Here is a 144,179-nt window from a genome sequence, read left to right as displayed (position 1 = left end):
TCTCTTTATTCTCTTCTAAACTGCACAAGTTAATAGTCTTTTATTGTCTTTACAGACCTTGATCTTTTTTAATAGTTCCAGCCATTATTTTTTAAAGTATTCCACAATGTTGGTCTATCTGGTATTTCCTCAAGATAATATTAAAATTATACATTTTTGGCAAGCATGTGACAGATGTGTTGCTTAATTCTTTCCAATGTATTATGTTAGGAGGCTCTTGATGTTGGTTTGACTCGTTTTTGGACATTAACTTTGATTATGTAGTTAAGGTAGTTTATGCCAAATTTCTAGAGTTAAATTTTTTCCTCTGTGTAAGTAAAAAGTATATTGTGGGTGACATTTTGTGAATATCATGTGTTATTACACATCAGAATTTTACTCACTACCCTTTACTCATCTATTGATGATTCTGTCTAATTTTTCCAAATTATTGTCTTTTAACTTGATTATTTCTTCTAAACTTATCAATTGACATTATGTTATAAAAAGTTTCTCCTTAAAATACTCAAGATAACTGATTTTTAAAATATTTTGTCATGTTTATACTGTGGCTTCACATTTTCTTTGACTCATTTCATAATAGCACAGGTCTATTATAATAATTGGTCTCTCAAATGAAATTAGTTCAAGAAATATAGGTTAATGGAATTAATTTATAAATTAATCAGCCCAACTATGTATCATCTCAAAACATTTGGGTAGTATTACCAAATTTACATTAAACAATAACTGTCTAGTGAATAAATAATATATGACACAAAAGATGTCATTAACTCTGTCAATGTTCTCCAAGGAAGACCATTACTTTCTTTTACTTCAATGAGACACAATATACTTTACAGAGATTATTGTTTGAATGCCAAGCTACTATACTTGCTTTGAAAATACAGAGAACTTCTGTGTAGTATTCTATCTTCTTTTTATGTAAGTATCAATTATATTTTCTCTGCTAAATATTTCAGAGCTCTGTCATGTTATGTATTAGAACTTAACTATATATTTGAAAAGTGAAAATTGGTGAGCAATCATATGTATTGTGTTAAGTGTATTAATTATCAACGAACCTGTCATTCCATGTTTACAAAAAATTCATGTGCAAAAAGTTCTGAATTGTATTTTAATTTAAAGTAATTAAATTAATTACAGTAAACTGTAATCAATAATGTTTCATCAGAAATCAACCTGTGATAGAACATTTTGGAAATTAGACTCTTTTGAGGCAGCTCATGTAATGAAAATTTTATAGAAATAACACTTCAAGAATGCTAGGAGCTATTTATTCAGAATAAGTGTACTAAATTAGCCACATATCTTCTGAATGATTCATTTCTCTATGTTATTGGGTTTGACCTGACATAAATATGATAATTTAGATATTCTCTTCTTAAAGTAAAATCTCAGTTGAATTCAAACTGTTTAATTCTTACCCTTTTAAAAATTATGCCTCCTTTATAACTTTAATGTGACTTTTTATTAATTTTTCCCCACGATAGAAGTTCAAGATATTTTGTATCAAAGTCTCAAGGGAAAAAGAATTAAACCTTTGCAAGCAGGACCAAAAGCATCCATTTGAATTTTAGATTATTACCAAATATCTGTCTAGTTTTTTTTAAAAGCTATATTAATTAATTTTACTTCCCCACATAATCCTCTTCTTTCTATTCTGAGAACACCATGCTTGTTTTAACCCTTTTATCACCAATTACTAATTACCATTAGTCTATTTTACTAATGTCCTGCATACTTCATAATGCTTTTATATTTGTTAAGAGATTTATTCTTAAATATAAGATGCTCTCTCTAAATTACAGAAAATTATTAAGTATTAAGATTGATAAAATTATCTTATTTAATCTTTTTTATATATTTTGATGTAAAACGTTACAGTATAATTGCTTTCATTAGAAAAAACAAAAGTATAATAAAGATAATATTTTAATTTAATAAGTTTAATGTGATCAATTTTATATACAAAAAATAAATGCACTTCAAGTTTTATAGTTTAATTCATTTATTTGTGGAGTCTTCATTAAAATAATATCACACCGAACAAAAATAAGTCCCATATATCTGTAGCAGCTAGAACCAACTACATATTTTAATAAATGTGCTTTTTCACTCCTTCTTGAAATTAATAATGTTATAGTCTAGAAAAAATATTTAATTTAATTCAGTTTACATTAATATGTGAATATGCTGACAAAACGATTCTCTCAGAATGATTTCTACTTTTGATATAAAAAGACAGTATTTTGTACTATGCAACTCAATGTGCTTACTGCAAAACAGAAAAATAACCATAATAAATTATTTAAATTGATGATATATGCAAAAATATGACCTGGATGAATGAAGATTTTTTATTCATTTTTATTTAATAAAATGAATGTGGGTAATTAACATTATGGACTCTGGATTATAGAAAATATATGATTTCTTCCTCCCTATTTACTTATCTGTAAAATGGGAAATTAGTAATAAATTAAAAAAAAACATTCAATGTGGCATAATTTAATAAAATCTAACTATTAAAATCATTCTCATTATTGTGAATATACCTGAAGCACTTCACATTTAATTAGTCTTACAAAATGTGTATCTCTGCCAATATAAGAAGATATTTGATATAGATGATATGGGAAAGCAGAAGAGAGAGAACTTTGAATTGAAACTTGGAATAAATTCCAGACCTTTCCCTGCTCCTAAATTTAGTTGCCACCTGAGCAAGTTATGTACCTTCTGCTTAAATTCCTTCAGCTATAAAATACATAAGATAGAGACAAAAGTTAGAAAAATTATATCAAAATTATTAATTCCCTAATTCATCATCACCTGAAGGAGAGACTAAAGCTCATTAAATGTAATTTGATGTGTACCCTTGAAATAAGGCAGAGATCAAAGCAAGGCCTTACCAGGCAATATTTATCAAAGCAGAACTCTGACTTCTCCTAAGGTATTGTTCTCACATATGCTCTTAGTCAGAAAAGGAACAGTCCCATTTGTCTTTTAACTTCTTCATGGTCACTAGTTTGTTAACACTTCACCCTCTAGAGAAATAACTGCCTGCTTTCTGTCCATCTCATTAATACTGCCTTCAATGACTCCTGGCTGGTGCTCAGCTAGAATGCTTTTCTTCTGCAATAATGATAGAGATAAGTGATTAGACTAGAGTTAGATTTTAAACCATCTTGTTTCACAGTGAAGTCAAACATCAAGCCTGAAGGTCGGGTGCTGATAAGTTGCTGTTTTGAGGAAGAGTATAAAACTGGATGAGTAAGATCATTTATGTTATTAACTCTAGTCTAAATTTTTGGAAAATTGTCATTAAGTTATGCCTATAGTATTTATTTTTTATATTTTGTACATGTTTTAAACTTATTGGACTTGATTTAAATTTGAAAAGTAATGACTATTTTCTTTTTGAATGCTATTTACCAAATTGATTTTCTAAAAATGTTGTTACTTTACAGCCACGATTCATAGTAAATCTATAGATAATAAAGAAAGAAACCAATATTGAACAAGATTCATCATAGAAAAATACTCAGGTGAATTCATTCATTTCCAATTTGGTCATGAATCACCATTAAAGAATCATCTTTATGTACTTTGGAAGGTACATAGCTAATGGAGTGGAATGAAATTTCAAGTATATAGTAATTATATACTTCCAGGTAGAAGTAGTAGAAACTATTTTTGTATATACAAAAAGTTTTCTTAATCTTTATTTTTGAAATTTGGCACATGAAATTTTATATAGAACATTTTCTTGATGGATTTCAAAAACAATACTTTCTATTCATTTTCCACAGAAAGCCCAAACTATAGCTTGTTCTTTAAGGTTTTTAATCAATTTAAATTGCTGATGAGATATGAACATAATTTAAAGAAAGTGGTGTCATTTACAACCATCCTTTAAAATACAAACATATCCAAGACAGCAACAATGTATACCACACTGCTGGAAAATATATTTTAAATGTATTTTTATACTTTACTTTTACTATGCTTTAATATGTAAGAAACTTGCTGTTATGACCTCAAGTAAATAAAGTCTGACATTTTAATAGAATAGGAAAATGTTTTATCTCTATACTGTGAAGTATTTCACTAGCCATCAAAAGTATGTTTGCTAGCTATTTCTGCCTTATAAACTGGAATAGAACTTCTGCTTGCCAGATGATATTATTTAGCTGATTCATGCATGTATTTTATAGTTTAAAGGTAAACGCTATACATTAAACTTATTAATATGAAGCAATAGGCTCAATCAAAACTGCTTCATTTTTAAGCTCATTACTTTTTTAAGACTCACAGAAACTTCACTTGGTGATGTGATAATGTCTTTGGGCAAATTAAAAAAAACATTTACTCTTTCCCCTAACTAAACACATGCCAGTATTGTGATGTAGGATATCCTGAGCAAAGAACAGAGTGTCTTTGCCTTGTAATTTTGTGCATTGTTATTTGTACTTTGTGTTTAAGGATTCCTTTTAAATACTAATAAATATATGCAGACTATTTTTAATACTAATTAAAAATATATAATACAAAGAGTCATATCTGCTTTTGTGATTCAGAAACACGTTGGCATTGTGCTCCCCCACAACTCAAATATATGCATTGATATTTACATTTTCTTACTTTTTTTTTATTATTTATTTATTTTTGGCTGTGTTGGGTCTTCGCTTCTGTGCGAGGGCTTTCTCCAGTTGCGGCAAGCGGGGGCCACTCTTCACCGCGGTGCCCGGGCCTCTCACTATCGCGGCCTCTCCTGTTGCGGAGCACAGGCTCCAGACGCGCAGGCTCAGCAGCCGTGGCTCATGGGCCCAGCCGCTCCGCAGCATGCGGGATCTTCCCAGACCAGGGCTCGAACCCGTGTCCCCTGCATTGGCAGGCAGATTCTCAACCACTGTGCCACCAGGGAAGCCCCCTTACTTTCTTTTAAATGTGTGAATGTTTAATACAAAATAACGTTTCATGGTGTACCATAATAATTAACTAATTTTTCTTTTATTAGAAGTTTCATATTTTACAAATTGTAACTAGCAATGCTTTTATTTCTTTCTTTTTTTTTTTTTTTAGACTGTAGGTTTATTTTTTCCCAAAGGAAAAAAGGTGCATATCAGGGATTTAATTGCAGTTACAAATAATTCTATCATTATTAGTAAATAGTACAAAAAAATCTCTATTTATTTATGAAATAAATCTCTATTTATTTATCTCTATTTATGAAAGTACAGAGCAAAGAATATATTTTCCAAGGAAGTACAACTAGGAATTTACAATCATTCCTTCCTGTACTTCCTTTCTCAAAGGACAAGAGTTTTGACTGAATTATAATCAATAGTGATTATAAGTAGGTGCAAGTGTATTTGCACTCCCACAAGTCTTTTTTTTTAACATCTTTATTGGAGTATAATTGCTTTACAATGCACATACTCTAAGGTATCATTCAGAAGTGAAAACATTAGTTTCTGCCTTATAACAGAAAAGTTAGTTTCTGCTTTTTTTCTGTTATAAAGCAGAAACTAATGTTTTCATTTCTGAATGACACCTTAGAGTATGTGTTTATTCTTAATATCATGTTATGCATTTACAAAGGTTAGGATTAACACAGATGAGTTGTAACAAGCTTTAAAATATTAATGCTATATAGAGAAGGCCAACATATTTTAAAAAATTGTTTAACTAAAAGTTGCAACAGTTTTCATACTCAGGTTAGGTGAGGGATGTGGTAGCAACATTTTGAATGCCTTTAATTACTCATCTCTTTTAGATTTGGGAGTTATTGGGCTTGAAAAAAAAAATAGAATTCATCTCATTCCTAAATGATTTGTTTCAGGAGTTCAAATTTAATTATTCTTTTAGCTGTTTAGATTCCAAATTATATTCAGTTTCATTTGAACATTTTTTTATCATACATTTCTCTTGAAAAATGTTCTTGAATAAGATTCAAATAAAGTAAACTAAACATATGAGTTATAAGATAATTTATGCATAAGTGAACCCTGGGACACTTTTTTAAAAGATAATTTATGCATAAGTGAACCCTCGGACACTTTTTAAAAAGCAAATCAAAATTAAGATGTAGACAAAGAAGTTTTATTGCAAATTCTGAAAAAAAGAATAATGGTGTGTTAGTTTCTACTTTATAACAAAGTGAATCAATTATACATATACATATGTTCCCATATCTCTTCCCTCTTGCGTCTCCTTCCCTCCCACCCTCCCTATCCCACCCCTCTAGATGGTCACAAACCACCGAGCTGATCTCCCTGTGCTATGCGGTTGCTTCCCACTAGCTATCTATTTTACGTTTGGTAGTGTATATATGTCCATGCCACTCTCTCACTTTGTCATAGCTTACCTTTCCCCCTCCCCATAACCTCAAGTCCATTCTCTAGTAGGTCTGTGTCTTTATTCCCATCTTACCCCTAGGTTCTTCATGACCTTTTTTTTTTCTTAGATTCCATATACATGTGTTAGCATATGGTATTTGTTTTTCTCTTTCTGACTTACTTCACTCTGTATGACAGACTCTAGGTCCATCCACCTCACTACAAATAACTCCTTTCGTTTCTTTTTATGGCTGAGTAATATTCCATTGTATATATGTGCCACATCTTCTTTATCCATTCATCTGTTGATGGACACTTAGGTTGCTTCCATGTCCTGGCTATTGTAAATAGAGCTGCAATGAACATTTTGGTACATGACACTTTTTGACCTATGGTTTTCTCAGGGTATATGCCCAGTATTGGGATAAATGGAAAGACATATGTTTGTGTGTTTGTGCCTATGATTTGTAAAGTTAAGAAAGCAGTATCATCTGCTTCCAACTGAATGCTTACAATTGAACTGAAGCATCATCTGCTTCCAGTTGAATACACCTACAATGGCCACTCCACGGGGCTCGGGTTTCTTATAGCATGGTAGGTCATGTTCCAAGAGGCAGAATCCCAAGCATTCCAAGGAGCCCAGGCAGAAAATGAAAGGCTTCTCAGTTGTCCCAAGATACCACTTTCAGTGTCCTCTAGTGGTTCAAACAAGTTAGTACAATTAGGCTAGATTCAAGAGGATGGGGAATTAAACTCCATCTTTTGATGTGAGGAAGAGTATGAGTATTCCAGGAGGAAGGAATTGATAGCAGCCATCTTTGGACATTATGTACCCGAAGAGGTTCCACCAGTATTCTCATATGGATGAAAGCTCATCTCAAGACTGCATGGGAATGCTTTAGAGGAGACACATCACAGCAAAACCTTTGTCAATAAATAATTTTGAATCTGAAAAAAAAAAAAAAGAATAATGGCCTACATATGAAAAAAAAACTTAGGACCCAGTTTTCTGTACTTCTATGCTAGCAATATTCTATAATTTAAAGAAATTCAGTACTTTAGAAATACTTTGATCGCACTTTTCTTCCTTGAAATTATTAAATAAACAAACCAAACTGAGATTTGGAATTATAATTAAATATGATAATAGTTTGATTTTGAGAATTCTCTGAGATTTTCTAACATAAATTGAGCCTACCGTGTTAAAAATATCAAATGTTATATATATATATATATATATATATAATGTGTATAATTATAAAAATAATATATATAATTGTATTATATATAATATATAAAATGTATGTCATACATGTCAACATATTTATTATTTCTCATGAAAATATATTCTTGAATATGTTTTCAAATATGTCTGTTACAGAAATATATACATATATATAGCATAAATCTATACTTGCATTTGCAATCATAAATGACTTTATTGCAAAATATATCTACATATAAAGATAGAATTTGAGGAGAATTTTTAATGCAGCTTTTGAAATATATACAACCTATATGTATAGTAATGAGAACATTAGTTCCTTGGTGGAACATTAACAAATATAGGTGAGAGAGTGTTAATTGCTCTTACAGTAAAAGCAAAGATAAATTAAATTTGAATAAAGTAATTTTTGGAAAAAATAGACTGATGATTTTTTTTTAAATTTTTACTGAAGTATATGTGATTTAAAATATTGTGTTAATTTCAGGGTAGAGCAAACTGAGTCTGTTTTACATATACATATACCCACTCATTTTTAGATTCTTTTCCCATATAGACCATTACAGAGTATTGAGTCGAGTTCACTGTGTTATACAGTAGGTCCTTATTAGTTATCTATTTTATATGCAGTAGTGTGTATATGTCAATCCCAATCTTCCAATTTATCCCTCCTCCCCCAACCCCTGGAAACCATATGTTAATTTTCTATATCTGTAAATCTATTTGTTTTGTAGATAAGTTCATTTGTACCCTGCTTTTAGATTCCACATATAAGTCACATCATATGATATTTGACTTACTCTATATGAAAATCTCTAGGGCCATGCATGTTGCTGCAAATGGCATTACTTGCTCTTTTTTATGGCTGAGTAATATTGCATTGTGTATATGTACCACATCTTTATCCATTCCTCTGTTGATGAACATTTAGGTGGCTTCATGTCCTGGCTATGATAAGTAGTGCTGCAATGAACAGTGAGGTGCATGTATCTTTTTGAATTATGGTTTTCTCTGGATATATGCCAAGGAGTGGGATTGCTGGATCATATGGTAGCTCTATTTATTTATTTAAGGAAACTCCATACTGTTTCCATAGTGGCTGTACCAGTTTACATTACCACCAACGTGTAAGAAGGTGGCCTTTTCTCCACACTCTCTCCAGCATTTACTGTTTGTAGATTTTTTGATGATGGCCATTCTGTGCAGTCTGAGGTGATACTACATTGTAGTTTTGATTTGAATTTCTTTAATAATTAGATAAGTTGAGCATCTTTTCATGTGCTTTTTAGCCATCTGTATGCCTTCTTTGGGAAATGTCTATTTATATCTCTCCCCATTTTTTGATTGGGTTGTTTGTTTTTTTATTGATATTGAGCTGCATGAACTGTTTGTATATTTTGGAAATTATTCCCTTGTCAGTTGCTTCATTTGCAAATATTTTCTCCCATTCTGAGGGTTGTCTTTTAGTTTTGTTTATGGTTTCCTTTGCTGTGCAAAAGCTTTTAGGTATAATTAGGTCCAATTTGTTTATTTTTGTCTTTATTTTTATTACACTATGAGGTGGATTGAAAAAGATCTTGCAGCAATTTATGCAAGGGATGGTTCTGCCTATGTTTTCCTCTAAGAGTTTTATAGCATCTGGGCTTACATTTGATCTCTAATCAATTTTGAGTTTACTTTTGTGTATGGTTTTAGGAAGTGTTCTAATTTCATTCTTTTACATGTAATTTCCAATTTTCCCAGCACCACTTACTGAAGAGACTTTTTTCCATTGTATATTCATGCCTCCTTTGCCATAGATTAGGTGCATGGGTACCTCTAGATTTTCTATCCTGTCCCATTGATCTATATTTCTGATATTGTGCCAGTACCATACTGTATTGATGACTGTAGCTTTCCAGTATTGTCTGAAGTCAGGGAGCCTGATTCCTTCAGATCCGTTTTTCTTTCCCAAGATTGCTTTGGCTATTTGGGGTTTTATTGTTTCCATCCAAGTTGTAAAATTTTGTGTTCTAGTTCTGTAAAAAATGTCATGGATAATTAGATAGGGATTGCATTGCATCTGTAGATTGTTGGGTACTATAGTCATTTTCACAATATTGATTCTCCCAATCCAAGAACATGGTATATTTCTCCATCTGTTTGTATCATCTTTGATTTCTTTCATCAGTATTTTATAGTTCTCTGAGTACAGGTTTTTTACCTCCTTATGTAGATTTATTCCTAGGTATTTTATTCTTTTCGATGTTATGGTAAATGGGATTGCTTCCTTGATTTTTATTTCTGATATTTAGTTGTTAGTGTATAGGAATGCAAGAGATTTCTGTGTATTAATTTTAAATCCTAAAACTTTAACAAATTATTTGATGATCTCTAGTAGTTTTCTGGTAGCATCTTTAGGGCTTTCTATGTATAGTATGATGTCATCTGCAAACAGTGACAGTTTTACTTCTTTTCCAATTTGGATTCTTTTTATTTCTTTTTCTTCTCAGATTGCCATAGCCAGGACTTCCACAAATATGTTGAATAACAGAGTTGAGAGAGGACATCCTTGTCATGTTTCTGATCTTAGAGGAAATGCTTTCAGTTTTTCACTGTTGAGAATGATGTTTGCTGTGGGTTTGTTGTATATGGCCTTTACTATGTTGAGGTAGGTTCCCTCTATGCCCACTTTCTGGAGAGTTTTTTATCATAAATGGGTGTTGAATTTGTCAAAAGCTTTTTCTGCATCTATTGAGATGATCATATGGTTTTTATTCTTCAATTTGTAGATGTGGTGTATCACACTGACTGATTTGTGAGTATTGAAGAATCCTTGCATCCCTGGGATAAATCAAACGTGATCATGCTCTATGATCCTTTTAAGGCGCTGTTGGATTTGGTTTGCTAGTATTTTGTTGAGGATATTTGCGTCTATATTTATCTGTGATATTGGCTTATAATTTACTTTTTTAAAAATATTTTTGTCAGGTTTTGGTATCAGGGTGATGGTGGCCTCATAGAATGATCTTGGGAGTATTCCTTCCTCTGCAATTCTTTGGAAGACTTTCAGCAGGGTAGGTGTTAACTCTTCTGTAAATGTTTGATAGATTTCGCTTGTGAAGCCACCCGGTCCTGGACTTTTGTTTGTTGGAAGATTTTATTTTAATTATTACAAAAACACTTCAAGAATTTAATGCATTAATTACACACTCTCAGACTCTGAACACTTCATGCTGTGGACTACCACATCTATTTGTTTAACTTTAAGCCCTCTCTCACACAAGTGACAGTCCTATATTTCTACTACATGTCTCACCTCTTCAAATTCAACCTATCCAAATCCAAACTGATTTTCTATCAGAATTTCCATCCATCTACAGATGGAGGGTCCTATGAATTATAATTGCCTGTGGGCCATTTGATCATGCCACCAGTTTTAAACAGGCTAGTGTGATTTCTCCACCACTGGCCAATTCTCTCTAATTATTTATTTATGTGTTTATTTGTTAATTTAGTTATTAAAACATCTTTATTGGAATGTAATTGCTTTACAATGGTGTGTTAGTTTCTACTTTATAACAAAGTGAATCAGCTATACATATACATATATCTCCATATCACCTCCCCCTTGCGTCTCCCTCCCACACTCCTTATCCCACCCATCTAGGTGGTCACAAAGCACTGAGCTGATGTCCCTGTGCTATGCGGCTGCTTCCCACTAGCTATCTATTTTACATTTGGTAGTATATATAAGTCCATGCCACAATCTCATTTCATCTTAGCTTACCCTTCCCCATCCCCATGTCCTCAAGTCCATTTGCTAAGTCTGTGTCTTTATTCCTGTCCTGCCCCCAGCTTTCAGAACATTTTGGGGTTTTTTTTAGATTCTATATATATGTGTTAGCATATGGTATTTGTTTTTCTCTTTATGACTTACTTCACTCTGTATGACAGACTCCAGGTCCATCCACCTCACTACAAATAACTCAATTTCGTTTCTTTTTATGGCTAACATTCCTTGTATATATGTGCCACATCTTCTTTATCCATTCATCTCTCACTGGACACTTAGTTTGCTTCCATGTCCTGGCTATTGTAAATAGAGCTGCAATGAACACTGTGGTACATGACTCTTCTTGAATTATGCTTTATTTAGGGTATATGCCCAGTAGTGGGATTGCTGGGTCGTATGGTAATTCTATCTTTAGTGTTCTAAGGAACCTCCATACTGTTCCACATACTGGTTGTATCAATTTACATTCCCACCAACAGTGCAAGAGGGTTTCTTTTTCTCCACACCCTCTCCAGCATTTATTGTTTGCAAATTTTTTTAATGATGGCCATTCTGACTGGTGTAAGGTGATACCTTATTGTAGTTTTGATTTGCATTTCTCTAATGATTAATGATGTTGAGCATTGTTTCATATGATTGTTGACAATCTGTATATCTTATAGAAGAAATGTCTACTTAGGTCTTCTGCCCAATTTTGGATTGGTTTGTTTGTTTTTTGATACTGAGCTGCATGAACTGCTTGTAAATTTTGGAGATTAATTGTTTGTCAGTTGCTTCATTTGCAAATATTTTCTCCCATTCTGTGGGTTGTGTTTTTGTCTTGTATATGGTTACCTTTGCTGTGCAAAAGCTTTTAAGTTTCATTAGGTCCCATTTGTTTATTTTTGTTTTTATTTCCATTTCTCTAGGAGGTGGGTCAAAAAGGATCTTGCTGTGATTTATATCACAGAGTGTTCTGCTTATGTTTTCCTCTAAGAGTTTTACAGTGTCTGGCTTTACATTTAGGTCTTTAATCCATTTGGAGTGCATTTTTGTGCATGGTGTTAGGAAGTGTTCTAATTTCACTCTTTTACATGTAGTTGTCCAGTTTTCCCAGCACCACCTACTGAAGAGACTGTCTTTTCTCCATTGCATATTCTCGCCTCCTTTATCAAATATAAGTTGACCATATGTGCATGAGTTTATCTCTGGCCTTTCTATCCTGTTCCATGGATCTACATTTCTGTTTTTGTGCCACTACCATACTGTCTTGATTACTCTAGCTTTGTAGTACAGTCTGAAGTCTAGGAGCCTGATTCCTCCATCTCCATTTTTCTTTATCAAGATTGCTTTGGCTATTCGGGGTCTTTTGTGTTTCCATACAAATTGTGAATTTTTTTGTTCCAGTTCTGTGAAAAAATGCCATTGGTAGTTTGATAGGGATTGCATTGAATCTGTAGATTGCTTTGGGTAGTATAGTCATTTTCACAATGTTGATTCTCCCAATCCAAGAACATAGTATATCTCTCCATCTGTTTGTATCATCTTTAATTTCTTTCATCAGTGTCTTATAGTTTTCTGCATACAGGTCTTTTGTTTCCTTAGGTAGGTTTATTCCTAGGTATTTTATTCTTTTTGTTTCAGTGATAAATGGGAGTGTTTTCTTAATTTCTCTTTCAGATTTCTCATCACTAGTGTATAGGAATGAAAGAGATTTCTGTGCATTTATTTTGTATCCTGCTACTTTCCCAAATTCATTGATTAGCTCTGGTAGTTTTCTGGTAGCATCTTTAGGATTCTCTACGTATAGTATCATGTCATCTGCAAACAGTGACAGTTTTACTTCTTTTCCAATTTGGATTCTTTTTATTTCTTTTTCTTCTCCTATTGCTGTGGCTAAAACTATGTTGAATAATAGTGGTGAGAGTGGACATCCTTGTCTTGTTCCTGATCTTAGAAGAAATGGTTTCAGTTTTTCACCATTGAGAACAATGTTGGCTGTGGGTTTGTCACATATGGGCTTTATTATATTTAAGTAAGTTCCCTCTATGCCTACTTTCTGGAGGGTTTTTATCATAAATCGGTGTTGAATTTTGTTGAAAGCTTTTTCTGCATCTATTGAGATGATTATATGGTTTTTCACTGTCTATTTGTTAATATGCTTTATCACATTGATTGATTTGCATATATTCAAGAATCCTTGCATTCCTGGGATAAATCCCACTTGATCATTGTGTATGATTCTTTTAATATGCTGTTGGATTCTCTTTGCTAGTATTTTATTGAGGATTTTTGCATCTAAGTTCATCAGTGATATTGGCCTGTAGTTTTCTTTCTTTGTGCCATCTTTGTCTGGTTTTGGTATCAGGGTGATGGTGGCTTCGTAGAATGTGTTTGGAAGTGTTCCTCCCTCTGCTACATTTTGGAAGAGTTTGAGAAAGATAGGTGTTAGCTCTTCTCCAAATGTTTGAAAGAATTTGCCTGTGAAGCCATCTGGTCCTGGGCTTTTGTTTGTTGGAAGATTTTTAATCACATTCTCAATTTCAGTGCTTGTGAGTGGTCAGTTTATATTTTCTCTTTCTTCCTGGTTCAGTCTCAGAAGGTTGTGCTTTTCTAAGAATTTGTCCATTTCTTCCAGGTTGTCCATGTTATTGGCATATAGTTGTTTGTAGTAATCTCTCATGATCTGCAGTGTCAGTTGTTACTTCTCTTTTTTCATTTTTAATTCTATTGATTTGAGTCTTCTCCCTTTTTTTCTTGATGAGTCTGGCTAATGGTTTATCAATTATTTTTATATTCTCAAAGAACCAGCTTTTAGTTTTATTGATCTTTGTTATTGTTTGCTTCATTTCTTTTTCATTTATCTGATCTGATCTTTATGGTTTCTTTCCTTCTGCTAACTTTGGAATTTTGTTGTTGTTGTTCTTCTTCTTCTTTCTCTAATTTCTTAAGGTGTAAATTTAAGTGGTTTATTTTGAGATTTTTCTTGTTTCTTGAGGTAGGATTGTATTGCTATTAACTTCACTCTTAGAACTGCTTTTGCTGCATCCCATAGTTTTTAGGTCATTGTGTTTTCACTGTCATTTTTTTCTAGTTATTTTTTGATTTCCTCTTTGACTTCTTCAGTGATCTCTTGGTTATTAAGTAGTGTATGGTTTAGCCACCATGTGTGTGTATTTATTAAAGATATATCCCTGTAATTGATATCTAGTCTCATAGCATGATCAGAAAAGATCCTTGATATGATTTCTATTTTCTTAAATTTACCAAGGTTTGATTTGTGACTCAAGATATTATCTATCCTGGAGAATGTTCCATGAGCCCTTGAGAAGAATGTGTATTCTGTTGTTTTTGGATGGAATGTCCTATAAATATCAATTAAGTCCATCTTTTTAATGTATCATTTAAGCATGTGTTTCCTTATTTATTTTCATTTCAGATGATCTGTCCAGTGGTGAAAGTGAGGTGTTCAAGTCCTCTGTGATCATTGTGTTAATGTTGATTTCCCCTTTTATGGCTGCTAGCTTTTGCCTTATGTATTGAGCTGCTCCTATGTTGGGTGTGTAAATGTTATATATTCTTCTTGGATTGATCCCTTGATCATCGTGTAGTGTCCTTTTTTGTATCTTGTAATAGTCTTTGTTTTAAATTCTATTTAGTCTGATATAAGAATTTCTACTCCAGGTCTCTTTTGATTTCCATTTGCATGGAATATCTTTTTTCATCCCCTCACTTTCAGTCTGTTATGTGTCCCTAGGTCTGAAGTGGGTCTCTTGTCGACAGCATATATATATGGGTGTTGTTTTTTTTATCCAGTCAGCCTGTCTATATCTTTTGGTTGGTATTTAATCCATTTACATTTAAGGTAATTATCAATATGTATGTTCCTATTACCATTTTCTGAATTGTTTTGGGTTTGTTATTGTAGGTCTTTTCCTTCTCTTGTGTTTCCTGCCTAGAGAAGTTCCTTTAGCATTTGTTGTAAAGGTGGTTTGGTGATGCTGAATTCACTAAGCTTTTGCTTGTCTGTAAAGGTTTTAATTTCTCCATTGAATCTGAACGAGATTCTTGCTGGGTAGAGTAATCTTGGTTGTAGGTTTTTCCCTTTCATCACTTTCAATATGTCCTGCCACCCCCTTCTGGCTGGCAGAGTTTCTGCTGAAAGATCAGATGTTAACCTTATGGGGATTCCGTTGTATGTTATTTGTTATATTTTCCTTGCTGCTTTTAATATTTTTTCTTTGTATTTAATTTTTCGTAGTTTGATTAATATGTGTCTTGGTGTGTTTCTCTTTGGATTTATCCTGTATGGGACTCTCTGTGCTTCCTGGACTTGATTAACTATTTCCTTTCCTATATTAAGGAAGTTATCAACTATAATCTCTTCAAATATTTTCTCAGTCCTTTTTTTTATTCTCTTCTTCTTCCAGGGCCCCTATAATTCGAATGTTGCTGCATTTAGTGTTGTCCCAGAGGTCTCTAAAACTGTCCTCAATTATTTTCCTTCTTTTTTCTTTATTCTGCTCTGCAGTAGTTATTTCCACTATTTTATCTTCCAGGTCACTTATCCAATCATCTGCCTCATTTATTCTGCTATTGATTCCTTCTAGAGAATTTTTAATTTCATTTATTGTGTTGTTCATCATTATTTGTTTGCTCTTTAGTTCTTCTAGGTGCTTGTTAAACGTTTATTGTATTTTCTCCATTCTATTTCCAGATTTGGATTATCTTTACTATCATTACTCTGAATTCTTCTTCAGCTGGACTGCCTATTTCCTCTTCATTTGTTTGGTCTGGTGGGTTTTTACCTTGCTCCTTCATCTGCTGTGTGTTTCTCGGTCTTCTCATTTTGCTTAGCTTATTGTGTTTCAGGTCTCCTTTTCACAGGCTGCAGGTTCTTAGTTCCCATTAGTTTTGGTGTCTGCCCCCTTTGGCTAATGTTAGTTCAGTGGGTTGTGTAGGCTTCCTGGTGGCGGAGAGTAGTGCCTGTGTTCTGGTGGATGAGGCTGGATCTTGTCTTTCTAGTGGGCAGGACTGCCTCTGGTAGTGTGTTTTGGCATTTCAGTGACTTTATTATTTTAGGCAGCCTATCTGCTCATTGGTGGGTTTGTGTTCCTGTCTTGCTAGTTGTTTGGCATAGGGTGTCCAGCACTGTAGCCCTCTGGCCATTGACTGGAGCTGGATTTTAGCGTTGAGATGGAGATCTCTGGGAGAGTTTTCACCATTTGATATTACATGAAGCTGGGAGGTCTCTGGTTTACTAATGTCCTCAACCCAGCTCTCCCACCTCAGAGGCACAGGTCTGACGCCTTGCCAGAACACCAAGATCCTGTCAGTCACATGGCTGCTTGTGTTGGAGGGTATCCTGCAGAGGTGGGGGGATGGCTGTGGCTCACTTTGGGGACAAGGACACTGGCAGAACAAGTTCTGGGAAGTACTCTTTGGCATGATCCCTCCCAGAGTCTGCCATTTCCCCACCAAAGAGAATGTAAGCTCCAGTGCTGTGGATCCTCAGGCCAAACAACCTATTGGAAAAATTTTAAACAAAGTTTCAATTTCAGTACTTGTGTTTGGTCTCTTAATATCTTCTATTTCTTACTGGTTCAGTGTTGGAAGTTTGTATGTTACTAAGAATTTGTCCATTTCTTGTATCTTTTCCATTTTATTGGCATCTAGTTGCTTGTAGTAGTCTCTTATGATTTTTTGTATTTCTGTGGTGTCAGTTGTAACGTCGTCTTTTTCACTTCTAATTTTATTGATTTGAGTCCTCTCCCTTTTTTTCTTGTTGAGTCTGAGTTTCTTGTGGAGTTAACCGTTTATTAATTTTGTTTATCTTGCCAAAGAACCAGCTTTAATTTCATTGATATTTGCTATTGTTTTCTCCATTTCTATTTTATTTATTTCTGTTCTGATCGCTATGATTTTGTTCCTTCTACTAACTTTGGTTTTGTTTGTTATTCTTTCTCTAGTTTCTTTAGGTGTAAGGATAGGTTGTTCATTTGATAATTTTCTTGTTTCTTCCATTAAGATGGTATTGATATAAACCTCCCTCTTAATAGTTTTTTTAAATTAATGAATTAATTAATTAATTAATTTATGGCTGTGTTGGGTCTTCATTTCTGTGTGAGGATTCTCTCTAGTTGAGGCAAGCGGGGGCCACTCTTTATTGTGGTGTGTGGGCCTCTCACTCTCACAGCCTCTCTTGTTGCGGAGCACAGGCTCCAGATGCGCAGGCTCAGTAGTTGTGGCTCACGGGCCCAGTTGCTCTGCGGCATGTGGGATCTTCCCAGACCAGGGCACGAACCCGTGTCCCCTGCATTGGCAAGCAGATTCTCAATCGTTGTGCCACCAGGGAAGCCCAAGCCTCCCTCTTAGAACTGTTTTTGTTGTGTCCCATATGTTTTGGACCATCGTGTTTTCATTGTCACTTTACTCTAGGTGTTTTTTGATTTCCCCTTTGATTTCTTCAGTGATCCATTGATTATTTATTAACATATTGCTTAACCTTCCTCTGTTTGTGTATTTTCCATTTTTTCCCCTCTAATTTATTTCTAATCTCACAGTGTTGTGGTCAGAAAAGATACTTGATATGATTTCATTATTCTTAAATTTACTGAGACTTGATTTGTGACCCAAGATGTATCTATTCTCAAGAATGTTCCATGTGTACTTGAGAAGAAAGTGCATTCTGATGCTTTCAGATGGAATGCTCTGTAAATATCAATTATGTTCATCTACTCTAATGTGTCTTTAAGGATTGTGTTGTCTGATTGATTTTCTGTCTGGATGATCTGTCTATTGATGTTAGTGGGATGTTCAAGTACCCCACTATTATAGGATTACTGTCAATTTCTCCTTATCTGGTTGTTAGCATTTGCTTTATAAATTGAGATGCTCTTATTTTGCATGCATATATATTTACAATTGTTATATCTTCTTCTTTGATTGATCACTTGATCATTATGCAGTGTCCTTCCTTGTCTCTTGTAACACTCTTTCTTTTAATGATGTTCATTTTTCTGATATTAGTAGTGTTACTCCACCTTTCTTTTGATTTCCATTTGAATGGAGTTTCCTTTTCTATTCCCTCACTTTCAGTCTGTATGTGTGCCAGGTCTGAAGTGGGTCTCTTGTAGACAGCATATATATGGGTCTTGTTTTTGTATCCATTCAGCCCATCTGGGTCTTTTGGTTGGAGCCTTTAATCCATTTACATTTAAGGTAATTGTCCATAAGGATGTTCCTATTGCCATTTTCCTAATTATTTTGGGTCTGTTTTTGTGGATCTTTTTTCTTCCCTTTCTATTTTGCTCTCTTCTCTTTTGTTTCCTGCCTCAAGAATCTCCTTTAGCATTTGTTGTAAAGTTGGTTTTGTGGTGCTGAATTCTCTTAGCTTTTGCTTGTCTTTAAAGGTTTTTATTTCTCCATTGAATCTGAGTGAGAGCCCTGCTGGGTGGAGTATTCTGGGTTGCAGGCATTTCCCTTTCATCACTTTAAATATATCATGTTTCTCCCTTTGGACCTAAGAGTTTCTGCTGAAAAATTAGCTGATAACCTTATGTGGATTCCCTTTATGTTATTTGTTGTTTTTCCCTTGCTGCTTTTAATATTTTTCTTTGTATTTAATTTTTGTTAGTTTGATTAATATGTGTCTTGGTGTGTTTCTCCTTGGGTTTATCCTGTATAGGACTCTATGAAAATCCTGGACTTAGGTGACTATTTCCTTTGCCATATTATAGAAGTTTTTGACTGTAATCTCTTCAAATATTTTCTCAGTCCATTTCTCTTTCCCCTCTTCTTCTGGGACCCCTATAATTTGAATGTTGGTGAGTTTTATGCTGCCCCAGAGGTGTCTGATACTGTCCTCATTTAATTCTTTTTTTCCTTATTCTGTTCCACAGCAGTGATTTACACCATTCTATCTTCTGGCTCACTTCTCCATTCTTCTGCCTCAGTTATTCTGCCAATGATTCCTTCTAGTGTATTTTTCATTTCAGTAATTGTATTGTTCATCATTCTTTATTTTTTCTTTAGTTCTTCTAGGTCCTCATTGAAACTTCCTTGTGACTTTTTGATCTGTGTCTCCATTCTTTTTTCCACTATCTTGGATCATCTTTACTTTTATTACTCTGAATTATTTTTCAGATAGATTGCCTGTCTCCTCTTCATTTATTTGGTCTTATTGGTTTTTACCTTGCTCCTTCATCTGCAACATATTTTTCTGGCATCTCATTTTCTCTAACTTAGTGTGTTTGTGGTCTCCTTTCTGTGGCTGCAAGGTTGTAGTTCCTCTTGCTCTGGTGTCTGCCCCCTGGTGGGTGAGATTGGTTCAAGAGCTTTGTAACCTTCCTGGTGGGAGGGACTGGTGAATGTCCTCTGGTGGGTGGAGCTGAGTCTTTTCCCTCTGGTGGGCAGGACCATGTCAAGGGTTGTGTTTTGGGGGTGTCTTTGAGTTTGGTATGACTTTCAGCAGCCTGTCTGCTGATGGGTGTGGCTGTGTTCCTTTCTTGCTGGTTGTTTGGCCTGAAGCATTCAAGGACTGGAGCTTGCAGGCTGTTGCATAGGGCCAGGTCTTGGTGCCGAGATGTGGACCTCCAGAAGAGCTCGCACCGATTAATATTCCCTGATGCTGGGAAGTTCCTGGTGGTCCACTGGTCAAGACTCAGTGCTCCCACTGCTGGGGCTCAGCTTTGACTGCCAATCAGGGAACCAAGACTCTGCAAGCCATGCACTGCGGTTAAAAAAACAAAATGGAACAAAACAAAGCCAAACAAGACAGACTGACAAAAAAATTAAAAAAAAATTAAAAAGGCAAATAATAAAAGGAAAACCAAACAAAATAAAACCAAAGAAAACAAGAAAAACAAAACAACTAAGCAAACAAAAAACCAATAACCAAAACAAACAGTAAAAATGAAACTAACAGAAGCAAAAAACAAAAAAAAATTAAATTAAATTAAAAAATAAAAGTAGAAAAGTAAAAAATATATATATACTAAATTATCTTTAAAAGTTAAATAAAAATTTAAAAAACAGCAGCAGCAACTCATTAACAACAATTATTCCCTGAAGCCTCTTCTACCAGTGTCCTTGTCCCCACTTTGAGCTACAGCTGACCCTTGCCTCCCCAGGAGGCCCTCCAAGCCCTCTAAGTAAGTCTCTGGACCCTCTCTGTGCTGTGTGGACAGCTCAGAATCTGACCTGACCCAGCTCCTATGTGTATGTGCCCACAATGTCCACAGCTCCTAAAGCTAGATCTGTCTCAGTTTCAGGAGCACTCATTGTCTATTCAGATGTTCCACACTCACTGGGTTTACCAAGCTGATTGTAGGGGTTTAATCCATGGCTTGTTCAGCTGCAATTGGAGATTTCAGTTCTTTTTCCTTAGTTACGTAGTCCCTGGGCTCAGCTTTGGTTTCAGCCCTACCTCTGCGTGTGGGCCACCCTCAAGAATCTATTTCCCACCCAGGTGAGAAGGGGCAAAGGTAGCTACTGGAGGTCCATTACTGGCCCATTTTGGTGGGAGGGGACAGGGCAGTGACTGACTGGGACATGCTTGTCCCAGTCAGTCACTGTCTGTGTGGCAGGCAGTGACTTAGGTGGGAGGGGCAGGAGGCAGCAACTGACTGGGGTGCATGTTCTCTCTCAGGTGGAGGGGCATAAGGCCACAGTGACTGGAATGCAAGTGCTTGCTCTGGTGGGAGCCCCTTCTAGTCCCTTCAGAGACAGTGGCTGGCAAGAGGCAGCAACTGATTGGGGCACACATGTTCACTCAGTTGGGTGGCAGATAAGTCAGCAATGACTGGGGTAAACACACTTGCTCTTGTGGGAGCCCCTCCCAGTGCCCACAGAAGCAGAGGCTGGCATGTGGGGAGAGAGGCTGTGATGGTGGCCCTGCCTTTCCTGTGTCACTCAATAATGGAGCCTCATTTCTATGGCAGTCTGGGCTTCTTCCAGGTGCATTTCCAGTTTCAGAGCTCCTCACTCCCATCCCCTCAGGCTGTCTCTGCACAGTCAACCACAGTCCTCTCTTCAGGTCCACTCTCCAAACCCCATGTTCCAGCACTCAGCCTCTATCAGCACTGGCAGACATCCATCTCAGGCTGGGGCATGGAGGGCTGTGGCACAGACTGTCTTTGTAAGCTTTGCTCTGTTCTGCCTGCCATAGACTGGCCACTGCACTTTCTTCTGATAACTCTGAAGATCCCCATCTATGTCAGCTGATCTCCCTGCTGGTGAGGAAGCTTCCTTGGATGTTGGAACCTCTCCTCTCCTTCAGCTCCCCCACCAAGGGGTGCAGGTCTCGTCCTGTTTCCTCTTTTCTTCCATTTCTCTTTTTCGTCCTATTAGGTTATATGGGGATATTTTCCTGTCCTTTTAGGTGTCCAAGGTCCTCTGCTAGCGTTCAGCAGGTGTTCTGTGTGAATTGTTCCACCTGTAGTTGGATTCTTGATGTACTTGTATGGAGAGGTAAACTCCAGGTCCTCCTCTTCTGCCATCTTGACCTCTCTGATGATTTTTTTATTATCACTACTACTGTTATATTTTCCCCAGTGAATTTTATAATCTATATTATCATGAAAATTTCCCTTATGGATTTATTTTTTTAATTAACAGGTTTCCATCCAGTAATTCAGTGCATTAGAATCAATAGTCTCACATGAAATAATGAAATATGTTTAATGTCACCTTCATTCATTTACTTGGCTACACAGAATATTTAAAACTCCTTCCAGTTTTTGTCACTGATCAAAGAAATATATATTGGCAAATCATGAAGCAGTTTATGCATTTTTATGGGTGTATCAAATTAGATTAGGCACGTCTGAAGAATAGACAGGGGCTTGATTTTATAGAGGAAAGGACAAGTTGAGAAGGGTTGTCCCTTCTCCACTTCAAAGAGTCCAGGGTAGTTATGGCTTCTTATCTAATGGGCTGATTCTAGGCAATAAAATATTCTCTCTTCCTCCTGCGGAGATATGAGTGGCTGTGCATGAAAGTGCCCCTTTCAGGGCTTCCTAACTGCACTTAAAATGAAGTTTCCTTTATTTATTTTCATATAGATATAGATGATATAGATAAAGATGTAGAAAATAAATTAGATAATTCACTTAATGATCTTTAAGAAAGTGAATGGCATAGTCTTACTTGTGTTTTAGAAACACAGCTATATAAGTAACTGCTGATACAAATTTACTGGTGCAGTGGAATAAAATTTTGTTCCTTTAAAAAAAAATTTCCAGGGCAGAGGAGAAGATGGTGGAAGAGTAAGACGCGGAGATCACCTTCCTCCCCACAGATACATCAGAAATACATATACACGTGGAACTGCTCCTATAGAACACCTACTGAATGCTGGCAAAAGACGTCAGACCTCCCAAAAGGCAAGAAACTCCCCACGTACCTGGGTAGGATAAAGAAAAAAGAAACAACAGAGACAAAAGAATAGGGATGGGACCTGCACCAGTGGGAGGGAGCTGTGAAGGAGGAAAGGTTACCACACACTAGGAAGCCCCTTCACGGGCAGAGACTGCAGGTGGCGGAGGGGGGAAGCTTCGGAGCCACGGAGGAGAGCACAGCAACAGGGGTGCAGAGGGCAAAGAGGAGAGATTCCCACACAGAGGAGTGGTGCCGACAAGCACTCACCAGCCCGAGAGGCTTGTCTGCTCACCTTCTGGGGCAGGCGGGGGCTGAGAGCTGAGGCTCCGGCTTCGGTCGGATCGCAGGGAGAGGACTGGGGTTGGCGGCGTGAACACAGCCTGAAGGGGTTAGCGCACCACAGCTAGCTGGGAGGGAGTCCGGGAAAAGTTCTGGAGCTGCTGAACTGGCAAGAGACTTTTTATGCCTCTTTCCTGGGGCACGAGGAGAGGGGATTCAGAGTGTTGCCTAAACAAGCTCCAGAGATGGGTGCGAGCCGCGGCTATCAGCGCAGACCCCAGAGCCGGGCTTGAAACGCTAAGGCAGCTGCTGCTGCCACCAAGAAGCCTGTGTGCGAGCACAGGCCACTATCCACACCACTCCTCCCAGGAGCCTGTGCAGCCCGCCACTGCCAGGGTCCCGTGATCCAGGAACAACTTCCCCAGGAGAACACACGGGGCTCCCCAGGCTGCTGCAATGTCATGCCAGCCTCTGCCGATGCAGGCTTGCCCCACATCCATGCCCTTCCCTCCCCACGGCCTGAGTGAGCCAGAGTCCCCAAAGCAGCTGCTCCTTTAACCCCGTCCTGTCTGAGTGAAGAACAGATGCCCTCAGGCGACCTACACGCAGAAGCGGGTCCAAATCCAAAGCTGAACCCCAGGAGCTGTGTGAACACAGAAGAGAAAGGGAAATTTCTCTCAGCAGCCTCAGAAGCAGTGGATTAAATCTCCAAAATCAACCTGATGTACCTGCATCTGTGGAATAACTGAATAGACAACAAATCATCCGAAATTGAGGAGGTGGACTTTGGGAGCAAGATATATTATTTTTTCCTCTTTTCCTCTTTTTGTGAGTGTGTATGTGTATGCTTCTGTGTGAGATTTTGCTGTATAGCTTTGCTTTCACCATTTGTCCTACAGTTCTGTAAGTCTTTCTTTTTTTTTCTTACTTAAAAAATTTTTTTTCTTTTTTTCTTAATAATCATTTTTTATTTTTTTATTTTAATAACTTTATTTTATTTTGTTTTACTTTACTTTATTTTATCCTCTTTCTTTTTTTTCTTTCTATTTTTTCTCCCTTTAATTCTGAGCCATGTGGATGAAAGGTTCTTGGTGCTCCAGCCAGGCATGAGGGCTGTGCCGCTGAGGTGGGAGAGGCAACTTCACGACACTGGACCACAAAAGACCTCTCAACTCCACATAATACCAAATGGTGAAAATCTCCCAGAGATCTCCATCTTAAGACCAAGATCCAGCTTAACTCAATGACCAGCAAGCTACAGTGCTGGACACCCTATGCCAAACAACTAGCAAGACAGGAACACAGCCCCATCCATTAGCAGAGAGGCTGCCTAAAATCATAGTAAGGCCACAGACACCCCAAAACACACCACCAGATGTGGACCTGCCCACCAGAAAGACAAGATCCAGCCTCATCCACCAGAACACAGGCACTAGTCCCCTCCACCAAGAAACCTACACAACCCACTGAACCAACCGTAGCCATTGGGGACAGAAAACAAAAAAAGCAGGAAGTACGAACCTGCAGCCTGTGAAAAGGAGACCCCAAACACAGTAAGATAAGCAAAATGAAAAGACAGAAAAACACACAGCAGATGAAGGAGCAAGATAAAAACACACCAGACCTAACAAATGAAGAGGAAATAGATAGTCTACCTGAAAAAGAATTCAGAATAATGATAGTAAAGATGATCCAAAATCTTGGAAATAGAATAGACAAAATGCAAGAAACATTTAACAAGGGCGTAGAAGAACTAAAGAAGAACGAAGCAATGATGAAAAACACAATAAATGAAATTAAAAACACTCTAGAAGGGATCAATAACAGAATAACTGAGACAGAATAAAGGATAAGTGACCTGGAAGATAAAATAGTGGAAATAACTACTGCAGAGCAGAATAAAGAGAAAAGAATGAAAAGAACTGAGGACAGTCTCAGAGACCTCTGGGACAACATTAAACGCACCAACATTTGAATTATAGGGGTCCCAGAAGAAGAAGAGAAAAAGAAAGGGACTGAGATAATATTTGAAGAGGTTATAGTTGAAAACTTCCCTAATATGGGAAAGGAAATAGTTAAACAAGTCCTGGAAGCAAAGAGCGTCCCATACAGGATAAGTCCAAGGAGAAACACACCAAGACACATATTAATCAAATTATCAAAAATTAAATTTAAGAAAACATATTAAAAGCAGCAAGGGAAAAACAACAAATAACACAAAAGGGAATCCCCATAAGGTTAACAGCTGATCTTTCAGCAGAAACTCTGTAAGCCAGAAGGGAGTGGCAGAACATATTTAAAGTGATGAAGGAGAAACACCTACAACCAATATTACTCTACCCAGCAAGGATCTCATTCAGATTTGATGGAGAAATTAAAACCTTTACAGACAAGCAAAAGCTGAGAGAGTTCAGGACCACCAAACCAGCTTTACAACAAATGCTAAGGGAACTTCTCTAGGCAAGAAACACAAGAGAAGGAAAACACCTACAATAGCAAGCCCAAAACATTTAAAAAAATGGGAATAGGAACATACATATCGATAATTACCTTAAACGTAAATGGATTAAATGCTCCCACCAAAAGACACAGGCTGGCTGAATGGATACAAAAACAAGACCCATATATATGCTGTCTACAAGAGACCCACTTCAGACCTAGAGACACATATAGACTGAAAGTGAGGGGATGGAAAAAGATATTCCATGCAAATGGAAATCAAAATAAAGCTGGAGTAGCAATTCTTATATCAGACAAAATAGACTTTAAAATAAAGACTATTACAAGAGACAAAGAAGGGCTTTATATAATGATCAAGGGATCGATCCAAGAGGAAGGTATAACAATTGTAAATATTTATCCACCCAACATAGGAGCACCTCAATATATAAGCCAAATACTAGCAGCCATAAAAGGGGAAATCGAAAGTAACACAGTCATAGTAGGGGACTTTAACACCCCACTTTCACCAATGGACACACCATCCAAAATGGAAATAAATAAGGAAACACAAGCTTTAAATGATACATTAAACAAGATGGACTTGATTGATATTTATAGGACATTCCACCCAAAAAGAGAAGAATACACATTTTTCTCAAGTGCTCATGGAACATTCTCCAGGATAGATCATATCTTGGGTCACAAATCAAACCTTGGTAAATTTAAGAAAATTGAAATCGTAACAAGTATCTTTTCGGACCACAACGCTATGAGACTAGATATCAATTACAGGAAAAGATCTGTAAAAAATACAAACACATGGAGCCTAAACAGTACACTACTTAATAACGAAGTGATCACTGAAGAAATCAAAGAATACCTAGAAACAAATGAAAATGGAGACACGATGACCCAAAACTTATGGGATGCAGCAAAAACAGTTCTAAGAGGGAAGTTTATAGCAATACAACCCTACCTCGCTAAACAGGAAACATCTCTAATAAAAAACCTAACCTTGCACCTAAAGAAATTAGAGAAAGAAGAACAAAAAATCCCCAAAACTAGCAGACGGAAAGAAATCATAAAGATCAGATCAGAAATAAATGAAAAAGAACTGAAGGAAACAATAGCAAAGATCAACAAAACTAAAAGCTAGTTCTTTGAGAAGATAAACAAAATTGATAAACCATTAGCCAGACTCATCAAGAAAAAAAGGGAGAAGACTCAAATCAATAGAATTAGAAATGAAAAAGGAGAAGTAACCACTGACACTGCAGAAATACAAACGATCATGAGAGATTACTACAAGCAACTCTATGCCAATAAAATAGACAGCCTGGAAGAAATGGACAAATTCTTAGAAATGCACAACCTGCCGAGACTGAACCAGGAAGAAATAGAAACTAGGAACAGACCAATCACAAGCACTGAAATTGAAACTGTGATTAAAAATCTTCCAACAAACAAAAGCTCAGGACCAGACGGTTTCACAGTCGAATTCTCTCAAACATTTAGAGAAGAGCTAACACCTATCCTTCTCAAACTCTTCCAAAATATTGCAGAGGGAGGGACACTCCCCAACTCATTCTACGAGGCCACCATCACCCTGATACCAAAACCAGACAAAGAGGTCACAAAGAAAGCAAACTACAGGCCAATATCACTGATGAACATAGATGCAAAAATCCTCAACAAAATATTAGCAAACAGAATCCAACAGCACATTAAAAGGATCATACATCATGATCAAGTGGGGTTTATTCCAGTTATGCAAGAATTCTTCAATATATGCAAATCAATCAACGTGATACACCATATTAACAAATTTAAGGAGAAAAACCATATGATCATCTCAATGGATGCAGGGAAAGCTTTCAACAAAATTCAACACCCATTTATGATAAAAGCCCTGCAGAAAGTAGGCATAGAGGGAATTTCCTCAACATAATAAAGGCCATATATGACAAACCCACAGCCAACATCGTCCTCAATCGTGAAAAACTGAAACCATTTCCACTAACATCAGGAACAAGACCAGGTTGCCGACTCTCATCACTATTATTCAACATAGTTTTGGAAATTTTAGCCACAGCCATCAGAGACGAAAAAGAAATAAAACGAATCCAAATTGGAAAAGAAGAAGGAAAGCTGTCACTGTTTGCAGATGACATGATACTATACATAGAGAATCCTAAAGATGCTACCAGAAAACTACTAGAGCTAATCAATGAATTTGGTAAAGTAGCAGGATACAAAATTAATGCCCAGAAATCTCTTGCATTCCTATACACTAATGATGAAAAATCTGAAAGTGAAATTAAGAAAACACTCCCATTTAACATTGCAACAAAAAGAATAAAATATCTAGGCATAAAACTACCTAAGGGGACAAAAGACCTGTATGCAGAAAATTATAAGACACTGATGAAAGAAATTAAAGATGATACAAAGAGATGGAGAGATATACCATGTTCTTGGATTGGAAGAATCAACATTGTCAAAATTACTCTACTACCCAAAGCAATCTACAGATTCAATGCAATCCCTATCAAACTACCACTGGCATTTTTCACAGAACTAGAACAAAAATTTCACAATTTGTATGGAAACACAAAAGACCCCGAATAGCCAAAGCAATCTTGAGAACGAAAAATGGAGATGGAGGAATCAGGCTCCCTGACTTCAGTCTATACAACAAAGCTACAGTAATCAAGACAGTATGGTACTGTCACAAAAACAGAAACATATATCAATGGAACAGCATAGAAAGCCCAGAGATAATCCCACGCACATATGGTCAGCTTATCTTTGATAAAGGAGGAAAACATAAACAATGGAGAAAAGACAGCCTCTTCAATAAGTGGTGCTGGGAAAGCTGGACAGGTATATGTAAAAGTATGAAATTAGAACACTCCCTTACACCATACACTAAAATAAACTGAAAATTGATTAAAGACCTACATGTAAGGTCAGACACTATCAAATTCTTAGAGGAAAACATAGGCAGAACACTGTATGACATAAATCACAGCAAGATCCTTTTTGACCCAGCTCCTTGAGAAATGGAAATAAAAACAAAAATAAACAAATGAGACCTAATGAAACTTAAAAGCTTTTGCACAGCAAAGGAAACCATAAAGAATACCAAAAGACAACCCTCAGAATGGGAGAAAATATTTGCAAACGAAGCAACTGACAAAGGATTAATCTCCAAGAATTACAAGCAGCTCTTGCAGCTCAATAACAAAAAAAACAAATAACCCTGTCCAAAAATGGGCAGAAGACCTAAATAGACATTTCTCCAAAGAAGATATACAGATTGCCAACAAACACATGAAAGAATGCTCAACGTCATTAATCATTAGAGAAATGCAAGTCAAAACTACAATGAGATATCATCTCACACCAGTCAGAATGGCCATCATCAAAAAATCTAGAAGCAATAAATGCTGGAGAGGGTGTGGAGAAAAGGGAACACTCTTGCACTGTTGGTGGGAATGTAAATTGATACAACCACTATGGAGAACAATATGGAGGTTCCTTAAAAAACTAAAATTAGAACTACCATACAACCCAGCAATCCCACTACCGGGCATATACCCTGAGAAAACCATAATTCAAAAAGAGTCATATACCAAAATATTCTTTGCAGCTCTATTTACAATAACCAGGACATAGAAGCAACCTAAATGTCCATCATCAGATGAATGGATAAAGAAGATGTGGCACATATATACAATGGACTATTGCTCAGCCATAAAAAGAAATGAAATTGAGTTATTTGTAGTGAGGTGGATGGAGTTAGAGTCTGTCATACAGAGTGAAGTAAGCCAGAAAGAGAAAAACAAATACAGTATGCTAACACATATGTATGGAATCTAAGGGGAAAAAAAAAAGGCATGAAGAACCTAGTGCAAGATGGGAATAAAGATACAGACCTACTACATAATGGACTTGAGAATATGGGAAGGGGGAAGGATAAGATGTGACAAAGTGAGAGAGTGGAATGGACATATATACACTACCAAGCGTAAAATAGATAGCTAGTGGGAAACAACCACATAGCACAGGGTGATCAGCTCTGTGCTTTGTGACCACCTAGAGGGGTGGGATAGGAAGGGTAGGAGGGAGGGAGATGCAAGAGGGAAGAGATATGGGAACATATGTATATGTATAACTGATTCACTTTGTTATAAAGCAGAAACTAACACACCATTGTAAAGCAATTATACTCCAATAAAGATGTTAAAAAATAAAAATTTAAATAAAAAATAAAATAAAATAAAATAAAAAGAAGGAAAGAAAAACAAGGCATTAAAGAGAAATTCTTCCGAGACAATTAAAACATGTTATATACCTCTGACTTGGCACTCCTTCCATTCTGGAGACCTTTCTTGATAACTGCTTTCATCACAGAATGATTTAAAGTAAAATAAATTGAAATTAGAGTAAAAAAACAAAATTTCCCTTTGTTGATTCTGCCTCCTTCACTTTGCCATCCACTGCACTCCAAAGGAAGAATAATATGCTAATCTAAATGTCTCAATCTTATTCTCACTCTGTTGGCTGACTAATTCAGAATACTGAAATAAATCCAGAGCCCAAGTGTATTTAGTTAGCATTTGTAGTGATTAACATGAGAAGACACAACTAAAGAAGACAAAAACACCTTATAAGGAAACTCTTGTGAGCTTTCAATATCAGTTTTTAAGTCATATTTATGGTGACAATTATAAGACAAAATGTGATGGGTTGCATTGCTGGCTCTTTGTTATACACAAGGAAGGAATTCATTCAGATCATAAAAGTCTAATAATGAAGGGCCTCAAACTATAAGCCACTGGTGCCCCCCAGGAAGCTTTGACATCAGATAAACCACAATAGGATGTTAGAGTTCCACGTATGAAAAGAGAAAGACAGAAAGAAGACTCAATTCATACAAATCATGAACGTTGGGACTTGCACTAGCAAATGGATTTTCTCTTCCTCCCTCTTGTCACAAAAAAAATTCTGTTCCTACTACCAAAAATAATCATTTCACATTTGCTCTGTATATACCACATGTTTCCTTTTCATTGACTTTAGTGCTTTTATCAGTTTCTCCACTACTCCCACCCTGTGAAATTGTGATTTGTAATAAGAAATATATATTTGGTCTTCATCCCACTTTCTGGCACAGAAGTCCTAAAACCCTTGGAATTTCCTAAGTGAGGAGAGCTTAAAGGTGTCTCTTATCATGTTAATGAGATTTTGGGGCCTCACTTAAGGATAAGGACTGGTAGCCAGGAGAACCAACCAAGTGATTAGAAATGTGAAACTTTCAGTCTCATTCTCCTGACCTCCAGGGGAGGTCAGGGGAGAGAGGCTGGATGTTAAATCAGTTGTCAATGGCCAATGATTAAATTAATCATGCTTGTGTAACGAAGCCTCCATAAAAACCCAGAAAGCTTCCAGGTTGGTGAACACGTGGAGACTGTGGGAGAAACATGGAAGAAGCTCCATATCCCTTTCCCATGCCTTGCCTTGTATATCTCTTCCATCTGACTGTTCCTGAATTACATCATTTTGTAATAAACTGGTAATCTAGTAAGTAAAATGTTTCTCTGAATTATGTTAGCTTCTCTAGAAAATTAATTGAACCTGAGGTGGTGGTTGTGGGAACCTCCGATTTATAGCCAGTTAGTCAGAAGTAAAAGTGACAACATAGATTCGAGTTTGGTATATTAAGTGTTGGGGGAGGGGGAGCAGAATTGTAGGATTAGCCCTTAATCTGTGAGATATGACACTATCTCTAGGTAGATAGTGTCAGAATTCAGTTGGTAGGACACCAACTAGTGTTGGAGAATTGCTTGGATGTATGAAGAAAACCACCACCACCACACATTGTAATTGGGTACTAGAATCTATACAGCCTTTCTTCTGAATTGTTCCTAATTTCATACAAATATTGCTTAGTATTCTCTGTCAGACAGCGCTCTTTCAGCATATTTGTTTAGTCAATTTTTGCCTTTTCTTCCTAGTAGATTATAAATCCCACTAGGACAAGGGTTATCACTATTTGTTAAACTCTCTGTATCTAGCACATAGATCAGTTCTAGAGATATAAAATGCATCCAGAAATCAATGAGGGGTCATTAAAAGATATTTAAGCAAGGGAAATGACATGATTAAATTTGCATTATATATTGTTTATAGGCTTGTTGGAAAGATCGATAGAAGAACATCTTGTGAGAACAATAATTTGTCATTTGGCTTCTCAATCTCCGGCATCTTTAATTTCCTCCTCTATGCTACATTATTTCCATGAGGATGAAAACATGCTACCACACTCATAGAAATCTTCAATGACCCCATCTCCCTTCCAGCAGCATCCAAGTTTGCACACAGACCTCTAGAATAAAAACAAAATCTCTTCAAATATTAAAGGTATTCCCTTCTTTATTTCTATTCCATTCTTAACATTTCACATCTCATTCTTTCCAAATATTTAAGGAAAAATATTTATTAAAATATACCAAATTCTTGGAAAGGAACACAATCATAAGTCTACAGGTTGATAAATTTTTTACAAAAGGAAAATACGTGTGTAGTCATCAACATTATCATGTGTTGACCTGAAATAAATAGATGCCAAATATTCTCCAGTGAAGATGGGTTTATTTGGGATCAGCAGAAAATTGCAGTTTGGGGTCTGCAACCATTGCCAGCCATGAGCAAGTTCCTACATGAAAGGGGAAAGAGAACACTTTTATAGAGGGGGAAAGGAACTCAGCAGGGCTATAGTTATAAAGAGTCCATGTCTTTTTGTTTGCTGAGTCCATGCCAGGAAAAAAGAGGAGTCTTTCTTCTTCCTGTTGGACTCTGCTATCATTGTAGGGTTTGAGAGCTCCCCCTTCTGGTCTCCTGATTATTTAATTGAAGATTCAGTTGATTAATTTTTTACATTTCCCCCTTTTGAACAAGATCATCTTCTGAAAACTTTGTTGATAAGGAGTCAGGTCTTCTAGTTTCAGTGTTTTTTGTCCAATGATGGCAGAAAGGACCTTCATGGATGTAGTGTCTCACAGTGGAAGGAAAGTGCACTTGGAAAGCTCTTGAGGTCACATTTGTGTAACACTCAGGATGAGGAGTTAAACTCTTAGGCAATTTTTATCTAAATTTCATGTGTTATCAAGATCATTTGAAATGCTTTACTATCACTAAAGTTTTGGTGATAAACTTTGGACAGTCCTGGACTGGGTAACTTGGAAAAACTCTCTCATCAGTTTTTGTCTGCATCAATTCTGGGAAATCTTTACTTTTAGGTCACCAGTTGGTGTGCAGGTCCAGTAAGAGTTCTATGCTTTCTTTAGATGTTTCATGTGAATCTAAGAGTCCCTTCCTTGGAGTTTCATGGCACAAGGTTTCAAGCCATACCTGATAGGTTGAAGAGAGGTCTTCCAAAAGTGTATTTTCTAATAGACAAAATCTCTAGTTTGCAAGGTGTGATGCTTAAGGTCTTCATCTCTCAAAATCACACTATGAAAAGATTACCCTACCAAAGCTTGGTTATTTTTAATAGAAGCAATTAGGCCTTTGGAATATTGGGGTATCTCTCCTTTTATCAGTAGTGGGTCAAAAGAAGCAGGACACGAGAATATTGGGCGCCTGTGACTACTTCAAAAATGAGTTTCAAAAGGGGTGAATCTAAGATTTAGAAAGACCAATGGAAATGCTTTTGGCCAAGATATTCAGAGGGCTTCCACAAATTTTGCCAATTGAGTCCTTGATTATGAAATGGGTTCCTTGATTACTATGAAATTTGAGAGGAGTTACCCAGGTAGAGATAATCTTCTCCAAAAGGACATTAGCCACAGAAGATGCAGTAGCCTGTCTGCAAGGGAATGCTTCAGTCCAGTGTGAAAAGATACAGACCGGGATTAAAACATATTTATATCCATTAGATGAATAAAGTTGTATGAGATCCATTTGCCAGACCTTGAATAGTCCATTAGGCAGCTTACTGTCCAGGAGCAGTAAAAACAGGCTTTTATGGGTTGTACTTTGTATGAGAGGGACAAGTGAGATATGCACTTTGTGCAGCCTTTAAATGTTTCACCACCAGTGTTAAGTCATAAATGCTATCGTTTTGTTAGACCAATGATTTAATTCATGTATAGTGGTGAGGAGTAGGAATTTTAGAATCTCTGGTAACACTGTGTTGTTATTTAGTCCAAACCAGAGCTTTCTCTTTTTCATCCAACCAACAAGTATTGTTGAATTTCCAATCTTTTATTTTTCCTTTTTCTGAGGCCAATTGTTGGGCTTCTCTAGCCACATCTTCTGAATTATCATTTGGAGAAATAACCCTTTGGATCATGACAGAGGTTTGGCCTCATATTGATCCTTTTAAGGGCAATGTTTCTTGTGGAAATATCAATAAGGTGATTTCCCTTAGCTTCCATATTTTCAAGTAGAGAATGCCCCGAATCCTAATAATAGCTAAAGTGGTAGGTAAAAGTATTGCATCTAATAATTTCTGAGCATAGAGGTCATTTAAACTTTTATTTCTGCTGGGAGTAAGGAAGCCATATTACATCCATAGCATTCAATAATCATAAAGACATATCTATTATCAGTATAAATATTGGCAGTTTTGTCCTTGGCTGAAGTACAAACCCATGTAAGAGTGCATAGTTCAGCCTGTTGGGCTGAAGTAGCCTTAGGTAAAGATACTGCCTCAACTGCACCAAAAGGAGTTGCAATAGCATGCCTAGCACAATTTTTATCATTGTCACTTTTTAAAATAAGTGCCATCAGTGAATCATGAGAAGTCTGCACTCCTAAGAAGGTTTCTCATAGATCATTACAAGGAGTCAGGAGGATGTCTGTCAGCATTAAGCAGTCATGAGGCATGACTAAGAGATGGAACAAGTAAAAGAAATCTATATCAATAGATCAGCCTTCAGGATTGTGAGAAATAAGAAGAACTCTGAGTAAAACCCTGAGGCATGATGGAAAGGAAAAGGGTAGCAGGGTTAAGGTTGTCACAAAGTAAGAGTTGTGTGTGAAGCAGTTAACAAAAGGACTTCATAGGTGGTGAGGGAGCTGAGAAATGTTGAGTGTGATGATAATTCAGGAGAGATGCTTTGGCAAGAGGTACAAAAATGGTTAAAGGGGATCCCATAACAATTTCCTCAGTGGTCTAACCAAAAGGGTAGCGGTCATAATGGCTCTAAGGCAAAGGGATATCTCTGTTCCACAAGGGCCAATTGTTGTTTATAATACCATATGGGTCGATGGTAGTCCCCATATTTTTGGGTTAGTTCCTAAAGGACATTTTCTTCTTTTCATATAGAAAAAGAAAAAAGGGAATCTGTTAATTGGGATGCTCAAGGGCTTGTGGGTTTATCAACACTCTTTTAAAGCCTCAAAATATATGTTGACTAGTTCTCACAAAACTGGCTCATAATTTGGCTATAAGAAAAAAAATTGGAATCTAATTTTGGCAATAACCATGTAGCCTGAGAAAAACCTCACATTTGGCACTTAATTTGGGGTTTGGAGAAACTTAGGACACCATAAATTCTATCTGGAGCTAAGTGTAGCCCTTGTTCAAATATCAGATCCCATATATATCAAGCTTGAATTTGGGCACTGCAATTTCACTTTGGTTGCATTGTGTGCCTCTAAAGATAAAGGCTTTTGCAAGTGGATGCTGTCTTTCTATAAGGAGGCTTGAGAAAGAGAGCAAAAAACCAAATCATTCACATACTGCAACAAAGTAGAACCTATAAAGAAATCTATATCAATAGATCAGCCTTCAGGATTGTGAGAAATAAGAAGAACTCTGAGTAAAACCCTGAGGCATTAATATCCAGGTGAATTGTTTTTCTTCCCAAGTGATACAAAAATTATTGACTATCTTCATCAACTGGAATACTAAAGAATACACTGCATAAATCAATTACAGTAACAAATTTACTTCCAGTGGGAATGGATTTTAGTAACATATGAGGGTTAGGAACAACAGAGTGTCAAGGAATAATATTGCTTATTGCTCAGAGGTCTTGGATAAGCCTCCATACTGAGCATTTAGGTTTCCTCACCTGTAAAATGTGAGTGTTATAGGGGTTTGTACAAGGAGTAGTGATCCCTTGCCCCTTGTAATATTCTAATATGGGATTTATGTTTTGAAGGACTTCCTTACTTACAGTGTATTGATTAACTCTGTGAAGAGTTTTTAAGGGGTATGTTTGAATCTCATAGGAGGTGCACTGTGAATTTTGCCAATATCAGTCAGAGGTTTTGCCTATAAAGAAATTTGGAGCTGATTCAGTAGGAACAAATGATCAGTGTTCCCATATTCAGCTCTAGTGTCATCAGAGATGGAACAAGTAAAAGATGTCAAAGGGTTATTTAATTCACCTGATTAGTTACTCTGATAACTAATGCCAAATCCTTGAATTACTTTCCCCTTTGGGAGAAAGGAATTTTGGCATGATACTTCTGTAGGAGAGCTTAGCCTAACAAATGGGTAGGAATGGAGGAAGTAAGGAGAAAAGGGTGTGCATCTCTCAAAAAGCTTAAACAAAAATGAATAGGTTTAGAGACAGGGAACTCTTTAGGTTCATTAAACATCCTCACTGTTTAAACTGTTTTAGTACTCTGAGGCAGGGGCTCTTTTATAATATTTGAGTTGAGCACTGAGAATGTGGTACCAGTGTCAATTAGGACTGGAGAAATATTTCTCCAAACAATTAAGAGGAGGATTGTGAAGAGCCTCTGTAGTTCTTTGGACCCCAATCATTGAGAATCAGGAGGATGTTGGAAAGGCTGTTAGAGGGCTGAAGGTACCTAAAGCACTTAAATTTGTAACAATCTGATTTCCAGTTTCTTGACTTTTTGCAATAATAGCATAAACTAGGAGGATTTTAGTTTCATTTAGGAGCCTTCATTTGCTGGAGTTGAAGACTAACAATTTTGGTGACTCATCTAGGGAACAAGAGTACCAGATTAACTAAATCTAGAATAGACATAGTTTCATAGTCTTCCTGGTCCTTTTAACTAGAAGGGAATGGTTCCAGTTTAGTCCATTAATAAACATATAGTTAAGAGTTACCTGGGTAATCAGTGTCTGGAAGGAAGACCAGAATTTTCCTTAAAAAGAATCTGAAGTTGATCATAACATTCATGAACAATTTCATCAGATTTTTTTTTGTATGCATGCCTGAGTTTTGCTCCAATCAACAGGTTTTGGCAAAGCCCTAGGAACTGCTTGATAAATTTGACAGGCAATTGCTCAAGCCTGATTACATAATAAGTTGGTGGGCTTGTCTCCTTGTTGTACTTCTAAAGACTTTTCAGGATTTTCCCAATCAGCAGTTTTCATCCAATGCTAAGTCTGGCCTTCACTGACAAACATATGAACAAGATGATGTAAGTCAGAGACACCAGGTTGATAAGTATGAATGATTATATTAAATTCTTCAGTAAATCTGTGAGGATCTTCAGATGCTTTGGAAAAATTTTTGATCATGGCCTGAAATTAAGCATTAGGGAATATAAGAAATTAAAGGTTTAGCCTCTGGATCCTCAGAAGGTTTAATTTTACAGCAACAAGTTCTGACAAATTCAGAGGAAAAGGGAGTGGAGAGAGTTTTAGAGACAAGGTAAAGTTTGATGAAAGACTTAATATGGAAGAATTGAGTGTATAGAGGTGGAGTAGGCATCACAGAAGGAAATGAGGAAGATGACACCAGAGGCAGAGTCTGACCATGAAGAGCCAAGGAAGTGAAACAAGATGGTACCAGAGGCAGAGCCTGATACAAAAAAGTAAAAGAATGAGAACCTGAGTCTTTGGGAAATATTTTATCTTTCTTTAATCATTTGTTTGCCTCAGTTAATCTTAAAATCTTTCTTTGCAGAGAGGCAATTTTAGACTTTTGATAAAGTTTGGAAACTTCAAGATACCAATTGAAATAGGCATATCACTTAGTTCTGAAATTTTTGAGCTATTGTGGTCCAGTTCAGTGTTTAAGAAAATTGTTTGGGGATTTCAAGAATTCCCCATAATGGCCATTGATATTCTAAATTGCCTTTGAGCAAGTCAGTCCATTTATTTAGAAATATGCATAAGGAAGAACTACAGTTTTTAACCATAAAATTGACCAGAGTTGCAGTAGGGGGCATGCCCTCACAATATTTAGATAACTGGGATTCCATTTATCAGAGTAAAAGTTTCCCATTTTCTCTACAGTGAAAGAAAAATTTTCAAAGCTCAAGCAGCTTACATCACAAACAGCTCAATTCATACCATTTGCAAGCCTAAATATCAGCCAGGTCTAAGGAAACAGCTTAGTCCCAGAGGAGCCAAGCCAAGGGCTTTTTCAGCCAGTTTCCAGAGAAGACCCTTTTTAAAGAAATAAGCTAAAGGATGGGAAAAACAAACAAACAAACAAACAAAAAACAGTTTCAGTGAAGCAGCCCCTGTTCCTGAAGCAATTCACAGTTTGCAACCATGGCAAGCCACGTGCAAATTCCCACATGACAAGGGAAAAAGACCACTTTTATAGAGGGAAAAGGCAGTTGGGAGGGCTATAGTAAACATAGTTCATGGATTTTTATTGGCAGAGAACATGTCAGGAAAGAAGAGAAGTCTTTCTTATTTGTGTTGTGCTCTGGTATTATTGCCGGGCCTGTAAACTCTCCCTTCTGGTCTCCAAACTCTATTTAAATGAGGTTTCTGTTTATTAATTTTTACACATTATTTTGAAATTTCCCAGAACCTCAAAAACTTTCCTGTGTGCTTTCCTAGACATGATACATCGAAGCTGAAAAATACCAATATTTCTATTACAGTAGAATAATTTTACTGCTTTTAAATATGTTTTCATGATTCTGTAATTGTTCATTTTTCATTTCTGTATAAAATTAAACAGTATGAATGAGCCTCCATTTATTTACTACTAGTACTGATTGATATTTTGGTTGTTTCAAGTTCTCTTAAGTAGAAAATTCTTGCTATGTATATTTTTGCACGTGTTGTTTGGTACACATATACAACACTACTATTGGGAGTGGAATCCCATGTAATTATAAAATTACTGTAACATAGTATATGTACACATTAGGATTTAACAAATACTGGACAAAATTTTTATGAAACATTTGTACCAATTTAAAGCTTCATGGAAAAATTGTAATGAAATCAATTGTTTCAAATCATCATCAAAACCATATACTTATTGACATATATACACTACAAAATGTAAAATAGATAGCTAGTGGGAAGCAGCTGCATCACACAGGGAGATCAGCTCAGTGCTTTGTGACCACCTAGAGGAGTGGGATATGGAGGGTAGGAGGGAGATGCAAGAGGGAGGGGATATGAGGATATATGTATACATATAGCTGATTCACTTTGTTATACAGCAGAAACTAACACATCATTGTAAAACAATTATACTTCAATAAAGATGTTTAAAAAAACCCATATACTTATTCTTTATAATATTGAATATTGAAGTGGATATATGCTGAAATTTTGCTGCTGTTTTAATTTACATTTCTGTTAACAACTACTGTAAATTTTTTTAACATGCATTTTAAACATTTTTGCTTTCCTCTTTTAAGAATTACCACACACGTTTCATCTATTTTACATTGAGTTTTCAGTCTTCTTTTAGTTTTAGGAGTTCTTATATTCTATTTAAATATTTTTATCTGTAAATATCATCTTGCTGTTTTCAGCTTCCTCTATCATTTGATCTTCTGTGATTTTTGACTAGATGGTATTAATTTTTGAGGCGAATTTGGAGATAGATATGTGTACAATATTGAGTCCTTTGAGACTTTAGAACAACTTGACCATGATATTTTATACATTATATTTGTTTATTTATCACTGGACTCTTTTAGCTAATATTCTTTTAGGTTCACATTTAATCAATAAAACTTTTTATTAAGGCTTTATGATCTTGGACAATTTCCTGGAACACTCTGACACGTCACCGAATTTTTAAAAATTTCTTTACCATTTACATTTAAGGTTTGATTAATCTGAAACTGGTTTTACTGTGATGGTATGAGATATACATGCATTTTTTTCTTCTTTCCCCTAAGGATTATCATTTTTCTAGCATCATTAGTAAAACGTGTGCCTTTCTACAATGATATGCAATGACACAAATATTTTATATAAAGTGTTATATACCAAGTTATATTTTAGAGTTAGGTTGAAAGTGCACACACACACACACCAATTTAATTTGGATTTTGAATGAATTGCATTGAATCTACAAAGCAATATGGAAAGAATGGACATATTTATAAAATTGGGTTCTTTAATTACATTATTTTTTTCTCAGGAAGTCTTGCACACATTTTTTAGATTACTTACAGATTATCATTTTGTAGCTATTGTAAACAAGATTTTAAAGGTTAAGTTACTGAGACTGTCTCAATGTAATGAAATGAAAAATTGTTCTTTTATTGATATTTTTAATCCAAAAAATATAAAATGACTAACTTATCCTATTAATTCATTTATTTTATCTCTAGATTCTCTAATGTTTCCCAAGGAGGAAGTTATATAATTATTTAATATAACAGTTCCTTTCTAATTTTAAAAAAATCACCTTTTTTAACTTTCTCAGTGCATTATTGAGTAGGAGTTATAATAATCAGTATTTTTATTTTCTTATTCTTGATTTTTAAATAAATGAACATTCTCCAATGTCTTATGTAATACAGGGTTTCTGATGCTGTTCTCATCAGGTTAAGGGAACTTGCTTCTATTTTTACATTTTTCAAGTGTTTTATCATGAAATGATAGTGAATTTTACCAATGCTTCTTTTTTCTGTATTTATTGATGCAATATATTAAACCATTTATTTTCCTTTTGAACTCTTAATATGATCTTAACATTACTTTATTTTCTAGCATTAATTAATCTATTTGTGATTATTTTTCGTTAATCCATTATTTGGTTTTGTTAACTTTTTAAAGAGGATATATCACGGCCTCCAAGTTTTTCAGTTAAATATCTTATAAAATTTATTTCTTGTGCTGTACCAGTTGGATTTTGTTTGACATAAAATGAAGAATGTTGGTGTAATATCCATATAAATGCACTGATGAAATCTTCTAGTGCATGGAGGAAAATTGATTGATAATACTAACTAAATGCCTCTGGATACACCACAGTGTACACACAAAGAACACATGCTCCCAGAAAACAACAACAACAACAAACAAACAAGCAAACAAAAAACCTGAGCACAAAGTATCTTTTTGTCCAAACAGGAACCACTCCAATGGGAGAGTTTAGCCCTTATCTTGTCTGAAGCTTACTTAGAACTGCACTGTCATCTAAGATTTGCCCAAACGTCCTTCCTTGTCCTTTCACAGGTTTTAGACCAGCATCATAGTCTGAAGGCTTTCCCTAGCTATTTCTCTTCCACCTCTTTAATATTACCTGGTATTTAATCCTATAAATCTCTCACATGTGTAATGATCCCTTAGAATCTGCTTCTTGAAGAACACAAACTAACACTGGTGGCAATTTTTTTTTTTTTCATTACAAGTAACAAACAGATTAGAGACAAACTTTTCAAGTACCATATAGTAGAAATTTTCCAAAACTCATCAACATCTCATGGAGCCAAGAAAGTTGCTGAGAAAATGTGGTTTAACCAGGATTTTGTCTGATGTTTCCAGATATACTGAAATTAACTCATAAAGTTACAGACAAGAAAGAGTGATAAGCTAATGATGAATAAATTTAGCAAGGGAGGCGGAGTCAAGGTGGCAAACTAGGAGGATGTGGAGTTCACGTCTCTGCACAAGTAAGGCACCTACCAGGCGCTAGAGGGGGACCATGGACACCTAAGGGGATGGGAGAAACCCCCAAGTGACTGGGTAGGATGTGAGGGGACTAAGGGAGGAGGAGAAGTGGAGGTGGGATGGGACAAGTGCCCTTGAGGGGCGGCTGGAGGAAAGGAGGGGTTCCCACGCCCAAAGGGAGAACCAGGGAGGCCATCAGGAGGGCAGAGGATCAGAACAGAATATGGGCAACATTCCTCCTGCTCATTTGGGCACCAGGGAGCCTGCTGAGGTCCTTGGCCTGGTCCTCTGCCCACTGAGGCACCCTCCAGTCACGTGGGTCCTGCGGGAGTAAGGGGGAGGAAAAGTAAAGGCCCAATGGATGGGACCAGTGCCCCTGAGGGGCAGCTGGGAGAGGGGAGGGCTTCCCACACCTTGTGGGGCCCACCTACAGTTAAGGGATCAATGGGTATAGGGGACACTCAGGATAGTGGAGGAATGGAAGGGAGCATGGGTAGCACTTCCCTTGTCCACTTGGGCACTGGGGAGTCTGTTGGGCTCCAGGGTAAGATCCTCCACACTTGGAGACTTCCTCTGGGGGCACTGAGCATAAGCCCTGTCCCACACCCTCACCCAGGGCCTTACCAGTACATGCCACACTCTGGGACCCACTCCAACTGTGCTGGGCTTAAACTCCACCCACACACCCCCACCCAGGGCCTTACCTCTAAACTCCCAAACTCCACACCCACTCCAAGGCACTCAGAGGCCTCCCTCAGGCCATGCTGCCTTTCCCTGTTGCACTGGTCCTGAGCCTAGGCCCTGCCCAATGATTAAACACCACACACCTAGGCCCCACTCCAAACCTACAACCTGCCCATGCCTAAGTTCCACTCACACCTAAGCACTGCCCTCTACAGCCAAGGTCTTTTCCTGCTTTTTGTTTTGTTTTGTTTTTTTTTCAGGTTGTGGTTCTCTTTTACCTTGTTATTCTTGATTCATTTATAAGTTTATTTTTAAAAAATAATTTTTTTATTTCTCTAATTTATTTCTTATACTTTGTTGTTGTCCTGCTCATTTTGGCTTCATCTTTTTTATTGTTTTCCTTTTTTCTTTTCTGGTTCTGTTTTACCTTGCTGCAGTTGTTTCACTCATATTTTTATTTCTTTGAATATATTTCTTATTTTTCTAATTTTATTTTAAGTTTTATTCTTTATTATAGTACTGCAACATTTTTTTCTATTTCCTTTTGCCATGCCATGCAGCTTGTGTGTTCTTGGTTCCCAGGCTGGGGGTCAGGCCTGAGCTCCTGCAGTGAGAACCCCAAGTCCAAACTGCTGGGCTAACAGAGAACCTCAGGCAGCAGGGAATATTCATCAGAATGAGGTCTCCCAGTGATCCTTATCACAGCACCAAGACCTGGCTCTACCCAACTACCTGCAAACTCCAGTGGTGGATACTTCAGGCCAAATAAGACGTAAGACAGAAATACAGCCCCACCCATCAAAAAAATAAGATGACAGATAAATATGTAATAGACAAAGAAGCAAGGTAAAAACCTATAAGACCAAATAAATGAAGAAGAAATAGGCAACTTATATGAAAAATAATTGAGAGTAATGATAGTAAAGATGATCCAAAATCTTTGAAATAGAATGGAGAAATTACAAGAAACATTTAAAAAGGACACAGAAGAACTAAAGAGCAAACAGTGATGAATAACACAATAATTGAAGTTAGAAATACTCTAGAAGGAATCAATAGCAGAATAAATGAGGCAAAGAACGGAAAAGTGAGCTGGAAGATATAATGATGGAGGTAACAGCTGTGAACAGAATAAAGAAAAAAGAATAAAAAGAATTGAGGACAGTCACAGAGACTTCTGGGACAATATTAAACCACCAGCATTCAAATTATAGGAATCCCAGAAGAAGAAGAGAAAGAGAAAGGGTCTAGAAAATATTTCAAGAGGTTATAATCAAAAGCTTCCCTAACATGGGAAAGGAAAGAGTCAGTCAAGTCCAGGAAGCACAGAGAGTTCCATACAGGATAAACCCATGGAGAAACATGCTGAGACACATATTAATCAAACTATCAAAACTAAGTACAAAGAAAAAACAGTAAAACACCAAGGAAAAAGCAATAAAAAACATTAAGGGAATCCCCATAAAGCTATCAGACGATTTTTCAGCAGAAACTATGCAGGCCAGAAGGGAGTGACAGGATATATTTAAAGTGATGAAAAGGAAAAACCTAAACCAAGATTACTCTTCCCAGCAAAGATCTCATTCAAATTCGACTGAGAAATCAAAAGCTTTACAGACAAGCAAAAGCTAAGTGATTTCAGCCCCACCAAACCAGCCTTATGACAAATGCTAAAGGAACTTCTCTAACTGGGAAACACAAAAGAAGAAAAAGACCCACAAAAACAAACCCAAATCAATTAAGAAAATGGTAATATGAAAATACATATAAATAATCACCTTGAATGTAAATTGATTAAATGCTCCAACCAAAAGACACAGGCTGGCCAAATGGAAACAAGAACAAGATCATTATATATGTTATCTACAAGAGACCACTTCAGACGTAGGGACACATAGAGACTGAAAGTGAGGGGATGGAAATAGATGTTCCATGCAAATGGAAATCACAAGAAAGCTGGAGTAACAATACTCATATCAGATAGAATAGACTTTAAAATAAAGACTGTTACAAGAGATAAGGAAGGACACTACATAATGTTCAAGGGATCAATCCAAGAAGAAAATATAACAATCATAAATATTTATTCACCCAACATAGGAGCACCTCAATACATAAGGCAAATGCTTAACATCCATAAAAGGGGAAATTGAAAGTATCAAAATAAGAGTGGGGGATTTTAACACCACACTTACACCAATGGACAGATCATCCAGACAGAGAATAAATAAGGAAACACAAGTTTTAAATGACACAATAGACCAGCTAGACTTAACTGATATTTATAGGACACTCCACCTGAAAACAGAAGAATACACTTTCTTCTCAAGTGCACACAGAATGTTTGCCAGGATAAATCACATCCTGGGTCACAAATCAAACTTTGGAAAATTTAAGAAAAGTGAAATTGTATCAACCCTTCTTTCCAACCCTAACACTATGAGATAAGAAATGAATTACAGGAAAAAAACTGTATAAAACACAAACACATGGAAGCTAAACAGTGCACTGCTAAATAACCAAGAGATCACAGTAGAAATCAAAGAAGAAATAAAAAAAATCTAGAAAAAAATGACAATGAAAACACAACAATCCAAAACCTATGGGATGCAGCAAATGCAGTTTTAAGAGGAAAGTCTATAGCAATACAAGTTCACTTCAATAAACAAGAAAAATCTCAAATAAAAAATCTAACTGTACACCTAAAGCAACTAGAAAAGCAAGAACAATGAAAACCCAAAGTTAGTACAAGAAAAGAAATCATAAAAATCAGAGCCTAAATAAATGAAATAGAAAGGAAGAAAACAGTAGGAAAGATAAATAAAATTAAAAGTTGGTTCTTTGAGAAGATGAACAAATTGATAAACTTTTAGGCAGACTCATCAAGAAAAAAGGGAGAGGAATGAAAGCAATAAATTTAGAAACGGAAAATGAGAAATTACAACTGACACCACAGAAATACAAATGATTATAAGAGACTATTACAAACTACAATATGCCAATACAATGGACAACCTGGAAGAAATGGAAAAATCCATGGAAAGGCACAACTTTCCAAGACTGAACCAGGAAGGATAGAAAATATGAACAGACCAGTCATGAGTAATAAAATTGAAACTGTAACTAAAAATCTTCCAAAAAGCAAAAATCCAGGACCAGATGGCTTTACAGGTGAATTCTATCCAACACTGAGAGAGGAGTTAACACCCATCCTTCTCAAACTCTTCCAAAAATTTGCAGAAGGAGGAACACACCCAAACTCGTTTGACAAGGCCACCATCACCCTGATACCAAAGCCAGACAAAGATATCACAAAAAAAGAAAATTATAGACCAATATAACTGATGAACATAGATGCAAAAATCCTCAACATAATACTAGCAAACAGAATCCAACAACTCTTTAAAAAATCATACATCATGAATAAGTGGGATTTATCCCAGGGAGGCAAGGATTCTTCAATATACACAAATCAAGCAATATGATGAAACATATTAACAAATTAAAGAATAAAAACCATATGATAACCTCAATAGATGCAGAAAAAGCTTTTGACAAAACTCAACACCCATTTTTGATAAAAACTCTCCAGAAAGTGTGCACAGAGGGAACCTACCTTCACATAATAAAGGTCATATAAAAAAACCATAGCAAACATCATTCTCAATGGTGAAAAACTGAAAGCATTTCCTCTAAGATCAGGAAAAAGACAAGGATATCCACTCTCACCACTATTATTCACATAGTATTGGAAGTGCTAGCCACTGCAATCAGAAAAGAAAAAGAAATAAGAGGAATACAAATTGGAAAAGAAGAAGTAAAACTGGCACTGTTTGCAGATGACATGATATTATACATAGAAAATCCTAAAGATGCCACCAGAAGATTAGAAGAGCTAGGATTGCAGGATACAAAATTAATGCACAGAAATCTCTTGCATTCCTATACACTAACAATGAAAGATCAGAAAGAAAAATTAAGGAAACAGTCCCATTTACCATTTCAACAAAAAGAATAAAATACCTAGGAATAAACCTACCTAAGGAGGCAAAAAACCTGTACTCAGAAAATTATAGAACACTGATGAAAGAAAGCAAAGATGACACAAACAGATTGATAGATATACCATGTTCTTTTATTGAGAGAATCAATATTGTCAAAATGACTATATAACCCAAAGCAATCTACAGATTCAATGCAATCCATATCAAATTACCAATGGCAATTTTCACAGAATTAGAACAAATATTTTACACTTTGTAGGGAAACACAAAAGACCCCGAAAAGCCAAATCAATTTTGAGACAGAAAAATGGAGCTGGAGGAAGCAGGCTCCCTGACTTCAGACTATACTACAAAGCTAGTAATCAAGACAGTATGGTATTTGCACAAAAACAGAAATATAAATCAAAGGAACAGGATAGAAAGCCCAGAGATAAACCCACACACCTATTGTCACCTAATCAATGACCAAGGAGGCAAGAATATACAATGGAGAAAAGACAGCTGATTCAATGAAAGGTGCTGGGAAAACTGGACAACTACATGTAAAAGAATGAAATTAGAACACTTCCTAACACCATACACAAAAATAAACTCAAAATGGATTAAAGACCTAAATGTAAGACCAGACACTATAAAACTCTTAGAGAAAAACATAGGAAAAACACTCTTAGACATAAATCACAGCAAGGTCTTGTATGACCCACTACCTAGAATAAAGAAAATAAAAACAAAAATAAGCAAATGGGACCTAATTAAACTTAAAAGCTTTTGCACAGCAAAGGAAACCATAAACAAAACAAAAAGACAATCCACTGAATGGGAGAAAATATTTGGAAACAAAGCAACAGACAAAGGATTAATCTCTAAAATACACAAACAGCTCGTGCAACTCAATATCAAAAAAAAATCAACCCAATAAAAAAATGGGTGGAAGACTTAAATAGACATTTCACCAAAGAAGATACACAGATGGCCAAGAAACACATGAAAAGATGCTCAACATCACTAATTATTAGAGAAATGCAAATCAAAACTACAATGAGGTATAACCTCACACCAATCAGAATGGCCATCATCAAAAAATATACAAAAAATAAATGCCAGAAAGGGTGTGGAGAAATGGGAACCCTATTGCACTGTTGGTGGGAATGTAAATTGATAGAGCCACTATGGAGAACAGTATGGAAGTTCCTTAAAAAACTAAAAATAGAACTACCATATGACCCAGCAATCCCACTACTGGACATATACCCTGAGAAAACCATAATTCAAAAAGACACATGTATCCCAATGTTCTTCGCACACTATTTACAGTAGCCAGAACATGGAAGCAATATAAATGCCAATTGATAGATGAATGGATAAAGGAGATGTGATACATGTATACAATGGAATATTACTCAGCCATAAAAATAATGAAATTAGGCCATTTGTAGAGATGTGGATGAACCTAGAGTCTGTCTTACAGAGTGAAGTAAGTCAGAAAGAGAAAAACAAATATCATATATTAATGCATATATGTGGACTCTAGAAAAATGTTACAGATAACATATTTGCATGACAGGAATAGAAGCACATATGTAGAGAATGGACTTGTGGACACAGGGTGGGAAGGGGAAGGTGGGATGAATTAGGAGATTAGGTTTGACATATATACACTGCCATGTGTAAAATAGATAGCTAGTGGGAACCGACAGTATAGCACAGGGAGCTCAGCTCAGTGCTCTGTGATGACCTAGATGGGTGGGATGGGGGAGGAGGGATATCCAAGTGGGAGAAGATATATGTATACATATAGCTGATTCACTTCACTGTACAGCATAAACAAACACAACCTTGTAAAGCAATTATACTCCAAATTAAAAATTTTTTTTAATTTAGCACTTCATATCTTTTTCTGTGTGTATATATGTGTGTTTGTGTGTAAAATCTGCATATATTTAATAGAAAATCTAACAAGCCCTTATATGCCAGTCTTGCTAGGTTTAGTTGTTCAAGCTTTACAATGACATGTTTTGATTAATATTTATAAAAACATTACCTTTTTTTAGATCAAGAATCTATGGCACACAGAGTAAATGATTTGCACCTGGTTATGATGCTTTTCAATGGTAAAAGAGATTTGACCTGGCTTGTCTGCCTCCAGAGCTTATCCTGTTTAACAAGGTAATGTAGTGTTTCCACTGAGTTAAATATAAATAAGGACAATTTTTGTCAAGAAGAGTATCCCACATTATTTTATCTTGACACTTTAGCAATTTCCATTCCAGAAGAATACTCAAAAGTAAGATCACATCTTCACACCATGAAATGTAAATCAAGCTTATTAATATTGATTATACCTCATCATATTGGAATGAATGTTACCTATATAATTGTTTACAAATGAGAAGCATTTCATATAATTTTAAATGCAAATTCTTTTTAGCTTTCTTACAACATCATTACAATATTATCTAAGTACTGATTCAGTAGCCTTCAAGCAATAGCAATAAGGAAAATATCTTCAAATATACTGCATTATATTAGGTCAGATTGTATTTATAAACATCTTAAAGTTAGTTTTAAATATGAAACAGGATAGTAAGCACACAAAAGAAAATTTTTCTTCTATATTAAATATTCTGATCCAAAATTAGAACTATAGTTGAAGGCTATTGTCTTTATTCCTTCACCACATTTTCAATTTTGATTGAGTTCATCAATATATTGTAAATAATGAAATGGTAACTATGATAAACTCTGTAAATGTGAATAAAATTTATTAAACAGTTTATTGGAAACACTTTTTAAATGATAATTAACTTATCCCAAACTTTTTAAAACTTGCATTTGTCTACAGAAGGTTTATGATATTTCTTCCAGTTGGCCTCAATCTTTCTTTCTGGGCTTACTTTGTATATATATGTGTGTATATGTATATATATATATTTTTTTCCAGATATATTTGTTGTGGTCCAGTAGTTTCAGCTTAGTCAAAGCTATAAACACAAATTTAAAAATTACAAAAGGGAATATATCTTAGCCTTCAACAAGAAGACTTGAACAATAAAGAATATCCCTAACTGTAAAATAAGTCATTAAGAAATACAATAAATGACTCTTTTCACAAAGTATTTTATGAATTTAGAAGGTGTTGACTTCACCACCAAAAGGTAAATAAATTAAAAGTAACAGTATGCTACATGAATGGATGTGGGAGGGGTTATAATATTTTAATTTCACCAAAGGATTATCAGGTTATATCTCTGAGAATACACAGCATCAGCAAAGTTATTTCTATGGGAGTGGTTATTGTATATAAAGAAAATGTAAGTTGCTCACTGCGTACAAGAATATATGTGTGTGTGTGTGTTTGTTAAGGTTTTTGAAGTAAATTTAAATTGGAACAATGCAAGTGTGCAACACAGGATATCAAGTATGTAAATTACTTATTATTGCTTGTTAGAAATAGTATTTTACAATTTGCTCATAATTGCACTCTATAATTTAATCAATGTTGTTATATTTATCCATGTAAACTTCTTGCACATATTTATTTTATTTCCTTAAAATGAAATCATAAATATGTTATATTTAGGTACAATTTTATTTTTTTCTTATGTTAACTATGTAACATTCTATATTTTAATTAACACCATGTAAAGTGTATTTTTTCACTTTACTTCATTTTGTTTCCCTGACCTCTAAAACACTCATATATTTTTTCCTTATTATGGTATTTTTCTTGCTCATACTATTGTGTGTGTTATGAAAATAATGTAATCTAATTATATAACTCAAAGGTGACAAACAGTAAAGATTTGCTTAAATCTTGCTTTCCCACTCATTACTATATCATGAAAACACAACTCCTTGAGTTAAAAATTAAATAATTCAATCCTTTGTATAATGGCTTAGTACTCAATAGTAAGGATGTTCTATAGTCATTTCAGTCTTTTCACTAATGATTGGCATTTAGATGAATTTTAAGTTTATTTTTCTCCCTCAAAAGTGCTGTAATGAATTTTCTTGTAGCATGCCCTGGGTATATGGATGTGTTTGTGCTGTCTCTCTGTGTATATTTGGTTTCCAGAAATGAGAGAAGTAGGTCAAAGAGTATATATTATTTGTTACTTTACAAATATTAAAAAGACACACTCTAACATACTTGTTGAAGTTCACATTTCTAGGCAGTCAATGAGAGTAGACTTTAGCATACATTCATGCTAGCACTTAATTTTTCAGCCATCAAATTATTCTACTTTGAGAGTTAAGTAGTTATGGCTCAGTTACTTTAGTTTGCATTTTCCTGAACACTAACAAAATTGAGTGAGTTTTCATGTACTCTGGACATTTAAATTTCCACTTCTGGGTATTACTTATCAATAACTCTGCATATGTTTTATTTAAGTTCTCACCATTTGTAAATAAATTTAGGAACTATGTAAGTTTTAGAAACTACCCATTACACTACCATTTGATTTTCATATATCTTTATTATATTGTTTATCTCTTGTTTTTAGAGAGCAAAGGTGGCAATACTCAACAAAAGACAAATAAGGGCATTGGATAATAATAAAAGGATCAATAAAAGAAGAGGATATTACTCTCATTAACATACGTGCACCCAATACAGGATCACCTAAATATATAAAGCAAATACAGACATAAAGGGAGAAATTGACAATAATACAATAATAGTTGGGGATTTTAACACTCCACTATATCAATGGGCATATCATCCATACAGAAAATCAATAAGGCAACAGTGGTCCTAAATGATACATTAGACCAGTTGGACATAATAGATATCTACAGGACATTACATCCTAAAACAGCAGAATACACATTTTTAAAGTTCACATTGAATGTTCTCCAGAAGAAATCACATGCTAGGCCACAAAACAAGTCTCAACAAATTTAATAGGACAGAAATTATATTAAGCATTTTTTCTGACCACAACAGTATGAAACTACAGAAAACCTGGGAAAAGGACAAACACGTGGAGACTAAACAACATGTTACTAAAAAAGAAAAATCAATGGGTCCATAAATAAATCAAAGAAAAATCATAAAATACCTCAAGGCAAATGAAAATGGAAACACAGTACTCCAAAATCTATAGGATGAAGCAAAAGCAGTTTTAAGAGGGAAGTTTATAGCAACAGTCTTCCTCAAGAACCAAGAAAAATCTCAAATAAACAACCTAATCTATCAACCAAAGGAATTAAAAATTAAAAGAAGAACAAACAAAGCCCAAAGTCAGCAGAAGGAAGGATCAGAGAGAAAATAACTAAAATAGAGGTCAGAAACACAATAGAAAAATAATCAATAAAATTAAGATGAGGCTTTTTGAAAAGATAAACAAAATTCATAAACTTTAGCAAGGTTCACCAAGATGAAAAGAGAGAGTACCCAAATAAACAAAATAAGAAATGAAAGAAGATAAATAATAACTAACACCACAGAGCTACAAAAAAATCTTCAGAAAATACTATGAATAATTATATGACAACAAATTGGACAACCTAGAAGAAATTGACAAATTTCTACAAACATACTATCTGCTAAGACTGAACCAAAAAGAAACAGATGATTTGAACAGATAGCTAATAACAAAATTTAACTTGTAATAAAAAGAAAAAAAAACTCCCAGTAAAGTCCAAGAATGAATGGCTTCACAGGGAAGTTTTGACAAACAAATAAAGGGACAATACCTATTTTATGCAAACTATTGCACAAAATTGAAGAGGATGGAACACTCCCAAGTTCATTGTACAAAGTCACCATTACCCTGATATCAAAACCAGGCAAAAATACTACCAAAAAAAAAAAAAATTACAGGCTAATGCCTTTGATGAATGTAGATGCAAAAATGCTCAACAATATATTAGCAAACCGAATCCAAAAATATATAAAAAGGGCCATACACCATGGTATTGTTGGATTTATTCCAAGGACACAAAGATAGCTTGTTTCTTTTTGTGCTGAATAATATTTCCTTATCTGGATGTACCACAGGTTTGTCTATTTACCTACTAAAGGGCATCTTGTTTGCTTTTTTTGGCAATTATGAATAAAGTTGCTATTAACAACCATGTGCAAGCTTTTGTGTGGGCATAAAATTTTAACTCATTTGTGTTGCTATGAAGGAGCATGATTCCTGGATCATATGGTAAGAGTATGTTCAATTTTCTAAGAAACTGCTAAACTGTCTTCCCAAGTGGCTGTAACATTTTACATTGCCATCAATGAATGAGAATTCCTATTGTTGCACACCCTTATCAGCATTTGGTGTTGTCAATGTTCCAGGTTTTGGCCATGTCAATGTTCCAGGTTTTGGCCATTCTAATAGGTGTGTAAAGTATTTCATTATTGTTTTAATTTACATTTCCCTGATGATATGCTGTGATACATCATTCTCTATGCTTATTGGCACACATATATGTGTATATATATATATATATATATATATATATATATATACATATATATAATTTTGTAAAGGTCCATGTTTTAATTAGGTCACTTTCTTATTGTTGCTTTTAAGATTCCTTAGCATATTTTGGATAACAGTCCTCTATCAGAAGTGCCTTTTTCATATATTTTCTCCCAGCCTGTGACTTTTCTTCTCATTCTTTTCACATTGTTTTACACAGAGAAGAAATTTCTAATTTTAATAATCTACAGCTTATCAGTTATTTTATTCATGGACTGTGGCTTTGGTGTTGTTTCTAAAAAGTTAACGTCTGCCGCTGGCCAGACATCCGGTCCGTGTGCGTGAGCTCCTGAGGCCTCGCCTGCCCTCCGGGAGCCACCCAGTGAGCGCCTCTGAGACGGGGTGAGCCGCGGCAGCCGAGGCCGGGTCAGAGGCCCCAGGTACGTAGTGCGCTGCATGGGCAAGTGGGAGTTGCCGGGCCGGGCGGCGGCTCCCGGGGTTGCATTGCTCTCTCGGGCGCCCAGGCCACCCTGCCTGGAGAGCTGGGTCCACTCCAGAGGTATTGTGTCCTGGCGCCAGGCTCTGGGCGCACTAGTCGTGCTGCGTGGTGTAGCGTAGAGTACGTGCCTCTCTTTCAAGCCTTGGTTACAGTTTATTGAGCACATACCATGGCTCATTGCCTTGACAGCAACCCTACTAAGTAAGGTGATGTTTTCCCTGTTTTACAGCTGTGGAAACCGAGAACGGTTTACAACTAGAAGGCGGTGGAAATTGAATTCAAACTCTGGTTCAGTTCAAAGCTACTGCACTTCAGACCTTTGTGGTCAAATATAAGTTTGATTTTTGAATCCAGCCTCTGCCACTTCTAGTTGTGTGATCTTGGGTACCTTTCCGACTCTGTTTGCTCATATGAAAAATTGGAGGCATGGAGTTCCCACTCATGCATTGATGAAGAGGGCAGCCTGACCCCCTACTTTTCTCCACCTCCCAGCTTCCCAAACGGAGGTGTTGGCGCCTCTGGCACTGAGTTTGTTTACAAAGTTTTCAAAGATGTTTCTCTCCCAGTTATGGGGAAATTGTCACCTGAATGAACTTTGACGTTAAGTCCTAGTTTTAAAGTTGAGGAAATGGAAGCCTTCGCATATGGTTTCTTTGGGGGCCAGCTGTGCAGATTTTGTCTAAATAAATCAGATGGATTTGGCAGGGTGCAGACAGGCCTGGGGACACGATGAAATGCTAGAGATCTGGCTGATGATAGAAAGTGGACAGGCCAGTTGGGGTGGTTCTTCCTTAGAGCCCTAAATTCCCACCAGATCCTCTTCTGTCTTTTGAGCAAGGTCTGAACGTGCCCTCCTGGGTAATCTGGTTAAAGGGTTCAGAACCTCACTTCGTACCTGTGCCTTGAGGGCTGAAGGCAGGCCCGCAGTAGCAGTGAGCTTAGCTTTATTTTGAAAACTACCCACTCTCCCATTTTTAGATTGCAAAAATTTTTCTCTGAAAGTTTCAAAGGATATGATTTCTGGTTAATTGTAAATATTGACATTTAAAAAATAAAACTGTTACATCAGGCACTTAAATCTGCAGTGGAATCTAAATACCATAGTGATTTGATATCCTTCATCCTTTGAAAAGAATACATGAACCAGTTTTTTTTTATATATAGGTTTTTTTAAAATATAAATTTATTTATTTATTTTTGGCTGTGTTGGGTCTTCATTGCTGCGCAGGGGACTTTCTCTAGTTGTGGTGAGCAGGGACTACTCTTCGTTGTAGTGTGAGGGCTTCTCATTTTGGTGAACGTGCTTCAGTAGTTGTGGCTCGTGGGCTCTAGAGCTCAGCCTCAGTAGTTGTGGTGCTCGGGCTCAGTAGTTGTGGTGCATGGGCTTAGGTGCTCCACAGCATGTGCGATCGTCTCAGACCAGGGACCAGTACTTGAACCCGTGTCCCCTGCATGGGCAGGTGGATTCTTTTTATTTATTTATTTATTTATTTATTTATTTATTTATTTATTTATTTATTTATTTATGGCTTTGTTAGGTCTTTGTTGCTGTGCACAGGCTTCCTCTAGTTGTGGTGAGCTGGGGCTACTCTTCGTTACAGTGCATGGGCTTCTCATTGTCGTGGCTTCTCTTGTTGTGAAGCATGGGCTCTAGGCATGCAGACTTCAGTAGTTGTGGCACACAGGCTCAGTAGTTGTGGCTTGCAGGCTTCAGTAGTTGTGGCTCACAGGCTCTAGAGCGCCAGCTCAGTAGTTTTGGCACACGGGGCTTAGTTGCTCCGCAGCATGTGGGATCTTCCCAGGCCAGGGATTGAACCTGTGTCCCATGCATTGTCAGGCAGATTCTTAAACACTGCACCAACAGGGAAGTCCACCAGTTTTCGCTTAACAGTTGAAATTTTACATTGTTCCTTTTTCCTCCTTGAACTCGTATTTCCATTTTATTTCCTCCACAGAATTTTTTTCTGGTAAAATCGATTTTATGCTCAAAAAAACAAAAGAAAGTTAACATCACACTCAAGTTCATCTAGGATTTCTCCTGTTTTATCTTCTAAGAGTTTTATAGTTTTGCATTTTACATTTAGTCCTGTAAGCTATTCTTAGTTTATTTTTGTGAAGGGTGTAATGTCTGTGTCTAGAGTCTTTTTTTTTTTTTGTTTTTTTTGGCATGTGGATGTCAGGTTGTTCCAACATTTGTTGAAGAGGCTGACTTTGCTCCATTTTATTGCTTTTGTTCCTTTGTCAAAGACCAGTTGTCAATATATTATTTAGGTCTAATTCAGGGCTTTTAAATTCTGTTCCACTGATCTATTTGCATATTCTTCCACCAATACTACACAATCTTGATTACTATAGCTTTATATTAAGTTTTGAAGTTGGGTAGTGTCAGTCCTCCAACTTTTTTCTTGTCCTTAAATAACAATATTTAACAAAATATTATTGGTTATTCTGGGTCTTTTGCCTCTCCATATAAACTTTAGCATCAATTTGTTGATAGCCACAAAATAACTTGGCATTCTGACTGGTATTGCACTGAATCTGCAGTTCAGTTTGGGAACTGACCTTTTGACAATATTGAGACTTCCTATCAATGACTATGGAATATCTCCCCATTTATTTAGATCTTTGATTTCATTCATTAGAGTTCCTCAAACATATCTTGTATATATTTTGGTATATTTTTCCTAAGTATTTCATTTTCAGGTGCTAATGCACATGATATTGTGATTTTAATTTCAATTTTACTTTGTTCACTGTTGGTGTATAAGAAAGTTATTCACTTTTGTATATGAACCTTGTGTACTATAACCATGCTATAATTGTTTATTGCTTCCATAAGGATTTTGGTCGATTTTTTCAAATTTTCTATATATATATATATATATATATATATATATATTTATATATAATCATGTCATCTGCAAACAAAGACAGTTTTATTTCTTCCTTCCCAATCTGTATGCCTTTTATTTCCATTTCTTGTTGTACTGCATTAGTTAGGTCTGAGAACACAATGTTGAAAAGCAGTTGTAAAAGGGATACACTTATCTTGTACCTGATCTTAGTGGGAACACATTTAGCTTCTCATCATTAGGTATGATGTTAGCTGTAGTTATTTTGTAGATATTCTTTATCAAACTGAGTAAGTTTCCCTCAGTTCCTAGATTATGGTTAGTTTTTATGATGAATGTTGAATGTGTGTTGGACTTTGACAAATGCTTTTTCTTCACCTATTGATATGACTGCATGAATTTTTTTCTTTAGTCTGTTGATGTGATAGATTACATTAATTTATTTTTTTAATATTGAACCAGCCTTATGTACCTGGGATAAATTCCACTTGGTTGCAGTATATAATTATTTTTTATAAATTATTGGATTCAATTTGCCAGTTCCTTACTGAGGATTTTGACACCTATGTTAATAAGAGATATTGGTCTGTAGAGTTTTTTTCTTGTAACATTTTTGTCTTTATTTAGTATAAATATTATGCAAGCATCTGAAAATGAGTTATGAAGTATTGTCTCTGCTTCAGTATTCTGAAAGAGATTATTTGGAATTGGCATAATTTCTTCCTTAAATGTTTGATAGAATTCACCAGTGAACCAATCTGGGCCTGATGCTTTTGTTTGAAAGGTTATTAATTGTTGATTCTATTTATTAAATAGATATAGGTCAATATAACTTATCTATTTCTTGTTGTATGAGCTTTGACAGAGAGTGTCTTTGAAGAAACTAGTTGATTTCACTAGGATATCAAATTAAGGGCACATAATTATTCTACTATTCCTATATTATCCTTTTAATGTCCATTGGGATATGCATTCATTTTGGATATTAATAATTTGTATTCTACCTTTTTTCTTGATTAGCCTGACACCAATTTTATTAATCTTTTCAAAGAAGCAAATTTTGGTTTTATTATATTTCTCTATAAATTTATTTTTTCCAATTTCATTGATGTCTGCTCTTTTTTAAATTATTATTCCTTTTCTTCTGCTTACTTTGGATTTAATTTGCTCTTTATTTTCTAGTTTCCTAAAGTGGTAGCTTAGACTATTGACTTAGAATTTGCTTCTTTTCTAATACACATATTCACTGCTATAAATTTCCTTCTAAGCATTGCTTTCATTGCATCTTCCAAACGTTGATATGTTGTGTTTAATTCCTTTAGTTCAAAATATTAAAAAATTTCTCTTGACATTTCTTCTTTGACTGATATGTTATTTAGAAGTGTATCATGTAATATACAAGTATTTTAGTGTTTTCTAGCTATCTTTCTGTTATTGTTTTTTAGTTTAATTTCATTGTGGTTTGAAAGCAGACATTGTATGATTTTTATTATTTTTAATTTCTTAAGGTATTTTCTTTGGCCCACAATATGTTCTACTGTGTTGAATGTTCCTGGTAAATTGATAAAAATGTGTATTCTGCTGCTGTTGGATAAATAAGTATAGAGATGTCAATTATATCCAGTTGATTGATGGTATTGTTGAGTTCAACTATGTCTTTACTTATTCTTTGCCTGCTGTTTCTGTCCATTTCTGACAGAATGGTGTTGAAGCATCCAACTATAATGGTAGATTTATGTATTTCTTCTTGAAGTTCTATCATCTATTCCTCACATACTTTGGTACTTTTTTTAGGCACATACACATTAAGGATTGTTATGTCTTTCTAGAGAATTAATTTCTTTATCATTATGTAAGGGTCCCCTTTATCTCTGATAACTTTCCTTACTTTGAACTTTGCTGCATGGAATTAATATAACTATTTCTGATTTCTTTTGATTAGTGTTACCGTGATATATGTTTCTCCATTTATTCACTTTTAATCTATGCTTAAAATATCTTTAAGCTTAAAGTAGGTTTGTATGTTTATGCTAAAAGTAGGTTTGTAGACCATATATATTGACTCCTGTTTTTGATCAACTCTGATAATCTCTGCTTTTAATTGGTGCATTTAAACAATTAATGTTCACAGTGATAATTGATATAGTTGGATTGATATCTACCATATGTTTTACTCTTTTCTGATTATTGTCCTTAATAATTGTTTTTATTCTTGTCTTCCATTTATTTTTGACTTTTGTAGTTTTAACTGAGCATTTTTTATGATTCCATTTTCTTTTCTTTCTTAGCAAATCATATATATATATATATATATATATATATATATATATATATTAGTCATTTTAGTGGTAGTCCTAGAGTTTGCAATATACATTTACAATAATCCAAGTATACTTTCAAATAACACTATACTTCTTTTTTTCTTTTTTTAAAAACATTTATTGGATTATAATTGTTTTACAATGGTGTGTTAGTTTCGGCAATATAACAAAGTGAATCAGCTATACATATACATATATCCCCATATATCCTCCCTCTTGTGTCTCCCTCCCAACCTCCCTATCCCACCCCCCTTGGTGGACACAAAACAACAAGCTGATCTCCCTGTGCTCTGTGGCTGCTTCCCACTAGCTATCTATTTTACATTTGGTAGTGTATATATGTCCATGCCACTCTCTCACTTTGTCCCAGCTTACCCTTCCCCCTCCACATCCTCATGTCCATTCTCTACATCTGCACCTTTATTCGTGTCCTACCCTAGGTTCTTCAGAACCATTTTTTTTTTTTTTAGATTCCATATATATGTGTTACCATATGGTATTTGTTTTTCTCTTTCTGACTTACTTCACTCTGTATGACAGTCTCTAGGTCCATCCACCTCACTACAAATAACTCAATTTCGTTTCTTTTTATGGGTGAGTAATACTCCACTGTATATATGTGCCACATCTTCTTTATCCACTTATGTGTCAATGGACACTTAAGTTGCTTCCATTACCTGGCTATTGTAAATAGGGTTGCAATGAACATTGGGGTGCATGTGTCTTTTTAAATTATGGTTTTCTCAAGGTATATGCCCAGTAGTGGGATTGCTGGGTCGTATGGTACTTCTATTTTTAGTTTTTTAAGGAACCTCCACACAGTTCTCCATAGTGGCTGTATCAATCTATAGTCCCACCAACAGTGCAAGAGGATTCCCTTTTCTCCGCAGGCTCTCCAGCATTTATTGTTTGTTGATTTTCTGATGATGGTCATTCTGACCGGTGTGAGGTGATACCTCATTTTGGTTTTGATTTGCCTTTCTCTAACGATTAGTGATGTTGAGCATCCTTTCATGTGTTTGTTAGCAGTCTGTATATCTTCTTTGGAGAAATGTCTATTTAGGTCTTCTGCCCATTTTTGGATTGGGTTGTTTGTGTTTTTGATATTGAGCTGAATGAGCTGCTTCTATATCTTGGAGATTAATCCTTTGTCAGTTGCTTCATTTGTAAATATTTTCTCCCATTCTGAGTGTTGTCTTTTTGTCTTGTTTATGGTTTCTTTTGCTGTGCAAAATATTTTAAGTTTCATTAGGTCCCATTTGTTTATTTTTCTTTTTATTTCCATTCCTGTAGGAGGTCGGTGAAAAAGGATCATGCTGTGATTTAGGTAGTAGAGCATTCTGCCTATGTTTTTCTCTAAGAGTTTGATAGTGTCTGGCCTTACATTTAGGTCTTTAATCCATTTTGAGTTTATTTTTGTGTATGGTGTTAGGGAGTGTTCTAATTTCATTCTTTTACAAGTAGCTGTCCAGTTTTCACAACACAACTTATTGAAGAGGCTGTCTTTTCTCCATTGTGGAGTCTTCCCTCATTTATTAAAGATAAGGTGACCATATGTGTGTGGGTTTATCTCTGGGCTTTCTATCCTGTTCCATTGATCTATATTTCTGTTTTTGTGCCAGTACCAAACTGTCTTGATTACTGTAGCTTTGTAATATAGTCTGAAGTCAGGGAACCTGATTCCTCCAGCTCCATTTTTTGTTCTCAAGATTGCTTTGGCTATTCGGGGTCTTTTGTGTTTCCATACAAATTGTGAAATTTTTTGTTCTAGTTCTGTGAAAAATGCCAGTGGTAGTTTGATAGGGATTGCACTGAATCTGTAGATTGCTTTGGGTAGTAGAGTCATTTTCACAATATTGATTCTTCCAATCCAAGAACATGGTATATCTCTCCGTCTGTTTGTATCATCTTTAACTTCTTTCATCAGTGTCTTATGCTTTTCTGCATACTGGCCTTTTGTCTCCTTAGGTAGGTTTATTCCTAGGTATTTTATTCTTTTTGTTTCAATGGTAAATGGGAGTGTTTCCTTAATTTCTATTTCAGATTTCTCACCATTAGTGTATAGGAATACAAGAGATTCCTGTGCATTAATTTTGTATCCTGCTACCTTTCCAAATACATTGATTAGCTCTAGTAGTTTTCTGGTAGCATCTTTAGGATTCTCTATGTATTGTATCATGTCATCTACAAACAGTGAGAATTTTACTTCTTCTTTTCTGTTCTGGATTCCTTTTATTTCTTTTTCTTCGCTGATTGCTGCAGTGAAAACTTCCAAAACTATGTTGAATTATAGTGGTGAGAGTGGGCAACCTTGTCTTTTTCCTGGTCTTAAGGGAATGTTTCAGGTTTTCAACATTGAGAATGATGTTGGCTGTGGGTTTGTCATATATGGACTGTATTATGTTGATGTAGGTTCCCTCTATGCTTACTTTCTGGATAGTTTTTATCATAAATGGGTGTTGAATTTTGTCAAAGATTTTTCTTCATCTACTGATATTATCATACTCTTTTTCTCCTACAATTTGTTAATATGTTGTATCACATTGCTTGATTTGTGTATATTGAAGTATCCTTGCATTCCTGGGATAAACCCCACTTGATCATGGTGTGAGATCCTTTCAATGTGTTGTTGGACTCTGTTTGTTAGAATTTGTTGAGGATTTTTGTATCCATGTTCATCAGTGATATTGGCCTGTAGTTTTCTTTTTTTCTGACATTTTTGTCAGGTTTTGGTATAGGGTGATGGTGGCATTGTAGAATTAGTTTGGGAGTGTTCCTCCTTCTGCTATATTTTGGAAGAGTTTGAGGAGGATAGGTGTTAGCTCTTCTCTAAATGTTTGATAGAATTCACCGGTGAAGCCATCTGGTCCTCGGCTGTGGTTTGTTGGAAGACTTTTAATCAGAGTTTCAATTTCAGTGCTTATGATGGGTGTGTTTATATTTTCTATTTCTTCCTGGTTCAGTCTCAGAAGGTTGTGTTTTTCTAATAATTTGTCCATTTCTTCCAGGTTGTCCATCTTATTGGCATAGAGTTGCTTATAGTAATCCCTCATGATTCTTTGTATTTCTACAGAGTCAGTTGCTACTTCTCCTTTTTCATTTCTAATTCTATTGATTTGAGTCGGCTCCCTTTTTCTCTTGATGAGTCTGGCTAATGGTTTATCAATTTTGATTATCTTCTCAAAGAACCAGCTTTAAGTTTTATTGATTTTTGCTATTGTTTCCTTCATTTTTTTCATGTATTTCTGATCTGATCTTTATGATATCTTCCCTTCTGCTAACTTGTTTTTTATTTTATTCTTCTCTCTCTAATTGCTTTAGCTGTAAGGTTAGGTTGTTTATTTGAGATTTTTCTTCTTTCTTGAGGTAGGATTGTACGGCTATAAACTTCCCTCTTAGAACTGCTTTTGCTGCATCCCATATGTTTTGGGTCATCATGTTTTCATTGTCATTTGTTTCTAGGTAATTATTGATTTCTTCAGTGATCTCTTGGTTATTTAGTAGTGTATTGTTTCGCCCCCATGTGTTTTTATTTTTTACAGTTTTTTTTTCCTGTAATTGATATCTAACCTCATAACATTGTGGTCAGAAAAGATACTTGATAAGATTTCAATTTTCTTATATTTACCAAGGCTTGATTTGTGTCCCAAGATATGATCTATCCTGGACAATGTTCCATGAGAACTTTTGAAGAAAATGTATTCTGTTTTTTTTGGATGGAATGTCTATAAATATCAATTAAGTTCATCTTGTTTAATGTGTCATTTAAAGCTTATGTTTCCTTATTTATTTTCATTTTGGATGATCTGTCCATTGGTGAAAGTGGGATGTTAAAAATCCCCTACTGTGATTGTGTTCCTGCCGATTTCCCCTTTTATGGTTGTTAGCATTTGCGGTATGTATTGAGTTGCTCCTATTTTCAGTGCATAAATATTTACAATTATTATATCTTCTTCTTAGATTGATCCCTTGATCATTATGTGTCCTTCTTTGTGTCTTGTAATAGTCTTTATTTTAGAGTCTATTTTGTCTGATATGAGAATTGCAACTCCAGCTTTCTTTTGTTTTCCACTTGCATGGAATATCTTTTTCCATGCCCTCACTTTCAGTCTGTATGTGTCCATAGGTCTGAAGTGGGTCTCATGTAGACAGCATATATATGGGTCTTGTTTTTATATCCATTCATCCAGTCTATGTCTTTTGGTTAGAGTATTTAATCCATTTATATTTAAGGTAGTTATTGATATGTATGTTCCTATCACCATTTTCTTAATTGTTTTGGTTTTGTTATTGTAGGTGTTTTCCTTCTCTTGTGTTTCCTACCTAGAGAAGTTCCTTTAGCATTTCTTATAAAGCTGGTTGGGTGGTGCTGAATTCTGTTAGGTTTTGCTTGTCTGTAAAGGTTTTAATTTCTCCATCGAATCTGAATGAGATCCTTGCTGGAAAGAGTAATCTTGGTTATAGTTTTTCCCTTTCATCATATTTAATATGTCCTGCCACACCCTTCTGGCTTGAAGGGGTTCTACTGAAAGATCAGCTGTTAACCTTGTGGGGTTTCCCTTTTATGTTATTTGTTGCATTTCCCTTGTTGCTTTTAATATTTTTTGTTTGTATTTAATTTGTAATAGTTTGATTAATATGTGCCTTGGCTTGTTTCTCCTTGGATTTATTCTGTATGGGACTCTCTGTACTTCCTCTATTTGATTGCCAATCTCCTTTCCCATATTAGGGAAGTTTTCAACTATAAGTTTTTCAAATATTTTCTCAGACCCTTCTTTCCCTCTTCTTCTTATGGATCCCCTATAATTCAAATGTTGCTGTGTTTAATATTGTCCCAAATGTCTCTGAGACTGTCCTCAATTTGTTTCCTTCTTTTTTTCTTTATTCTGCTCTGCAGTAGTTATTTCCACTATTTTATCTTCCAGATCACTTATCCGTTTGTCTGCCTCAGTTATTCTGTTACTGATTCCTTCAAGAGAATTTTTAATTTCATTTATTGTTTTGTTCATCATTGTTTGTTTGCTCTTTAGTTCTTCTAGGTCCTTGTTAAAGTTTCTTGTATTTTCTTGACTCTATTTCCAAGATTTTGGATTATCTTTACTATCATTACTCTGAAATCTTTTTCAGGTGGACTGCCTATTGCCTCTTCATTTCCTTGTTCTGGTGGGTTTTTACCTTGCTCCTTCATCTGCTGTGTATTTCTTTGTCTTCTCATTTTGTTTAACTTACTGTGTTTGGGGTCTCCTTTTTCACAGGTTGCAGGTTCGTAGTTCCTGTTGTTTTTGGTGTCTTCCCCTAGTGGGTGAGGTTGTTTCAGTGGCTTGTGTAGACATCCTGGTGGAGGAGACTGGTGCCTATGTTCTGTGAGTTGGGCTGGTTCTTGTCTTTCTGGTCAGCAGGGCTCTGTCTGGTGGTGTGTTTCAGGGTGTCTCTGAACTTAGTATGATTTTAGTCAGCCTATCTGCTAATGGGTGGTGTTGTATTCCTGTCTTGCTAGTTGTTTGGCCTGGGGCGTCCAGCACTGGAGCTTGTTGGTCCTTTGGTGGAACTGGGTCTTAGCGTTGAAACGGAGCTCTCTGGGATAGCTCTCACCAACTGATATTACATGATGCTGTGTGGCCTGCCTTGGTCCAGTATCCTGACCTCGGCTCTCCCACCTCGGAGGCTCCGGCCTGACACTAGGCGGGAGCACCAAAACCCTGTGAGCCACATGGCTCAGAAGAAAAGGGAGGAAAAAAAGAAAAAATAAATAAAATAAAATAAATTACTAAAATAAAAAATAATAAAAACAGAAGAGTTCAACCAAAGCAGTAAACAAATCTCCCAATGATTACAAGCACTAAAAACTAAGATAAACATAAAAATCAAAAACTAATCTTTTGCAGACAGCAAACCCTAAGTCTACAGATGCTCCCAAAGTCCACCACCTCAATTTTGGGATGATTCATTTTCTATTCAGGTGTTCCACAGATGCAGGGTTTATGAAGTTAATTGTGGGGATTTAATCTGCTGCTCTTGAGCCTGCATGGAGAAGTTTCCCTTTCTCTTCTTTGTTTGCACAGCTCCTGGGGTTCAGCTTTTGTTTTGGCCCCACCTCTGCGTGTAGTGCACCCTCAGGCATCTGTTCCCACCCAGACAGGACGGGTTTAATGCAGCATCTGATTAGGGAGCTCTTGCTCACTCATGCCAGGGGGACGGTGGGGTACAGAAGTCACAATTGGAATGCAGGGCAAACCTGCGGCAGTAGAGGGCAGCATTATTTTCCAACAGCCTGAGGCATGCCCAGGGTTCTCCTGGGGAAGTTGTCCCTGGATCACGGGACTCTGGAAGTGGCAACCTGCACAAGCTCCTGGGAGGTAGTGTGGATAGTGACCTGTGCTTGCACACAGGATTCTTGGTGCCAGCAGCAGCAGCATTAATGTTTCATGCCCATCTCTGGGGTCTGAGCTGATAGCCACGGCTCATGCCTGCCTCTGGATCTCACGTAGGCAGTGCTCTGCCTTCTTTGGACACATAGGGAAGGAATCCCCTCTCCTCACTCACACTGAAACAATGGCCTCTTGCCTATTCCGCAGATCCGAACTTTTTCCCAAACTCCCTCCTAGCTAGCTGTGGTGCACTAGCCCCCTCAGACTGTCTTCATGCAGCCAACCCCAGTCCTCTCACTGAAGTCTGACCTCTGAAGCCCGAGCCTCAGTTCCTAGCCCCCACCCACCATGGCGGGTGAGCAGACAAGCCTCTCAGGCTGGTGAGTGCTGGTCAGCACCAATCCTCTGTGTGGGAATCTCTCCATTTTGCCCTCTGCACCCCTGTTGCTGTGCTCTCCTCTGTGGCTCTGAAGCTACCCCCCACCCACCCACCGTCTCCACCAGTGAAGGGGCTTCCTAGTGTGTGGAAACATTTCCTCCTTCACAGCTTCCTCCCAGAGGTGCAGGTCCCATCCTTATTCTTTTGTCTCTGTTTTTTCCTTTTTCTTTTGCCTTACCCAGGTACCTGGGGATTTTTATCCTTTTGGGAAGTCTGAGGTCTTCTGTCAGCATTCAGTAGGAGTTCTGTAGGAGTTGTTCCACATGTAGATGTATTTTTTATGTATCTGTGGGGAGGAAGGTGATCTCTAGGTCTTACTCCTCCGCCATCTTGAAGGTCTCTTCTCTCTCCTATTTTTAACGATGGAAATTTTCATCTCAGCATAACTAAGGTTATATCTGTGTCTTTCCAAAATATTTGAATGTGGCAAAGTGAAAAATCAATTGCTACAGTAGAACAATAAGTCAAGATTTCTGTGGTAATAAACAGTCTTACTGTAACATCTAGAAATCTAAACATTTAGAAAAATATTTGCCTCTGTATATTGATTGGTAAAAATGAGGACATTTATAATGCTATGATAACCATTTCACCTGAAAATAAAATTTTTGAATATTAATTACATGTCCAGTTTAATATATCACTTGATTGGCATGATATGAATGCTACTTGTCTTCTACTAAAATACTATTGTTATGTATCTCTAGCTTTTATAAAAAAGAGTTAGCCCAATTACCTATTTTCAAGTTATAAGATTATTGTGACATTTATCTATATATATTAAATAAATAAAGCTCACAGAATCCTCTAATTTTAGTACCCAAGATATGGTCATTACCAGTGTTGTGACACAAGGTCAACCACCTATATATCAAATAAAATATTTATTTTAAAAATGATGTATTTGTTAATATTTTCTGTTTAATGGAATGCAGTGATGTTGCTCCTTCACTCTATTTATTTTGATAAGAATAGTAAGTAGTAGATTTTAGCATTCTAGTGTCACTATGGTACAAGCACTGAGCAAGGTAAGGTGCTTCTTACAGAAACTTGACCTGTATATCCTGGTGTTTGGGAAGCCAGTTAAGAGACCAGTTGGCACAAATAATGATTTCTGAGTCAGGAAAAACGTATGCAATAGGAGTAAATTAAACTTCCAGGATGCAGCAGGACAAAGATGATGAGTTTCCTGTATGTTATGAGAGCACAGCAATTATTAAATTTAATAGAGTGAAATACAGTGTGTTTTATTCAAGAGAGTTACCTATTATGGAGTGAGGCTTCTACACATGCATAGGCCAAAGACAAAGTGATAATATATCATCCAGAGAGTGCACCTCATTTTCAATGTTTCATAATCTCATAGGTCACTAGGTGTCTGAAGCAATCACACAAAACAAAGAGTCAGATGGCACCAAAATCAGATTTTCATAAAATCAGTAATTAGGATTCTTTGATTGCTTGTCACTTCTACCATATGTCAATCTGGAAGAGACAAAAATAGAACAGAAAGACCTAGAAGAGGGAGGAGCAAGGACATTGAGGGTACGTCATCTCTTTCCCCACTGCAGGTTTTCTGATCTGGTTCAAGCATGAGCCAAAGAGGAAACACTATAAATTGGGTGATGAAAGATTTCTTATTTAGGTTAGAATGGTCACTTTAAAAAGTAACTTATTAAAATATGAGACAGAGCTCATACTTGAAAGTGATGGAAAGTCTATGGAATTTATTCAAGATACTATTCATGGCTGAGGTAGAGATATGAAAGATTGTGAGTTCAAAGGACACAGAGGAAGGAAAAAAATGGATGATTTATTATTTACTCCCTAAGGAATTTATCTCTTTAAGTAGGTTAGTTACATATAAATGCAGATTTACTACTTCTAAATATGAAGATATAGTGCATGGTAGATACAGGAAGAAACTATGGTAATTATTAATTTTTTGGTATTTTGAAAATATACTAATGGGCATGATTTTTTCCTATCTCAATGCAATGGAATATAGGACTAGAGAACTGAACATTTTATAAGAAAATACAGTTAAAAAAAATCAGAACACATTTATTTTATCTGTTAGAATTAAAATAGTTATACTGTTGATTCCTGCAAATACTTTTGGGCTAGAAAACATAAATATTTTATTGTAAAATATAAATTAAAATTATTTTTAGACTGGATTTCTCCAAATATAGTGAATTTTTAATACACAATTTTTGATTACTATAATAGAAGAGAAATTCAGTGAAAAAATGATGGAGTTTATTAGCCAATATTCCATTTGTAAAATTCTGGAAATACAAAGAAGAATGAAAAATGAGCCATGATAGGAAACAATGCTAAAAAAGAAGTAAAAACATTCTTACATTGTGCTGTAATTTCTATTTCCCTTTCATGTATTTTTAAATATTAATTTTGGCCAATTTGATCCAAATGTGAGCTGTAAAAATAATTTAAAAACTACTGTACTGAACAAATGGGTTAATTAGGTCCAGTGTAAGGAATTAGTGCACCAGAATGGAGGTCAATAGCCTTTTCCAGTATCAAAGGGAGGGAGAAATCCTAAGGAAATTAGGTGAAGAATGGTAGATTTTTCCTTATTCACAAGTCACTCCTGAACTCTATGAAACCAAAATAAAGTCCTTATTCCTGTGTTTTGCCTGAGTTAAGCAAAGTTATGATAATGATAATAATGAACAAGCAATAGGATTCAGGTTTCACCCTTTATTTAACTATTATAACTTAATGCTGATTATCTTGACATTTGTTAAATTATAGCAATTAATATTTAGAAAAATATGTCATTGTTAACTTTTAAGCAAAAATAATTTTAAAAAGGTAAATTTTCCATTGTCCAAAACAAAATTTCACCAGTATTATACAATAGGCAGATCTCTCAAGATAGAAAATGGGAGATTAAAAATTATCTTGAGAGAAATAAAAATGAAATAGCAATATACCAATGGTTATGAAATGCAGCAAAAGCAGTTTAAAGAGGGAAGTTTATATGATAAATGCCTACATTAAGAACAAAATAAGATCTCAAATAAATAACCTAAAATTACACTTTTAGGAATTAGAAAAAGAAAAACAAACTAAATCCAAAAGTTGCAGAAGGAAGGAAATAACAAAAATCAGAGCAGAAATAAATAAAAAAGAGAATAGAAAAAATAATTGAAACTAAAAGCTGTTTAAGATAAAATTGATAAACATTTAGCTAGACTTACTAAGGAAAAAAGGAAGGAGATTCAAATTAAAAATCAGAAATGAAAGAAGAGTCATAACATATGTAACAGAAATAATCATAAGAGACTACAGTGAATGATATAAGCCAAAAAATTGGATAACCTAGATGAATTGATAAGACCTAGAAACATAAAATGTAACAAGAAAAAGAAAGTTTGAACAGACCTATAGTTAGTCTGGATATTGAATCAAAAAAACAAATCCTCCCAACAAGTAAAAGTCCGAGAACAGATTGCCTCACTATTGAATTTTACCAAATATTTAAAGAATTAACACCAATCCGTTTCAAACCCTTCCAAGCAATTGAAGTGGAGAAAACACTATGAGGTTAGCATTATCCTGACCCAAAGCCAGGTAAAGACACAATGGGAAAAGAAAACTGCAGGCCAACATCCCTAATGAATGTAGATGTAAATATCCTCAGCAAAATACCAAGAAACTGCATTCAACATCACATCTGTGACCAAGTAGAATTTATCCCTAGGGTGCAAGAATTGTTCAACATATGAAAATTGATCAATGTTATAAGTCACAGTATTAGAATAAAGGTTAAAATTTAATTGATAGTCTCAATAGGTGCAAAAGAAGCATCTGACAAAATTCAAAGCCATTATGATAAAAATAACTCAACAAATTAGCAATTTAGGGAAAATATTTGACCATAATAAAGGTCATGCACAGCTAACATCATACTCACTGTTAAAAAATTGCAATTTTTTCTTCTGATATCAAAGACAAGGCAAGTTTTCCCAATCTCACTCTTCTGTTCAACATAATAGTAGATGTCCTAGCCAGAGCAATTAGGCAAGAAAAAGAAATAAAAGTTAACTAAATCAGAAAGGAAGAAGTAAAATTATCTCTCTTTTTAGATCTTATATGTAGAAAACCCTAAAGACTCAAAAAATTGTCAGAGTTAATAAAAATAAATAAATTCAGTAAAGTTGCAAGATACAAAATCATCTTTAAAAAATTAGTTACTTTTCTAAACACTAACAATAAATTATCTGAAAAGGAAATTAAGAAGACCATCCCATTTACAATAGCACCACAAATAATAAAATATTTAGGAGTAAACTTAACTAGATGTGAAAGACTGGTACACTAAAATCTATGAAACTTTGTTGAAAGAAATTAAACAGGACATGAACAAATAGAACGGCACTGATATTGATGGATTGGAACTGCTAATATTGTTAAATGTCCATACTACTTAAAGCAACATACACAGTTAATGCAATCCTTACCAAAATCCCAGTGGCATTTTTATAGAAACAGAAAATCAATTCTAAAATTCATACTGAACCACAAAAGATGCCAAAAGCCAATCAATCTTGAGAAAGGAGAACAAACCTAGAAACATCACCCTTCCTGATTAAGAAATATATTTCAATAGTATGGTACTATTATAAAGATACACATATACCAATGAAACAGAATAGAAGGGCCAGAAATAAATCCACACATGTATGTCAATTAATCTTTTATGAGAATGCCAACAGTATACAACAGGGGAAGGATAGTCTCTTCAACAAATGATATTGGGAAAACTGGATATCCACAAACAAAAGAATGAAATTGGAGCTTTATCTAACACCTTACATAAAAATCAACTCAAATGGATTAAAAACTTAAAAGTAAAACCCAAAACTATAAAATTGCCAAAGAAAACATGAAAAAAAAAAGCCTCATGGCATTAGTTTTGGCAATAATTTTATGGATATAACACCAACAGTACAGGAAACAAAAGCAAACATGGACAAGTAGGATTACATCAAACTACAAAGCCTTTGCTTAATCAACAGAGTGAAAGGAATGGGAGAGAATATTTGCAAACTATATATCTGATAAGGAGTTATTTTCAAAATATATAAGGAACTCCTACAACTCAATAGCAAAAAATGAAAAACCAAAAAAAAAAAAAAAATGAATAATCCAACTTCAAAAATGCTTTAGAGACTTGAATATACATACAAACGGCCAACAGATATATGAAAGGATGGTCGATATCAGTAAATCATCAGCAAAATACAAATCAAAACTACAATGAAATATCACCTCACTCAAGTCCAGCGTTTGGCTATTTTCAAAAAAAAAAAAAAAAGAGACCAGTGTTTGTGAGGATATGGAGAAATCGGAACCCTTGTTCACTCTTGCTGGGAATGCAAAATAGTGCAGCCACTATGGAAAATAGTATGGAGGTTCTTCAAAAAATTAAAAGTAGAACAACCATATGATCTAACAATTCCAATTTTGGGTATTTACAAGAATTGAAACCATGATCTCAAAGAGATACCGTGATCATTGCTCTCCCATGTTTATTGCAGCACTATTCACAGTAGTCTTATCCATCAACAGATAAATGGATGAAGAGAATGTGGCATACACTTAAAATGGAATATTATTCAGCTTTAAAAAAGAAGGAAATTCTGCAATATGCAATTAAATGAATAAATCTGAAGGACATTATGTTAAATGAAATAAGCATTGAATGACAAATATTGCATCATTTTACTTAGTCTTAGAATGGTGGTTGTCAGGGGCTGGGTGGAAGGAGAAATGTTGAGTTGCCAATCAAAGAGCTTGAAGTTTCATTTAACCAATAAAATGTTTTATAGATCTGTTGAACTACTTGTTCAAAAACTTGTTGAGAGTAGATTCCATGTTGTGTTCTTACCACAATAAAATAAAATTTATAAGATTTAAATATTAATATTACTTAATTTAGAATTGGATATAATGTGAATAACACTTCAATAAATTGTCTCATCAAGAAAGTTATTGTGTCCCCACCTTTGCCACCCTTCAGAAATTCTTTAAGAAAAAGCAAAAGTTAACAAAAAATCAAATAAAAACAAAAATAGAGTAGAAAACAAAAATAAAATGAGAAAACTCTCCTTCTTTTTTTCTTTTGGTTGATACTCAACCTCCTAGAGCAGTGGTCCCCAAACATTTTGGCACCAGGGACCAGTTTCATGGAAGAAAATTCTTCCACGGATGGTCGGGGGGTGGTTCAGGCAGTAAAGTGAGTGATGGTTCAGGTGAAAATGTGAGCAATGGGGAGCGGCAGATGAAGCTTCGCTCGCTTGCCCACTGCTTACCTCCTGCTGTGTGGCCTGGTTCCTAACAGGCCACAGACCAGTACTGCTCCATGGTCTGTGGGTTGGGGACTCCAGTTCTAGATGAAGAAACAAATTGAGAGTCTCTTCAAGTTCTCTGAGGATCAAAATAGGTTTTTTTCTTTTTTTTATATAAAAGGTCAATATTAACAACTATTTTCAGATGTAGAGCTCATGTTGTGCAACCAGATAAACCTAGCTCACATTTTAAGTTCCACTAATTATTAGTTATATTACCTACAATCAGCTTCTTAATGCTGTTGTGCTTCTGTTATTCTACCTAAAAAGAGATATTAATGTGCATCTCACAGAACTGTATTGAAAATGAGAGTATTTGAGCCATATTTGACAATTTTTAAAAAATCTTTATTTCCTTTTATGATTTTTAGGACTTCAATGGATTCATCAAGGCTCTTGTTTTATTGTTCAACACCACAGAGATTTCCAAGTGATATTTCAGAGGTATTAAAAAAATGTATCAACATTCAGTGACAAATTTTCTTGGACAAATTGATAATGTTACTTCCTATAAATAACATCAACATTGAACATACTTTAGTCTAAAATACAAAAATATTATTTTATGAAAAAAATAGCAGACTAGTTATATAATGAAACTGAATCAGGATAGTGTACTTGTTAAATTTGTAATGTGATCTATCAATATATGAGAATTTATAATTTGTCCATCACTTTATAAGTTTTGCTTTCTGATCATACTTGATAAAATACTGATGATACGTGTATAGCCAGATTATGCATAGATAGAAAGTAACAAAAAATCAAAGAGACATATTTCTCTTCATCAATGTCAAATTGTACTCTCTTATCCAGTGAACTGATAATTACATCATTTACCTTTAAATTTGAAAGATAATCTATTTGGCTTATACATCTGGTAATTCCTGCCACAGAAATAGATGATATTGGGCTTTTGAGTTTATCATCATAGCCACAAGAGAATTTAATGAGCAACGTTTGTTCAGTAAGGAGACGATGTTTTGGCAGTACATTTTCATTTGCAGGCAAGGACATGGAAGATTAAAGCATGCCTTCTAATTGTTCCTTCTATGACTGATGTAGGAAGGCTTTTTGTTTGCATAAATTTGTCAAAAGAAATCTTAAAATGACCTCTCCTCAGCTTAGAAAGCACCAATTTCATAATTTTATTGTCATAAAAAAAGTTGATGTAGCAGTGACCTGAGCTGTATTTCTGTACCCTTCTATATTGCCTAGATGTTCCCTAAAAGAGCTAAGAAATAATAGACCTATTATTTTTATTTTTTCTATTATAATCTATTTTTAGGTATTATTAAGAACTCATAGGTAAGGAAATAGTATACATTAAGTGAAATGTACACTTAAATGACAAAATACTGCTTTACTTTTCACCTACATTTGATAACATTAAGTAAATATTATTAGAAAGTCATTCACATATCATTCATAATTATGACTTTATAGTTGGGATAAATCAATAGCACCTTAAAAATAAATATTAAGATAAATTGTTAAATCAGTTAATTCTAAAGTTTTTACATATATTCTTCCTATCTTTTGCAATCTCCATTTTAACAACCATAGAAAGACTATACACTGGAGCACATGAGAATTATATTTTATAACTATTGATGCCTTCACTGACATTTGTTTTCATCATAGTTTGGATTATGACAATTTGTAATTATTGTCAGTGTAAAATTAACTATGACACTGAATAAATAGATTTAAATAGCACCATTAGAATTAATTTGGATAACATAATTTCTATGAATGAAAAGTAAATTTGTACCATCATAGTCATAAATAGTGGATACTTTTGGGATATAGAGAAATAGAACAATTTAGAACAACCAATTGGAAGTGAAAATGTTACATTTGTTTCCTATTTCGTTTGTCCTTATCCAAACTAATATAAAACGCATGTAATTTATCAACACCTCTTTTCATTTGTACCAATCTGGAAAATTAGCATTAAAAAGATGTTATCTCAGACAGTTCTTATAAATGATTAAATAATTTGAAAAGAATATGTATTAACAGAACATAAACAATTCTTAGTTTAATCAATGTCAGAAGAGAGAATTATATGAAAAATGATGATGTAAGTGATCAATAGGTACTAGTCAATTTATTTCCTTTTACACAGAAGCTATGGGATCCATTCATAATCACACAAAATTAATATATCAATAAATATGTAAAAGTTTGCTCTAATTTGTAAATAATTAGATCCTTCAAAGTCAGCCATATCTAATTTTGGTGACCATATTTAAAGGCGATTCAGGTAAACTAGGAAAGAAGCAGTGAGGATACAAAAATTATAAAAGAAATAGGAACTTCAACTTCTGTAATAATAAATGAATCCCTACCTGACTGACTCTCCTGTTAAAAGAATCAAAACTATTATATATAAACATATTACCCTGGAAAAAGCAGCTACTGGAAAACACTAGTGTGAAAGATGCAGACAGATTCTCCTGGGGAGTTAGATTTAGAGAAGAGGAATTGTATGAACTGAGTTTTTATTTTTTGATCCAACATATTGTTACAGGGTTACCTAGTGGAAAGGCACACAAACTTCCAGCCAAGAGATCCAGAACACTAAAGGCATGGAAATTCTGGCTAGGAAAATAGATGAGTAAAATCCTAGAAGGGATAATCTGGAGAGGAGATATCAAATTCTAACTATCCAGAACCCAGATTAATACCTGAAATATCCATGCATATAAAAGACTGAAAGCAGCTCAAGCAAAAAAAAAAAAAAATATATATATATATATATATATATATATATATATATATATATATATATAGCTGAACTGAGACCAAAGATGCTGCCCAAGAGATAGTATTTACTGTTGAACTCCAAGACAACTGTCTACTAAAACAAATAAATAATATTTACTTGACAAAAATAACAGAATCCAGAATCTCCACAAGTTAACATTCATAATGTCTAAAATACAATTCAAAATTGTCCTAGTACAAACTACAAAGAAAATGTGACACATTCTTAAGTGAAAAGACTATCAAATAAGACTAACTCTGAGATAATCCAGATGTTCAAATTATTAGACAAGGATTTTAAAGCAGCTACTAAGACCACATAAAATAAATTAAAATAGAATGTATTCTCAATGAGAAAATATAGAAAAAAATGAGTAGAGAAATAGAAAAGACCTTTTAATAGAGTTTAAATATTGTAAAGCTAAAAATTGTACAAAATAAAAATGATAACTGGGGGGGATCAATATAAATTATACAGTAAAAAAAGAAAAAAATGAAATAAAAGTAAACATAGCCCCAGAAACTGGTAGATAATATTCAGTGGTACAGCATCTGTACATTTGGAGTAAAAGAAGAAGAGGAAAGAGAATGAGAGAGAAAACTACTTGAGTAAATAATGGTCAAAAAGTGTCCCAAATTTGCTGAGAGACAAAAATTGACAGCTATGAAATGTTCAAGAAAACAAAGCACAAAGAAACAACTCTTATGCCAGCCCCGGAAGGCAAAGAAAAAAAGAGCAAATCTTTAAAGTAGTAAGAAAAATATGAGACATTGCATACAGTGGGGCAACAATTTGATTAACGGCTAATTTCTTACCAGAAACCAAAGAAGTCAATCAATCAATAAATGAATGCATAAAGAAGATGTGGTATATATATAAACATTAGAAAACATAAGCAAAACCAAATTCTTATTCTTTAAAAGCATTGGTAAACTAATTATCCACTAGCTTCATTGATGAAAACAAAGAGAAAGGAACAAAAATCACGAATATGTGGAATAAAGAATGGACATTACTATATAGTCTAGACATATTAAAAGTATATGAAATTGAATATAATGAACAAGTTCTGCCCAGCATTTGCACCTCTAACCCTGGACAAATGATCATATAATTTTTTCTCTATAAGAAAATGAAAATCATTTGTTGATTTTGGAATATTACACTAACTTTGAATTCCCCAAATTAATTCCACTTGGTTATGATTTATTATCTTTTTTGTATTGTACATTCCATCGGTGAAAATTTTGTTAAGGATTTTTACATCTATATCAATGAGGATTGTTCATGGGTATGTTTCTATTTTTCTAATGTCTTTTAATTAGCTATAAGAACAATGTTAACCTTACATTTAGGTCTTTAATCCATTTTAAGTTTATTTTTGTGTATGGTGTTAGGAATGTTCTAATTTCATTCTTTTACATGCAGCTGTCCAGTTTTCCCAACCACTTATTGAAGAGGTTGTCTTTTCTCCATTGTATATTCTTGCCTCCTTTGTCAAAGATAAGGTGACCATATGTGTGTGTGTTTATCTCTGGGCTTTCTATCCTGCTCCATTGATCTATATTTCTGTTTTTGTGACAGTACCATACTCTCTTGATTATTGTAGTTTTGTAGTAGAGTCTGAAGTCAGGGAACCTGATGCCTCCAGCTTAGTTTTTCATTCTCAAGATTGCTTTGACAGAAGACCTAAATAGACTTTTTTCCAAAGAAGTGACACAGATTGCCAACAAACACATGAAACGATGCTCAACATCCCTAATCATTAGAGAAATACAAATCAAAACTACAATGAGGTATCATCTCACACCGGTAGGAATGGCCATTATGAAAATATCTACAAACAATAAATGTTGGAGAGGCTGTGGAGAAAAGAGTATCCTCTTGCACTGTTGGTGGGAATGTAAATTGTTACAGCCACTATGGAGAATAGTAATGGAGGTTCCTTAAAAAACTACAAATAGAACTACCATACGACCCAGCAATCCCACTACTGGGCATATACCCTGAGAAAACCATAGTTCAAAAAGAGTCATGTACCAAAATGTTCATTGTAACACTATTTACAATAGCCAGGACATGGAAGCAACCTAAGTTTCCATCAACAGATGAATGGATAAAGAAGATGTGGCACATATATACAATGGAATATTGCTCAGCCATAAAAAGAAACGAAATTGAGTTATTTGTTGTGAGGTGGATGAACCTAGATTCTGTTATACAGAGTGAAGTAAGTCAGAAAGAGGAAGACAAATACCATATGCCAGCACATATATATGGAATCTAAAAAATAACAAAAAACGTTTTGAAGAACCTAGGGGCAGAACAGGAATAAAGACGCAGACGTAGAGAATGGACTTGAGGACATGTGGGTGAGGGGGAAGGGGAAGCTGGGACGAAGTGAGAGAATAGAAATGACATATATATATACTACCAAATGTAAAATAGATAACTAGTGGGCAGCAGCTGCATCGAACAGGGAGATCAGCTTGGTGTTTTGTGTCCACCTAGAGGGGTGGGATAGGAAGTGTAGGAGGGAGACGCAAGAGGGAGGGGATATGGGAATATATGTATACGTATAGCTGATTCACTTTGTTATACAGCAGAAACTAACAACGTTGTAATGCAATTATACTCCAATAAAGATGTAAATAAAAATTTTAAAAAAAGAACAATGTTGACCTATAAAATGTGTTGAGAAGTACCTCCTCATCTATTTTCAGAAAATATTTGTGAAAGGTTGGTATTAATTTGTTTCTATATGGTTGACAGAATTGAATATTGTAGCTATTTGAGTCTAATGTATTCTTTGGGGGACTGTTTATACTAATTCAATGTGCCTTATTGATATAGAGCTATTCAAGTTTTCTATTTTATTTTGTGTTATTTTTGGTATTTGTGTTTTTCAGAACATTTGTTCACTACATCTACTTTTTCAAATATACTGACAAAGTTTTGTTTAATGCATTCCTTTTCTATCATTTTAATATCTGTAGGATCTGTACTGTGACATTTGATTAAGTGTAGATATATAGATCAAATAATAAAATAGAGTTCAAATTGACCCAAAGTTTTACAACCAACTTAATAATGCTTCCAAAGTAAAAAATGAGGAAAAATAAATTTTGACCATACAAAGAATTTCTTGCACCATGTCAAAAAGACATAATTTATCATAGACACACCCATTTACATGTTGTAATTGTAAGAGCTATAATAAAATCTTTGTGATATTTTGGCACATTTTCTTAAACAGGACAGAAAGAAAATTAAAATCTAAAGCAAAAAGTAAATATACTTAAATATTTTTCTCTTCAAATGATATTTTTAAGAAGATCATGGCAGAAATTGAGAGAAAATATCTTTAAAATGTGTACAGTTGACCCTTGAACAACACAGATTTGAACTATGCAGGTCCATTTACATGCAGTTTTTTTCAATAAACATATTGGAAAAATTCTTGGAGACTTGTGACTTTGAAAAGACTCACAGATGAAACATGTAGTCTAGAAATATTGAAAAAAATTTTAAAAGTTAGGTATGTCATGGATACATAAAATGTATAGAGATACCAATTTATTTAATCCTTTGCTACCATAAAATATACATAAATCTATTATAAAAAGTTAAAATTTCTCACAACGTGTGCACACGAACAGACTACATGGCACCATTCACTGTGGAGAAAAATGTAAGCAAACGTAAAGATGCAGCGTTAAATCATAATTGCATAAAATTAACTGTAGTACATACTGTATGACTGTAGTATTTTTGTAGCCACCACCTCTTGCTTTTGTGGTGAGTTCAAGTGTTGCAAGTATACCTGCTTAAAAAGCCATGTGATGCTAATGATCTCCTCTTAAGCAGTTCCTCTCTCCAGTAAACTGCATATTGTGGTAAAAAGTTACCTCTTTTAGTTCACGTATAATTTTAATCATGTTCAGTGCAATACTATAAACCTTGAATAGCATCATGGGACCCATATTAAATGCCACTAGTGAAATGGGAAGTATTCCCAAGAAGCAGAGAAATGTTATGACATTACAAGAAAAAGTTGAATTACTTGATAGGTACCATAGATTGATGTCTGCAGTTGCAGACCATTTTAAGATAAATTAATCCAGCATAAGGACTACTGCAAAAAAGTAAAGAAAATCCAAGAAACCATCACTCCAGCGATGCCAACAAGTGTGAGAACCTTGCACTTTTGTGAAATACGTTTTTAATCTCGTATTGAAAATGCAGCTTTTTTGTGGATGCATGATTTCTATAAGGCATACTGTTGGAGAAAACAGTGCCCAGATATTGTGCATGGCTTCACAACATTTATGACAGAGGCAATTAAATAAATCATGAAAGAAATTGTGGATATGGCAAAAAAAAACCCAAAATGGTGGCGGTGAAGGTTTTAAATATATGAATCTTGGAGAAATTCAAGAGCAGATAGACACCACACCAGATGAATTAACAGAAGATGACTAGTTGTGTGCTTTGTGAACAATGCCAGATGATGAAGAAGATATACAAGAAACAGTGCCAGAAAACAAATTGACATTGGATAATCTGGCAGAAAGGTTCTGATTATTCAAGACTGCTTTTGATTTCTTGCGGACCTTTCTATGATAAGGACTTTGAAACTAAAGCAAATGGTGGAAGAAAGATTGATACCATATAGAAACAATTTTAGAGAAATGAAAAAGGAAAAAAAGGCAGAAAATATGATGTATTTCCATAAAGTTATATCATGTGTGTCTGCGTCTCCTTTCCCCCTTCCACCTCCTTCACCTTTTCCTCCCCTTCCATTTCTGAGAGTTCAGGACCAACCCCTCCTCTTTCTCTTCCTCCTCAGTCTACTCAATATGAAGAAAATGAAGATGAACACCTTTATAACGCTCCATTTCCACTTAATGAATAGTAAATAATCATCATGATGTACAGTTAATAAACTTATCTGTTGTGTAATCTTCAGGTTCTAATAATTATAAGGCAAAAGTGTGAGACGTTTTTGTGTAATCATCATCATCACCATCGCCTAAGTATTCATTGTGTAGAATATTGTGTGTAAGACTTGTTTTGAAGTGAAGGTCTGTCCTTATATAGGCATAAGGAGAGTGCTACTTAGCATAAAATTAATAATGTGTTTGTTAGTTTTCTTACTGTTTTATAGCTTTCCTTTCAAAAAATTACATTATCTCACAGTATGCCTCTCTCTCATAATTGGAGACACTGTGTATCATCCTATCTTCACAGGTAAATTTTTTCAATGTAACAATGTTTCCAGTATTGCTTTATGTATATGACTGTAATAATGTATGCCATAAAAATGTTATAACATTCATTCATTAGTGTATAGACTAGGCTTACAGTGAAGCAATCTTATCGATTGCACTAGGCTACCATAAAGCAATCATATTTCTGCTTCTTCATTATCAGTGCATGAATCATTATACTCGTACATAAACATGAATTTCTTTTTCACATGATCTTTTCATTTTTGATGTCTAGTATACATATAAGCCACAGTGTTTTGTATCATACAAGACAATATTGTTATAGGTAGTGACAGATGATTAATCTTGTAAACAAAGTAAACTTTGTATTGACAAATACAGTACAGTACTGTAAATGTATTTTCTTTTCCATATGATTTTTCTTAATAACATTTTCTTTTCTCTAGCTTATTTTATTGTACAAGTACAGTTTATAATACATATATCATACAAAATATGTGTTAATCACCCGTTTATGTTATTGGTAAGTCTGCCAGTCAACAGAAGGCTATTAATAGGTAAGTTCTGGGGAGAGTCAAAAGTTATATGGGATTTTCAACTGCATGGGGAGTCAGGGTCCCTAATCCCTGCATTCTTCAAGAGTCAACTGTACTTGATAAAACTATTCTGTCGATAACTTAGAAATAATATGAATAAACTAATAAGAAAAATTAATAAAAAGACAATATATTTTAACGGACAGTCACCAAAGAATGGACAAAAAGCATAAGAAAAGAGGCTCGCTTTTCATCTAGGAAATGAAAATTAAAAGACAGTGGCATATGACTACATAAACACTAGATGAATAAAGGTAAATAGCATACCAGTGCTAAGTGGTGATAAGAATGTGAAGCAACTAGAACACATATATGGCTGGGGTAATAGACTGGTACACCTACTTTGGAAAACTATGTGGCAGTATATTTTAAAGTTGAAAAAACCCCTACCATGCAACCCAGCAATCCCACTCCTAGGTAATTTTCCACAAGAAAGAGAACATATGTTCAGGCAAAGAATACCACATTAATGTTCATAGAAGTATTGTTCATAACATTACTTCCTAAAATTAGGAAGAAACATAAATGTCCATCAACTGGTGAATGGATAAGCCTATTTTAATATGAACATATCATTAAATACTTGAAAGTAAATAAAGAAATAAAGTATTACCACAAACATCACCATGGATGAATTTCAAATAACTATAGTAAAAACCAAAGACTATAAAAAGTACAATTGATTTTTTATGAAATCCAGAAAAGGCAAAATGATAGTGAGAGAAAGCAGATCTGTGATTTTTGAGGGCTAAGAGACAGTGGAACAGATTGACTATACAAGGCCATAGAGGTGCATTTTAGGAGGATGGTGATGTTCCATATTTTGTTTATTTGTTTAGTTTTATTTTAGATTCCACATATTAATGATGCAGTATTTGTTCTTTTTTGTCTACTTATTTCATTTAGTATGATGCCTTCAAGTCCATCCATGTTATTGCAAATAGCAAACTGTCATTCTTTTTTATGGCTGAGTTGTATTCTACAATCTACTTATCCATTCATCTGTTGATGGACACTTAGAATGCTTCCATACCTTGACAATTGTAAATAATGTTTCTATGAACATTGGGGTGCATGTATCTTTTCAAATTAGTATTTTCATTTTTTTTCAGATATATACCCAGGAGTGGAATTGCTGGGTCATATGGTAGTTCTGTTTTTAGTTTCCTGAGAAAGCACCATAGTGTTTTCCTCAGAGGCTGCACCAATTTACATTCCGACCAACAATGTACAAGGGTTCCCTTGTCTCCACATCCTCACCAACATTTGTTATTTGTGTTCTTTTTGATGACAACTATTCTGACAGTTTTGAGATAATATCTCTTTGTAGTTTTAATTTGCTTTTCTCTGATGATTAATAATGTTCAGCATCTTTTCATGTGCCTGTTGGCCACCTGTATGTCTTCTTTGGAAAAATGTCTGTTCAGGTCTTCTGTCTATGTTTTAATCAAGCTGTTTGTTTTCTTGATGTTGAGTTGTATGTGTTGTTAGTATATTTTGGATATTAACACTTTATTGGTTATATCATCTTCAAATATTTTCTCTCACTCATTAGGTTATTTTTGTTTGTTTGATTTGCTGCTGGTTTCCCTTGCTGAGCAAAACTTTTATGTTTAATTAGGTCCCATTTGTTTATTTTTGCTTTTACTTCATTTGCTTTAGGAGACATAGCCAAAAAAATACTCCTATGATTTATGTCAGAGTGTTCCACCTATACTTACAATCAAAATCCAACAATACATTAAAAGCATCATATACCATGATCAAATGGGATTTATCCCAGAGATGCAAGGAGTTTTCAATATCCAAAAATCAATCAATGCAATACACTGCATTAAAAACTGAGCAATAAAAACCATCTCAGTAGATGCAGAAAAAGCTTTTGGCAAAATTCAATATCCATTTATGATAAAAACTCTCCAGAAAGTGGACACAGAGGTAATGTACCTCAACCTAATAAAGGCTATATATGACAAGCCTGCAGCTAACATCATACTCAACAGTGAAAAGCTGAAAGCCTTTCCTCTAAGATCAGGAACAAGACAAGGATGCCAACTCTTGCCACTTTTATTCAGTATAGTTTTGGGAGTCCTTTTCACAGCAATAAGACAAGAAAAATAAATAAAAAGGATCCAAATTGGAAAGGAAGAAGTAAAACTGTCACTGTTAGCAGATGACATGATACTACACGTAGAAAACCTTAAAGATGTCAGCAGAAAACTATTAGAGTTCAACAATTAATTTCATAAAGTTGCAGGGTACAAAATTAATGTACAGAAATCTGTTGCATTTTTATACACTAACAATGAACTGTCAGAGAAATTAAGGTAACAATTTCATTTACAATCCCACAATAATAATAAAATACCCAGGAATAAACCTACTTAAGGAGGTAAAAGACCTGTATTCAGAAAACTATGATATATTGATGAAAGAACTAGAAGACAACACAGAAAGACGGAAAGATATATTGTGTTCACAAACTGGAAGAATTAACATTGTTAAAATGACCATCCTACCCAAGCCAATCCCTATTAAAATTAAATGCAATCCCTATCAAAATACCAAGGGAATTTTTCACAGAACTAGAAAAAATAACTTTAAAATTTGTATGAAAACACAAAAGACCCTGAATAGCCAAAACAATATTGAGAAAGAAGAACAGAGTTGGAGGTATCATACTCCCTGACTTCAGACTATACTACAGAGCTACAGTAATCATAACAGTATTGCACTGACACAAAACAAAGACATAGATCAGTGGAACAGAATAGAGAGCTCAGAAATAAACCCACCCACTTATGGTCAATTAATCTATGACAAAAGAGGCAAGAATATACAATGGAAAAAAGACAGTCTCTTCAATAAGTAGTGCTGGGAAAACTGGACAGCTATATGTAAAAGAATGAAATTAGAACATTCTCTAACACCATACACAAAATAAACTCAAAATAGATCACAGACCTTAATGTAAGACCAGAAACCATAAAACTTCAAGTTATTCCATATCTGGATCATAGCAGTTGTTACACAACTGTATACAGTAATAAAAAACAAATCAAAATATAGTCAAAATCTATAGATTTTATTGTATGTTTAACACACTTTAATAAAATGGAAAAAATAGACAACATTCAAGAGAAAACATCAGAGAAATACATGCTCTTTGACAAAAGGAAGAGGCTAAATGATGATTGCAGAATACACTGAATTTTAACCTTTATGTATCTCAAAATGTTGCAAGGGAATTCTCCTTAATTTAAGAAAGAAATATTTCACTTCTCGATAAGGGAAACAATTTTAATATTTAAATCAAAATCAACAAATCAATTGTGAAAATTTTAAGCATTGTTTCATTAGACATGTTTTAGAACATGTGTATCATTTGGCTATACTCATTTGTTAAAGTTTAGAGGACAATATGATGTGAAGAGATGAAGATGACATCATTGTGTCATGGCTTTTAAACCTTCTCTTAGTGGAATATATATTTCTTAAATAACGCAACACAGAACCCCTCATTTATAATCTATATAAAAAGGGTATTTCTATGTCAGAAACTCTGAATCTTGTGTCATTCCCTGATTACCAATATCCAGAGGGCATTTTGTGAGAGCCAGGTGTTACCTGTGTGTGCAGTGGGTACATCACAGGAGTGGAACCACAAAACTATGCAACACTGATCTTATCTAGGACTACTGGTGTCCTAAATATCATTCATTCTTGAAATGGAGAGAAAAAGAGAGAGAAAGGCCTTAACTTACTTTAATCTTATCTTTATTTTGCTTTATTTTATTTACTTCCTTATCCTTATTTTGCTTATCAATGTATGCAAGTCTTTCTTGAAAGGAAAGAAAGGTCTTTACCTTTATACCCTGGAATCACTTTGAGGAGGGTGATGTCTCTACACTTTAACCTTCAGGAATGTTTCTTTATATGTAACATTGTTATCCTTTTTTTTTTTTTTTTGCCAAGCTATGCAGCATGCAGGATCTTAGTTTCTTAGTTCCCAGACCAGGCATTGAACCTCTGTCTGCTGCAGTGGAAGTGCAGACTCTTAACCACTGGATCATCAGGGAAGTCCCTACATTGTTATCTTGACAGTAAATGTCATATATTTCTATATATATGATATTCATGGAGAAATATGTTCCCAAATGGGTGGTATTTTATATATTGTTTTTAATAAAATTCATAATTATAATATTTATATTGCATTTAAACAATAATTATCTTTGATAAGCATGGGATTGTGAATCAGAGATGAAATTTGCAATCTTTACCTAACATGTTTCAAATCTATTTCTACATTTTATTGTGATTATGCATTATGACAGAATCCTCATTCATAAAGCTAAATGCCAAAGACAATAGGTTTTATAGCTGTTTTAAAAAAAAAATTCAACAGAGTAAATTCAAAAATCTACTTAGCTTTATTCGGTGATTCATGAATTAAGCAGCATCCCATCTAACAGATAGAGGGGTGCTCCAAGGAGCTGTACGAAATAGAAGACTTTTATAGGCAAAAGGAGGGTGGGACATGGAAGTTAAAAGAGTGGATTATTTCAGGCAAATTCTACTTCCCTTAGGGAAAAGCAGCGAGTCTTATCAGGCTGATTACTCACTAGTGTAGATCAGGAAATTCCAGACTGATTCATTTAAATTCCACTACTGGAAGAGGATGAAGCTAAAAATAGGTTAGGTATTAAATCTTAGTGGGGTTTATCATAAATGGCTCCATTTTGGACCTGTTGTTTCTTTTTTATAGAGCTTAACTTGCAATCTCAATCTATTCTTTAGAATCTTGAGGGAGAAAAGCAGAATATTTTTAAGTTAAATTACTACCAATATAAATCTTTGTAATAAACATAAATATCAAAATCTATTCAAAACAGTATAAACACTGAAACGTTTGTATGGATGAGAGCAATCACAGAGCAGAAATGCCTGAATTGAGTGTGGCACAGCATATATACTCTGAAGCAAAGCATTTGTTAATCAATTTGGGATATGCAACAAGTCAAATATCTGAATTTGAAACTGAAAAGTTATGAGTTCCTGTCTCATCTATAATAGAGAGGCTAATAATGAATCTCTGATACAACCTTCCCTTCACAGGCATGCCGTTTTAGCTATGGACATAGTCAGTAAGAACCAAGTCTTCAGGTATGTGCCTTATAGCCCAGCTGGATTGGCTTTCCTATGTATGGACTAACTGCAGTCCCAGTGGAACACTGTAGATTTTGGAATGCTTTATTTTTTAGTAATATTTCTATTTTTTATTATCTATAGATACTTCCCATGTATGTGTGTCTTTCCTATAGATTGCAATACAAGGAGGTAATTTCAACATATTAGCAATATTCTATCTTGTACAGTACAACATTACTGCATATTTAGGTCATGTAAATACTTTTATTCTTTCTGAGAACTATCAAAAATATGTTTTCTAACCTCCTTGTGGGAACTTCAGTTATCTACAGGGCACATTTTTACCAAGGGAATCTAGTAGTTCTCAGCTCTAACTAACCTCACTTTCAAAATGTAACAATTTTCAGCATTCCAAAGGGGAATATTACAAATATAACTCATATGTTTATAAAAATTGCACTGTTTTTCATTTTGCTACAATTGCAGACGCCTTCCTCTGTCCAAATAATAGTTGAATCTTGCATATGCCGCTCCTAGCTACAGTGTAATTATTTACAAGCAAGAGTTATGATATGTAATATAAGGGTATAAATAAAATACTCTGAATTGCTCTGCACCGACTATATTTTACTTTTGTGTTGTATTACAACAGTTGGTTCAAGTTCTCAATTTTAGGCCTTAAAAACTTATAAAGTTATAAATAATGTCTATAGTGTCTGGAAAAATTTTCTCCTCATAATTGTTACGGCTTTGACATGTGGCTGTTGGATCTTAGGCAAAATGTTCCAAGTAATGTGAAAGACTAATTTCTTCTGGTTGCAGAGTCCTCTAATGGAGAAAACCTGGAAATACAATTTTCAGTGAAAAATCGAAATTTCATGTTGCAAAAATATTTACTTAAATCTTACTTATTGCAGGGAAAAAAACGCCCTGAGGTTATGCTGTATTTGTAAAGGCTATTTGTATCACTGTATGTTCCTCTTAGCAATGTAGCAATGATTTATCACAGCTATTCCAGCATTCATCTAAATAAGGTTTTCTGATAGAGTATGGAAAGATATGCAAACCAGAGTTGATCTTTATGACATAAGTCAGTGTACATGTGTTTGGTAACATCTATGATTAGTATCTTCAAGATATATATGCATACCACTTCTCTACATCAGCAAAAGCAAATCTAAATATATTAATTTATTTTGTATGTAATTTGTTTGTATTATTTGTTTTGTATTTATTTTGTATGTAATTTGTTTTGTATGTTAACACACAAACACACACACCCCTCAGGTATTCTTGGGGTAGTTCCCATGACTTGTTTTTTTTTTTTTAACGTCTTTATTGGAGTATAATTGCTTTACAATGTTGTGTTAGTTTCTGCTGTATAACAAAGTGAATCAGTTATATGTAAACATATATCCACATATCCTCTCCCTCTTGCCTCTCTCTCCCACCCTCCCTATCCCACCACTCTAGGTGGTAAAAAAGCACCAAGCTGAACTCCCCATGCAATACAGCTGCTTCCCACCAGCTGTCTATTTTACATTTGGTAGTATATATATGCCAATGCTACTCTCTCACTTCGTCCCAGCTTACCCTGCCACCTCCCCGTGTCCTCAAGTCCAATCTGTACCTCTGTGTCTTTATTCCTGTCCTGCCACTAGGTTCACAGAACCATTTTTACTTTTTTTTTTTTTTTATTCCATATATATGTGTTAGCATACGATATTTGTTTTTCTCTTTCTGGCTTACTTCACTCGGTATGACAGACTCTATGTTCTTCCACCTCACTACAAATACCTCCATTTCATTTCTTTTTATGGCTGAGTAATATTCCATTGTATATATGTGTCACATTTTCTTTACCCATTCATCTGTTGATGGACACTTAGGTTGCTTCCATGTCCTGGCTCTTGTAAATATTGCTGCATGTACATTGTTGTACATGACACTTTTTGAATTATGGTTTTCTTAGGGTATATGCCCAGTAGTGGGATAGCTGGGTCATATTGTCAATTTACATTCCCACCAACAGTGCAACAGGTTTCCCTTTTCTCCACAGCCTCTCAGGTGTTTATTGTTTGTAGATTTTTTGATGTTGGACATTCTGAATGGTGTGACATGACACTTCATTTTAGTTTCGATTTGCATTTCTCTAATGATTAGCGATGCTGGACAACCTTTCATGTGTTTGTTGGCAATCTGTATATCTTCTTTGGAGAAATGTCTATTTAGATCTTCTGCCCATTTTTGGTTTTTTTGTTTTGTTTTGTTTTGTTTTGTTTTGTTTTTTATTTTTTAAACATCTTAATTGAAGTATAATTGCTTCACAGTGGTGTGTTAGTTTCTGCTTTATAACAAAGTGAACCAGCTACACATATACACACGTTCCCATATCTCCTCCCTCCCGCATCTCCCTCCCTCCCACCCTCCCCATCCCACCCCACCAGGCGGTCACAAAGCACCGAGCTGATCTCCCTGTGCTATGCGGCTGCTACCCACTAGCTATCTATTTTACATTTGGTAGTGTATATATGTCCATGACACTCTCTCACCCTGTCACATCTCACCCCTCCCCCTCCCCATATCCTCAAGTCCATTCTTTAGTATGTCTGTGTCTTTATTCCCATCTTGCCACTAGGTTCTTCATGACATTTTTTTTTCCCCTTAGATTCCATATATATGTGTTAGCATACTGTATTTGTTTTTCTCTTTCTGACTTACTTCACTCTATGACAGAGTCTAACTCCATCCACCTCATTACAAATACCTCCATTTCATTTCTTTTTATGGCTGAGTAATATTCCATTGTATATATGTGCCACATCTTCTTTATCCATTCATCCGATGATGGACACTTAGGTTGCTTCCATGTCCTGGCTATTGTAAATAGAGCTGAAATGAACATTATGGTACATGACTCTTTTTGAATTATGGTTTTCTCAGGGTATATGCCCAGTAGTGGGATTGCTGGGTCGTATGGTAGTTCTATTTTTAGTTTTTTAAGGAACCCCCATATTGTTCTCCATAGTGGCTGTATCAATTTACTTTCCCACCAACAGTGCAAGGGGGTTCCCTTTTCTCCACACCCTCTCCAGCATTTATTGTTTCTAGATTTTTTGATGATGGCCATTCTGACTGGTGTGAGATGATACCTCATTGTAGTTTTGATTTGCATTTCTCTAATGATTAATGATGTTGAGCATTCTTTCATGTGTCTGTTGGCCATCTGTATATCTTCTTTGGAGAAATGTCTATTTAGGTCTTCTGCCCATTTTTGGATTGGGTTGTTTGTTTTTTTGTTATTGAGCTGCATGAGCTGCTTGTAAATCTTGGAGATTAATCCTTTGTCAGTTGCTACATTTGCAAATATTTTCTCCATTCTGAGGGTTGTCTTTTGGTCTTGTTTATGGTTTCCACTGATGTGCAAAAGCTTTTAAGTTTCATTAGGTCCCATTTGTTTATTTGTGTTCTTATTTCCATTTCTCTAGGAGCTGGGTCATAAAGGATCTTGCTGTGATTTATGTCATAGAGTGTTCTGCCTATGTTTTCCTCTAAATGTTTTATAGTGTCTGGCTTTACACTTAGGTCTTTAATCCATTTTGAGTTTATTTTTGTGCATGGTGTCAGGGAGTGTTCTAATTTCATACTTTTACATGTACCTGTCCAATTTTCCCAGCACCACTTATTGAAGAGGCTGTCTTTTCTCCACTGTATATGCTTGCCTCCTTTATCAAAGATAAGGTGACCATATGTGCGTGGGTTTACCTCTGGGCTTTCTATCCTATTCCATTGATCTATATTTCTGTTTTTGTGCCAGTACCAAACTGTCTTGATTACTGTAGCTTTGTAATATAGTCTGAAGTCAGGGAGCCTGATTCCTCCAACTCCATTTTTCGTTCTCAAGATTGCTTTGGCTATTCGGGGTCTTTTGTGTTTCCATACAAATTGTGAAATTTTTTGTTCTAGTTCTGTGAAAAATGCCTGTGGTAGTTTGATAGGGATTGCATTGAATCTGTAGATTGCTTTGGGTAGTAGAGTCATTTTCACAATGTTGATTCTTCCAATCCAAGAACATGGTATATCTCTCCATCTATTTGTATCATCTTTAATTTCTTTCATCAGTGTCCTATAATTTTCTGCAAACAGGTCTTTTGTCTCCTTAGGTAGGTTTATTCCTAGATATTTTATTCTTTTCATTGCAATGGTAAACGGGAGTATTTTCTTAATTTCACTTTCAGATTTTTCATCATTACTATATAGGAATGCAAGAGATTTCTGTGCATTAATTTTGTATCCTGCTACTTTACCAAATTGATTGATTAGCTCTAGTAGTTTCCTGGTGGCAGTTTTAGGATTCTCAATGTATAGTATCATGTCATCTGCAAACAGTGACAGCTTTACTTCTTCTTTTCCGATTTGGATTCCTTTTATTTCTTTGTCTTCTCTGATTGCTGTGGCTAACACTTCCAAAACTATGTTGAATAATAGTGGTGAGAGTGGGCAACCTTGTCTTGTTCCTGATCTTAGTGGAAATGGTTTCAGTTTTTCACCATTGAGGACAATGTTGGCTGTGGGTTTGTCGTATATGGCCTTTATTATGTTGAGGAAAGTTCCCTCTATGCCTACATTCTGCAGGGCTTTTATCATAAATGGGTGTTGAATTTTGTCGAAAGCTTTCTCTGCATCTATTGAGATGATCATATGGTTTTTCTCCTTCAATTTGTTAATATGGTGTATCACGTTGATTGATTTGCGTATATTGAAGAAACCTTGCATTCCTGGAATAAACCCCACTTGATCATGGTGTATAAGCCTTTTAATGTGTTGTTGGATTCTGTTTGCTAGTATTTTGTTGAGGATTTTTGCATCTATGTTCATTAGGGATATTGGCCTGTAGTTTTCTTTCTTTGTGACCTCTTTGTCTGGTTTTGGTATCAGGGTGATGGTGGTCTCGTAGAATGAGTTGGGGAGTGTTCCTCCCTCTGCAATATTTTGGAAGAGTTTGTGAAGGATAGGTGTTAGCTCTTCTCTAAATGTTTGATAGAATTCGCCTGTGAAGCCATCTGGTCCTGGGCTTTTGTTTGTTGGAAGATTTTTAATCACAGTTTCAATTTCAGTGCTTGTGATTGGTCTGTTCCTAGTTTCTATTTCTTCCTGGTTCAGTCTCGGCAGGTTGTGCATTTCTAAGAATCTGTCCATTTCTTCTAGGTTGTCCATTTTATTGGCATAGAGTTGCTTGTAGTAATCGCTCATGATCGTTTGTATTTCTGCAGCGTCAGTGGTTACTTCTCCTTTTTCATTTCTAATTCTATTGATTTGAGTCTTCTCCCTTTTTCTCTTCATGAGTCTGGCTAATGGTTTATCAATTTTATTTATCTTCTCGAAGAACCAGCTTTTAGTTTCATTGATTTTTGCTATTGTTTCCTTCATTTCTTTTTCATTTATTTCTGATCTGATCTTTATGATTTCTTTCCTTCTGCTAGCTTTGGGGTTTTTTTGCTCTTCTTTCTCTAATTGCTTTAGGTGCAAGGTTAAGTTGTTTATTCGAGATGTTTCCTGTTTCTTGATGTAGGCTTGTATTGCTATAAACTTCCCTCTTAGAACTGCTTTTGCTGCATCCCATAGGTTTTGGGTCGTCGTGTCTCCATTGTCATTTGTTTCTAGGTAGTTTTTGATTTCCCCTTTGATTTCTTCAGTGATCACTTCGTTATTAAGTAGTGTATTGTGTAGCCTCCATGTGTTTGTACTTTTTACAGATCTTTTCCTGTAATTGATATCTAGTCTCATAGCATTGTGGTCGGAAAAGATACTTGATACGATTTCAATTTTCTTCAATTTACCAAGGCTTGATTTGTGACCCAAGATACGATCTATCCTGGAGAATGTTCCATGAGAACTTGAGAAAATGTGTATTCTGTTGTTTTTGGGTGGAATGTCCTATAAATATCAATTAAGTCCATCTTGTTTAATGTATCATTTAAAGCTTGTGTTTCCTTATTTATTTTCATTTTGGATGATCTGTCCATTGGTGTAAGTGGGGTGTTAAATTCCCCTGCTATGATTGTGTTACTGTCCATTTCCCCTTTTATGGCTGTTAGTATTTGCCTTATGTATTGAGGTGCTCCTATGTTGGGTGCATAAATATTTACAATTGTTATACCTTCCTCTTGGATCAATCCCTTGATCATTATATAGTGTCCTTCTTTGTCTCTTGTAATAGTCTTTATTTTAAAGTCTATTTTGTCTGATATGAGAATTGCTACTCCAGCTTTCTTTTGATTTCCATTTGCATGGAATATCTTTTTCCATCCCCTCACTTTCAGTCTGTAGGTGTCTCTAGGTCTGAAGTGGGTCTCTTGTAGACAGCATATATATGGGTCTTGCTTTTGTCTCCATTCAGCCAGTCTGTGTCTTTTGGTGGGAGCATTTAATCCATTTACATTTAAGGTAATTATTGATATTGATATGTATGTTCCTATTCCATTTTCTTAAATATTTTGTTTGTTATTGTAGGTGTTTTCCTTCTCTTGTGTTTCTTGCCTAGAGAAGTTCCTTTAGCATTTGTTGTAAAGCTGGTTTGGTGGTGCTGAACTCTCTCAGCTTTTGCTTGTCTGTAAAGGTTTTAATTTCTCCATCAAATCTGAATGAGATCCTTGCTGGGTAGAGTAACCTTGGTTGTAGGTTTTTCTCCTTCATGACTTTCAGTATATCCTTCCACTCCCTTCTGGCTTGCAGAGTTTCTGTTGAAAGATCAGCTGTTAACCTTATGGGGATTCCCTTGTGTGTTATTTGTTGTTTTTCCCTTGCTGCTTTTAATATGTTTTCTTTATATTTAATTTTTGATACTTTGATTAATATGTGTCTTGGCGTGTTTCTCCTTGGATTTATACTGTATGGGACTGTCTGTGCTTCCAGGAATTGATTAACTATTTCCTTTCCCATATTAGGGAAGTTTTCAACTATAATCTCTTCAAATATTTTCTCAGTCCCTTTCTTTTTCTCTTGTTCTTCTGGGACCCCTATAATTCGAATGTTGGTGCGTTTAATGTTGTCCCAGAGGTCTCTGAGACTGTCCTCAGTTCTTTTCATTCTTTTTTCTTTATTCTGCTCTGCAGTATTTATTTCCACTATTTTATCTTCCAGGTCACTTATCCGTTCTTCTGCCTCACTTATTCTGCTATTGATCCCGTCTAGAGTATGTTTAATTTCATGTATTGTGTTTTTCATCGTTGCTTGGTTCCTCTTTAGTTCTTCTTCATCCTTGTTAAATGTTTCTTGCATTTTGTCTATTCTATTTCCAAGATTTTGGATCATCTTTACTATCATTATTCTGAATTCTTTTTCAGTTAGACTGCCTATTTCCTCTTCATTTGTTAGGTCTGGTGTGTTTTGACCCTGCTCCTTCACCTGCTGTGTGTTTTTCTGTCTTCATTTTGCTTATCTTACTGTGTTTGGGGTCTCCTTTTCACAGGCTGCAGGTTCGTAGTTCCCATTGTTTTTGGTGTCTGTCCCCAGTGGCTAAGGTTGGTTCAGTGGGTTGTGTAGGCTTCCTGGTGGAGGGGACTAGTGCCTGTGTTCTGGTGGATGAGGTTGGATCTTGTCTTTCTGGTGGACATGTCCACGTCTGGTGGTGTGTTTTGGGGTGTCTGTGGCCTTATTATGATTTTAGGCAGCCTCTCTGCTAATGGATGGGGCTGTGTTCCTGTCTTGCTAGTTGTTTGGCATAGGGTGTCCAGCCCTGTAGCTTGCTGGTCGTTGAGTGAAGCTGAGTCTTGATGTTGAGATGGAGATCTCTGAGAGATTTTCGCTGTTTGGTATTACGTGGAGCTGGGAGGTCTCTTGTGTACCAGTGTCCTGAAGTTGGCTCTCCCACCTCAGAGGCACGGCCCTGATGCCTTGCTGGAGCACCAAGAGCCTTTCATCCACACGGCTTCTCCATTGCCCCAGACCACCATGCCCGGGCACAGCCGCCTCCTCCGGCCTCGCTGGCCCCACCGCCGCCACACGGTGCCATCACCTGGGGTGGGGAGAAGGGCCAGAGAAGGAGTCGCACCGCCGCGCTGCAGTCCACGCTCGCCCCACGCTCGCAGCGGCCACCCTGAGCGCGCCCAATCCTTCTGCCCATTTTTGGATTGAGTTGTTTGTTTTGTTGATACTGAGCTGCATGGGCTGCTTGTATAGTTTGGAGATTAATCCTTTGTCAGTTGCTTCATTTGCAAATATTTTCTCCCATTATGAGGGTTGTCTTTTCCTATTGTTTATGGTTCCCTTTACTGTGCAAAAGCGTTTAAGTTTCATTAGGTCCCATTTGTTTATTGCTGTTTTTATTTCCCTTTCTCTAGGAGGTGTGTCAAAAAGGATAATGCTGTGATTTATGTCATAGAGTGTTCTGCCTGTGTTTTCATCTAAGTGTGTTATAGTGTCTGGCCTTACATTTAGGTCTTTAATCCATTTTGAGTGTATTTTTGTGTATGGTGTTAGGAAGTGTTCTAATTTCATTCTTTTACATGTAGCTGTCCACTTTTCCCAACACCACTTATTGAAGAGGCTGTATTTTCCATTGTATATTCTTGCCTCCTTTAACAAAATAAGGTGACCATATTTGCGTGGGTTTACCTCTGGGCTTTCTATCCTTTTCCATTGATCAATATTTCTGTTTTTTTGCCAGTATCATACTGTCTTGATTACCCTAGCTTTGTAGTATAGTCTGAAGTCAGGGAGCCTGATTCCTCCAGCTCCATTTTTCGTTCTCAAGATTACTTTGGCTATTCGGGTTCTTTTGTGTTTCCATACGAATTGTGAAATATTTTGTTCTAGTTCTGTGAAAAATGCCATTGGTAGTTTGATAGGGATTGCATTGAATCTGTAGATTGCTTTGGGTAGTATATTCATTTTCACAATTTTGATTCTTCCAATCCAAGAACATGGTATATCTCTCCATCTGTTTGTATCTTCTTTCATTTCTTTCATCAGTGTCTTATAGTTTTATGCATACAGGTCTTTTGTCTCCTTAGGTATGTTTAGTCCTAGACATTTTATTCTTTTTGTTGCAGTGGTGAATGGGAGTGTTTCCTTAATTTATCTTTCACATTTCTCATCATTAGTGTATAGGAATGCAAGAGATTTCTGTGCATTAATTTTGTATCCTGCTACTTTACCAAATTCATTGATTAGCTCTACTAGTTTTCTGATAGCATCTTTGGGATAATCTATGTATTGTATCATGTTATCTGCAAACAGTGACAGCTTTACTTCTTCTTTTCCAATTTGGATTCCTTTTATTTCTTTTTCTTCTCTGACTGCTGTGGCTATAACTTCCAAAACTATGTTGAATAATAGGGGTGAGAGTGGGCATCTTTCTCTTATTCCTGATTATGGAGGAAGTGGTTTCAATTTTTCATCATTGGTAATGATGTTGGCTATGGGTTTGTCATATATGGCCCTTATTATGTTGAGAAAAGTTCCCTCTATGCCTACATTGTGGAAATTTTTTTCATAAATGGGTGTTGAATTTTGTTGAAAGCTTTTTCTGCATCTACTGAGATTATCATATGGTTTTTATCCTTCAGTTTGTTAATATGGTATATCACATTGATTGATTTGCATATATTGAAGAAACCTTGCATTCCTGGGATAAACCCCACTTGATCATGTTGTATAATCCTTTTAATATGCTGTTGGATTCTGTTTGCTAGTATTTTGTTGAGTATTTTTTCACCTATGTCCATCAGTGATATTGCCCTGTAGTTTTCTTTTATTCTGACATCTTTGTCTGGTTTTAGTATAGGGTGATGGTGTCCTCATAGAATGTGTTTCGAAGTGTTCCTCCCTCTGTTATATTTTGGAAAAGTTTGAGAAGGATAGGTGTTAACTCTTCGCTAAACGTTTGGTAGAATTCACCTGTGAAGCCATCTAGTCCCAGCCTTTTGTTTGTTGGAAGATTTTTAATCACAGTTTCAATTTCAATGCTTGTGAATGGTCTGTTAAATTTTCTATTTCTTCCTGGTTCAGTCTTGGAAGATTGTACTTTTCTTAGAATTTGTCCATTTCTTCCAGGTTGTACATAGTATTGGCATATAGTTGCTTATAGTAATCCCTCATGATTCTTTGTATTTCTTCAGGGTCAGTTGTTACTTCTCCATTTTCATTTCTAATTCTGTTGATCTGAGTCTTCTCCCTTTTTTTCTTGATGAGTCTGGCTAATGGCTTATCAATTTTGTTTATCTTCTCAAAGAACCAGCTTTTAATTTTATTGATCTTTGCTATCATTTCCTTCATTTATTTTTCATTTATTTCTGACCTGGTCTTTATGATTTCTTTCCTTCTGCTAACTCTGAGGGTTTTTTGTTCTTCTTTCTCAAATTGCTTTAGGTGTAAGGTTAGGTTGTTTAGGATTGTATTGCTATAAACGACCCTCTTAGAATTGCTTTTGCTGTATCTCATAGGTTTTGGATCATCCTGTATTCATTGTTGTTTGTTTCTAGGTATTTTTTGATTTCCTCTTTGATTTCTTCAGTGAGCTCTTGGTTCTTTAGTAACGTACTGTTTAGCATCTATGTGTTTGTATTTTTTACAGTTTTTTTTTTCCCTGTAATTGATATCTATTCTTACAGTGTTCTGGTCAGAAAAGATACTTGATACCATTTCAATTTTCTTAAATTTACCAAGGCTTGATTTGTGACCCAAGAAAAGTCTATCCTGGAGAATTTTCCATGAGCACTTGAGAAGAAAGTGTAATTTGGTTTTTTTTGGATGGAATGTCCTAGAAATATCAATTAAGTCTATCTTGTTTAATGTTTCATTTAAAGCTTGTGTTTCCTTATTTATTTTTATTTTGGAAAATCTGTCCATTAGTGAAAGTGGGTGTTAAAGTACCCTACTATTATTGTTTTACTTCGTTTCCCCTTTTATGGCTGTTAGCATTTGCCTTATGTATTGAGGTGCTCCTATGTTGGGTGCATAAGTATTTACAATTGTTATACCTTCTTGGATTGATCCCTTGATCATTATGTAGTGTCCTTCTTTGTCTCTTGTAATAGTCTTTATTTTAAAGTCTATTTTTTCTGATATGAGAATTGCTACTCCATCTTTCTTTTGATTTCCATTTGCATGGAATATCTTTTCTAGCCCCTCACTTTCAGTTTGTATGTGTCACTAGGTCTGAAGTGAGTTTCTTGTACACAGCATCTATACGGGTCTTGTATTTGTATCCATTCATTAAGCCTATGTCTTTTCGTTGGCGCATTTAATACATTCACATTTAAGGTAATTATCAATATGTATGTTCCTATTACCATTTTCTTAATTGTTTTCGGTTTGTTTTTGTAGGTCTTTTCCTTTTCTTGTGTTTCCTGCTTAGAGAAGTTCCTTTAGAATTTGTTGTAAAGCTGGTTTGGTGGTACTTATTTCTCTTAGCTTTTGCTTGTCTGTAAGGTTTTAGTTTCTCCTTTGAATGTGAATGAGATTCTTGCTCTGTAGAGTAATCTTGGTTGTAGGCTTTTCCCTTTCATCACTTTAAATGTGTCCTGCCACTCCCTTCTGGCTTGCAGAGTTTCTGCTGAAAGATCAGCTATTAACATTAAGGAGATCCCCTTGTATGTTATTTGTTGATTTTCCCTTGCTGCTTTTAATATTTTTTCTTTGTATTTAATTTTTGATAGTTTGATTAATATGTGTCTTGTCGTGTTTCTCCTTTGATTTATCCTGTATGAGACTCTCTGCACTTCCTTGACTTGATTGACTATTTCCTTTCCCATGTTAGGGAAGTTTTCAACTATAGTCTCTTCAAATATTTTCTCAGACCATTTCTTTTTGTCTTCTTCTTCTGGGATCCCTATAATTCGAATGTTGTTGCATTTAATGTTGTCCCAGAAGTCTCTGAGACTGTCCTCAATTCTTTTCATTCTTTTTTCTCTATTCTGCACTTTTGTAGTTATTTCCACTATTTTATCTTCCAGGTCACTTATCCTTTCTTTGCCTCAGTTATTCTGTTATTGATTCCTTCTAGAGAATTTTTAATTTCATTTATTGTGTTGTTCATCATTCTTTATTTGCTCTTTAGTTCTTCTATGTCCTTGTTAAACATTTCTTGTATTTTCTCAATTCTATTTCCAAGATTTTGGATCATCTTTACTATCATTACTCTGAATTCTTTTTAGGTAGACTGCCTATTCCCTCTTCATTTGTTTGGTCTGATGGATTTTTACCTTGCTCCTTCATCTGCTGTGTATTTCTTTGTCTTCTCATTTTGTTTAACTTACTGTGTTTGGGGTCTCCTTTAGCAGACTGCAGGTTCATAGTTCCCATTGTTTTTGGTGTCTGCCCCCATTGGGTAAGTTTGGTTCAGTGAGTTGTGTAGGCTTCCTGGATGAGGGGACTGGTGCCTGTGTTCTGGTGGTTGGGGCTGGATCTTGTCTTTCTGGTGGGAAGTGCTGCATCCAATGGTGTGTTTTGGGGTGTCTCTGAACTTAGTATGATTTTAGTCAGCCTCTCTCCTAATAGGTGGGGTTGTGTTCCTGTCTTGCTAGTTGTTTGGCCTGGGACATCCAGCACTGTAGCTTGCTGTCTGTTGGGTCTATCTGGGTCTTAGCTCGAGATGTAGGTCTGTGGGAGAGCTATCACCAATTGATATCACAAGGACCTGGGACGTCTCTGGTTGACCAATGTCCTGAACTCAGCTCTCCCACCTTGGAGGCTCAAGCCTGACACCTGGCCGGAGCACCAATACCCTGTCAGCCACATGTCTCAGAAGAAAAGGGAGAAAAAAAGAAAGAAGAAAAATAATAGTAAAAAAATAAAATAAAATAAAATAAAAAATTAAAATAGAAAAAAATAAAAAAAGTAATAAAAAAAAAGAAGAGTGCAACCAAACCAATAAACAAATCCACCAGTGACAACAAGCATTAAAACCTATACTAAGATAAACATAAAAATCTGAAACAGGTCAGTCGCAAACAGCAAACCCCAAGTCTACAGTTGCTTCCAAAGTCCACTGCCTCAATTTTGGGTTGATTCATTGTCTATTCAGGTATTCCACAGATGCAGGTACCTCAAGTTGATTGTAGAGATTTAATCCACTGCACCTGATGCTGCACAGAGAAATTTCCCTTCCTCTTCTTCGTTTGCACAACTTCTGGGGTCCAGCTTCGGGTTTGGCCCCACCTTGGTATGCAGGTTGCCCTCAGGCTGCTGTTTCTGCCCAGACAGGACAGGGTTTAAGCAGCAGCTGATTAGGGAGCTCTGGGTCACTCACGCTGGGTGGAGGGAAGGGTACCGTACTTATAATTGAAATGTGGGGTGCGCATGTGGCCCAAGAGACCAGCATGATATTGCAACAGCCTGAAGTGTTCTGTGTGTTCTCCCAGGGAAGTTGTCCCTGCATCGTGGGACCCTGATAGTGGTGGACTGCACGAGCTCTTGGGGTGGTGATGGGGGGGTGGCATGTGGGTAGTGACCTGTGCTTGCACACAAGATTCTTGGTGACTGCAGCAGCAGCTTTAGCATTTCATTCCCATCTCTGGTTTCCAAGCTGATAGCTGCAGCTCACACCTGTCTCTGGAGCTCATTTAGGCAGTTCTCTGCCTTCTTTTGTGGAGCCTAAGGTCTTCTGCCAGCGTTTGGTAGGTGTTACGTAGGAGTTGTTCCACATGTAGATGTATTTGTGGGGAAGAAGGTGATCTCCACGTCTTACTCCTCTGTCATCTTGATGGTCCCCCCATGACTCTTTCAGTTGATAACTTCTTACTTCCTTTACTTTTCTAAACCATTAAATTATAATATACTGTGTGGTAAGGAATATAAAACGTGTAACTTTCCTTTTTTTGTATGCTGTTGAGAATCTTATATTTGAAATTAATTTTTCTGTGAAACAGAAAACTTAGTGTGTTGGAAAAAGAGAACTGATATACTCAAGGTAGGATTCATTGTAGAAAATGCATTGGGAGTTGTCTAACAATAAATTGTGAAGTTCCAAGGATTGGTAAACAATTTTATGAAGATCCAGAAGAAAGTCCCTATAAAATTAATTTTGACCTTCCGCCAATCTTATTATATTCTCTCAGATATCACATGAGGTTACCAAAAGTCCTGAAGAAATATATTCTTAATATTTCCTTAGCCATCTACCACTTATTCCTATGTCAAAGATAAATCTTGTATAATCTATGTACTCCTTTGAGTTTGCTCCATGGTATAAATTTGAATGCTGTGACATTTCCTTAAAACACACCTTAGAATTACGTTTTCCTTCTAAGTATGTTGTTTGAAAATTCAGTAGTTATCTTGCTGTGAATCGTGGTAAACATTTATCCCAGGAATTACAAAATTCTAATCTGTGAAATGTTTACTAGCTGGCTATGGAATGAAGATCACAAAAGAATATTAATAAAAGTACACACATCTTCCTGATACTACCCTAGATATTCTTAATCCACATATCTGACATAGCTAGTTCTTGAGATTATTTTTTATATACAGCCACATTGGAATACTAATAATCTAGTATAGTAGTTGTTCTCAAGCATTTGTAATGAAATCAAGTGAACCATATGTTCTATGATTATATATTAATAACATTTTATAACATTTTAGTATAAGTAATTTTTAGACATTAGTTACTGTAACGTTGTTTTTATGTAATTATATTAATAGAAAATGCCACCATATGCAAAACATATATGAGCAGATAAATTGTGTAATACAATGTCCACACAATGAACTCTATTTTCACATTTACTTCCAGAGAGCTCATATTAGCCTAACTCTTTCCTCTTCTGCTGTTTATTTCCAATTGTTTTTAAAAAACAACTTCACAGACACAAAATCCACACCATACAATTTGCCCACCTAAAGTGTACAGCTCAATAGCTTTTAGTACACCCACAGATATGTACAAGCATCACCACAGTCAATTTTAGAACATTATCATCATCTCATCTTTAGCTATTTCTCCCCACCCCCACTCTTGGCTCTAAAACACCACTAATCTGTTTCCTCTCTAATTTGCCCAGCCTCTGAGATAATCCACTTTAATCCGCCCCACTCCTTGTTCCTGCCACATGTCATAGAACACAAAATTTACCATTCCATACTGGGTTAATCAGAACATGACTCCCTGGATCTATGAGGGGAAAGGGAGAATTTCTTTATTTCAATAGTTGATTCACTGGAGGAGGGAATCACTGAAGCACTCATTATCTTAATACTTCACCTGTTCTATAAAGTGAAGTAAATTCTAGCAATATAATCCAGTGATCCTCACCCAAGAGAATATTTTTCTTACCTTAAAATGCACTTACAGTCATTTATTTCTCAATATTCTTCAGCCATATTGATTTCACTACTGAAGTCTGTGAGTTGTTGTTCCTTCTAGTTGAAGATAATTAGAAAAAGAAGGAAAGGAGAGGTGTTAGGAAAATGGGAAGTAGAGGTAAAGGTAAATGTACAGTTTCTGCAATAATTCTTGGGATAGGTAAATAGTGTAGACAACAATCATCTCAGAGCCACAAGCAACATCTTTGAGGAAAAAAAAAAGCTGAAATAAAGGTAAGAGTTTATAACAGCCTTTTATTTTTTGCTATGAAGTTATCAAATGTAGAGCTAACCATACATTTTGCCCGCTCAACTAAATAATAATTATTTTGTTGACAAGCAGATATAAAAAATAAAAAACAAACCTTTTTTTAAATCAAAATTCAACATAATCAGATAATCATATAAGCAAATACCATTTTGCAATATATATTCTGAGAGTAGAGAAGTAGGAGGGGTTAAATTTCTACAAAGTATCTGAAAACTTCAGGGAGAGAAAATCCTGAAAAAATTTTTGTGAAGCAAGAATTGTAAATAAAAATTGTTTGGGAGCTTATTAAATAACTTAAGTGACCATAATTGCCTGATGGAATACCCAACTACTGTACATTTCAGTGGTCAAGAATCAAAGGTTACTCTAAGATACAGAGCTGTTAAAACTGAGAAAGATATTGCCACAGAGCTTAGAGAGGGTCATGTAAAAAGGTGATTAATAAATGCATCTGTTAACTAAATTAAATATATTAAATGTGGAAATACAGTCCCGGGATATTAAGGGAAGTTCAAATTGTAGATATAATTTGGAAATTATCTGAATAGAGATGATATTTAAAATACTGAATTGACTAGTACTTTTTGGGAAACTAGTATAAAAAAATGATGGTGTCCAAGAGCAGTTTTTGAAAACTTTAAATAGTAAGAGCTCAGTTGAATAATTGTATTCTTTCAATTGCCCTGGTAGAACAGATATCACTAAATTAAAATTGCCTTCAGGAATGGAAGTGCAACTCAAATGTTCCCTTCACTGCAGTACCACCTGGAGTAGTAAGCAAATGATAATAGTTATAAATGCCGGTTGGTTGAATACTGAGCAATTCATAATCTTTCTCCCCCCTCCCCCATAATGTTTCACTCTTACCAAGTTTTGTCAGTGATAAAATGTCCAAGACCTAAAATTTCTACTATTATTGTCATTCTTCTTCACATGTGAGACACCAAAACAATTTTCTGCTTACAAAAATGAAAAAAAATTCATACTGATCCTTTATAAAGCTGACCATCAGAATAAGGACAAATAATATAAATTCAGTAATAAGCAGTATGATACCAGCAAGAAAGGTACAACTTATTCCCCCTAAGGAATACTTTGTAATAGACCTGAATCTTTGCTAGACACTGAAGGACAAAAGGAAAGGTAAGAAACAAAAAGAATGAGGCAATATGGTATAAAGATACATGAAAAACTATGAATTCATGAGAATGAATGATGTGCAGGATTAAAAAAATTTTTTTTTCTATTGGGTTTACTTGTATCACCAACTCCTGGAATGGATCTTAGAAATCTCCAAATTGTTAAATTGTTAAATTCTAAATTCAATTGCTAAATTCTACAATCTAACTCAATCAGATCTTCATATGATGTTATTTTCCAAATTTATTGAATCTACAATGTAATTACCTCCAATATATCACTTATTTCCCAACATGACAAGGATATTCTCACTTAAATCTTCAATATTGTTTCCTATTTTAGCACTTTTTGGTTTCCTTCAGTCATGTATTTCCTATCTAATTCAGTCTCTAATCTGCCTTAGATATGGATACTTCTTATGTACCAAATAATGTTGTAATATAGAAACATTTTATTTTTATTTTATAGAAAACAAGAGCATTTTATTTATTCCATGAAAGAATAGCCTATTTGGGACATCCCTGGTGGCCCAGTGGTAAAGAATTCACCTTCCAGTGCAGGGGACATGGGTTTGATCCCTGGTCTGGGAACTAAGATCCCACATGCCGTGGGGCAAAGAAGCCCATGCGCCACAACTACTGAGCTTGTGCACTTCAACTAGAGAGCCTGTGTGCCACAAACTACAGAGTCCATGTGCTCTGGAACCCGTGTGTCACAACTAGAGAAGAGAAAACCAACATGCCACAACTAGAGAGAATCCCTCATGCCGCAATGAAAGATCCCACATGCCTCAACAAAATTCTCGTGTACCACAACTAAGACCCGATGCAGCCATAAATAAATAAATAAAGTAAGTAAATAAATAAATAAAGAAGAAATCTTAAAAAAGAAAAAAGAATAGCCTATTTAAATTAGGTTTTCCCCCTTTATGTATATTTTGGAAGTTGAAACTAACCGTTTAATAGTTTCTTTCTTTTTTTTCTTTTTTTTTTTTTTGCTTGCTTTTTGGTTTTGGACACTTGATTAAAACTGGGCTTCTTTATGCCTACATCTATGATAAATTGGTTAGACATATATTTGTACCACTTTGAAGCAAAATAATTAAGGACGTTGAATATAGGATGATTTATATTTGATTGCCAGACAGTAGGAATATTTTAGTTGCTTCTTCTTTGATTTGCTTATTTTTTTATAGACAGAGTACAACTAGGTTTCACCCATCATGTCTTTCATAAATCTATACAAACAAATGAGAGTGGATTATAAAAGCTTTTTGAGATTCCAGACTGAAGTATTTTGACCTGCTGTCAAGAATAGGCTATATTTGCCTGGATCAAACAAAGGCTTCCACAGACAACATTTTACCTTTATGCCACTTAGTTTTCTGATCTTTTTACTACAAGGAAAGTAAATTTATTACCAGAGATAACCTTGTAGCAGGTTCATCTGGCTTCTGTATCCACTTGAAAAGACTTGTTTTCCTATCATGTCAAATGTGCTTATGCATGGATTATAGGTGAGATATTGGAGTATTTGAAATTTAACTCTTTTGTAGATAAACTAAATGTAACATTTAGTTGAAAACTGTTAAAAATGTGAAGAGTCTTTATTTAGTTAAAACTGTTCAATTTCTTAGTATCAGTTAAAAAAATAAAACAATTAATAACTATATGCATTATGTTTAATCAATAAACTCTATCTTTACATTTGTATGTAATTCCTATAATCAAAAAGAAAGGTCTTTACTTAATACATATTGAATGACTATAAATAAATCTTAGCAAAATACAAAATAAAATGTCCAGCTATATATTCATAAGACAAGCATATAGGACATTGATTAAACAGACATCTTCAAGTTAACTCACACTTCTCCTGTCAAAAAAAAAAAAAAAAAGAAGTTAAAATATGTACATAAACAATATTTTAATATGTTTATATATAGCTCAGGTATTTTTGGTTTCTCCAGTAATAATTTTTTGAGAAGTCACTCATACAAGGCTATGTTAAAACTCTATTTTTTAAAGCAACCATACTCCATTAAAAATTAATTTAAAAAAAGAGAAGGTGAATAAATATTTGAAAATGGTATAACATTAAGTGAAAAATCAGGACACAAACTGTGTATACAGTATGATTGCAACTATGTAGTGATATATAGTTATACATGTGTAGAAAACAAAAGATCAGAAATGAATGTATCAAAATTACCAGTAAAGGTGAAATTACAAAAACAATCTATTTTTCAGATGTGAAAATAAGCTCGGAAATATATGCAGGTATAGGAAATAAATTAATAAGTTAAAAGAGTATGATTTGAACATAGAGTTGCCATAACACCCTAATATATCTGGATTTTACCAACCTAGTACATTATATGTAGAAGTATGACCTTTAGGAAATATGAGTCTTGCTTTAAATAAACCTCTGCCGTTATTGGCTATGCTTCCAGTAGTGCTTAATAAAACTATCTTTTACAGTTTTTTTTTAAATCAGTAAAATTGGAATAAAAATGGTAACATAAATATTATGAAAATTATTTAAAATAGTATACAATATCTAGTATGTCATCCGGCATTTAGTAAAGACTCAATAAATCTTAATTTCACTTCTCTTTTTTTTCTTCTAGGATGTATATGTATGCAATAGGTGTAGGTGTGTGTGTCTGTGTGTATATGTGTGCATATGCCTGAATGTTTGTGCATACATATATGCCTACATCCACACACACATTAATTTATTACAAAGAATTGGAATACGAGATACATTTTCTTATGTAAATACATAGTAAATATAAGGCAGTAAGTTCTTTCTCACTTTTAGCAATGCATGAAGCACAAAAGATATCGCAATTTATAAATTTCCCACTTTTCTACTTTTATAATATTAAGAATTATAGTCTTGACATAGAAAGTGCAACCAAAAACTATGAACAAGTTATGCAATTCTAATGCCTTGCACTCAGTTAGCTCCATCTTAATTAAGCTGAAAGTATCACCACAGCTTTTTCCAAGTATTGCAGAAGCAATTCTTTGGTGATATCATTAAATATTCCTAAGAGTCCAATGGAGACATGATCTTGGGTTAGCACAGCAATACATTAGTCTTTTTTGCTACTTTTATTGACTGATTGCTTGATGATTGATTGAAGTAACATTTCAATATTTTCTGCTTTCACTTATATTCCATTTTATATTCCATTTTCTTACTTAATTGGCGTTTATGCATAAAGGGTTTTGTTATATTTCTTCTCTTATTTGTGTAGATATTTAGGTCCTGACATTTCACTTTTTGTTCTTTTTAGCTTTATTGAGGTATAATAGACAAATTTAAATTGTATATGTTTAAGGTGTATAAGCTGATGTTTTTAGATACATATACATTGTGAAATTACCACCACAACTAAGCTAATTAACACATCCATCACCTCACATTGTTACCTTTTTTGCAAGTGTAAGGACACTTAAGATTTACCTCTTAGCAAATTTCATGTATACAATACAATATTGTTAACTGTAATCATCATGCTGTACATTAGCTCTCCAGAACTTACTCATTTTTCCTAAATAAACTTTGTACCGTTTGACCAACATCATTTCATGTCCTCCACCAACACACCTCCTGGTAATCACCATTCTACTATTTTAGATTCCACATTTAGTGAGGTCATGCAGCATTTGTTCTCTGACATAAATTAAATGCTTAATGTATGTTTGATTTATGATATATATAAAAGTCAGGTTATATAATATCATATCTATAAAAGCAATATATAAAAAGAAAGAAAATACAAAAAGATGATATTTGTTATCGTCTTATATCCCTCACCACACTCTCATCTTTACCACTTGATTCGTTAATTCATATACTATATATGGCTTGAAATACATATTTATTAGTGCACTTTTGTTCTTCAACAGCACTCTTCTACACTGGTAAACCAGGAAGAACTTTTCTGGTTCTTTAATAGCTTATGTAATCTCTTAGTTCCTCAGAACAAATTAAGTCTGGGGTGATCTTTGAAATTTAACTCCCTATACGTATTTTACAAGAAATTAATGGATCTCCAAATTATGGCTGACTTTAGAAGAGTGAAGTCTATAAAAACTTTTGTGTTTCAGTGATTTTTTAAAAAACATTTTATTGGCATATAGTTGATTTACAATGTCATATTAGTTTCAGGTGTACAGCAAAGTGATTCAGTAATACATATACATGTATTCATTATTTTTCAGATTCTTTTCTTATATAGGTTATCACAGAATATTGAGTAGAGTTCCTTGGGCTATACTGTAGGTCCTTGTTGATTATCTATCTTATACATAGTAGTGTGTGTATGTTAATCCCAAGCTCCTGATTTATTCTCCCCACCTCAAATTTCCCCTTTGGTATCCATAAGTTTGCTTTTGATATCTGTAAGTCCATTTCTATTTTGGAAATAAGTTCACTTGTATCAATTTTAATTAGATTCTACATATGAATGATATCATATGATATTGTCTTTGTCTGACTTACTTCACTCAGTATGACAATCTCTACGTCCACCCATGTTGCTGCAAATGGCATTATTTCATTTTTTATGGCTGAGTAATATTCCATTGTATATATGTACCACTTCTTTTTTATCCATTTCTCTGTTGATGGACATTTAGACTGCTTCCATGCCTTGGCTGTTGTAAATAGCACTGCAATGAACATTGGGATGCATGTATCTTTTCCAACTATGGTTTTCTCTGGATATATGCCCCAAAGTGGAATTGCTGGATCATATGGTATTTCTATTTTTAGCTTTTAAAGGAACCTCCATACTGTTCTCCATAGTGGTTGTACTAATTTACATTCCCACCAACAGTGTAGGAGGGTTCCCTTTTCTCCACACCTTCTCCGGCATTTATTATTTGTAGTCTTTTTGATGATGGTCATTCTGACTGGTGTAAGGTACTTTTTAATTTTGTATTGATTACTAAATTCCAACATATATACCAGTGTACTTTCTTACTCAATATTTGACCTTTAAGATTTATTGACATTGATGCATTTGAGTATGGTATAATCTTTGTGTTGTTTCAAAGTCTACCAAATAAATATGGAATAAGTTGAGGATTCATTCAGTTTTACTTATTAGAAATTTTCAACAAACCTCAATTTAAATGGTGATTATTTCTCAAATAATAAGGATTTGGAGGTAGCAACTCTGTAGCTAAATAATGTAATAATGAAGCCAGTTCCACCTCTTTCCATCAGAGGTTCTTAGCATTTATCCTTAGATTTGCCTCATAATTAGAAGGTAGTGGTTGCAATTCACTGCATCATGCCCTCATTCTTAAGGAGCAAATACATAGGTAGTAAGAACCCCTTCACTTATTTCTCTCTATATATAGAGAAATAACTTTCTCAGAAGCTTCACAACAGATCTTCTTCAAATCACACTGGCTAGGATATAATTTGCATGGTCATTCCAAGACAAAAAAAAAAAAATGACACTTCAGAATTGTTTGTTTATTTTCTATGGTAAAATGTCAAAGAGAGTGGTTTATTGGGACTGGCTAGGTAACCAAAAATATTGTCTAACAACAACATGCCATAATTTATTTTTCTATTGGTCAATATTTAGATTTTCTTCAAGTTTTTACTATTACATGGATTGCTGAAACAAATATCTTTGGGCATATGTGTAGTGAGAGCATATACATGTGAGTATGTATGTAGTTTGGCCGCTCATTATCTGAATCACATTCATATGATTGTGAAACCTTCAACTTTATGATTGTTGGTACAATGCAGACGTTGTCACACCCTATAGAAGTTAAAGATAGATAATCAGTACCTGTTGGGTAAGTATGCTAAACTCTATCAAACTCCCTGGACTCTCCCCCTTTGCAAGAGGGTTCTTGGAAAAAGTGAAGTTGTAGCCCACTGAACAGCAGAGAACTTCACTGATTTATCTGGGTCCGACTAGTCTATAATGACTGGACAAGCAGAAAGCAACCATGCTCAGAACAGGTGGCACACAGCGGAATCTCAATTAGTGGACCTAGGCGGGAGTGTGCAGAAACAGAGGGCCAATGGCAAAATGAGGCACTGCTGAGCCAGTGGGGAATCAGCACACCTGTGTGGACAGGAAGGGTGGAGTGTAGAAAGGACTGTGGAAAGATTATCACTAGGTCAAACCTGGGCTGTCATGTTGCTGAGCGACTTTCTGTCAGGGGTAGAGCACCTCAGAATGTTCTCATGCCCACAGAGCCCACTGCTGTGAGCAGCCAGAAGCCACCTAGGAGCCCCTTCATCCTGCAATATCCCTCCAGCACCCTCTACTGAGAACACAACACCGTGCTCACTGTGAAGAAATACATACAGGAGGCATTCCTCCCAATATGACAGAGCATATATTGAAGGATAAATTTGGAGCTCAGAGGTAAAAAATTGCTTACTGAAAAATAAGACATGCCCAAAAACATATGTTAAGATGTCACAATAAAGATAAAGGACAAAATTAATGTCCCCATAGATGCTGCAGTCTAGTAGGGGATACATTATCCAAAGAGATGATTATATAATTAAAGGTAAAATAAAACAATAAAGGTGTGAAACAAAAATAAAGTATTATAAAAAGTATAATGATATTTACTGAGGTTAAGCAAAAGTAGCTTAACTACCAGGCATATGTTTGGCAAATTAACACTTAAGCTGTCACCTGTGTACATGAATATGCAGATAAACAACTGTGCCTTTAAAGGCCAACCAGGAATCTGTGCTAAATGCTTAAGGTTAGGACTTACTGGCATGACAGATGATAAACAAAATGTGGTAACAGGTGAGCTTGACAGGGGAGAGTAGAGATAGATAGAAAGCCAAGTGAAGGAATCTTTATTTTTTAAAAAAAATTATTGAAGTTTATTTGACATATAACATTGTATAAATTTAAGGTGTAGAACATGTTAATTTGATGCATTTATATACTGTAATGATTGCCATTGTAGGGATAACTAGCACTTCTGTCATGTTACATAATTATCCTTCTTTTTTAGTGACTAAGTAATCTTTCAATAAACATACGTAAGGACAGTTCTAAACTGCTGATCAATCAGTTAAGATGTGAATTAAAATGTATGAGAAGATGATATGTAAGTCATTGCCAACTTCCATTATTGTGGAATGTTGGTGGCATACTCCAGATGTCAGAGAGTTAAGCCGTGAATAATCTGAGGGAAGTAAATGTACTGATCATAGATCATAGATAGGAAATTATACATTGGTTTTAATTTTTTGACTCACTATTTAAAATTAAGAGATTTTGCATAAAACCTTAGATTTATGGTTCCCTATGAAAAATTGGAATATTTATCAATCTCTGACCACATTTGCTTGAAACAGTATTTGACAGAGTTGATCAGGGCCATGCACTCTCAATTTTATCTCTATCAATACTGGAATTCTTCACTCATAATATTCTCAAATGACCGTTTTAGGCATTTGAATTTATAAACTACAATATAACACTCTTTAAAGAAGTTGATGTGAGAGAAGATGTAATGTTAGAGTGGCAGAGAGTTATGGTTTCTTTTCTTTTCTCATCCCCTACTTTCTTCCTTTTCTTCCTTCTTTCTTAAAAGAAAGTGAATGATTAATTGCTGAAATGAAGGTGTGTACAGGCTGATAGGGAAAAAACCCTATACCTAAGGAGAATGACAGAACAAAGACATTTTTACTCTGACTATTTTATTTCTGGAATAACACTGACTAAGCTATTTAAACTCTCTGAAACTTAATGCCTTCATTTATAAAAATGGTAATTAACATCCACTGCCTAAAGTTTTTATGCAGATTGAGTGAAATTATTCCAAATCTTTTAAAACAGTTAACGACTAAGAATTTCAAAATAGGTAAGGGAGACATATATTATTAATATATTGGCCAAGATACCATAATACTTGAAAAGGAATTAAAACTCAGATCACCACATCAGTCATTATACAATCCCAGGTTTTTTCATCAGGCTGGAGATTGCAATCCTTGCAGTACCTTTGGTCCTATCCAAAATGTCCATAAGACATTTGGACCAACAAATATTTTGTCCATATCAAAAGGTCCTTAATATTTAGTCCTATCCAAAATGTCCATGAGTATATTTGGTCCATGTTAAATGGTTTTGGACAGGACCAATACCAAGGATGCTGTAGCAGAAATTAGTTGAGGTGCTCCCATTTTGTTAACCCTTATTCAGCCCTTATTCTTTCCACCCATTCAACAAGTCTCCTCCTACAGATTTTTTCCTCTCTCTTTCTTGGTTAATTGCACTCTGAAAATGATTGCCCTGTAGTTAAGGTTGTACTATGCACCTGATGTTTACTTCTCCAAGACAACACTCCCTAACACTCCTTTCCTTTGTAAGCATTCTTCATTCCAGAAAGAAGGTCACGGAACAGTAACCCCGAGGACCACCAGAACCTGTTCCAGAATCACCTGACTCCAGGCCTAATGATCTCAATGTCTCCAGGAGGAAAGAAGAATGCAACACTATATCAGCCCAGATCTTTTTCTGCAGCCCTATTTTTCACCCGGAAATTCTAAGACCCCTTCCTATTTTCCAGGAAGTGGGGCACAGTCTTGAGGGCATTAGCTTGCTGTGGCCTCCTTTGCCTGGTAAAGTAATAAAACTACTCTTTTCTATTCCTCCAAATATCTGTCTCCCCATTTCTATTCGTCACCGGTGAACAGAGGCCTGATTTTCGGCAATGGAGACCTTTTGGTGTAGACCAAATATCTCCATGGATGTTTTGGACAGGACCAAATGTCTGCTGGCTGATGGTGATGTGTGGGGAAAGCAAAAGTAAATCATGAGAATAAATCAGATATTTTACAATAATTGTTCTAAATTGAAATCTAAAATGTTTTATCTTTTGTTTTTTGAAAAATTCTTAAATTCCTAAAAAATATGCTACACAATTATTCTTATATGTCTAGCAAATATTAATGCATAAATTCTTAGGATGGTAAATCTTAGGATTGTCTTTTATTATTAGAAGAAAATATAACCAAAGTATTGTTTGAATGAATAATTATATATTATTATTTTTCTCATTTTGGTTACCTGGTGATGATTATTATATTTTTTTTCTGTTTAAAGTTGAAATACTCCTCCATTACTGATGCAATATATTTTACTTATAATAAACATTAAAATTTCACTTTTATTTTATAAATTGATTTCATATGTCTGAGACATTGTTATGTCTAGAACTATTTTTACAATGTTAAATAATATTCCAGTGAGTTCTTGCATTGAAAATTTACTAAATAGAAAAGTAGTTAAATACATTTTATGTAATACAATTTTTACACATTAAATAGTTAATACAAATGCATCATTATTATACTAAGCCAGATATTCTGTTAATAGCTATTTAATAATATAATTACCAAGAAGAAAAGTAAATAAAAACACACTGAATATATTACTGATGAAATAGGGATTCTTTTATTTTCCTTACATAATTGTTATATAAATTAGCAAGTCTTAAGCTCTTTTATGATTTGAAAAAGAATATTAATCTTACAATTTATGTTTTAAATAAAAATATAATGCAGGAAACCACATAGAAGAAATAAGCAGGGGCTTCTCTGGTGGCACAGTGGTTGAGAATCTGCCTGCTAATACATGCAGGAGACACGGGTTCGAGCCCTGGTCTGGGAGGATCCCACATGCCGCGGAGCAACTGGGCCCGTGAGCCACAACTGCTGAGCCTGCGCGTCTGGAGCCTGTGCTCCGCAACAGGAAAGGCCGCGATAGTGAGAGGCCCGTGCACCGCGATGAAGAGTGGACCCCACTTGCCGCAACTAGAGAAAACCCTAGTACAGAAACGAAGACCCAACATAGCAATCAATCAATCAATCAATCAATCAATTAAAAAAACAAAAGAAATAAGCAGTACACACAAACTCATAAGTTCTCTGCGTATCCTGTATTTTAGCCATAAATGTGTAAATAGAGAAACATAATAACTTTTTTTTCTAATTTGATAGGTAAATTTGAGTTGTAAACTAGAGACTTAAGTGTAAGGAATGCAAACTACTACTACTACTTTTGCTGTTTAAAGAATTCATGGGAGAATTATTGTGTATGAATGAAAGAACAAACAGATATCAAAGGGATAAAAATTGATTTGGCGGCAAGAGTAAAATAATGTGAACAGAATTCAGTGAAAGATAAAACAATAGTTTCAGCTGTTTTAGCATTTTTCATTTGTTCACTAGTCCTCTGAAGCTGTTTTTACACATTTAAGCTTAGTATACCTTGACACTTACTGGTCATAAGTTTATATTAAATTGCATCATTTACAGACTGAAAATTCATGGAATAGATCATCACGAAAATATATCAGAAGATAGATTGTGTGTGTGTGTAAAACTCGTCTCTCAGCCCTCAGCATCTAGGTATGTAGCACATAATGAACATGAACTTGATGGCACATTAACCATCAACTTTATTTCTCATATTTAAGCTTCTAATTTTTAGGTGCTTTGCATTCACAATGACGATTACATACTTCATGCTGACTTAAAACTCTGAGTTCGTATTACCAACTTTGCAAATGTAATACATGCTATAATAATACAAGTAAAATAGTGAATATTTTTATGCTTTCATTATTAATCTCTTCCATTTGAACTGCAACAAAAACTTAAGAAAGGCCACTTTCCTAGAAAAAAAAAAAAAAGAAAGTAGGTAATTGAGTATTTTATATGTTATCTAGCATGTTCCATGTAAAAATCAATGTGTTACATGTTCTTCTGTACTTTTCTATGAAATGTTCATTTATCTTTATTTTAAAAATAAGAAACGAAGTGAAGTTAGGTCATTAGTCCTTAGAATTCACACCTAGTTGAGAGTTCAGGTGGGATGAGAAGTGTGTTCTTGTTTGTTTTGTTTTGTTTCTCATTTTTCTAAAGTCTACACATTCCAACCCTGTCTCTTGAAACATAAAAATGCTCAGAATTAATTATTGATGCATAAGACATTAATCTTATATAAAAAACTGGAAAGTCATTTTCACGGACCTGGTCAAGAATTATTGCAGAATTGATTAAAACTGTTGACACTTAATACTCTAGAAAGATTTCCATTGAGTACTGCAGTAATTGAGGTGTTCACATAGTAATGTACACTTTATTTTTTCAATAAAATTTAGGTAAAATTTTAGGTTATCTATTTTAAAAAAGTATTATTGACCATTTTAGGAAAGTTAATCTGGATATCAATCAGTTCATATAAACAATGTATTGAATTTAAATCTATGTGAAGTACAGCTCATCATTGTATATTAACACTGAAGTTTGTAAAACAACATGTAAATCTGTTCATATAACACTTTCAAATAGTTACATCATAAACTAAGTATTGATACATTTATGCTTCAATACATTGGGATAGTGTGAACTCCATCTATCAAAGGTAACATTATTCAGATTATATTCCTTACTACACGTTGCCTATCCGTGCATGTGAAGCTTAAAAAATATTGGTTGTACTGCACTGAAGTCTATCCATTAATAATAATTAATAAGCAATAGTTATTAATGAAATAACCATTAAAATGCTCTGAGTTTTGAGAAACCTTGTGATTTAGAATATTATTATTTACTCAAAATTATGAATGTTATAAACATTAAAATAATATTTAGCCACCTTATAATATTTCTATAAGAGAGCAGACAATAACTAAATGAATACATAAATATGAAGCATGAATTTACTTAATTTTTCCTGTGTCAGAGACTGTCAATTAAGGTACAAAGAGAGATAAGCTCTTTTTTTATTGAAGTATAGTTGATTTACAATGTTGTGTTAGTTTCAGGTGTACAGCAAAGTAATTCAATTATATATATATATACATTTTCAGATCATTTTCCCTTATAGATTATAACAAAATATTGAGAACAGTCCCCTGTGCTATAGAGTAGGTACTTGTTGATTATCTGCTTTAAATATGGTAGTGTGTGTATGTTAATCCCAAACACCTAATTTATTTTTCCCCCCAACCTTTCGTCTTTGGTAACCATAAGTTTGTTTTCTATGTCTGTGGGTCTATTTCTGTTTTGTATATAATTTCATTTGTATCATTATTTTTTAGATTGCACATATAAGTGATATCATATGATATTTTTCTTTTTCTGTCTGGCTTACTTTGTTTAGTATGATAATCTCCAGGTTCACCTATGTTGCTGCAAATGGCATAATTTCATTCTTTTTTATGGATGAGTAATATATGTGTGTGTGTGTGTGTGTGTGTGTGTGTGTGTGTGTATATTTATATATATATACATCTTTATCCATATATCTGTTGATGGGCATTTATGTTGCTTCCATGTCTTGGCTATTGTAAATAGTGCAGAAATGAACATTGGGGTGCATGTACCTTTTAAATTATTGTTTTCTCAAGATATATGCCCAGGAGTGGAATTGCTGGTAGCTCTATTTTTAGCTTTTTAAGGAACTTCCATACTGTTCTCATTAGTGGCTGTACAAATTTACATTCCCACCAACACTGTAGGAGGGTTCCACTTTCTCCACACCTCCCCAGCATTTAATATTTGTAGACTTTTATGTAACAACTTCATTGGAGAATAATTGCTTTATAATGGTGTGTTAGTTTCTGCTGTATAACAAAGTGAATCAGCTATACGTATCCATATATCCCCATATCTCCTCCCTCTTGCATCTCCCTCCCACCCTCACTATCCCACATCTCTAGGTGGTCACAAAGCACCGAGGTGATATCCCTGTGCAATGCAGCTGCTTCCCACTAGCTATCTATTTTACATTTGGTAATGTATATATGTCCATGCCACTCTCTCACTTCGTCCCAGCTTACCTTCCCCCTCCCATGTCCTCAAGTCCATTCTCTATGCCTGTGTCTTTATTCCTGTCCTGCCCCTAGGTTCTTCAAAACGTTGTTTTTTTGATTGGTTTTTTTTTTTTTTAGATTCCATATATATGTGCTGGAATACGGTATTTGTCTTTCTCTTTCTGACTTACTTCACTCTGTATAACAGACTCTAGGTTCATCCACCTCATTACAAATAACTAAATTTCATTTCTTTTTATGGCTGAGTAATATCCCATTGTATATATGTGCCACATCTTCTTTATCCATTTATCTGTCGATGGACACTTAGGTTGCTTCCATCTTCTGTCTATTGTAAATAGTGCTACAGTGAACATTGTGGTACATGACTCATTTTGAATTATGGTTTTCTCAGGGTATATGCCCAGGAGTCAGATTGCTGAGTCGTATGGTACTTCTATTTTTACTTTTTTAAGGAACCTTCATACTGTTCTCCCTAGAGGCTGTATCAATTTACATTGCCACCAACAGTGCAACAGGGTTCCCTTTTCCCCACATCCTCTCCAGCATTTACTGTTTGCACATTTTTGATGATGGGCATTCTGACCAGTGTGAGGTGACACCTCATTGTAATTTCTTTTTTTTTTGTTCATTGTATTTTCGATTTGCATTTCTCTAATGATTAGTGATGCTGAGCATTCTTTCATGTGTTTGTTGGCAATCTGTATATCTTCTTTGGAGAAATGTTTACGTAGGTCTTCTGCTCATTATTAGATTGGGTTGTTTGTTTTGTTGATATTGAGCTGCATGAACTGCTTGTAAATTTTGGAGATTAATCCTTTGTCAGTTGCTTCATTTGCAAATATTTTCTCCCATTCTGAGGGTTGTCTTTTCATCTTGTTTATGGTTTCCTTTGCTATGCAAAAGGTTTTAAGTTTCATTAAGTCCCATTTGTTTATTTTTGTTTTTATTTCCCTTTCTCTAGGAGATGGGTCAAAAAGGACCTTGCTGTGATTTATGTCATAAAGAGTTCTGCCTGTGTTTTCCTCTAAGAGATTTAGAGTGTCTGACCTTACATTTAGGTCTTCAATACATTTTGAGTTTATTTTGTGTATGGTGTTAGGAAGTGTTCTAATTTCTTTCTTTTACATGTAGTTGTCCAGTTTTCCCAGCACCATTATTGAAGAGGCTGTCTGCTCTCCATTATATATTCTTACCTGCTTTATCAAAGATAAGGTGACCATATGTGTGTGGGTTTTACCTCTGGGCTTTCTATCCTGTTCCATTGATCTATATAGCTGTTTTTGTGCCGGTACCATACTCTCTTGATTAATGTAGCTTTGTAGTATAGTCTGAAGTCCAGGAGCCTGATTCTTCCAGCTCCGTTATTCTTTCTCAAGATTGCTTTGGCTATTCGGGATTTTTTGTCTTTCCATAAAAATTGCGAAATTTTTTGTTCTAGTTCTGTGAGAAATGCCATTGGTAGTTTGATAGGGATTGCACTGAATCTGTAAATTTCTTTGGGTAGTATAGTCATTTTCAAAATGTTGATTCTTCCAATCCAAGCACATGGTATATCTCTTCATCTGTTTGTATCACCTTTAATTTCTTTCATCAGTGTCATAGTTTTCTACATATAGGTCTTTTTTCTCATTAGGTAGGTTTATTGCTAGGTATTTTATTCTTTTTGTTGCAATGGTAAATGGGAATGTTTCCTTAAATTCTCTTTAAGATTTCTCAGCATTAGTGTATAGGAATGAAAGAGATTTCTGTACATTAATTTTGTATCTTGCTACTTTACCAAGTTCATTAATTAGCTCTAGTAGATTTCTGGTAGCATCTTTAGGATTCTCAGTGTATCAGGTCATGTGCAAAGAGTGACAGTTTTACTCCTTTTCTGGTTTGGATTCGTTTTATTTCTTTTTCTTCTCTGATTGCTGTGGCTGAAACTTCCAAAGCTATGTTAAATAATAGTGTGAGAGTGGGCACCCTTGTCTTGTTCCTAATTTTAGTGGAAATGGTTTCAGTTTTTCACCACTGAGAACAATGTTGGCTGTTGGTTTGTCATATATGGACTTTATTATGTTGAGGTAAGTTCCCTCTATTCCTACTTTCTGGAAGGTTTTTATCATAAATGGGTGTTGAATTTTATTGAAAGCTTTTTTTGCAGCTATTGAGATGATCATGTGGTTTTTCTCCTTCAATTTGTTAATATGTGTATCACGTTGATTGATTTGCCTATATGGAAGAATCCTTGCATTCCTGGGATAAACCCCACTTGTTCATGGTGCATGATCCTTTTAATGTGCTCTTGGATTCTGTTTGCTAATATTTTGTTGAACATTTTTGCATCGATGTTCATCAGTGATATTGGCCTGTAGTTTTGTTTGTTCGTGACATCTTTTTCTGGTTTTGGTATCAGGGTGATTTTGGCATCGCAGAATGAGTTTAGAAGTGTCCCTCCCTCTCCTATATTTTGGAAGAGTTTGAGAAGGATAGGTGTTAGCTCTTCTCTAAATGTTTGATAGAATTCGCCTGTGAAGCCATCTGGTCCTGGGCTTTTGTTTGTTGTAAGACTTTTAATCAGAGTTTCATTTTCAGTGCTTGAGATTGGTCTGTTTATATTTTCTATTTCTTCCTGGTTCAGTCTTGTAAGGTCATGCTTTTCTAAGAATTTATCCATTTCTTCCAGGTTGTCCATTTTATTGGCATATAGTTGCTTGTAGTAATCTCTCATGATCCTGTGTATTTCTGCATTGTCAGTTGTTAATTTTTCATTTCTAATTCTGTTGATTTGAGAGTTCTCCCTTTTTTTCTTGATCAGTCTGGCTAGTAGTTTATCAGTTTTGTATATCTTTTCAAAGAACCATCTTTTTTTATTGATCTTTGCTATCATTTCCTTCATTTCTTTTTCATTTATTTCTGATCTGATCTTTATGATTTCTTTCCTTCTGCTAACTTTGGGGTTTTATTGGTCTTCTTTCTCTTATTGCTTTAGGTATAAGGTTAGATTGTTTATTTTAGATGTTTCTTGTTTCTTGAGACAGGATTGTATTGTATATACTTCCCTCTTAGAACTGCTTTTGCTGCATTCCATAGGTTTTTGGTCCTCGTGTTTTCATTGTCATTTTTTTCTAGGTATTTTATGATTTCTCCTTTGATTTCTTCACTGATCTCTTAGTTATTTAGTAGCATATTGTTTAACCTCCACCTGTTTGTATTTTGTGCAGTTTTTTCCTTGTAATTGGTATCTAGTCTTAAAGTGTTGTGGTTGGAAAAGATACTTGATACGATTTCAGTTTTCTTAAATTTACCAAGGCTTGATTTGTGACCCCACAAAATGATCTATTATAGAGAATGTTCCATGAGAACTTGTGAAGAAAGTGAATTCTGTTTTTTTTGGATGGAATGTCCTATAAATATCAATTAAGTCCATCTTGTTTAATGTGTTATTTAAAGCTTGTGTTTCCTTATTTTCGTTTTGGATTATCTGCCCATTGGTGAAAGTGGGGTGTTAAAGTCCCCTACTATTATTGTGTTACTGTCAATTTTCCCTTTTATGGCTGTTAACATTTGCCTTTTGTATTGATGTACTCTTATTTTGGGTACATAAATATTAACAATTGTTATATCTTCTTCTTGGATTGATCCCTTGATCATTATGCAGTGTCCTTCTCTCTCGTAATAGTCTTTATTTTAAAGACTATTTTATCTGATATGAGAATTGCTACTCCAACTTTCTTTTTATTTCCATTTGTATGGAAAAAATTTTCCATCCCTTAACTTTCAGTCTATATGTGTTCATAGGTGTGAAGTGGGTCTCTTGTTTACAGCATTTATACAGGTCTTTTTTTGTATCCATTCAGCTAGTCTGTGCCTTTTGGTTGGAGCATTTAATCCATTTACATTTAAGGTAATTATTGATATGTATGTTCCTATTACTTTTTTCTTAATTGTTTTGGGTTTGTTTTTGTAGGTCTTATTCTTTTCCTGTTTTTCCTGCCTAGATAAGCTCCTTTAGCATTTGTTGTAAAGCTGGTTTTTTGGTGTGAATCCTCTTAGCTTTTGCTTGTCTGTAAAGGTTTTAATTTCTCCATCAAATCTGAATGAGATCCGTGCTGGGTAGAGTAATCTTGGTTGTAGGTGTTTCTCCTTCATCACTTTAAATGTGTCCTGCCACTCCCTTCTGGCTTGCAGAGTTTCTGCTGAAAGATCAGCTGTTAACATTAAGGAGATCCCCTTGTATGTTATTTGTTGATTTTCCCTTGCTGCTTTTAATATTTTTTCTTTGTATTTAATTTTTGATAGTTTGATTAATATGTGTCTTGGTGTGTTTCTCCTTGGATTTATCCTGTATGGGACTCTCTGCACTTCCTGGAGTTGATTGACTATTTCCTTTCCCATATTAGGGAAGTTTTCAACTGTAATCTCTTCAAATATTTTCTCAGCCCCTTTCATTTTCTCTTCTTCTTCTGCAACCTCTATAATTCAAATGTTAGTGTGCTTAATGTTGTCCCAGAAGTCTCTGAGACTGTCCTCAATTCTTTTCATTATTTTTTCTTTATTCAGCTCTGTGGTAGTTATTTCCACTATTTTATCTTCCACTCACATATCCATTCTTCTGCATCAGTTATTCTGCTATTGATTCCTTCTAGAGAATTTTTAATTTTATTTATTGTGTTGTTCATCTTTGTTTGTTTGCTCTTTAGTTCTTCTAGGTCCTTGTTAAACGTTTCTTGTATTTACTCCATTCTATTTCCAAGATTTTGGATCATTTTTACTATCAGTACTCTGAATTCTTTTTCAGGTAGACTGCTTATTTCCTCTTCATTTGTTTAGTCTGGTGGATTTTTACATTGCTCCTTCATCTGCTGTGTGTTTCTCTGTCTTCTCATTTTGCTTAACATACTGTGTTTGGGGTTTCCTTTTGCAGGCTGCAGGTTCATTGTTCCAGTTGTTTTTGGTGCCTGCCCCCAGTGAGTGAGGTTGTTTCAGTGTCTTGTGTAGGCTTCCTGGTGGAGGGGACTAGTGAGTGTGTTCTGGTGGGTGAGGCTGGATCTATTTTTTCTGGTGTGCACATCTGGTGGTGTGTTTTGAGGCGTCTGTGAACTTAGTATGATTTTAGGTGGCCTCTCTGCTAATGGGTGGGGTTGTGTTCCTCTGTTGCTAGTTGTTTCACATGGGCTATCCAGCACTGGAGCTTGCTAGTGGTTGAGTGGAGCTGGGTCTTAGCGTTGAGATGGATATCTCTGGGAGAACTCTCACCAATTAATATTACAAGGAGTAGGGACATCTCTGGTGGGCCAATGTCCTAAACTCTTCTCTCCCAACTCAGAGGCTCAGGCCTGATACCAGGCTGGAGCACCAAGACACTGTGAGCCACACAGCTCAGAAAAAAAGGGAGAAAAGAAATAAAAAAAGAAAATACAGCTATTAAAATAAAAATATATATATATATTATTAAAATAAAAATAAAAATGTAATTAAAAATAAAAGAAGAGAGCAAGCAAACCAATAAACAAATCCACCAATGATAACAAGCCTTAGTAACTATACAAAAAGAAAAAAAGAAAAAAACGGACAGAGAGAACCCTAGGACAAATAGTAAAAAGCAAACCTATATAGACAAAATCACACAAAGAAACATACACATACACACTCACAAAAAGAGAAAAAGGAAAAAATATATATATATATATATTAAAAAAAGGAAGAGAGCAACCAAGTTAATAAACAAATATACCAATGATAATAAGCTCTAAATACTAAACTAAGATAAACATAAAACTGGAAACAAATTAGATGCAGAAAGCAAACCCCAAGTCTACAGTTGCTCCCAAAGTCCACTGCCTCAGTTTTGGGATGATTCATTGTCTATTCAGTTATTCTAGAGATGCAGGGTACATCAAGTTGATTGTGGGGATTTAATCTGCTGCTCCTGAAGTTGCACAGAGAAATTTCCCTTTCTCTTCTTTGTTTGCACAGCTCCTGGGGTTCAGCTTTGTGTTTGGCCCTGCCTCTTTGTATAGGTTTCCCTCAGGCATATTTTCCTCACCCAGACAGGACGGGGTTAAATGAGTGGCTGATATGGGGGCTCTGGCTCACTCAGGCCGGGGGGAGGGAAGGGTACAGAATACAGGACTAGACTGCAGTGGCAGAGACCAGCATGACGTTGCAACAGCCTGGGGCATGCTGTGTGTTCTCTGGATCACAGGACCCTTGCAATAGCAGGCTGCACAGGCTCTTGGGAGGGGAGGTTTGGATAGTGACCTGTGCTTGCACACAGGCTTCTTGGTGGCTGCAGCAGCAGCATTAGTGTTGCATGCCTGTCTCTGGTGCCGGCACTGATAGCCGCAGCTCATGCCTGTCTCTGGAGCTCGTTTAGGTGGTGCTCTGAATCCCCTCTCCTCGCACACCCCGAAACAATGGTCTCTTGCCTCTTAGGCAGTTCCAGACTTTTTCCCAGACTCCGTCACCATTAGCTGTGGTGAACTAGCCCCCTTCAGGCTGTGTTCACACAGCCAACTCTAGTCCTCTCCCTGGGATGTGACCTCTGAAGCCTGAACCGCAGCTCCCAGCCCCCACCTGTCCTAGCGGGTGACAAGAAAAGCCTCTCAGGCTGGTGAGTACTGGTTGGCACTGATCCTCTGTGCATGAATCTCTCCACTTTGCCCTCTGCACCTGTGTTGCTGCACTCTCCTCTGTGGCTCTGAAGCTTCTCCCCTTCCCACCCCATCTCCACCAGTGAAGGGGCTTCCTAGTGTGTGGAATCTTTTCCTCCTTCACAGCTCCCTCTCAGAGGTGCAGGTTCCATCCCTATTCTTTTGTCTGTTTTTTCTTTTTTCTTTTGCCTTACCCAGGTACGTGGGGATTTTCTTGCTTTTTGGGAATTCTGAGGTCCTCTGTCAGCGTTCAGTAGGTGTTCTGTAGGAGTTGTTCCACATGTAGATGCATTTTTGATGTATTTGTTGGGAAGAAGGTGATCTCCACATCTTACTCCTGTGCCATCTTGATGGTCCTCATAGACTTTTTGATGATGGCCATTCTGACTAGTGCAAAGTGATAAATATAGTTTCGAGTTGCATTTCTCTAATAATTAGTGATGTTGAACATCTTTTCATGTGCCTGTTGGGCATCTCTATGTCTTCTTTGGTGAAATGTCTATTTAGATCTTCTTCCCATTTTTTGACTGGGTTGTTTGTTTTCTGGGTTATTGAGCATTATGAGCTGTTTGCATGTTTTGGAGATTAATCCCATGTTGGTCACATTGTTTCCAAATATTTTCTCCCATTTGGTAGGTTGGCTTTTTGTTTTGTTTATGGTTTCCTTTGCTGTGCAAAATCTTTTAAGTTTACTTAGGTCCCATTCATTTCATTTTATTATTTCCATTACTCTGGGAGACAGATCCTAAAAGACACTGCTGCTGTATGTCAAAGAGTGTTCTATGTTTTCCTCTAGAATTTTATATTATGTTGTTTCACATTTAGGTCTTTAATGGATTTTGAGTTTATTCGTGTGTATGATGTTAGAGAGTGTTCTAATTTCATTCTTTTACATGGAGCTGTCCAGTTTTACCAGCACCAATTATTAAAGAGAGGATCTTTTCTCCATTGTATATTCTTGCATCCTTTGTCATAGATTAATCGATCATAAGTGTTGGGTCTATTTCTGGGCTTTCTTTCCTGTTCTATTGGTCTATATTTCTGTTTTTGTGTCAGTACCATGAAGGTTTGATTACTGTAGGTTTGTAGTATAGTCTGAAGTCAGCGAGCCTGATTCCTCCTGCTTCAGCTTTTCTTTCTCAAATTGCTTTGTCTATTTGGGGTATTTTGTCTTTCCATACAAATTTAAAAATTTTGTTTAGTTATTTGAAAAATGCCATTGGTAATCTGATAGGAATTGCATTGAATTTATAGATTGCCTTGGATAGTATACTCATTTTGACAATATTGATTCTTCTAATCCAAGAACACAGTATATCTTTCCATTTGTTTGTGTCATCTTCAAATTCTTTCATCAGTGTTGTACAGTATTTTATGTACAGGTCTTTTGCTTCCCTGGGTAGGTTTATTCTTAGGTATTTTATTCTTTTTGATGTGATGATAAATGGGATTGTTTCCTTAATTTCTCTTTCTGGTCTTCCATTGTTAGTGAATGTCATGGTCTGAACACGGGTTCAAAAAGAATTTCCAGATACAAGGCAGAATGTAAAGAAGATAGAATTTATTAGAGGGAAGGGTCAGTGCCAGAACAGTGAGCCAACTACCTAGTAGTCTGGGAGAGTCAAGCCTGAACTTGTGCTATTGATAAGTTTTTATAGCCAGAAAACAAAGGAATGGTCCGAGGTGAAAATTTCATTTACTGATTGGTCGAGACACATGTACCTTCCTTTTATAGGGTGGGAGTGGGACAGGCCAGATGCCTTTCCTTATTTGGGACAGGTCCTGTTGCCCAGGTGAGCATCACCCTGGTGGCTCAGGAATTTCATAATCATTGCAACATGGTGAGGAGGGCAATTAAGAGTCCAATAAGTGGTGTAACGCTGAAACTTTTTCAGGCGGGTAGTCCTTTGTCCTTGAAACACAATTGTCCTTGGAGCACCACAGTGAATAGAAATGCAACACATTTCTGTGTATAATTTTGTATCCTAAAACTCTACCGAATTCACTGATGAGCTCTAGTAGTGTTCTGGTAGCATTTTTAGGATTTTCTATGTAGAGTATCATATCATCAGTAAGCAGTGACAGTTTTACTTCTTTTCCAATTTGGATTTCACTTCTCTGATTGCCATGGCTACAACTTCCAAAACTATTTTGAATAAAAGTGGCAAGAGTGGGCATCTTGTCTTTTTCCTGATCTTAGAAAAAATCCTTTCAACTTTTCACTGTTGAATATGATATCAGCTGTTGGTTTGACATATATGGCTTTTATTACGTTGAGGTAAGTTCTCTCTTAGCCCACTTTCTGGAGAGTTTTTGTCATAAATCAGTGTTGAATTTTGTCAAAAGCTTTTTCTGCATCTATTGAGATGATTTTATAGTTTTTATTCTTCAGTTTTTTAATGTGGTGTATCACATGGATTGATTTGCCAATACTGAAAAATCCTTGCATCACTTTGACAAACCCATTTGATCACAGTGTATGATCTTTTTAATGTATTGTTGGATTCTGCTTGCTAGTATTTTGTTGAGGAATTTTGCATCTATGTTCATCAGTGATATTGGCCTTTAACTTTCTTTTTTTTGTGGTATCTTTGTCTGGTTTTGATATCAGGGTGATGGTAGCCTCATAGAATGAATTTAGGAGTGTTACTTCCTTGAAAATGCTTTGAAATAGTTTCAGAAGCGTAGGTGTTAACTCATCTCTAAAAGTTTGATAGAATTTGCCTGTGAAGCCATGTGGTCCTGACCTTTTGTTTGTTGGGAGTATTTTAATCACAGATTCAATTTCAATTTTGTAATTGGTCTGTTTATTTTTTCTATTTCTTCTTTGTCCAGTCTTGGGAGATTGTACCTTTCAAAGAGTTTGTCCATTTCTAGGTTTTCCAGTTTATTAGCATATAGTTGCTTGTAGTAGTCTCTTATGGTCCTTTGTGTTTCTGTGGTGTCAGTTGTAACTTCTCCTTTTTCAATTCTAATTTTATTGATTTGGGTCTTTTCCCTTTTTGTCTTGATGAGTCTGCCTAAATGTTTTTCAATTTTGTTTTATCTCTTCAAAGATCCAGCTTTTAGTTTCATTGATCTTCTCTATTTTATTTTTAGTCTTTATTTCATTTATTTCTGCTCTGAACTTTATAATTTCTTTCCTTCTACTAACAGGGTTTTATTTGTTCTTCTTTCTCTAGTTGCTTTAGGTATAAGGTTAGGCTGTTTATTTGAGATTTTTCTTGTGTTTCCTGAGGTAAACTTGTATTGCCATAGGCGTCCCACAAAGATAAACTCTGAAACTGTGTGTGTTGTTTTTTAAGCTGAATATATATGTGTGTTCAAGCACCATTGGAGTTTAATTACTTACTTTATAGTATACACTAAGTTGACATTACCTATTTCAGAACAAATGATGACAAATTCTGTTAAGTGCCTAAAGTTTTCTGAGTAAACACTTGTGTTAAATTATGTTACTTACTCAGGTGAATCAAATGATTCTATTGAAGTTTTTTCACAGCCTGAGTCTCTGCTCTTCCTTATTTAATTCTGTTTTAATTACCTTGGTCTTCATTCTCTATTAGGTTAAAATATTCTCTCTTTTTTCCCCATTGTTAAACATGGTTTTATATCCTAATAACCTGAGAGTAAATCAAAAGCAAAAAAAAAAAATTAATTACATAATTGTGATGTCTTTATGTTCCACTGAAATATTATTTTAGTAGAGAAGATTTAAGTTGTTCATCTTTACTTTTCATCAGTTTGTTAGGAAATCTAACCTGTTCAAGTCGAACATCCAACAGGAGCCATAAACTCTGATCTTGCTAGATTGAGCACTACCTTTTATCTTCTTTTTCATAACTATAAAGACAAAATAGAGAATCAGCTGAAGGTACCATTTAGCAATTATTTTCCCTGTGATCCTCACACTACAATAAAGGGCCACATGTGAAAAGACTTAGGCACTCTGATAACGAGTCTCAGTATGAAACCAGGTTTCCTGCATTTCATCCTGACATTCCTTACACTGACTTATTTAAAAGGTGCTACTTCCTATAAGTGGTTAACTATTAAAGTTTCTGAAGCTTTGGTTCTATTCTGCTTTTATCATTGACACAGAGAACAGTATATGTTTCTGTCTGAGTTGATAATCGCATCATTTACACGTCATAAAAATCCAGGAAAGAGACAGTCAATCTATTGTCAGATTAAAGTTCATTACAGTAAAATGATTAGGCAGGAGAATGGTATTTATTAAGGTACTTGTAAATAAATGCTTTGACTTTATGTCTCCCGTAGCATACCTATATTTATTATAGAAAATGAGAGTATAAATATTTACTCTTTATTATGGAGTAAGGATAAGAAAGGACTCTATAAGTTTAACCTGCGAGGCCTTAAGGTAGCTTTAAAACTCAAACTGAACTTCATATTTTGTATTTCTATATTTCTACCCTTATTTTTTATTTGTAGATACTCATTTTAATTTTAATTTTACATTTACATTATATTATTGTGGAAGGGATCTTGTGTATTTCCTTCCATAATTTGTCAGTAGAATAAACTTAAACTGTTTTACTTTTATTTTACCTGAACTTAAGTTGTAAAGTATTATGAGAGAATTTCTCCCCACTCTTGATATCTTGTCTTATTCATCGATATTAATAGTTTTTAGTGATAATAGAGGGTAGGTTCTTGTCCCCCACAGAAAGAATTCAGAGACAAAACAGAGGGGGGGGTCAAGAAAGCAAAGCAAGGTTTTACTAAATGAAAGTATGTTCTCAAGGGGAGAGCAAGTAGTCTCACATGAGTAGCTGCCTTGAGTTTCTTTGGCAAGCAGGTTATGTGGTGTGTAGATATGAAGGGGCAAAATATTCATTGGGGAAGGAGAGATTTGGGGGCTGTATTCTCTGATTTTCATCTCAGCTCCAACTTCCCGAGGGGAGGAGGGATTTTTGTCCCTATTTAGCCCTGATTGGAAGTGTCATGACATCAGTGCATCATGGGTACTTCTTATCTACAAGGTTAATTTTATTGTAATGACAGCATAATGAGCAAAATGTTACATTCAGATGCTGGAGATTCCTGCCGTTTCCCACCTTTCTTCATCTGCCTCCAGGCCACTTGTATCCCAAAAATGTGTGGTTTCCTGTCAGTCTGGAGATTCCTGATATTCTTTGCCCAAAGACCTGCACTGTTTACAAGATGTGTGGTTTCCTGCCATTTGAGCTGTGCCCCCCTTTTTCTGCTCATGTCTACCTAACTGCTTGCTTTAAAATTAGTTTTCTAAAAAAATAATTCAGGATATGTGAAAAGATCATCATTCCTAATATAGAAAACATAATGAGTGATACAAAAGATGCATCTCATAATGTATTTCTGAAAGAGAAGAAAATAAATTACTGTAAAATAGACACTTGTATTCAGAATCCCAATAGTTTATAACGAAACTCTTCCCTTGAAGGGATCACTTTCTTGTTAGTTTCAGATTTACACCATCCACAGCTTTGAATGTTTTGATAACCTTTTCCCTAATAGCTCCACAGGCTCATCAATATTTTCTCATGGGCAAGCAAGAGGGGTCATTTTGATTTCTGTCATAATAATGACATCCATCATTTTAAACCTCTACTGAAAGAGAATACAAACTGTTAGATTATTATTTCCAGCAATCTAGTTCCATTAGTCTGAAATACTCCTTTAGAGAACAGACTAGTCAACTGAGCAAAAATATCATACAATGAAAAGAACATAAAAGTGGAAGAAGAATGTTTCTCCTCAAAAAGGATTCTTGTTATGAACAAAAACCTCTTCAAATTTCTACCTCCAGGAAGGCAAAGGACTATGGAAGATTATGTTTTTCTAAGTCACACAACACCTAATATTAGTTTCTTAGGCAGAGCTCAAGATCAACGTGCTCCTCCAAACTCTGACCTCAAGAAATGCCTGAGAGTCAAAAACTTCCCTCCCCAAATTGGTGGGGTGAACTGTCATACTGAGACAGTAAAAGATCTATCATCCTTTATCATAGAAAAACTACTTTTGTGTCTGTTATTCTTGCTTTCTAAACATGTTTTGGGTAACTTTTGATTAGTGAATCCTAAAGATATGTGTATAATGCTCATGTAAATGATGAGAAGTATATTAATATTTAAACATAGAACACTGCTACATGAGTGTTTGGTACATGATATTTTTGTACCAAACTATCCCAATAACTTAAAAAGGCTGTTTCCTCAAAACTGTGTTTGTCAGCAGCCCAACTTGGCAGGATTTTTCAACATGGCCTCACCTATAAGTTTGGTGGTTGGTACTGGTTTCTGCTGGGAAGTCTTAGTTCTAATTCACATGGCCTTTCATATACTATCTGGCTACACTTTTTCTTTCATGTTAGAAGAATTCTGAGAGGGCAAGAATAAAAACTGCAAGACCTTGTAAGGCCTTGAATTCACACAATATCATTTTTGACATATTCTATCAGCCAGCACTAGTCACAAGGCCAGATCATTTTTTAGGGATGGGTAAGTGGATTACTACTAAGTGGCACAATCACCCTGCAAAAGGTTGTTGACACAAGAAGAGGTGATTCATTCAGGACCCTCTTGCTGTAGAAGTCTATTCTACATCAAAGAATATTATTGAATCTGAGAAAATCAATGGTAAACTCAAGGGTAATTTCTCATTACTATCTGTTTCCTAACAGTGAAAAGTATTATTTGACACTAACTAGAATTAAAGTCATATAGTATTTTAAACTTATGGAACCAATATTAAATTATTAAAAATTATTAAATAATTTATTATTTTAATTATAATAAACAGCTATTAGTAAAATTATTAAAATACATTGTTAAAATGAACAATTTTAATAATAAATTATTATGAAAATGAAAGTATATAACTAAAAATTTCTCATTGAGAACTACAAATTCACAAGGATAAATCTGCAGACCCCTATGAGATATACATAGACCTATATTTATAACCACATGGAACATTCCCCCAGAAAGTTCCTATATTACAGTGCTGAGACTAAAACATGAGAATGAGAAGAGTTTTCATGAAAAAATTTAAAGTAAAATGGAAAATCTTTTGGGAAGTGTATGATTTATTATATTTTGTATTATTCCTCCTAGTCAGGTTTTTGAGATGACTAAACCTACGGAAAAATGAAAGTGTTACTTAAAATTTCTGTGTTTCCTGAAGGTAATATTTTCTCTAGTTTTAAACTTAAGAAACTTACATGCTACAAATCAGATCCAGGAAATTTTGTTCAGGGTAAGACTTTTTTGAGTAATATTTATATTAAAATGGTTTTTAAAATTATTTTTATAAATATACATGTATTTTAATAGAACTATAAAAAAGAAAGGCATTTGTAACCCTAAATTCTATAACTATTTTTAATCCATCAGAACACATTTTTCCTACTGATCGTACTCCTTCTCTAGGTCATGTTTGTAGATTATTTCATGTTGTTAAAAAATATCTGATACAGTCCCATGATCAGCAAGACCCCAGGAGAGAATGAAAAGAGTTATTTCAAGGGAGAGGCTGGTGGTCTCCAACTGCCTTTTGTTGTTTATACATTGCATTTATGGGTTTCAAAATAAAAGGTTATATTCTCGCTGCAGTGTTTTCCATTTATATACACCCTAATAGTAGAAATGTAGAGACTGTATACATAATGTATCACCAAGTTTGATAATATCGATATAGACTATGTAATGGCTACAAATTACTCTTCTAGTAATTATATTGAATAAGATGTGTTGTTAACATTATTTTACAGATCCATTTTTGTTACACTTCTAAACTAAGAAACAAAAGCTAGTGTGTTAGTACAATTGGTCCACAGAACAGACATAGTTTACTTCAGTCAAAGAGTCAAGCACCTTCCCTGAAAATCTTCAATACTTACTAAGACATGTGTTGTGTGGAATGTGCTATGTAATGACTTTAAGGGGTTTCTTATTGAAACAAACAAATGTATATTATTAGAAAATGGTAAACAATAGTGAAATTTAAAGGTACAAGTAGAATACAAATGATAAACTGAATAATTATAAAATTATAGCGAGTGTGATATCATGAGCCCACTTATAATTCCCTTATACCACAACATTTCTCTAGGAGTCTATTTGCATAAGGGGTTAAGAAAACTTCTGAAAAAAGTAAGCTGATGAAGTGGAAGAGATAGTGAGGAAATTTTTCTATGAGCAGTACCTTCAGCTTGAGAAAAAAAGTTATTAAACAGAGCATGGTGCGTGTCATTCAGAATAAAAGTACCCTTCCCATTTCACACACAAGTATACACATTCTTCTCCTCAAACTCCCTAGGGAATGGGTAAAGTAGACTGTTAAAAAGAACAGTCAAAAATTTTTTTAATTCTTAAAGCTGTGAGAATATTTCAATAACAAGCCAATATTGCTTTTGTACCAAATTAAGAGAATGTGTCACAAAAGTAGAAATAGGAATTCTCTCTTCTGGGGTAGGATAAATTTTAGGGCAGGGCAGTGATGTTGACATGTTATTTCTGTGGCTATCACCAGAAGACAGAAACTACACTAGAAGTACTATCATCTACAGAAACAGTTACTGGGAAGCATCTAGCATAGAAACTGACACCTATAAAGGTCAATTAGATATTTATGCAGTGAATGAAACACTAAATTGACACAGCTGCATAGCAAACCTTAAGAAAGAGGTAGTGGTTTATTTCAGTTGCACTAAAAATGCTTTTGAGTGGTGGTAGCAATGTAGATGGTGGGAATAGTAATGCAATTATTTAGTGATTAATGATAACTTTATTAGCTCCAGAAAGCATCACTGATAATTTTTGAGAGAACACAACTCAAAAGCATTATAATAATATAGTTTCCCTGATGACTACCTTTTTCAGGTAACAAGGGTGATGTTTAATCAACATGCCTTGCCAAAGACAGAACTGACAGAAAGAAGACTGAATTATTAAATTTAAGGCAGTGGTCAAGAGAAGCTTTCTTAAACACACACTAAATGCATTATATGGGCTCAAATACTTTTAGGGAGGATTACAAGGATAGATTGATAGGTATTCAAAATAATGGTGATAGGGGCCAAGATCATGCAAACATTGCTTGTGTAGCTGATGTCTCACACCAATAATTTAGAGTTCAAGTATATTTCACATGAAACTGAATGATTATGTCTCTCTGCCTGCCTACTGAAAAATGAATTGTGTGGCTCTGACTTCCCTGGAACTTCAAACATCAATTTAACCCAATTATCTATAGCAGATGGTCATATATCAAGGAGTGTTTTTCAGAATTACATGGGAAGCTTTTAAAATATACTGTGCCCAGACCCCATCCTCAGCAATTTTGAGGTGAGGCCAAAACCTGTAGTTTTTAAAAGCTCCCCAAGTGATTCAGATATGCAACTAGGTTTGAGAACCATTTATCAGGATGAAGGTTTCTCTGCTCTAAGGACAAGAGTAACACATTCCAGTTTTCTGAAATCAACCTCACTAGCTCATGGTAATGAGTTATAACTGTTCAAAAGTTCATAATAGAACTCTATTTTGGGGGGATTAATTAACGAACCTAGGTTACATAGTGGAGCTTCCTATTCCCTGAATTGCTTTATTTCTATGTGTTCATAGCTACATTTCTTATTCAGGAAAATAAACTTTAAAAAAAAATAATAAAAATAACAGAGTAGGAGAGGAATAGGAAGTAGTGTTAAGGACTAATTTCAACAGCTATTTTTAGTATAAATTATGAATTAGTACTGAAAATCTCAGTTAAAGTTTGCTCTCACCTCTGAGTCCCTGCTTTTTCAAAAACACCGTAATGTTTTTTCCCAGCTTCTCTCTCTGGCCTAATTGATTATATAACATACATAGTTAATTGTGCAAAATTCTGGTGTTTATTTACCTATTGTTTGTTTACCAATAGTCCTTGAGGATGGTAGAAGACGGTGGGGAAAGGGGTGCTACATAGAGCTTTTGCATTCTCCCATTTTTAACCAACATGCAAAAAATTTTAACTCCCTTGATTATAATGGGTGAGAATGCAGGAAAAGAGGAGGGACAGAGGGGTGTAATTGATTGGAAAAGGATGAGGGTGAATGGGGAGAAGCCAAATATAAAGGGATGGATAGAAATGTAGAAAAGCAGGAGTACAGAGATAAAAAGGAAAGAACAAAGTGGGAAACTAAGCAAGAGGAGAGTGAGAGGAAAGATGAGAGTGTCAGCCCCTTTGTGCTTTTCTTTTATGTAAGTCAGATTTTTATCTCTAATCCACAGTTTTGGCAAATCCACTTTAGAGTGTGGTGTTACTCAGCAAAGGGTTGATCTTCAGATCCTACTCATCCTAAATGTGAGTAATTACATATCACTTTTAAAGCATATCTGTATTTCTAAATAGATATTGCCTGAAGGGTTGTTAAATAATTATCACTATAGGCATTTCCTACCCTCTTAGAATCATCTTTTTCAAATCCAGTGACTATGCTACATTCTTAAATTCATGTATAATTTAATTACATTGTTTATTTTATAGATTTTTAACTCAGTGCTATAATAACGTTTCATTTCTAGATTAATTTCTTTTTTCTTTTTTAAAGAATTAAGAACCCAGCTTTTATTTATTTATTTATTTATTTATTTATTTATTTATTTATTTATGGCTGTGTTGGGTCTTCATTTCTGTGCGAGGGCTTTCTCTAGTTGTGGCAAGCGGGGGCCACTCTTCATTGCGGTGCGCGAGCCTCTCACTATCGCGGCCTCTCTTGTTGCGGAGCACAGGCTCAGTAGTTGTGGCTCACAGGCCTAGTTGCTCCGCAGCATGTGGGATCTTCCCAGACCAGGGCTCGAACTCGTGTCCCCTGCATTGGCAGGCAGATTCTCAACCACTGCGCCACCAGGGAAGCCCTAGATTAATTTCTTTTACTTAGAGCAACAAACCATGCTCCAGACAGCACAGCTTATTAAGAATATTATTATGCATGCACAGCTGCATCTTACCTTAAACAGAGTCTGTGATTATTCACTAAGGAATTCTTTATATACTCATTATCCACAGGAGAGTCTTCCTCTTCTTTATTTGTATACATATCAGGAGTGAGACCTCCTGCAAGTTACAATTTAGATGTAAAAGGAGTGTATTTTAGGAATATTCATCTTTCAGTGTGAAGGGGTACACCCTTGTTGAAGCACATGCAAAATTTCCAGGTTTAATGAGACTCCTATGTGTACAACAGGAAATGGGAAAACCTTTGCTCACAGACAATGTCTCCAGCAGTGAGAGAGGTATATTAATTTTCTGATCTAGCAGTTATCAAAATCAGCATGAGCTCTCCTTTTTCAGGTGGAACTGCTGCATAGGGAACCTGATTCTGACTCCTTAGGAAACATAATATGGAAGAAAGTTATCAAAAATAAATCATAAAATATTTATGAAGAGCTCATGTCTTCATTACTCTTTACTACTGCCTGTGACACAAATACTGTAGAGAACACAGTTGTTGCATTTTAGATAGATTTATACTCTGAAGAAAGAGATTTTTAAAAAACTGGGAAAAAACCTGACAAAATATTTTTTCTCAATGATATTTAAGTATAAGCTACCATACAGAGTAGGCCAGTCTCTGTAAGTCCACATATTATTGAATTTGTCCAATATTATACCTGTTCATTTAAGTTTTACAGAAAGTTACTCATTTAATTTACTACACATATTTATTTTTCTACAATAATAGGCAGAAATGGGATACAAAGCAAATATATGATTCGTCTCCAGGAACTATCTGGGAAACAAATATAGGAAACATCAAAATGATACAGACTAAATCAAGTAGTAAATACTGGAGTGCCAAAACATATTTCACAGATGCCCAGTCCTATATAGGGTCAGAGAAGTAAGAAATTCAGATGATCTTATTGGGACAAGGAGTTTTTTATTTATGTGATAATTAAGTGTTTAGATTTAAAGAAAAATGAGAGATGAAAATATTCTAGTTGGGGAAAATGTTTGAGTAAAGCTTTAACATGAGAAATAAAGATGGACCATAGGGCTCTCCTTGAACGAGGGTTTTGTTAGGGATTTAGAGGGACAAAATTGTATAACAGCTGGGATTTATTGTGCATAGCTACTGTTGACTGAAAAAACAACAACAACAACTTGAGAGATGTAAGTTCAGTTTTATTTGGTGCCTTACTGAGGACTATTGTCTGGGAGACAACCTCTCAGATAGCACTGAGGAACTGCTCTAAAGGATAGGGGGGAGGTCAGTATATATGTGATTTGGTGAAAGGGGGATGTGTAATCAACACACATATCAGTAGACTGCACACAACTCACTAGGTTGCTGCTAGTCACAAGGAGCAGATGTCTTCCTTAATGATTTTTAGTGCTTTTCTAAGTATGAGAAGATGTAAGAAATAAGGTTCATAAAATTTTCTCCTGAAATTATCGAACTATTTGAAGGCCTGTTTTGACAGTTTTTCCCAGAGGACATCTCCAGTCTGAACTCCTTTCAGGGTGTGTTAAAGGTCAGTGACTGCAGTGGCTAGTGACTTCATTCTTGTAGATCCAGATGGTGAGCCATATTCTTTACTTGACAACACAAATGTCAAACTGCAGTGTTTGAACTTGCTTCTGAGGAGAACTATTAAGATTTTGGAAGCTGTTCAAAAAAGCCAGATTAATTCTATCGCTGATTTGACCAGCAAGATTTTCTAAACTCTAGTTATGCAAAATCTCTCTATACAACATAAAGCGGGTGGGGGGACAACCTTCAGTAAATTTCAGTTTTTAATGAGCAGGTTCTAGGACTAAAATAAGTGTCTGTTGAGTCATGCACATCTGATGTTGATTTAAAAGTGAAGAACTATACTTGCTTCTGATGACAGCAGCAGAAGTGGGAGATTCTATGCTGTCTGAGGTCTATTTAGAAGGTGAGTTACTGGAATATGAATTCTGCTTTTTCAAATAATATTATTTTATTCCTGGCTTTCCCACAAAACAAAATGCCAACTTTCAGCATACTCAAATCAGAAATATGGCTTAATATGCATCAAATTGAGTGCAGAATATTCCAGTCCAGAAATCAAAAGCCCAACATTGAGAGAAATGAGCAATTAATGTCACTATGTTTTTTCTGAATCCACTAAATGGCAGTCCTTCCAATTTTTAATATTCTGGTATTTAGAGTGTTAATTAAATTTATCCAAGTATATAAGTAGTAGATAAGGCAACAATATAATTTATTGTATAACTATGAACATTATTGTAAAACAATGCTACTGATAATTACAGAAGTACACGTATAAGTTGTGACTGCCCCAGAAAATTAGGGCATATGAGCACCCTACTAATAGAAGATTGGACTGTTTTTTCTTCCATATCAATTTTCTCTGGATAATTCAAAGGTTTATCTAAATAAGTGAATTGTAGTGTAATGTTTGGGAGTAGTGATAGAAACATTTTTCTGGGAAAAGAATCAACAGAATTTGAAAACCAGCCATATAACAGAGATGGGAGTTAAAGAGCTGGAAAAAATAAAAGACAGGGTGCTTTCACTGCACACTGGGTGAAACCTATATACAACAGCTTAAACAGATACAGGATTGGTTTGGTCTTTAGAGGCTCAATTATATCTGAGCCCATTTTTATTCTTCATATGGCCTTTTCTACATGTTCACTGGATAGTTTCTACCCTCAAGGTATCATACCTTCTCAGAGGAAAAAAAGAAGAAAAAACAAATAGAATTATTATATAAAATTCTCACTACATGCAACATATGCCTCAATGAATAGATCTCTGTTCACAGATATGGATAATTGAAAAATGTCTTAGAAGAAGCGGATTGAGAACTGATGTTATATCAGTCAACCAATACTGTATACCATAAAGATTTCATATCAATACAATTTCAGGAGTGGCAATGCCATTAGTAGGAATAAGGAAGGGGAATCTTATTTGCTTTAAGAAAATTATAAGAATCTGCTTTGTTTTTTGTTCATTTGTTTTAGATTTTTTAATTTGTATATAATCAGTTTGGCATAAAGGATAGACATACACACAAAAACCCATGAACAGTTGAACATATGAAGCTGGAGACCTCTGGGCGGTTAAAGAGCTAAGAATAAAAATTTGAGAAGTAACAAGAATTAAGCCATCATAAAATGTCAAAGGAGACAAAAAATATAGAGTGATAATAGGAGAGTAAAAAGTTTCAGGACTTAGGGAATATTTAAACTTAAGTGTTATACAAGCAAAAAAATGCTTACCCAGTGAAAAGTTTTGTTTGTTTTTAATTTTGTTGTGTTGGTTTGTTTAGTTTGTAGTTGTAGAAAACTCTGTTATCAAATTTTTGGTTTAACTTTTCTGAAGATATATTAATTAAGAATGTATAATAACGTGTCTGAACTATGCAGGTTCCAAATTTACTAGATACATTTTGAATATTATTGTGAAACTCTAAATGAAAAACCATTATTCCAACAAGTGTAGACACAATAACGAGCATCATAATTAAGTAGAAGATGTTGGAAGATCAATTTTATTCACCCTTCCAATAGGACAACTGGAAAACTCTACTGTCTGCACATTTTTCTAAGAATTAATATTAAGACTATTTACATAGATATTAACTCATACCAACCTTGGCAATTAAAATATTGGTTAATTTTTCCTGTGCTAGTTTTTTTGTCATTTTTATTGAATGAAAGATTTTTAAAATTGTATAGTGCTTTACATGAACACATGTGAACACATAATTTCATACAATCCCATAATAACCACTTTTTTCTCTCCCCCTATATTTCACCTGCCCCCTTTCCTCTCCCCATTGGTAACCACTAGATTGTTCTCTATACTTGTGAGTGTGCATTTTTTGTTTTATTCACTAGTTTGTTGTATTTTTTAGATTCTATATATAAGTAATATCATACAGTATCTGTCTTTCTCTCTCTGACTTATTTCACTTAACATAATGCCCTCCAAGTCCATTCATATTGCTGCAAATGTCAATATTTTATTCTTTTTATGGCTAAGTAGTATTCCATTTTGTGTGTGTGTGTATATATACATATTTATATTTATATATCTTGTTTATGCATTCATCTGTTGAGAGACACTTAGGTTGCTTCCATATCTTGACAATTGTAAATAATGGTGCTATGAACATTGGGGTTCATGTATGTTTTCAAATTAGTGTTTTTGTTTTTCAGATATATACCCAGGAGTGGAATTGCTGGGTCATGTGGTAGTTCTATTTTTAGTCTTCTGAGAAACCTCCATACTATTTCCCACAGTGACTGCACCAATTTACATTCCCACCAACAGTGTAGGAGGGTTCCCTTTTCTTCATATCCTTCACCAACATGTGTTATTTGTGTTCTTTTTGACGACAGTCATTCTGACTGGTATGAGATGATATCTCATTGTGGTTTTGATTTGCATTTCCCTGGTTAAATTCCAACATGTCTTTATGTGCATATGAAAATGATGGCTTATCTTCAATTGTTTCTCATGGTTTATGTGTAACACTAAATGTTATCACCTATACCAGGGATAAGCAAACAATTCTATGGACTAAATGTGGTTTGCAGCCTTCTTTTTTTTTTTTTTTTTTTTTTGTAAATAAAGCTCATTGCAACACAGTCATAGTCATTCCTTTATTTCTTGCCTATGGCTCCTTTTGTATAACAATGACAGAAACGATTAGCTATGGCTGAGATCACATGGCCCACAAAGCCAAAATTATTTACTATGTGGCCCTTTACAGAAAATGTTCAATCAACCTTTGAGGCTACAACCTCAATCTAAAGGAATTAGGGTAGAATATAAATGCTTATTTCTTTTTAAATGTATATTCTCTCATTAAGGAGTAAAAGAAAAAAAATCTGATAGTGAATTTGGATGTAATGGAACTAACTTTTATTGAGTATTTCTTTAAATCTTCAGAATATCTTATGAGATAGGCATTATTACCCTCATTTGCAGTTAAGAAGAGGGTCAGATTTGTTAAAACAAACAAATCTTATCAGCAAATGTACATATGACTAGTAAGTTGTAGGTTGAAATTCAAGCCTGGGGTTATTTTATACTATTTATTTTATGTTTTTATTAGTTTGATTTCAGGTGATCTCTCTCTTATTAGCTTTTCCAAGTAAAAATAGTCTGATTTAAGTAGGATTGTATTTTTCCTGTTATTTTTAATGTTACTGATTTAACTATAAAAGTCCTACTGAATGAGATAATTCCAACAACAACAAACATGTTTACACATCTTTCTTGTAACTCTTAATACTGCTACTGAGTTAAATATTTTATTTAATTTATATTATTCAGTTAAGCATGTCTATAAATTTTTTTTCTGAACCTAGTTTTCTTCTATTTTCTTAAGTTATTGTCTGTGATTTCTGAACTACTACAATTGATAAAACTATTGCCTAAATGCTGACAAATAATCCCCATATCCCTATTTTCAACTGTGAATTCCCTTCTGAATTAGAAGCTAATATATCCAATGGACTGTTCTGCAAGTAACTAAAATCTAGTATATTCAAAAAGTACTCTCATGACCGTACAAAACGTTTAGGTCCATGGCCCAAACAAATCAATGTAATGCAGATGGAACTAGAATGGAGCTCTGGGCAGGGTTATTAAATACTGTCTAAGCAGCTTCTGCCCTGGACAGTGACCAGATATAAAGAAGAGACCTTCTGATATGTGAGTTTGTAAGCATAGAATTTTTTCTTCCAGTTATATTGAGATATAATTGACATATAGCACTGTATATCACAGTTTAAGGTGTACAGCATACTGATTTGATTTATATACGGCATGAAATGACTACCACAACAAGTTTAGTGAATACCCATCATCTCATATAGGTACAAAACTAAAGAAATTTTTAAAAATATATATTTTTCCTTGTGATGAGAACTCTTAGTATTTACTCTCTTAACAACTTTTGTGTATAACATATCCCACTGTTAATTCTATTTCTTATGTTGTACATTGTATCCCTAGTTCTTATTGATCTTATAACTGGAAGCTTGTGCATTTTGAATGCTTTCACCCAATTCCCCTCTCCCCACCTCCTGCCTTTGGTAATCACAAATCTGATCTCTTTTTATATGAGTTTACTTTTGAAGTATAATTGACTTACAACACTATGTTGAACCCTGGTACACACCATAATGAATCTATATTTCTATGCATTTCAAAATGATCACAATGATAAGTCTGGTTATCGTCTGTCATCAGCAAAGATATTGGAAGACTAGAATTTGAATTGTCCAACCATATTTGGTGTATTTTGAATGTGTATCACACAAATAATAATAAATGATTAAAGGAAAATTTGCACTTCTAATTATTTTACAGGAATGTATTAGGTCCATGCTTGAAAAGTCATTAGATGCAATAAGGATAAGAAATAGACAGCTTTACATTAGATGAAATTCTTATGCTATTCTCTAAGGAAAATTATATTTTTAAATAGATCATTTTATTTTCCAAATTATATTTTATTTGAAAATGAGACATATGGAATGAGACATATATATATATATATACAAAATATTTCTTTCTGTATGGCTATAAAATAATTTTTATTCAACTCAAATCTATCACTTTTAAGAGATATTAAAATAAAGCCCTAAAGTATAGTTTTATATACCCACATTTAATTATAAGTTTTGTTTGAATTACATTTTGAAAATGACAAATGTTTAAAATAAAATTTTATTACCATAATATAAAATCTTATATGTAATCTAAGCTCTAATAGGGGAAAACTACTACTATACCAATATGGTAAACTACTACAGTAACCTAATAGCCTAATTTTTAGAAGAGGCAGGACTCAAATTATTGCTGCCAAAACAATCCTACACCTTCCTTAAAAAACCCACGGAGTCAAAACATCATGCTATGTTTTTCTAAAGCATCTCTATTCTTAGGTTTTAGGATTCTCTATGGTGGGATTCATCACAATATCTTTCTTCTCATGTTATCTGTAAGAATTTCAGGTCTTTATAATGTATCATATAATTCATTTAATTATGTCCCATAACTTGCTTTAGTGGATTATCAAAAGTTTCAAAACTATAAATACATGAAGTGATTAAGAAAGAATAAAGTATTTAAGAAAAGCAGTCTTGGAAATTAACTTGGAACTTGGCACTTTGTTCTCTATTATTCTCTCTTTTTCCCAGTTTAGACAAACTATCTTGCCAGTTGTAAGTCTCTGTAGGGAAAGAACAATGCCTTTTAGTATTAATGCTTCAACATAGCACTGGGCATACCACCAACACTTAATTTAATGTAAACTGATAGTGAAACAATCTAGTATAATATAGTCAAAATTCACTTTATTAACATTTTTGAGATAACTAACTCAGCATATTTGTAATTGCATTTCTGTGCCCTGAGGGAAAGAGTGAATCTTAGCTAGCTTAGACTAATTTCACATTTTAAATTTCATTTAAATTTAACCTTATGTTGGTCAATAAAAGATGCAAACCTGTGAAACTGTTTTCAGATGGTTAAATTTGCCTTAATAACATTATATACAATCATTAATTATTAAACATTCATTGTCTTAATTATGCTGAAATGTGTCTATAAAATTGAGCTAACATTTTTATTGTCTCCATATCTTTGTTTTCCTTCACCCATAGAATAGATTTCATTGTAAATGTGCTCCCTCATACTATCTCCAGTGGCTTCATAATAGGGATACTAAAATATAATTACTATATTACTTTAAAGTTATTTTTGAACCCTTTCTTAGTACAAGTGACCTTTTAAGTTAGATAACAATTAATCTTTTTTCTCCTTAATTCTTAATCATTCTTAATTATTTTTAAATATTCTTAATCATGAAATACACAATCATTCTTAAAACCTTTAAACATTCTTAGTCATCCTTAAATATTCTTAATCATTCTCTGGTTTCAGGGATGCTTAGACAATGATAAACATAGTATCTGTATCTGGTCTTGTTGTATTAATGTCTAATAATTTCATACCTATAGTTCTTCTATGCAAGATAGCAATCAATATGCTCCATATAGCAACCAATTTGTTCCATATATATGAAAATCAACATTCCAAAAGGAGATATTCAAGATACCCAGTTAAATTTCCATTATACACTACCAAAATTCTTTCAGCAACAGATTAGTTTTCTGCTTATCTTGGTGTTATATTAATCTTCATTGTCAAAGACATTTTGCCATTCTTTACATAATTCATTTCTCAATGGTAGAACAAGAAATAATGATTTTGAATAAGATGTGGGGATGATGTGTACTGAAGAGAGAGTATGGAAAGGAGCTAATGGTACGTCTCTTTCCCTCTCTGAAGCCACATATGTTTGCAGATTTGAGGCTATGATTTTGGTTAACTAATTAAAAGTTTGGTACTAGAACCATGTTTCTGAAATTGTTTATTGAATATTCTTTTAGATTTTATTTCATAGCTGGGTATAAATTTTAAGATTAGTGGTTTAATTTTAAACCATAACAGTAACTACTAAGATACAGATGAACTTATTAAGAAAACAGAAGTAGACACACAGACACAGAAAACAAAATTATGGTTACTAGAGGGGAAAGGGGAGGGGAGGAGGGATAAATTAGTAGTTTGGGATAAACATATACACACTACTATACAAAAAACAGATAAAAAAACAAGGGCCAACTGCCGCAGACCGGCTGCAGAAAGCTAGAAGTTCCTGGCGGTGAGGGGTAAGGAACTGAAAAGCACCAGTATGGGGTCAGAAGGGCCAAGACAACTGATGGTTGCAAGGTAAGTTTATTCAAAGAGCATGAATGTATATATAGGTTTAGTACGGAACGAATATTAGACAATAAATCAGTAAACCTTGTATTTCCACATAATTCTGTCGCCACTATCTATGCGCCACTATCTATGTGCCACTATCTATGCGCCACTATCTATGCGTCAGCATGCCTTATGGGCCATTCTTTGGAGGTACAGACTTCCCCCTCAGGGCAGCACGTCCTTCTTCTGGGGAACAACCAGGGGCTCTTAGATCCAGAGCAGGCAGCTGGAACGAAACTGGCCGCAAGCCATTTTCCTTTTTTACGCTCAATACCGCAGCGTCAGGAGTGCATACCAAGAAAGAGACAAGCAGTTCTCCGGAAAGCAGAAAGCTGAATAAGCTTACAGCTTGGGGGCCACCACAGGCCAACTATAAAGCACAGAGAAATGCAATCAGTATTTTATAATAACCTATAAGGAAAAAAATCTGATAAAGAATATATATATATTAGAATTAGAATTAGAATTTTATTAGTATTAGAATTTTATTGCACTTTATTTTCCTGAAATTGAATGAAATGGTAATTTGTGATTTTTTTTAATATATGTGTTCCAATCTATTTGTTGGAGGCCTATTAACTCATTGTTTATAATAATAATAATTATTATTATTGCTATTATTATTATGCTACTGCTATCTGTGGCAGAGTTAAAATGTCAGAGTACTTTATGCTTAAGGAAAATGAAATATAAGAGTGAAGAGGGAATGATATACATTGCATATACTATTTTGGGGGTATTTTTGGTAAAAAATTAAAAGGAAAGAAAAACATGACCATAAGTAAAAGAATAAACTTCCAGTTTTTTGTTTTTTATCTCCTTTGTTTTATATTTTATGAATTATTATTTTTAAATTTATAATTAACAATATAAAACATTACTTATAAAAAACAGTAACTACTAAAACTCAACCTGGAATATTGGACAAATTAGGCATAGTTTTGTACCCAATTCTTTAAAAAATTTAGACTGTGAGAAGCAAACTGTTATGTTATAAATAACAATTGATTGACTCATAAAATTATCTTTGACACAGAACAGAAGTTTCATTTGTAATTTTGCTCTATACAGAAAGTAATTTTGAAATTCTAAGTTTATTTTTAAGGTATACAGTGTGATTATTTAAAATACATATACATTGTGAAATGTTTACCACAATCAAGTTAATTAACATATCCATCACCTCACATAGTTAACATTTTATGTGTGTGTGTGGTGAGAAAACTTAAGATCTAGCCTTTTTGCAAATTTCAGGTATACGGTACAATATTATTAACTATAGTCACCAGGCTCTATATTAGATCCCCAGAAATTATTCATCTTATAAGTAAAAGTTTGTATCCCTTGACCATTTGAAACTAACAAACTAAAAAATAATCAGTGAGGATATTGTTATTAAATTTAAGTTGACTTACCCCTGTAGCAAAATTAAAACAACCATCTTTTTAAATGTACTATCAATCTTTTAGGTGACTAATAGAATTTTAGCAATACTCTAAGATTAATTACTATATTATTTAATGTAATTATATGACATAAAAGCAAAACAGCAGTGATTATAATACTTAAATCTTATTCTGCTCATAAGAAATTTTATTTTACCTACTTTAAAAAAAAATATGATTCCAAATTAAAATTGCCATACTTATACAATAAATTATTTGACAGTGATTCTACAAAGTAATTAAATGCTTTAATCAACAATAATAATGTCTGGTAAAGTTCAAAACATCTGTATAAATGTATGACAAAGGTTGCATAAAGGCTAGGAGAGGGGAAATGGAAGTATATTATTGTAGAGTTCTTATACTATATATAAAATGAAATATTACTTGATGTTATTGTGTGATAAATTCAAGATGTATTCTCTAAATTTCGCCCCCCCTCACTTCAACACATTAAGTAAATACTGAGATGAAATGACATCTCAACAAAATATACAAAGGAGAGAAGACGAGATGGCAGAGGAGAAGACCTTGAGCTCACCTCCTCTCATAAGAACACCAAAATTATAACTAACTACTGAACAACCATCAATAAAAAAGACGGGAACCTACCAAAAATATATATTCTATGTTTAATGACAAAGAAGAAATCACAATGAGATGGTAGGAGGGGTGCACTTGCAATATAATCAAATCCAAGAACGCATGGGTGAGTAACCAACAAACTGGAGAATTATATCCCAGACATTCTCCCATGGGAGTGAGAGTTCTGAGCTAAATGACAGGCTCCCCAGCCTAGGGGTCTGACACTAGGAGGAGGAAGCCCCAGAGCATTTGGTTTTGAAGGCCAGTGGGTCTTGATCACAGGAGCTCCACAGGACTGGGAGAAATAGAGACTCCACTTTTGGAACCAGGACCCAGGGCAAAAGCAGTGACTTTATAGGAGCCTGGGCCAGACCTACCTACTGGTCTTGGAGGGTCTCCTGCGGAGGTGGGGGTGGCTGTGGGTCTCTCTTGGAACATAAAAGCTGGTGGTAAACTTATCCAGGAGTACTCATGTGAAGGCTGACATCTTGCTTGGGACATTACCACCAAGACCTGGCTGCACGTAACAGCCTGTAGGCTCCAGTGCTGGGACACCTCAGACCAAACAACCAACAGGGCAGTAACATGGTCCTACCCATCAACAGGCAGGCTAGCTAAAGGCTTCCTGAGCCCACAGCCACCTCTAGACATGCCCCTTGACACAGCCCTGACCACAAGAGAGTCAAGACACAACTCCAACCACCAGTGGGCAGGCATCAGCCTCTCCCACAAGGAAGCCTGCACAAGCCTCTAGACCAGCAGGAGACAGACACCAGAAGCAAGAAATGTACAGTTCCACAGCCTATGGGACTAAATCAGCAAGCACAGCTCAGAACCTACCCTGAGACCACCTGGCCATTGGGTGAAAAGAGGGGACTGTACTGCTGGGACACACAGGACATACTCTACAGAGGACCACTTCTTCAAGGTCAAGAAACATAACTAATCTTCCATATACAAAAAAATACAAATAGTTTAGACAAAATGAGACAGCAGAGGAATATGTTCCAGATGAAGGAATAAAATAAAACCGCAGAACAACTAACTGAAGTGAAGATAGGCCATCTACCCAAAAAAGGATTCAGAATAATGACAGTAAAGATGACTCAAATTCTCAAAAAAGAA

Source organism: Eschrichtius robustus, chromosome 18 (assembly GCF_028021215.1).
Source record: "Eschrichtius robustus isolate mEscRob2 chromosome 18, mEscRob2.pri, whole genome shotgun sequence".
NCBI lineage: Eukaryota > Metazoa > Chordata > Mammalia > Artiodactyla > Eschrichtiidae > Eschrichtius > Eschrichtius robustus.
This window is presented reverse-complemented; position numbering follows the sequence as displayed.